Genomic DNA, 124,542 nt, shown 5'->3' on the forward strand with positions numbered 1-124,542 from the left:
AGACTCTGAGAGCTGATAATGCCCTTTTCCCCCAAGATATCAGGTCCTAATCCCTGGAACCTATAAATGTTGTAAATGTTACCTTATATGGAAACAGATTTGAGATGTGATTAGGATAGGAACTTGAGATGGGGACATTATTTTGGATTATCGGGGTTGGCCCTAAATGCAATCACATGTGTCTATATGAGCAAGAGGAAGATTTGGCATGGACAAGAGAGGAGAAGGTGATGTGAAGACTGAGGCATAGATTGGGGTGATGGGGCCACAAACCAAGGAATGTCAGCTGCCCCCAAAGCTGGAAGAGCCAAGGAATGAATTCTCTCCTAGAGCCTCTGGAGTGGCACAGTCCTGATGATGTATTTTTTTCTGTTTTGTAGTCTGCTTTGTTTCTTTAACAATGTATCACTTACATCTCTGTGTCAATGGTTACATTTCTGTGGTGTCATTTTTTTTGGTGGTCATGCAATAATTCATTGTGTGAATTACCGGAATATACTCAACCAGTCCCTTTAGTAATAGTTAACATGTATGTGTTTATTCTGCGTGACCCACATTTAATGCCTCCAACCACCCTTGAGCAGGCACTGATTTATTCCTCCTTCACAGACGAGGATGAGGACACTGGGGCACCAAGAAGTTAAATATTTGCAACAGGACATGGGAGCCAGGAGTGGGACCCAGCGGGGGGCCCCAGAACCTGGGCTGTTTCCACAAGCAGCTCTGCATTGAAATGTGCCCTGCATTGCTTCCTTAGGATAAATTCCCACCAAAAGAATTGCTTGGTGAAAGGACATATACCTTGTATATATCTCCCTATATCAGCCCTTGTGAGCAGGTACAACTCTGATTATCTCAGCACTCAGACATAATCCTGCACGTGTACACATGCACAACCAACTTTACACACACGCATGGACTCGCACACCCCTGTTGTATTTCCACGAGCCTTCCTTCCAGGAAACGAAGCACAAGGATATGCTACAACACTACAGCCAGCTCCCTAGAAAGTGTCCGGTTTCCTAAGACAGGAGTCAGCAAGCTTTTTCTGTAAAGGGTCAGATCGTAGATATTTCAGGCTTTGCTGGCCTCAAAAACAAAACAAAACATCCAGCAGAACAACCAGCTGTAGTAGTTGCTGTTGATGCCCTGCTATATCCCCTGAACATTCATTCTGGAGCAGGAGGTCTGCTTCTGCTGGCTGTGAACACAGTCTTTCTGCTTCAGGGCTTTTTTCTTCCTTTTTTTTTTCCAGCTGCAGGAGCACTTGGCCAACACACAGGCAAACTGGTAGTGCCAGAGGATAAATGCCCCAGGAAGCTGCTCTTAGCTAATGGAGGATGGAGAGCTGCTGTAGAAATACCCCACTTCCTCGCCCTTTATGAGGATGTTCTATGCTGCATCCAGAAGTCCCCAGAGGGAGCTCCAGTTGCCCAGTGTAAATTAGCTTGATAATGCACTCTTCCCCCCCTCATTTCACTTCTACACTCTACCAGTGTTTTCTGGCTCATTTCCCAAATAAGCTGCTTGCACTGAATCCTCATCTCCAGGCTTGATAAAGGGGATTTATTGGCACCTATAATCAGAAAGTCCAGAGGTAGTGTGATCAAGTGATTCTACAATACCGTCAAGAACCTTGTTCTCTCTTCAGTACTTCCCTCGGGACAGCTTCCTGATGACAATTTGGATTTTTTATTTTGGCTGAATGATACAAACTTCAGACTGCTGGCCTCCAGGACAGAGAGAATAAAGTTCTGTTCTTTTAAGCCACCCAGTATTGGTGGTAATTTGTTACAGCAGCCCTAGGAAACCGATACACGAACACAATGCATTTATCCATCCGTGCTGGCATCTGGATTTCTTACTGTTGCTATTATATACAGTCTCTCATACATGTTACGTGTGATTGCGCTTCTCTAGGATCTATGCCTGGGAGCAGAGTTGCTTGGTCATAGCAGAGGAAAATGTTCATTTCTACAAGGGAATGCCTGATCATATACCAAAGTGGTTGTACCAGTTTACACTCCTACTGCACTGAAGTCCCATCGATCCACCTCCTGCACATCACTCGATATTGCCAGATGTTTAAAGTTTTGCCAATTTAGTGAATGTAAAATGGCATTTCCCTATGGTTTTACTTTGCATTTTCTGATTACAAATGTGCTTGAGCTTGAGTATTTTTTCAAACTCATATTGCCATTTATAATTCCTTTCTGTGAAATTCATGTTTCTATCTTTTGCCCATTTTTCTAATGAATCATTTCATATCTTTTTTCGTGACTTACAGGAGTACTTTGTGTATTCTAGATACCAAACTGGTTTTGGTTGTGACAACTTTTTACTTTATTTACAGGTCTGTTGATGAAAAGAAGTTCTCAATTTTAATGTAGTTGAATTGATCAATCTTTTCTTTTATGATTAGCATTTTTTATAGCTTATTTAAAACAATGTTTTCCTTCCCTGAGGAAAAAAACCCTCTTGGAATTTTTTAATATAATTATATTGGAGCCACAGACCATGTTGGAGAAAATTGGCATCTTTGTTAAGTACACAGTATTATGATGTATATCGACTTTGATACATTTATAATTATAATAATCTACATTATACATAATTTTGATTCTAATGATTATAATTTCATAATTTATATCCAGAGTTAAAATTCTCTCCATAATCTAGGACATCTTTTGTTAGATTTATTCTAGACACTTATTATTTACTTCTCTAGTAAATAATGTATTTTAAAGATTATATTTTCCAGTTGCTGCCAATGTTCAGAACTGCAGATGATTTTTATATTGCTCTTAGAGCCAACATTTTTGACAAACTCTGGTATTAATTATAATAATTTATCTGTAGATTCCTTTGGATTTGATATGTTTACAATTATATCATCTGTGAATAATGACACTTTTAGTTTTTTCTTTCTCATCTTTGTTTTAAATTTCTTTTTCTGGTTTTGTTGCTCTGGCTGCAATTACCAGTACAGGGTTGAATGAAAGCAATGAAAGCAGGCACATCTGCTTTATTCCTGGTTTTAAAAGAATGTTCTAACATTTCACAATTAAGAATGATGTTTGTTGTGGGTGTTTTGGTGGATACCCTTTAATAGGTTAATGAAATTCCCTTTTATTCCCAGTTTTATAGTATGTTTTCATTTAGAGAATGGATATTGAATTTTATCAAATCCTTTTTTTGTTGTTGTTCATCTTTTGAGATGATTATAAGGTTTTCCTCCTGTAATCTGTTACAGTGGTGAATGGTATTTAAAGGTTTTCTAACGTTAAACCAACCTTGCATTCCTGGTACAATATACCACAACCAGGTTAAGGTTATCTCTTGTGCACATTGCTGGGTTCAGTTTGCTAATATTTCACTTAAGGCTTTTGCATCTCTGTTAATGAGTGAGATTGGCCTATAATTTCCCATTCTCATATTGTCCTTGTTGGGTTTCTGGTCCCACAGAATGAACCGGGATGATCTTCTCTGTTTTTATTTTAAAATAACATTTATTTTTTTTAATTCAATTTTACTGAGATATATTCACATACCATACAGTCATCCCCAGTGTACAGTCAATTGTTCACAGCACCATTATATAGCTTTGCATTCATCACCACATTCAATTTTTGAACATTTTCATTACCATACAGAAACAAGAATAAGAATAAAAGTTAAAGTAAAAAAGAACACCCAGAACATCCCACCCACCATCACTCCCTATTATTCATTTACTTTTTGTCCTCATTTTTCTATTCATCTGTCCATACACTATAAAGGGAGTGGGAGACACAAAGTTTTCGTAATCACACAGTCACACAGTATAAGCTATATAGTTATACAGTCATCTTCAAGAATCAAGGCTACTGGGTTGCAGTTCTACAGTTTCAGGTATTTCCTTTTAGCTATTCCAATACACAAAAAATTAAAAAGGAATAGCTATATAATGCATAAGAATAACCTCCAGAATGATCTCTTGACTCTATTTGAGATCTCTCAGCCACTGACATTTACTTTGTTTCATTTGTCTTTCCCCTTTTGGTCCAAGAAGACTTTCTCAATCCCATGATGCCAGGGCCAAGCTCATCCCCATGAGTCACGTCCCACGTTACCAGGGAGATCCACAGCCACTTGTATCCCTCTGTTTATTTTTTATTCACACACCATACTTTCCATCCTAAGGAAACAATCAATGATTCTCTGTATAATCTCATAGTTATACATTCATTCACTATCATTATTTATATAAGGATGTTTCCATTTCATCTATAAAGAGAGAGGAAGAGGCAAAAAATAAAAGAAAAAAGAAAAAGAAAAAAAAAGTGACAACTAAAAAGCAACAAAAGAAAAAATAAAATTAAAATAAAATACAATAAAGAAGTCAGACAACAACACCAACACCAAGAATCCCATACCCATCCCTTATAGTCCCCTCTCTTATAGACATTTAGCTTTGGTATATTGCTTTTGTTACAATTAATGGAAGCATATTACAATGTTACTGTTAACTATACGTTCTAGTTTGCATTGATGGTATTTTTTTCTCCAATACCACCCCATTTTTAACACCTTGCAAAGTTGACATTCATTTGCTCTCCCTCATGTAAAAACATGTTTGTACATTTAATCACAATCATTGACCACTCTAGGTTTCACTAATTTATACAGTCCCAGTCTTTATCTTCTATCCTTCCCTTTGTCATCCTGCATGCTCCTAACCTTCCTCCCTCAACTTACTCACAGTCGTCTTTGTTTAGTGTACTTACATTATTGTCCTACCATCCCCCAACATTGTGTTCCAAACCTCTCTCTCCTGTCTTTTCCTATCTGCCTGTAGTGCTCCCTTTAGTATTTCCTGTAGAGCATGTATCTTGTTCACAAACTCAGTGTCTATCTGTCTGAGAATATTTTAAATTCTCCCTCATTTTTTTTTTTCCATTTTTATTGAGATTGTTCAGATACTACACAATTATCCAAAGATCCAAAGTGTACAATCACTTGCCCCTGGGTACCCTCATACAGCTGTGCATCCATCACACTTAATTTTTGTTCAATTTTTAGAAACTTTTCATTACTCCAGACAAGAAATAAAGTGAAAGATGAAAAAAGAAAAAAAGAAAAGGAAACTCTAAACCTCTCCTATCCCTAACCAACCCCCCTCAATTGTTGACTCCTAGTATTGATATAGTATGTTTGTTACTGTTTATGAAAAAATGTTGAAATACTACTAACTGTAGTATATAGTTTGTAATAGGTATATAGTTCTTCCCTATATGCCCCTCTATTATTAACTTCTAATTGTATTGTCATACATTCGTTCTGGTTCATGAAGTGATTTCTAGTATTTGTACAGTTGATCATGGACATTGCCCACCATAGGATTCAGTTTTATACATTCCCATCTTTTGACCTCCAACTTTCCTTCTGGTGACATATATGACTCTGAGCTTCCCCTTTCCACCTCATTCACACACCATTCGGCACTGTTAGTTATTCTCACATCTTGCTACCAACACCCCTGTTCATTTCCAAACATTTAAGTTCATCCTAATTGAACATTCTGCTCATACTAAGCAAGAGCATCTACATTTCTTCCACAAGGCAGGAGGGAGAGTCAAAGAAGGTAGAGAAGCAAAAGAAAGAGGAAACAAAAAAAATGACAGCTAGGAAGCAAAAAAAGGACAAATAACCTTAAATCAAAGTAGAATAAATAATCAGACAATACCACCAATGTCAAGTGTCTAACATGCCTCCCCTATCCCCCCCTCTTATCTGCATTCACCTTGGTATATCACCTTTGTTACATTAAAGGAAGCATAATACAATGATTCTATTAGTTACAGTCTCTAGTTTATGCTGATTGCATCCCTCCCCCAATGCCTCCCCATTTTTAACACCTTGCAAGGTTGACATTTGCTTGTTCTTCCTCGTAAAAGAACATATTTGTACATTTTATCACAATTGTTGAATACTCTAGATTTCACCAAGTTACACAGTCCCAGTCGTTATCTTTCCTCCTTTCTTGTGGTGTCTCACATGCTCCCCATCTTTCTCTTTCAACCATATTCATAGTTACCTTTGTTCAGTGTACTTACATTGTTGTGCTACCATCTCCCAAAATTGTGTTCCAAACCACACACTCCTGTCTTCTATCACCCTGTAGTGCTTCCTTTAGTATTTCCCGTAGGGCAGGTGTCTTGTTCACAAAGTCTCTCATTGTCTGTTTGTCAGAAAATATTTTGAGCTCTCCCTCATATTTGAAGGACAGCTTTGCTGGATACAGGATTCTTGGTTGGTGGTTTTTCTCTTTCAGTATCTTAAATATATCACACCACTTCCTTCTTGCCTCCATGGTTTCTGCTGAGAGATCTGCACATAGTCTTATTAAGTTTCCTTTGTATGTAATGGATTGCTTTTCTCTTGCTGCTTTCAGGATTCTCTCTTTGTCTTTGACATTTGATAATCTGATTATTAAGTGTCTTGGTGTAGGCCTATACATATCTCTTCTGTTTGGAGTACGCTGAGCTTCTTGGATCTGTAATTTTATGTCTTTCATAAGAGATGGGAAATTTTCATTAATTATTTCCTCTATTATTGTTTCTGCCCCCTTTCCCTTCTCTTCTCCTTCTGGGACACCAATGATACGTACATTATTGTACTTTGTTTCATCCTTGAGTTCCTGGAGACGTTGCTCATATTTTTTCATTCTTTTCTCCATCTGCTTCTTTGCGTGTAGGCTTTCAGGTGTTTTGTTCTCCAGTTCCTGAGTGTTTTCTTCTGCCTCTTGAGATCTGCTGTTGTATGTTTCAATTGTGTCTTTCATCTCTTGTGTTGTGCCTTTCATTTCCATAGATTCTACTAGTAGGTTTTTTGAACTTTTGATTTCTGCCATATACATGTCCAGTTCTTCCTTTACAGCCTCTATCTCTTTTGCAATATCTTCTCTAAACTTTTTGAATTGATTTAGCATTAGTTGTTTAAATTCCTGTATCTCAGTTGAAGTGTACGTTTGTTCCTTTGACTGGGCCATAACTTTGTTTTTCTTAGTGTAGGTTGTAATTTTCTGTTGTCTAGGCATGGTTTCCTTGGTTATCCAAATCGGGTTTTCTCAGACCAGAACAGGCTCAGGTCCCAGAGAGAAGAAATATTCAGTATCTGGTTTCCCTGCTGGTGTGTCTTAGAAAATTGCTCCACCCTTTGATGCCTCGGGTCACTGTGCTTTTCTGCCCAGCAGGTGACGCCTGTTAGCCTATAATTCTTGACTGGTGTGAGGAGGTGTGGCCGTGTTCCCCCAGGCTCTGGGGTCTGGTTCTGAATGGAAAGGGCCCCACCCCTTTCCTCCTAGAGAAGACAGACCCCTCAGGTGGAGGTCATTAGCATTTCAATGGTCTCACTCTCTGCTTGTGGTGTCTCCACCCTTCCCAGAGTCACAGCCCTGGAAACTGAAAATGACTGGGGCTTTCTCCACTGAGCCAAAAAAGAAACAGATAGTCCCCTTCAGACCCAGTCCGAGGCAACCCTCCGGCTCTCCCAGGTCAGTCGTCACCCAAAGCCTCTGTCTGTTTTTGGGGGCTGTGTACCTGTAGTGAGCAGTTCACACTCGCTACTTAAAACCCCAGTTGGAGCTCAGCTGAGCTGTATTCGCTTGCTGGGAGAGAGCTTCTCTCTGGCACCACGAGGCTCCGCAGCTCGGGCTATGGGGGAGGGGGTCTCCCGACCGGGTTCCGCAGGTTTTACTTACAGATTTTATGCTGTGTTCTTGGGCATTCCTCCCAATTCAGGTTGGTGTATGATGAGTGGATGGCTCGTTTGTCCCCCCGCAGTTATTCTGGATTATTTACTAGTTGTTTCTGGTTTTTTGTAGTTGTTCCAGGGGGACTACTTAGCTTCCACTCCTCTCTATGCCGCCATCTTGCCCCGATCTCGAGACTGGTTGTTTTATAATAGCATAATTGTAATTTTTGAAGGGTCAAAAAGGGAGATAAAGATAAAAATGTTTTAATTTTGTATTTTGGGAAGGCTTGCTTCAGTTCTACTATCTTTATCCCTAAGTAACCTCCAGGGATACTAGGGCAGCCCAATGAGCTGAAGAATGCTCTCCCTCATTTTTGAAGGACAGCTTCACCAGATATAGAATTCTTGGTTGGCAGTGCCTCTCCTTCAGTATCTTAAATATTTCATACCATTGCCTTCTCACCTTCATGGTTTCTACTCAGAAATCTGCTCATAGTCTTATCGAACTTCCCTTGTGTGTGATGGATTGCTTTTCTCTTGCTGCTTTCAGAATTCTCTCTTTCTCTTTGACATTTCATAATCTGATTGTTAAATATCTTGGCATAGATCTATATGGATCTATTCTGTTTGGGGTATGCTGTGCTTCTTGGATCTGAAGTTTTATGTCTTTCTTGAGAAGGGAAATTTTCAGTGATTATTTCCTCCATTATTGTTTCTGTCTCTTTTCCCTTCTCTTCTTCTGGAACACCTGTGACACATACATTCATGCACTTCATGTTGTCATTCCATTCCCTAAGATCCTGCTCATATTTTCCATTCTTTTCCCTATCTGTTCTTTTATTTGTAGGATTTCAGATAGCCTGTCCTCCAGTTCATGAATCTCTTCTTCTGCCTCTTCAAATCTGCTGTTGTATGTCTCCATTGTGTTTTTTATCTCTTGTATTGTGCCTTTCATTCCTATAAGTTTTGCCAATTGTTTTTTCACACTTTCAATTTCTTCCTTATGTTTGCCCAAAGTCGTCTTTATATCCTTCATCTCTTTTTGCAATATCTTCCCTCAACTCATTGATTTGATTTTTTGATTGATTTAGGAGATTTGTTTGATTAATAATTAGCTGCTTCAATTCATGTATCTCAGTTGAAGTGTAATTTTGTTCCTTTGACTGGATCATATCTTTGTTTTTCTTAAGGTGACTCAAAATCTTTTGTTGTCTCAACATCTGGCTTCCTTGATTACCCCAGATTTTCCCAGAGCAGATGAGCCCAGGTCTCAGGAGGAGGTATAATCAGTATCAAGTTTCCCCAAGGAGCAGGTTGTCTGACTTTCCCATGAGGCCTCTAGACTCTGCATTTCCTATAGTGCCAGCAGGTGGCACTTATGAGCCTGTGGCTCCCCACCAGTGTAAAGAGGTGCAGTCCCTTTATTCACAATGGACCCTGTCCTGACCAGGGGCCAAGGGTGTCAGAAGCCAAGCTTAAGTTGTTTCTGGTTTGTTTGTATTTTCACCCCCAGACCCTGGGGCCTGAATTCTCTGAGAGAGGGCAGCCACTTGAGCTGGGCCCCACCCCCGCTTTCTTAGGGAAAATACACCCACCAGGGTGTTATCTTCTACACTTGAATTCCTCCTTTGTCCCTCTGACTCTGTTAACTCCACCCTTGCCTAGGTCAACACTGACAATTGAAAATGCCTGAGACTTTCTCTGCTGAACTGCTTAGAATAAAAGAAAAAGGGAAAAAAGCAAAAGCCCCTTTTCAGAGCCAGTCCCCAGCCCCTCAATTTCCCAGTTGACCGGTGTTTGTTCCCAGCTCTTTGTGCCCCTTTACTTGGGACACAACCATTTTCCAGTATTCTGAGCTCAGCCTTCTCCAAAAGCTTCTGTTTTTATTTAGTTATGTATTTTTTTCTTCTGCCCTGCCTCCTCTCTGCTGGGAGGAACCTCAGATTCCTGCTTGCTCAGTGCTTATCTGTGCTTGTAGCTTGTATTTAATAGTCCAGATTTGTTAAATTAAAACCACACTTGTAGTTTGGATGAGCTACATTCCCTTGCTCCTGTCAGGCACTGCTTCTTTCTCCCACAGCAAAGTATTGCAACTCAGCCTACCTTGCTGGCAGGGAGGGGTGCCAGTTCTTCAGTTTTACTTACAGTTTTTAGGCTGTCATCTCAGCTGTTCCACCCATTCCTGACTTCTGTACTATGTGTGAACTGTCACAGATGTCCCCCAACAGTTATTCCATACTATTTACAAGTTGTTCCTGGCTATATACTAGTTGCTCTAGAGGACTAACTAAATTCCATACCTCTCGATGCCAGCATCTTGCCAAGCCCCTGGTAAATAAAATTTATTTTAAAAATTAATTTCTATTTTTTCAAAGTAGCCATATGTGTATATAATTTTAAAAGCCAAAAAAGGCTTGTAACAAAGTACAACAGTTTTATGCTACACCCTGCCATCCCCTCCAGTCCTCCTCTAGCCATTTCTTCTGGCACTTACACATCTTCAAGATGTTAAATAAAGTGTGTATGCTGATAGCTTTTCATTCATTGATTTAAGACATTATCTATTGATTTCCTATTTGGTAGATGATTTAACTGCATGATACCACTGTGTTTAAACAATAATAGCTAAATGGAATTTTTACTTTTATGTTTTTATGCCTTTTCAAATATTATTCACAGCTGAGCAGTTTAGAAACTATGACTATATTTTCTACTTACTTTTGGTTTTCCCTGAAGTTAGTAATTCTCTTGTTTCTTTAAAATTGTTCAGATGTCTTTGAACCTATTGCTAAATTTTCCCACACTGTCCAATATCTTCAATCATATTAGTTAATCTCTCAGTTGCAATGATTTTCCTTGGAGACACCTTTCCTAGTGACCCCCATTCTCCTCTCTCTGGGCTGGTTGCTCTTTGTGCTACCCCATAGTTGCTGTCCTGGGACTTTGCTTTGCTTTTGTACTTGGAATGCCATTTCCCTTTCTCCTGGGTTGGAATCTGTTTCTTTCTGTGTCTATTTTTTTCTTGTTTGCTCTCCTGTTTTGGTGGAAACCATCCTGTAATAATTCAAAATGGTGGCACAGTGGTGGAAGGTATGATAATAACAGCCCTTAAGTGCCAGCCTCTTGATCTTCTGCTTCAGTCTGGCTGGTTGCCCTCTGCCCCCCCCCCCCACTATCATCCTGAAGAGTCCCTTCCTATAAGGATATTGTTATACAGAATTAAGGGTCTGTGATGGTTAGATTCATGTGTTAACTTGGCCAGGTGATGGTGCCCAGGTGTCTGGTCAAGCAAGCACTGGCCTAACCATTACTGCAAGGGCATTTTGCTGGTTAATAGACCAGAAGGCTGGTTTATTAAATCATCAGTCAGTTGCCTCCAGATGTGACTGATTGCATCAATGAAGGGTGTGTATTCCACAATGAGAGAATGCAATTAGCTGGATTTAATCCAGTCAGTTAAAGACTTTTAAGCAAGACAGATAGAGGACCTTCACTTCTTCTTCAGCTAGCCAGCGAAGTGTTTCCTGAGGAGTTCATTGAACACGTTCGGAGTTGCCAGTTTTCTGTCTGCCCTATGAAATTTGGACTCATGCATTCCCACAGTTGTGTGAGACACTTTTATAAAATCTTATATTTGGATATCTCTTGTTGATTCTGTTTCCCTAGAGAACGTTCACTAATACAACTTGGTACTGGGAGTGGTTCTTGAGAAACAGAATCTTAAAATAGGCTTTGACAACTTGTTTTCTACTCTGGTTAGATTCAAAGGCACAAATGAGTCCATTTCCAGTAATCAAGATAGCACTGACAGCCGATGGTGTGAGGTGGCAATGGAGATACGCAAAATATCACCATTTGATTCTCCTAATCATACTCTTGTATGAAGCAAGGCTCTGGGTGACAGTGTTTTTGACACATTAACAGAGTTTTGCAGAGTTAAGAGGTGTAATGATGTTGGCTGGTTGCTCTTAGATATGCTGGAAAAAGTTATAAGAGAAAGGGACAAGCTAAAGGCTTCAAATTTGAAAGTTAAGCACCATATGACAGATGTAAATGTTTCTATGTGTGCACTGAAAGAAAATCTTATTTCCTGTGGCCACAGACTTGAGATTTCTGAAAACCAGACCCAGAGTCTCATTGTGCGAGTATTGGATTTACAACATACACTAAAATGTCATCCTTGCAGGATGTCTGCTGTTAAAGTAAAGGCATTGATTGGAAAAGAATGGGATCCTGAAACTTGGGATGGGGACATAAGGATTGATAATAATGGCAGTGAGGACACTGGAACCCTGGATTCTGCTAACTCTGCTAGATATACCTGTACTGGTCTGTCCTGTGGAAACAGCCCCCCACCCCCACCTCCAGTCTGCCATGAGGAGAGAGCTACCCCACTTCCAGCCTGCATTGAGGAGACAGCTTCCTGAGCTCCAGTCTGCCCTGAGGAGCATGCCATCCAAACTTGACCTAAAGAGATTAACCCTTCAGTGCCTGCTAAACCTGTAATCACCTCCCCTCAAGAAGCAGCCCTCACTCCTCTGGAGAGATTAATCTGGTTTCACAAGATGAAACTGCCACAGAATGTCCTGAGGTAAATGGCTTGAGGGACACTTCTAATTCTTTTCATGACCCGCCCTGACCACCAGTCTTTGCTTCAAGACCTATAACTAAAGTCCCAACAGGCCCCAAAGGATGAGGTACAACATGTGACCCATGAGAAAGTACACTATACTCCAAAAGAACTATATGAGTTTTCCAATTTATACAGACAGAAATCAGGGGAATATGTGTGGGAATGGATATTAAGTGTGTGGAATAATTGTGGAAGGAATATAAAATTGGATCTGGCTGAATTTATTGATATGGGTCCACTAAGCAGAGATTCTGCATTCAATGTTGTAGCTGGAGGGGTTAGAGAGAGTGTTAACAGTTTGGGTGGTTGACTGAAATGTGGATCAAAAGATGGCTGACATTACCTGAGGTTGAAATGCCAGAACTGCCCTGGTAGAGGAGGGTGTTTTAGTTTGCTAATGCTGCAGAATGCAAAACACCAGAGATGGATTGGCTTTTATAAAAAGGGGGTTTATTTGGCTATACAGTTACAGTCTTAAGGCCACAAAGTGTCCAAGGTAACACATCAGTAATTGGGTACCTTCACTGGAGGATGGCCAATGGCGTCCGGAAAACCTCTGTTAGCTGGGAAGGCATGTGGCTGGCATCTGCTCCAAAGTTCTGGTTTCAGAATGGCTTTCTCCCAGGACGTTCCTCTCTAGCAAGCTTGCTCCTCTTCAAAACGTCACTCATAGCTGCACTCCTTTAGTCTCTTTGAGCCAGCTCATTTATATGGCTCCACTGATCAAGGCCCACCCCGAATGGGTGGGGCCACACCTCCATGGGAGTATCCCACCAGAGTCACCACCCACAGCTGGGTGGGGCACATCTCCATGCAAACAACCTAATTCAAACATTCCAACTTAATCCCCACTATTCTGTCTGCCCCACAAGATTGCATCAAAGAATATGGCTTTTTCTGGGGGACATAATACATTCAAACTGGCACAGAGGGGATTCAAAATCTTAATGAGATTGGAATGTTAGAGTGGATTTATCATGGAAGATCTGCTCACACACCCTTGGAATGTGCAGAGGACACACACCGTTTACCAGAACTGTGAGGAATAAATTTGTGACACTAGCTCCATCATCCCTGAAGAGCTCTGTAGTCACCTTCTCTATAGGTCAGATATTACTATGGGAACTACTGTCACTGAGCTGGAATCCTGAAACACAATGGGGCTATTTGGATTCCGGGTCTGCAGAAGCCACATGGCAGCAGTTAATCACCTAAGACAAGGCAGGGGTGGCTACAATAATGGAAAACAGGCTCAAAGCAGCAGTCACAATAATCTGACTCACAGAGACTTATTGCATTGGCTAGTAGATCATGGAAAACCTAGCATTAAAATAGATGGGCAGTCTACTAAATTCCTGTTTGAGCTGCATAAAGAGAAGAATTCTAGGTCAAGTGAACAAAAGTCTATCTCGAATTACAAAAACAGAGAGTCATGGCCCATTAATCAATTCCCAGACTTAAGACAGTTTACAGATCCAGAGCCCCTTGAATGAGTGCAAGGCCAGGAAACCTTGCGAAAGGACCCTGATACACTGTCAAAAATTTATACTGTTAATCTTCCTCCCAGCCTTCCCCAGGGGGACCTCTGGCCTTTTACCATGGTAACTGTGCATTGGGGAAAAGAAAATGATCAGATATTTTGGGGATTATTAGACAATGGTTCAGAAGTGACATTAATTCCAGGAGACCCAAAACTACAGTCTGGTCCACCAGTCAGAGTTAGGTCTTATGGAGGTCAGATGATCAATGGAGTCTTAGCTCAGGTCCATCTCACAGTGGGTCCAGTGGGTCCCTGGACTCATTCTGTGGTTATTTCCCCAGTTCCAGAATGCATAATTGGAATAAACATGCTCAGCAACTGGCAGAACCCCCACATTGGTTACCTGACTCATGGAATGAGGACTATTATGGTGGGAAAAGCCAAGTTGAAGCTGCTAGAACTGCTCCTGCCTAGCAAAATAGTAAACCAGAAGCAGTGCTGGAATCCTGGAGGGATTGCAGAGATTAATGCCACTCTTAAGGACTTGAAGGATGCAGGGTTGGTGATTCCCCCACATCCCCGTTCAGTTCTCCTATTTGGCCTGTGCAGAAAACAGATGCATCTTGGAGGATGACAGTGGATTATCCTAAGCTTAACCAGGTGGTGACTCCAATTGCACCTGCTGTTCCAGATATGGTATCATTGCTTGAGCAAATGAACACATCCCCTGGTACCTGGTATGCAGCTATTGGTCTAGAATATGTTTTCTCAGTAGCTATTAGTAAGGACCACCAGAAACAGTTTGCATTCAGCTGGCGAGGCCAGCAGTATACATTCACTGTGCTACCTCAGGGGTATATCAACTCTCCAGCCCTATGTCATAACGTTGTCTGCAAGGACCATGATCATTTCTCCCTCCCACAAGACATCACACTGGTCCATTAATTGATGATATCATGTTGATTGGACCTAGTGAGCAAGAAGTAGCAACTACTCTAGATTTGTTGGTAAGGTATTTGCATGTCAGAGGATGGGAGAGAAATCCGACAAAAATACAGGGGCCTTCCACCTCAGTAAAATTTCTAGGTGTCCAGTGGTGTGGGGCATGTTGAGATACCCCTTCTAAGGTGAAGGATAAGCTGTTGCATCTGGCCCCTCCTATGACCAAAAAAGAGGCACAACACTTAGTTGACCTCTTTGGATTTTGGAGAAAATATATTCCTTATTTGGGTGTGTGACTCTAGCCCATTTACCCAGTGATCAGAAAAGCTTCTAGTTTTGAGTGGGGACTGGAACAAGATGAGGCTCTGTGACAGGTCCAGGCTGCTGTGCAAGCTGCTCTGCCACTTGGACTACATGATCCAGCTGATCTAATGGTGCTGGAAGTGTCAGTAGCAAAATAGAGATGCTGTTTGGAGGCTTTGGCATGCTTCTGTAGGAGAATCACAATGCAAACGCTTAGGATTTTGGAGTAAAGTCTTACCATCCTCTGCAGATAACTACTCTGCATTTGAGAAACAGCTTTTGGCCTGCTATTGGGCCTTAGTAGAGACAGAACACTTAACCATGGGCTACCAAGTTACCACGAGACCTGAGTTACTAATCATCAGCTGGATATCATCTGACTCACCGAGCCATAAAGATGGGCGTGCACAGCAGCACTCCATTATAAAATGAAAATGGTATATACGAGATAGATTTCAAGTGGGTCCTGAAGGCACAAGTAAGTTACTTGAGGAAGTGGCCCAAATGCCTATGGCCCCCTCTCCTTCCACCTTAACTTCTCTTTCCCAGCTCACACTATAGCCTCTTGGGGAGTTCCTCACAATCAGTTGACAGAGAAGAGAAAACTCAGGCCTGGTTTACAGATGGTTCTGCAAAACATTCAGCACTACAGCCCCTTTCTGGGATGTCCCTGAAGGACAGAGGTGAGGGGAAATCCTCCCAGTGGGTGGAACTTTGAGCAGTGCACCTGGTTGTTCAATTTGCTTGGAAGGAGAACTGGCCAGAGGTGCATTTGTGTACTGATTCCTGGGCTGCTATTAATGGTTTGGCTGGATGGTCAGGGACTTGGAAGGAATATGATTGGAAGATTGGTGACAAAGAAGTCTGGGGAAGAGGTATATGGCTACACCTTTTTGAGTGGACAAAAAACATGAAGGTATTTTGTGTCCCATGTGAATGCTCACCAGAGGGTGACTTTAGCAGAGGAAGATTTTAATAATCAAGTGGATAAGATGATCTGTTCAGTGGATACCAATCAGCTTCTTTCCCCAGTCACTCCTGTCATTGTCCAATGGGCTTATGAACAAAGTGGTCATGGCGGTAAGGATGGAGGTTATGCATGGGCTCAACAACATGGACTTCCTCTCACCAAGGGTGACCTGGTCACAGCCACTGCTGAGTGCCCAATCTGCCAGCAGAGAGAGACCCACACTCAGTTCCCAATATGGCGCCATTCCCTGAGGTGATCATCCTGCTACCTGGTGGCAGGTTAATTACATTGCACCACTTCCATCATGGCAAGGGCAGTGATTTGTTCTCACTGGAATAGACATACTTTGGATATGGGTTTGCCTTCCCTGTATGAAATGCTTCTGCCAAAACTACCATCCATGGACTTATGGAATGCCTTATCCACCATCATGGTATTCCACACAGCATTGCTTCTGACCAAGGAACCCACTTCACAGCAAATGAAGTGAGGGAATGGAATTCTCTGGTCTTACCATGTTTCCCATCATCCAGAGGCAGCTGGGTTGATAGAATGGTGGAATGGCCCTTTGAAGGCTCAATTATGGTGCCAACTAGGTGGCAGTACCTTGCAGGGCTGGGGCAGTGTTCTCCAGGAGGCTGCGTATGCTCTGAATCAGCATCCACTCTATGGTGCTTGTTCTAGTTTGCTAATGCTGCCAGAATGCAAAATACCAGAGATGAATTGGCTTTTATAAAAGGGGGTTTATTTGGTTACACAGTTACAGTCTTATAGCCATCAAGTGTCCAAGGTAACACATCAGCAATCAGGTGCCTTCACTGGAGGATGGCCAGTGGTGTCCAGAAAACCTCTGTTAGCTGGGAAGGAACATGGCTGATGTCTGCTACAAAGTGCTGATTTCAAAATGGCTTTCTCCCAGGACGTTCCTCTCTAGGCTGCAGTTCCTCAAAAATGTCACTCTTAGTTGCACTTGGGATATTTGTCCTCTCTCAGCTTCTCCAGAGCAACAGTCAGCTTTTAATGGCCGTCTTCAGACTCTCTCATCTACTTTCTTCAAATTGTCCCTCTTGGCTGTAGCTCCTCTTCAAAATGTCACTCACAGCTGCACTGCGTTTCTTCTGTTTGGCAGCTCATTTATATTGCTCCACTGATCAAGGCCCACCTTGAATGTGTGGGGCCACACCTCCATGGAAATTATCTCATCAGAGTTATCACCTACAGTTGGGTGGGGCACATTTCCATGCAAACAACCTAATCCAAACGTCCAACTTAATCACCACTAATATGTCTGCCCCACAAGATTGCATCAAAGAATGTGGCTTTTCTGGGGGACATAATACATTCAAACCAGCACGGTGCTGTTTCTCCCATAGATAGGATTCACAGGTCCAGGAATCAAGGGGTGGAAACGGGAGTGGCACCACTCACTATCACTCCTAGTGATCCACTAGGAAAATGTTTTCTTCCTGTCCCTGCAACCTTAAGCTCTTCTGGTCCACAAGTCTTAGTTCCAATAGAGGAGTGCTTCCACTAGGAAACACAATAATACTTCTATTGAACTGGAAGTTAAGGCTGCCACCTGGCCACTTTCGGCTTCTTATGCCTCTGAATCAACAGGCAAGGAAGGGGATTACTGTACTGGCTGGGATGATCGATCCTGACTATCGGGGGAAATAGCACTGAACTACACAATGAAGGTAAAGAAGAGTTTTCCTGGAATCTGGGAGATCCCCTAGGGCATCTCTTATTACTACCATGCCCTGTGATTAAAGTCAATGAAAACTGCAACAACCCAATCCAGGCGGGACTACCAATGGCCAAGAAACTTCAAGAATGAAGGTTTGGGTCACCCCGCCAGGCAAAGAACCACAGCCAGCTAATGTGCTTCCTGAGGGTAAAGGGAATGTGGAATGGGTAGTGGAAGAAGGTAGTGATAAATATGAACCATGACTATGTGACCAGTTACAGAAAGGAGGACTATGATGGCATGAATATTTCCTCCTTGTTTTGTTATGAGTATGTATTTGTCTGTAAAGCAAATATCTTTGTTTTCTTCTCTATCTTATCCCCTCATCATATGACATAAGCTGTATTGTTCATTTGCAGTATTTAATTTAAAGGAAATCAATTTTAAGTGTTAATGTAACCCAAGGACTTGCACTGTATTCTGGGCATTTCCAGTTGTACGCAGGACAGTGGGGTATTGTTAGGTGACATATATGTCTGTTATTGTTCTGTATTTAGAGATAAACTATGGTTTAAGGTGATGTGTTTAACTGCCAAGTTGAGAAGGGTTCATGTGTCAACTTGGCCAGGTGATGGTGTCCAGGTGTCTGGTTAAGCAAGCACTGGCCTAACCGTTACTGCAAGGACATTTCACTGGTTAATAAACCAGAAGACTGGTTTATTAAATCCTCAGTCAATTGGCTGCAGTTGTGACTGATGACATCAACAAAGGGCATGTCTTCCACAATGAGAGAATGCAATCAACTGGATTTAATCCAATCAGTTGAAGACTTTTAAGCGAGACAGATAGAGGGACTTCACTTCTTCTTTGACTGGCTGGCAAAGCATTTCCTGAGGGGTTCATCAAAGTTGCCAGTTCATTCCTGAGGAGTTCATCGAACACGTTCATCAGAGTTGCCAGTTTTCTGCCTGCCCTACATAGTTTGGACTTGTTCATGCCCACAGTTGTGTGAGACACTTTTATAAAATCTTACATTTAGGTATCTCTTATTGATTCTGTTTCCCTAAAGAACCCTGTGCCAGTTTGAATGTATTATGTCCCCCAGAAAAAGCCATATTCTTTGATGCAATCTTGTGGGGCAGACAGAATAGTGGGGATTAAGTTGGAATGTTTGGATTAGGTTGTTTGCATGGAGATGTGCCCCACCCAGCTGTGGGTGGTGACTCTGGTGGGATACTCCCATGGAGGCGTGGCCCCACCCATTCAGGGTGGGCCTTGATCAGTGGAGCCATATAAAAGTGCTGACTCAAAGAGACTGAATGGAGTGCAGCTGTGAGTGACGTTTTGAAGAAGAGCAAGCTTGCTAGAGAGGAATGTCCTGGGAGAAAGCCATTTTTGAAACCAGAACTTTGGAGCAGACACCAGTCACGTGCCTTCCCAGCTAACAGAGGTTTTCCGGACGCCATTTGCCATCCTCCAGTGAAGGTACTTGATTACTGATGTGTTACCTTGGACACTTTATGGCCTTAAGACTGTAACTGTATAGCCAAATAAACCCCCTTTTTATAAAAGCCAGCCCATCTCTGGTGTTTTGCATTCTGCAGCATTAGCAAACTAGAACAAACCCTAACCAATACAGGGTCCATGCTACTCCATTAAGACCTCATTTTAACTTGCCTAATTCCATCTGTAATGATCCTAGGAGTTTACATTCTGAGGCACTGGGGATTAGGAATTCATCTTATCTTTTTGGGGGTCAGAGTTCAACCCATAACATGCTCTAAATATTTTAAATTCCATTATAATTCCTTTTTTTTTTAACCTATGAACAATTTAGAAGTGTGTTTTTAAATTTCCAAATTGAATTTATCTTTTTGATAGTGAATTCTAACAATTGCATTGTGGTCGGAGATATGGTCTATATCATTGCTGCTCAAAATTTGAGCCAATGCTTGTCTGTAAAAGGGTTATTACCAGTTCAACTATGACATGGAGCTGGAGTCAGAATGCTAATCAACTGTATCAGTAAGCATACTCTTTAGTTACAATTACAATTAGTAATTTACAATTAATAAGCTTACAACTTAGCTTAGCCGTTGTTATTGTTGTTGCAACATCTTCTTGAAGAAATAAGCAGAATGTTAATTTACATTCTATTGTGACCTCCTTATCTTGTCATGCATGGCACTTTGAGTAGCACTGGCTTAAATGAGGTCATCCTTTGATGGTAAATGGTCAATTTTTAAAATGTTACGTGGAACTGATTAGAATGCATATTCTCTACTTACTGAGTCCAGAGCTCTATACATATTCATGATCAAGCTTGTTAATTGTGTTGTTCAAATCTTCCATATCTTCACTAATTTTTTTGCCTCCTTGACATGAACATAATTGAGAGAGTTTTGTTGAAACTTCACATCATAATAATAGATTTGTCTAATTTTCCCCTGTAGCTCTAGTGATTTTTGCTTTAAATATTTTTTGGCTATTTTATTAGGCACCTTTTAAATTAGAATTCTTAGTTCTTACAATTTACCTTTTTAATTTTGTTTAATATTATCACCATCATTTTTTTATTACTGCATAGTGATCAACTCTATCCCTAATAATGTTGTTGCTTGTCTTAAAGTTCAGTGTTTTTATACAAGCTTGCTTTTGTTCTGTATTTTCCTGGTGTATCTTTTTTTATTTCAATACCCATATGCTTATGCTTAGGTGTGTTGCAAATACCTCCTTTTAAATTAGTTTTTATTTTGCTTTGTTTGTTTGTTTGCTTAGTCCTGTCTGACGGTCTCTTTTATTTGGTAAATTTAGACCATTACATGTATCAGCAATCTATGACAACCTTGTTTCTACTCTATTAATTTTTAACTTGTATTTGTCCCACTTTTACTATGCTTTTCCTCTTTGTTTCTGCCCTTTTTAAATTTAATTTTTTCTTATTCCATTTTTGTTCTTTTTACTGGAATGGAAATCATATGCTCTATTTTAATACTTTTGTTAGAAATTTTCCTATGCATATTTAACTGAACAAAGACTAAAGTTGAATATCTTAAGCTCCATCACCAAAAAGAAAAAAGAATCATCTAAGCTGCAATTACCCCTTCCCAATTTACAAAGTATTATTTTTCAGTGCTTTAATATTCTACTTCTCTCTCATTTATAACTCTACAAATTAGATATTATCATTTATAAATACATTTCTTAAGTTTTAAATACACATTTACCTTTTGATTTGTTCACATTCCTTCCTGCATCTAAGACTTTAGGATCGTTTTCCTTTTTCCTAATCCATTGTTTATGGGTTCCCATGAAGAAGAGCTCTTGGTAGTAAACACCACCTGTCATGTTTAGCTGTGAAGTTCCCTTTTTAAAATTTCACTCTAACTCTTGAAAAATAATTTTTGTGGGTACACAATTCTAGAATGACAGGCAATTTCTCTCATTCCTCTGTCATCTCATATCCATTGTGATGAGTGAGAAGTCTGCTTTCGGTCTAATTGTGATTTCTTTATAAACAATCTTATGTTTTCTACCTTGCTGCTAACGAGATATTGTGATGGTTAGGTTCATGTGTCAACTTGGCCAGGTGATGATGTCCAGGTGTCTGGTCAAGTGAGCACTGGCCTGTTACTGCAAGGACATTTATGGCTGGTTAATAAACCAGAAGACTGGTTTATTAAATCATCAGTCAACTGATGTACCTGTGACTGATTACATCAATGAAAGGTGTGTCTTCAGCAATGAAAGAATTCAATCAGCTGGATTTAATCCAATCAGTTGAAGACTTTTAAGGGAGAAAGAGAGAGAACCTTTACTTTTTTTGGCTAGACTGGGTCTCCTGAGGAGTTCACCAAACACCTTCATAGGAGTTGCCAGTTTGCTGCCTGCCCTATGGAATTTGGACTCATGCATCCCCACAGTTGCATGAGACACTTTTATATTTACAGATATTTCTTGGTTCTGTTTCCCTAGGGAACCCTAATACAGCATGGTACCAGGAGTGGTTCTTGGGAAAGAGAATTATAAAATGGGTTTTACAATTGGTTTTCTACACTGATTAGACTCAAAGGCACTAATGACTCCATTTCCAATAACCGAGATGGCACTGACAGTCCATGGCATGAATTGGCAATAGAGATATGCAAGATATCACCATTTGATTCTCCAAATCATACTCTTGTACAAACAAGGCTCTGGGTGACAGTGTTTTTGACACCTTAACAGAGTTTTGTGGAGTTAAGTGGTATAATGATGTTGGCTGGTTGCGCTTAGATATGCTAGATAAAGATATAAGAGAAAGGGATGAGCTGAAGTCTTCAAATTTGAAACTTAAATGCTATCTAACACATATAAAGGTTTCTATGTGTTCCTTGAAAGAAAATCTTATTTCCTGTGGCCACAGACTTTCCATTTCTGAAAACCAGACCCAGAGTCTCATTGTGTGAGTAGCAGATTTACAATGTAAACTAAAATCTCAACCTCACAGGGTGTCTGCTGTTAAAGTAAAAGCATTGATTGGAAAAGAATGGGATCCTGAAACTTGGGATGGGGACATATGGATTGATAATAAGGGCAGTGAGGACATCGGGACCCTGGATTCTGCTGAGGCTTTGCTAGATATGCCTGTAGCGGTCTGTCCTGAGGAAACAGCACCCCCCCCCCACCTCCAGTCTGCCCTGAGGAGCCTGCCATCCAACCTTCAGCTGAAGAAATTAACCCTTCAGTGCCTGCTAAACCTATAATCACCTCCCCTGAGGAAGTAGCCATCACTCCTCTCTCTGGAGAGATTAATCCTGTTTCATCAGATGAAACTGCAATGGAATGTCCTAAGGTAATTGGCCTGAGGGATACTTCTAATTCTTTTTATGACCTATCCCCACCACCACTCTTTTCTTCAAAACTAGACTAAAGTCCCAACAGACGCCGAAGGATGAGGGATGACCCATAAGGAAGTATGTTATAGTACAAAAGAGCTGTATGAGTTTTCCAATTAATATAGACAGAAATCAGGGGAATATGTGTAGAAATGTGTATTAAGGATGTGGGATAATGGTGGAAGGAATTAAAATTGGTTCAGACTGAATTTATTGATATGAGCCCAGTAAGAAGAGATTCTGCATTCAGTGTTGTAGGCTCGAGGGGTTAGAAAGGGCATTAACAGTTTGTTTGGGTTGTTGGCTGAAACATGGATCAAAAGGTGGCTGGCATTACCAGAAGTTGAAATGCCAGAACTACCCTGGTATAATGTAGAGGAGGGGATTCAAAGGTTTAGAGAGATTGGAAAGTCAGAGTAGATTTATCATGGAAGACCTGCTCACACACCCCTGGAATGTCCAGAGGACACACCTTTTACCAGGGTTGTGAGGAATAAATTTGTGAGACTAGCTCCATCATCCCTGAAGAGCTCTGTAGTCACCCTTATCTGTAGTACAGCTATTACTGTGGGAACTGCCCTTGCTGAGCTGGAATCCTAAAATACAATGGGGATAATTGGATCCCAAATCAGCAGAAGCCACATGGCAGCAGTTAATTGCCAAAGACAAGGTGGGCATGGCTACCGTAATGGAAAACAGGCTCAAAGCAGCAGTCAAAATAATCTGGCTCACAGAGACTTATGGCATTGGCTAGTAGATCATGGAGTACCTAGACATATAATAGATGGGCAGTCTAAAATTCTTGTTTGATCCTTATAAGCAGAAGAATCCTAGGTCAAGCAAACAAAAGTCTAACTTGAATTGCAAAAAGAGAGAGTCATGGCCCCTTAATCAATTCCCAGACTTGAGACAGTTTACAGATCCAGAGCCCCTTGAATGAGCAGAAGGCTGGATACCCTTGGGGAAGGACCTGGTTACTCTGCCCAAAATTTATACTGTTAATCAACCCCCCCAGCCTTCCCCAAGGGGAACTACAGCCTTTTACCAGGGTAACTGTGCATTGGGGAAAAGGAAATGACCAGATATTTCAAGGATTATTAGACACTGGCTCAGAAGTTACATTAATTCCAGGAGACCCAAAACATCACTCTGGTCCACCAGTCAGAGTAGGGGCTTATGAAGTTCAGGTGATCGATGGAGTTTTATCTCAGGACCATCTAACTGTGGGTCCAGTGGGTCCACAGACCCACTTTGTGGTTATTTCCCCAGTTCCAGAATGCATAATTGGAATAGACATATTCAGCAACTGACAGAATCCTCACATTGGTTCCCTGACTCATGGAGTGAGGGCTATTATGGTGGGAAAGGCCAAGTGGCAGCCATTAGAACTGCCCCTGCCTAGCAAAATAGTAAATCAGAAGCAATACTGGATTCCTGGGAGGATTGCAGAGATTAATGCCACTCCTAAGGACTTGAAGGATGCAGGGAGGGTGATTCCCACCACATCCCCATTCAGTTCTCCTATTTGGCCTGTGCAGAAAACAGATGGATCTTGGAGAATGACACTGGATTATTGTAAGCTTAATCAGGTGGTGACTCCAATTGCAGCTGCTATTCCAGATGTGGTTTCATTGCTTGAGCAAATCAGCACATCCCCTGGGACCTGGTATGCAGCTATTGGTCTGCAAAATGCTTTTATCTCAATAGCTGTTAGTAAGGACCACCAGAAACAGTTTGTATTCAGCTGGGGAGGCGAGCAGTACACCTTCAGTGTCCTACTTCAGGGGAGTATAAACTCTCCAGTCCTATGTCATAATGTTGTCTGCAGGGACCTTGATCATTTTTTCCTCCCACAAGACATCACACTGGTTTATTAATTGAAGATATCATGTTGCTTGGACTTAGTGAGCAAGAAGTAGCAACTACTTTAGTATTGTTGGTAAGGTATTTGCATGTCAGAGGATGGGAGATAAATCCGACAAAAATACAGGGGCCTTCCACCTCAGTAAAATTTCTAGGTGTCCAGTGGTGTGGGGCATGTTGAGATACCCCTTCTAAGGTGAAGGATAAGCTGTTGCATCTGGCCCCTCCTATGACCAAAAAAGAGGCACAACAGTTAGTTGGCCTGTTCGGATTTTGGGGACAACATAGTCCTCATTTGGGTTTGTTACTCTGGCCCATTTACTGAGTGACCAGAAAAGCTTCTAGTTTTGAGTGGGGACCAGAACAAGATGAGCCTGTGTGACTGGTCCAGGCTGCTGTGCAAGCTGCTCTGCTGTTTGGACCGTATGATCCAGCTGATCCAATGGTGCTGGAATTGTCAGTGGCAAAATAGAGATGCTGTTTGGAGCCTTTGGCAGGCTCCTATAGGAGAATCACAATGCAGGCCCTTAGGATTTTGGAGTCAAGCCTTATCATCCTCTGCAGATAATTACTCTCCTTTTGAGAAATAGCTTTTGGCATGCTATTGGGCCTTTGTAGAGACAAAACACTTAACCGTGGGCCACCAGGTTACCATGAAACCTGAGTTATCTATCATGAGCTGGATATTGTCTGACCCGCCAAGCAATAAAGTTGGGTGTGCACAGCAGCACTCCATCATAAAATGGAAACAGTATATATGAGATAGAACTCGAGTGGGTCCTGAAGGCACAAGTAAATTACATGAGGAACTGGCCCAAATGCCCATGGCCCCCTCTCCTTCCACCTTACCTTATCCTTCCCAGCTCACAGGTATGGCCTCTTGGGGAGTTCCTCACAATCAGTTGATGGAGGAAGAGAAAACTTGGGCCTGGTTTACAGATGGTTCTGCACAATATGCAGGTACCACCCAAAAGTGGACAGCTTCAGCACCTCAGCCCCTTTCTGGGATGTCCCTGAAGGACTGTGGTGAGGGGAAATCCTCCCAGTGGATGGAACTTTGAGCAGTTCACCAAGTTGTTCCTTTTTTTTTTTTTTTTTTTTTTTTCTGAAAGGAGAACTGGCCAGAGGTTCTGTTTCTCTAGAGAACCTGTGTATACTGATTCATGGATTGTTGCTAATGGTTTGGCTGGATAGTCAGGGCCTTGGAAGGAACATGGTTGGAAAATTGGTTACAAAGAAGTCTGGGGAAGAGGTATGTGGCTAGACCTTTCTTAGTGAGCAAAAACATGAAGATATTTGTGTCCCAGGTGAATGCTCACAAGAGGGTGACTTCAGCAGAGGAAGATTTTAATAATCAAGTGGATAAGATGATCTGTTTGGTGGATATCGGTCAGCCTCTTTCCCCAGCCACTCCTGTCATTGCCCAATGGGCTCATGGACAAAGTGATCATGGTGTTAGGGATGGAGGCTATACATGGGCTCAGCAACATGGACTTCCTCTCACCAAGGCCAACCTGGCCACAGCCACTGCTGAGTGCCCAATCTGCCAGCAGCAGAGACCCACACTGAGTCCCTGATATGGCGCCATTCCTTGAGGTGATCAGCCTGCTACCTGGTGGCAGGATGATTACTTTGGACCACTTCCATCATGGAAGGGGCAGCAATTTGTTCTTTCTGGAATAGACACTTACTCTGGATATGGGTTTGCCTTCCCTGCATGAAATGCTTCTGCCAAACTACCATCCGTGGACTTATGGAATGCCTTATCCACCATCATGGTATTCCACACAGCATTGCTTCTGACCAAGGAACCCACTTCACAGCAAATGAAGTGAGGGAATGGGCCCATGCTCATGGAATTCTCTGGTCTTACCATGTTCCCCATCATCCAGAGGCAGCTGGGTTGATAGAATGGTGGAATGGCCTATTGAAGACTCAGTTATGGTGCCAACTAGGTGGCAATACATTGCAGGGCTGGGGCAGTGTTCTCCAGGAGGCTGTGTATGCTCTGAATCAGCGTCCACCCTATGGTGCTGTTTCTCCCACAGCCAGGATTCATGGGTCCAGGAATCAAGGGGTGGAAACAGGAGTGACACCACTCACTATCACTCCTAGTGATCCATTAGGAAAATTTTTGGTTCGTGTCCCTGCAACTTTAAGCTCTACTCTTCTCGTCAACCAGTCTTAGTTCCAAAGGGGAGGTCCCACCAGGAAACACAACAATAATCCCATTGAACTGGAAGTTAAGACTGCCACGTGGCCACTGTGGGCTTCTCATGCCTCTGAGTCAACAGGCAAGGAAGGGGATTACTGTACTGGCTGGGGTGATTGATCCTGACTATCAGGGGGGAATAGCACTGCAACTACACAATGGAGGTAGAGAAGAGATTTCCTAGAATACAGGAGATCCCCTAGGACATGTTGTAGTACTACCATTCCCTGTGATTAAAGTCAGTGGAAAACTGCAACAACCCAATCAAGGCAGGACTATCAATGGCCAAGAAACTTCAGGAAAGAAGGTTTGGGTGGGTCACCCTATCAGGCAAAAAAAAACCACAGCCAGGTGAAACGTTTGCTGAGGGTAAAGGGAATATGGAATGGGTAGTGGAAGAAGGTAGTGATAAATATGAACTACAATGACATGACCAGTTACAGAAATGAGGAATATGATGGCATGAATATTTCCTCCTTGTTTTGTTATGAATATGTATTTGTCCATAAAACAAATATCTTTGTTTTCTTCTCTATCTTATCCCCTTATCATATGACATAAGGTGTGTTCCAGTTTGGCAATGCTGCTTTTTCACAAAACACTAGAAATGGATCGGCTTTTATAAAGGGGTTTTATTTGGTTATAAAGTTCCAGTCTTAAGGCCATAACATGTCCAAGATAAGGCATCAACAATCAGGTACCTTCACTGAAGGAAGACCAGTGATGTCCAGGAAAACCTCTTTAAGTTGGGAAGGTATGTGGCTGGCATCTGCTGATCCTGGGTTGTGTTCTAGCTCCTCTCCCAGTTCCTGTGGGTTCTTCAAAATGTTGCTCTTGGGACATTTGTCCTCTCTTAACTTTTCTGGAGCAAAAGTCTGCTTTCAATGGCCATCTTCAAAATGTCTCTCAGTTGCTCTCTCTTGGCTGAAGCTCTGAACTCCTTCTGTCTGAGCACTTATATAGGGCTCTCATAAATTAATCAAAGCCCATGCTGAATGGGTAGGGCCACACTTCCATGGAAATTATCTAATCAGAGTTATCACCTACAGTTGGGTGGGTCACATCTCCATGGAAACAACCTAATCCAAAGGCTCCAACTTAATTAACACTAATATGTCTGCCCCCACAAGACTGCATCAAAGAACATGGCATTTTGGGGGACATAATACATCCAAACCAGCACATTCCAACCCCTGAACCCCAAAAGGACATGATCTTTCCATATACAAAATACATTCATCCCATCACAATATCATAGAAACTTAAATCATTTCAGTAACAATAGTTAAGTTCAAGATCCCATCAGAATCAGTTATAGACATGGTCTGTCCTAAGGCATAATTCCCCTCTAGCTGTGGACCTGTGAAACTTAGAACAAGTTATCTGCTGCCAATATACAAAGGAGAGACAGTCATAGGATAAACGTTCCCATTGCCATAAGGAGAAACAGTAAGGAAAACAGGGTTCACAGGACCAAAACAGTTCCTAAAACCTGCAGGGCAAACTCCATCAGATTTCAAAATCTGAGGGTCATTTGTAGAATGACATTTTTTCCTTGTGGTTTGAGAAAGCGGGAGTCTAACCCTTCCTAAGGGCCACTGCGGCAGCCCTTTCCTCTCCAAATGCTGGGGTGAGTGCTCCAACATATGCACACATTGGGGAGACCACTTTCTTCTTGGCCCCACCCTCCTCAAACATTGGGGTGCCACCAGACTCTGCCTCTCTGGGGAAAAGGCTCTACCCTCTCTAAAGAGCAGGGTAGTGGCCAGGGTGTCCCCAATCCCCGGAGAATGTGCTCCACCCTTTCTGAGGCCTGGGGTGACAACTCTTCCTGAGAATGGAGGCGGAATGCCTGCCCTTGACCTCCGGGGCAAACTCACCCTTTCCATGTGTGTGGGCTGCTCCATTCTCCCAGTTCAATCTCCATGGTTCTGTCTTTGAAGACATTTTTCCTTCAGTTTGTTTCTCTCTCCCCTCCAGTCCAGACTGGCCATGGCTCTGGCTAAATAGATCTCACAAAAATCTTGTTGGTTTGGCATGAAGTATGCAGGGGTCAAAATCCTTTCTGGATAACTCCATCTCCAATCTTGGCTTGCACTGAAATGGTGGTTGGGTTCCATGTTTGGTTAAATCCTCACATTGGGCTGTAGCTTCTGGGGTCTCACTTTTTGGAAGCTGAGAATTTTCCAAACTATCAGTTTCTCATTTCTTTGTACTCAAGAGTTCATTTCTCAGCTTATCTCTGTCCTGTCGCATTTTACTATAAGCTGCAAGGAGAAGCCATGCTATATCTACAACTTTTAGTTCTGAAATCTCATCAGCCAAGTATCCCAGCTCGTTGCTCTCAAATTCTTCCTTCCACCCAACACCAGGACTCAATTTTGCCAAATTCTTTACTACTTTAAAACAAGGATCGCCTTCCTTCCAGTTGGCAATGACACTTTCAACATTTCTGTTTCAGGCCTCATCAGAAGTATCTTTAGAGTCCATATTTCTACCAATAGTCTCTTCAAAGCAGTCTAGGCCTTTTCTATCAAGCTCCTCACAATTCTTCCAGAATCTTCCTCTTATCCATTTAAAAAGCCGTTCCAACATGTTTGGTATTTGGAAACTTAGTAGCACCCCACTTCTCTGGTACCAAAATCTGTTCCAGTTTGCTAATGCTGCCTTTTCATAAAACACCAGAAATGCATCAGTTTTTATATTGTTCATTTCACAGTATTTGAGTTATAGGAAATCAAGTTTAAGAATCAATGTTACCCAAGGACTTGCACCCTCTTCTGGAGAGATTTAGTGCATTTCCAGTTGTACACAGGACAACTCAGTATTGTTAGGCAAAACATATGTCTGTTATTGTGCTCTCTTAGAGATAAACTATGGTTTAAGGTAATGTGTATAACTGCCAAGTTGACAAGGGGTGGACTGTGATGGTTAGGTTCATGTGTCAACTTGGCCAGGTGGTGGTGTCTAGGTGTCTGGTCAAGTGAGCATTAGCCTAAGTGTTACTGCTAGGACATTTGTGGCTGGTTAATAAACCGGAAGGCTTGTTTGTTAAATCATCAGTAAATTGTCTGCATCTGTGGCTGATTACATCAATGAAGAGTGTGTCTACAACAATGAGAGAATTAAATCAGCTGGATTTAGTCCAATCAATTGAAGAATTTTAAGGGAGAAAGAGAGAGAATGTTTACTTTTTTTTTGGCTACCCAGAGTCTCCTGAGGAGTTCATCAGACACCTTCATTGGAGTTGCCAGTTTGCTGCCTGCTCTACAGAATTTTGACTCATGCATCCTGCCATACAAAATTTGGACTTCTGCGTCCCCACAGTTGCATGAGACACTTTTATAAAATCTTATATTTACAGCTATCTCTTGTTGGTATGTTTCTCTAGAGTCCCCTGACTAATACAGATATTCTCTTTTTCTTTGGTGTTTTTTCAATTTGACTAAGATATGCCTAAAAATAGATTGTTTTTAATTTTTCTTCTCTAGGGTACATTATATTTCTGGATTTATATTTTTATTAAGTTCTGAATAATTCATTCCTTTAGCTCTTCAAATATTAGCTCCCCTCTATGCTCTATTTTCCATTCTTGGGTCTCATAGACCTCCTATGTCTATGCTCTATCTTTCTTTCTTCACTTCTATTTCAAATTTTCTATCTCTGTATCTGCCTCTCTGTGCTACTTTGTAATTAATTCTCTAGTTATATCTTCCAGGGCTCTTAATCTCTCTTTAGCTGTGTCTAAACTGCTGTTTAATCCATCCCTTGCTCTTTGTACTTTCATGTAAATATATATTTCATTTCTAAAAGTTTCATTTGTCCTTTTTAATAATCTATTTGGTTCTCCTTAATAATCTCTTGTTGTTTATTCATCTTAGTTCATATATAACCTTCCCATATTGTGTTCCCTAAATCCCAACATCTGGAGTCCTATCACTTCCAAATCTGTTGTGTGTTGTTTCTGCTGATTCTCACTCATAATGGCTAACCTCCTTATGTGCCAGTGATCTCTGATTGTGAGCTCATCCTTCCATATTAACCAGTAGGAATCTTGCAGACCTAACTCAGGAGCTCCTCAATGTGCTTCTGTAGACTCCTGTATTTCTCTCTTGCTTGTATCACACAATGTTGTAATGAGATATCCACATTCCCCCAACATACTCCTCCCAAACTGTATACTTCCTTTAGTACAGGAATTTTGTCTGTCTTGTTCATTAATATGTCATCAGTACCTAGCACATAGTAGATGCTCATTATATATTTGTTGAATTAATGAACAACTCTACTGGACTCACAGTGTTTTTGTTACTACTTTTTGTGAGCTTCTTGTATATGTTAAAGATCTTAACACTTTGCCATTTTCTGGAAACATTTCTTCCAGATTATTTGCCTTTTAATTTTGGTTCTTTGGGGAGGAGCAGGAAGAAGTTTTAAATTTTAATGTAGATGGATATATTGATCTTTTCAGTGAAGATCTCCTCAAAAGCTTCTAACTTTAGAAAGTCTTTCCCTCTCTGGATATTTGATAAGTGTTCACATCTATTATCTATGCACATTGCTGTAAATTTAATCTTCCCAAAGCAGGGCTTTGACCGTGCCACTCTTCTGCTCAAAAATGTTAGCAGCCTCCCTGGAACCTCTAGAAAAAAGTCTAAACTCTCTAGCTTGGCCTTCAAGGCTTTTCTTGATCCAGTCTGAGCCTGACTTTCTAGCTTTTTCTTTCCTCTCCCCCAACTCAGCCTAAGCTCCAACCAAAGTGAAAAATTTGCATAGTCTGCAGAGCCCTAGTCTTTCCCACTTCCAAGCCTTTGTTCCTGCTGGTTCCTCTGCATAGAATTTCCTTTCTCTATTTCTAAATATTTAAATCTTGCTTATTCTTCAAGCCCCACTTACTCTAAAAAGTCTCACCTTACCCTTCCTCCCAGGAGGGTGAGTGGTGGAGGGATAAGAACAAGTCAAACCTGATTAAAATTCTAGCTCCTTCATTTGTTAGTTTTGGGCCAAATCTTTTAACCTCTCCAAGCCTCAGTTCTCTCAGCTTTAAAATGAGAACAGAAAGCAAGGAAGGACCACATTGGTGGCTGTGAGGGTGAACCAAGTCACAAACTACCGTGACTATAAATCAGATAATGTAAAGATCCCAGGGCAGCCCCACTTCACCGTGCATTCCACTATTTTAGAAGGGACTTACTAACTGTCCTGGGGGGTCACAGCCTCCTCCACTAGTCATGTCTATCCCTGGAGGCTTGGCCAGTTCTTGAATTCCATTAGGTGGCTGAGCTTTCCTGTTGGGGAAATGGAAGCAGGCAAACAGGTTCCTCCTCTGGGAATCCAGGCCTGCCCCCCAGGCACCTTAGTAGGTCTCCCACACCAATTTGGTCCCAAAGGAATCGCTTCCGTCCCATCTTCTTCATTTGAGAGCCAATGGTATAGCTGCTGGGAAATATTTGAGTAAATCTCCAAAGGGATTCGCCAGCCCCCATTCCCCTCCACTACCACCCCACGAAATGACGATGAGGCAAGTGGAGCAAGGATAATCCTCCAATTTTAAGGTGGGTAAACTGAGGCTCAAACAGTCTTCCATGTCATAGTGTCTAGGACTTGAGTGTCTTCCTCAGCCAGAGAAGAGGTTTTGTCAAGGGACTCCAAGAGGCCTGGGCAGCTGTGGCTGGGGAGTCTGGGGGAGCTCTGACCCCAGAGATAGTGCAGGAATCCTGGCTCTCAGAGCCTCTATTGCTTTGTCCATAAGTGGGTTACCATCCTCTTGGAGGCCAGCAGGGAGCTCAGTGTCTGCATATTCTCTGTGAACTTGGAGTACTGCACTTGAGGATGTTCTCTGCCGTGTTGTTTGGGGAAGAGCAAGGATGACGATTTACTGGCTGGGGTACATGTGTGTCTTTGGGGCTGGGGGTGAGGGTGGGGACTTCCTGGACAGTGAGAAGAGCAAGCTTAGAAACAGGAGCTCCGAATTCTAGCCCTCTTTTATACCTGGCATGCTGCGTCATCTGTGCCATGCACCTGCTCCCACTGGACTCCAACTGCCCCATCTGTAAAATGGGGGTGGTGGTAGATGGGAGCCTCTGTGTCCTGGGATCCTAGCATTCTCCAAGTTCTCTCTTGAACCGGGCTCCTCTCCAGGCCCAGCCAGTCCCTGGGGCCTGACTTCACCAGGTCAGTCTGACTCAAATCTCTGACACCATTTGGCCGCCTCCACCCCCAGTCCTGCCCTTCCCCCAGGGGCCTGGGCCTGACTCCAGGTCTCCACCAAGGTGGGGCTGGCCGGGCAGTGGTATGGGTCAGACCTTGGGGGTGGGGGGTGGAGGTGGTCCAGGCCCCCCGTTTGACCTCCTGTGCCACTTCCCCTCTCCCTGGACCCAGCATCCGCTCCTCCCTCCTTCTTGAAACATGAGCTCAGAGATCCAGGGAGAACTCTCACTGCAAAACATTCCATCCAGTTGTCCAAACATTCTGCACAGCTGGCGGAGGGCAGGGCAGCCAGAGCCTGGCTGTCGGGGAGACTGAGGGCTCTTGTTTGCAAGGAAATGGGGGAGTCCTCACTCTGAGGGCCCCAGCTCCTGGCTGCCCTGAGGGGGTTCACAAGGCCTGAAGGCACACGCCAAAGGAATTGTCCCCGGCCTCCTGGGGCTTGCCCAAGGCTTCCCTCCTGAGTGCCCAGTCCCTGGTGGGGAGCATCTCACTGCCTCCCGGCTCGCCCAGCCAGGTAGGCACGGCTGCCCTATGCCTGCTGGCTGGGAGGTAGCCAGGCAGTGGGTGGGCTTGTGGGTGGCCTTGTGCACTGCCCCTCGTGACTGGGCTCAGCACTCAAAGGCGGGAAGGAGTGGGGGTTGGGGGAGGCGGGGAGAAATGACGGGGACATACCAAGCCAGGAGGTGAATCCGGGGCCGCAGCTCTTACTGGCAAGCAGTCCCAGACCTGGATGCCTGTTGGCTCCCACTCCCTGGTCACCCTGGACAGGTCTCCAAGCCTCAGTTTCCTCATCTGCAACCGGAGAGGGGTGAGCCTCTTCTGACTCTGATTTTTCTTAGTCACAGCCAAGGACAGTGTCCTCACAACTCCCCACCTGGCCAGCTGTCTAAATGCCCAGGAAGTAGCAAGTTTGATCTATATAGTCCCCGAGCAGCTCTGACTCGGTTTCCCTCTGAAGGGCTGGCTGGGGCTTGGCAGGAAGCCACCAACTCAGTCCCATTTTGCCACTAGCCAGGCTAAGCACCTTGCCCTCCTGCCATGTCGGGGTCACGGGGAGACCCCCCTTTTCACACATCCTGTTTTCCATTAATTGTTTCCAGGTGGGCCCACAGTTTGCCCAGCAGAGGAAGGTGGGGGCATGGAAGAGTTTAGCGGGGGTTCAGCGAGGAGTGAAAACAGGAAGGGGGTGGGAGCAGAGCATGGAAAATTCACTGCCAGGAAAGGGAGGCCAGCATCTGGTTTGCATTAGGCTGAGAGCTTCGAAGCCTGAGTGGGAGATATTGTTGTCCCCGGGGCAGGGTGTGACCGCCCATCAGAAGAGGCAGCTTCTCCACAGCAGCCGGGCTCAGAGGCTGCTGGGAAAGAAGGCGGAAGGCACAAGAGAAGGGAACAGGGAACGCTCATTTCAGACCACACTGCGGCAGGCGCGGGTGCTTCATGGACGCTATCTTCTTTGATCTTCATAACGTCACAGGAGAGAATTGTTCCCATTTTATAGATGAGGAGACTGAGTCCCAGAGAGGTTCAGTAACTTGCCCGGGGACTAGCAGGATTAGAACTCAGCCTAAATGAGACAGGGTGGCACATTCAGACCATCCCACGGGTGGATCAAGGCTGACCGTGGGCCAGGCAAGCGGGCACTGAGAAGGATTCCGAGTGAGGGCAGGCCAGCCTCTGCCCACAGGGTCACCCAGTTCTTGTGGGAGTGCCAGCTGTTCCATGCGGCACTTGCCATGACCCAAGCTGATCACATGTCTGAGAGCTCTAGCCCGGTGCCTGTAGAGGACAGAAGCAATCCACAGCGGAAGGCTTCCTGGAGGAGGGGGTACGAGAAAAGAGAAATTCATCAGCAGGTGGAGGCTGCAGACAGAAGGGATAACGTGAAGAAAACGGGGTACATAGGGTATGTCTGCGCAACTGCAGCTGGTCTGGTGTATCTTCGAGGGTGAGAATCCACCTGACAGGTGGGGAAACTGAGGCACAGAAAGGCTAACATGCCCAAAGGTTCACAGTCTGGAAGTGGGATTTACATCCAGCTTGCTACCCTGGGATCCCCTTTTTTGTTGGTGGCAAAAATTTTAAGGGGATACCGAAGCCCAGAGGGACAAAGGGGCTTGCCTGAGGCCACAACAGCTGCTAGTGGCAGGGCCGGAGCTGGACAGGCTCTTTCCAACTTGTCAACTTGGTTGGGCCTGGTTGAAGCCTGGGACCTCAGGCAGGTACTGGAAAGCCTCCCCCTCCCCTAGAGGTGTCTAACGTTCTCTGGCCCAGAGTCTGGGCAGGAGGCCCCCAGAGTCTCCTGCTGCCTGCTGAGCCACTGGAGTTAATAATTATGGGGTTTGAGGAGATAGACGCCTATCTGGGAGGTGCCTCCTTCACAGGCTGCTGCTCCTCAGAAGATAGCAAAGGTTAATGTGAGGTTCTGCCTGGGGGCAGGGAGAAAGCTCCGGTCACCTGCCTCCTGCCTAGCAGTCTCCAGAGGGGCCTGGGATCTGGTCTCCCCAGCATGGATACCCTGGAGGAGCCCACTGGGTGCCCTGCCCGAGGGTCATGCCCCATGTACCTGGCCATCAGCTCAGGGACTATCCGCTACGCTCCATCGGCCCGAGGCCCTGCACTGGAGGGGAACTTGGGAGAGAAGCCCTGGGATACACATGGGTGAGCCAGGGACTTGGGACAAGGGCAGGGGACCTTGCCACTCTGCAGGGGTGTGGAGGCAGGGAGGGTGAGAAGCTGGGCTCTTGGGGAACTGGCAGGGAGCTATGAGGAGTTTCGGGAGCCTCTACAAGGTCAGTGCCAGGGGTGGCTCTGAGTGTCTTGTCCAACTTGCTTGTTGTACAGAGCTGTAGGCTGAGGCTCAGAGAGGGCAAGACACTCATCCTGAGTCTCACAGTTTGCTGAGAACAAACCCAAGTCCAGAACCAGGGCTGGGTGCTCCAGGCTGGCTGTCTCCAGCTCCTCGACTACCTCCAAGGCCAAGGCTGCCAGGCTGGGTTGGGGACCAAGGGGCGGTTAGGGGTCAAATGGCTCATGGGCAGAGGATACATCTTTACTTCTACCTCCGCCCCCACCCTACCCCACCTCTCTGGCCAGGCACCTAGTGGATGCTCAGTAACCCCTTGTGGCCTGGATGCATGCAGCTGTAGCTTCCAGTGAGCTCTGGTTTCTGGGTTGTCTTTTTGGAAAATTGGTGTAAAGGGTCTCAGCCCCACCACCCCTGGCTGTGTGACATCAGGCAGTTTCCTTAACCTCTCTGAGTCCATTGTTTTCAGCTGAGGAGTGGGGCTTTCTGGGTTGCTGGAAGGAGTCATTGAGGCCATGATGACCGGAAGCATAGATGATGGTATATTTGTGGATAGTGCTTGGAGTGTTTATGCTGTGCTCCTGGAGTCGTGACCCCACACTAGTCCTTCGAGGCCTCAAGCAAGGGCCTTCCCAGCCCACCAGCCTTCCCAGGGCCGAAGAGTCTTCCTGAAGGGCTGGGCACCTCCTCCACCCCTTATCTCCCATGGTCTGGGTTCCTACAACTGGGACCAAGCCTTATCTTCTGCCTGGGCCTGTGAAGACTTGGAGGGCAGGGGACTTCCCTGGATCCTTTCCCTCCTTCCCCCCTTCCCTTAAATAGTGCACAGAGCAAGGGGTAGGAACACAGCAGTTGATCAAGTCCTACTTGGTGGAGGATTTAAGTCTGCAAATGTATGTTGACACTTGATTTGGGCCAGACCCTGTGCTGGGCTAGTGGCAGATGGGGGGACACAGAGCTGAGAAGGAGCTGGTCCCTGCCCTCAGGAAGCCACAGTCATGGAAGCAGTTGCCCTGTAGAGTGAAGGGCATGGGACATCTGGCTGAATGATCCTGGGAAGTCAGAAAGGATGCCATGGAGGGTGGCCCAGGTTGTTCACTGCACAAGGGGATGGCTTAGGGAAGGAGCGAGCAAGCCCTGATTCAATCTGCCCTCCACTCCCTAAATTCTATACCCTGGCCTGGGCTGCACTCACCTGGGAAAGGGGCACCGTTCTCCATTCTGAACAAAGACACTATGTGCCTGACAAGGTGTGCCCTAGGCAAATGGTGGCCCTGGAAGTGGGGGCGCTTGAGAGTGTGCTCCCATCCCTCATCTTCCACCAGGAGGGCAGAGCCTATGTCTGCAACATCTCTCCTGGGTCCATGGTCCATGGTTTGTGCTCAGGAAGTGGCTGCTGAATGAATGAATGAATGAAATGTGACCCCTAGGGGAGATCGGACAAGTTCAAGCCTGGGGCCCAGCATCTGTGGGCCTAGAAAAGGAGGGCCCAGATATCTGGTGGCATCTGTGGAAGGGGAGGTGCCCCTCCCCCACACCCCCTTCATGCGGAGGAAGGGTGGGAGCCACGGTCCCTGGAGGGAGAGAGAGGGATTGTGCTCTAACCGGGTCTGCTGGCCTTGAATGACAATCTGTGTGAGGATCGGGGAGCTGAGGGCCCGGGAGCCATAGCAGGTTCTCGAGCGGGGGTGGCCCAAGAGTGCTTCTCCGTGCTGGGGAGGTGGGTGACTGGAGAGGAGTCAGCTGGGGGAGTCTGACAGCAGCGCTGGCTGCGAGGCGATGGGGCCAGGGTTCCTCCGCCCTACCCCGGCCGGCTCACGGTCCCCGGGGCGGGCGGCCCGAGTGGGGCTGGGGCTGGGGCTGGGGCGCTCGCGTGAGCTCCCCGCGGGGAGCCCGGGGGAGGGGCGGGGCCGGGCACGTGTCCTGGGGCCGCCCCCTCGGCCACGTGACCCACCGAGGGCAGGGTCGCTGTTGGCCCCCGGGGCCGGGGCTCGAGAGCGGGAGCCGCCCAGACAGACAGGCCGCGGGCAGGACAGACCGGCGGCGGGGCGGAGTCGGCGGCGGGCGGGGACGCGGCGCGGGGCGGTGCAGTGAGGACGCGGCGGCGGCGGCGGCGCGGGGAGCGGACGCCCGGGCGCCCCGAGGCGCCGCGATGTGGAGTGGGTAGGTCCGCGCGCGCTCGCGGCCCCGCGCTGCGCTGGGAGGATGGGGACCCCCGCCGTTCGCGCGCCACCCCCCACCTGCCTGGGCTGAGGGGCGCGTGGAAGCACGAGGACCGGCGAGCAGCGGGGCAGCCGGGGAGATGGAAGGACACTCTGCGGGGAGGGGACGTGGCGGGGGGGAGGGTCTCTCGGCCGCGGGGAGTGGGGGGACAGAGCGGAAGGGTGACAGCGCCAGCTCCTCCTATCTCATCTGGAGTGCAAGTGAGATGGGGGTGGGGGGGCGCGCCAGAGTAAATCTGGGGTACGCGTCCAGAGGCGGGACTCCTCGGCTGGACGACCCCTTGGAAATCAGTGCAGTTGGGAAAGGGGGCGACTGGGTCTCGCCAAGGTCGCTGGCAAGTTGCTGGCAGGCCCTCCTCCATCGGGGGGCTCCAGGGGTGTGGAGTGGCCCTCGTGGGGTCTGCAAGGGGACAGCGCAGACTCTGGGTCTGGGATGAGGGACCCCAGAGGCACGTGTCTGTTGAGCGCTGGGTGCTCGAGGGTGGTCCTAACTTTTGGTCAACCTGGTGTGGGACCCCTGCCCCTTAGATGCAGAAAGGGAAACACACTTCCTCTTCTCCGCGGCCTGGAAAGAGCAGATCCCAGAGGAGATGCGGCCGGAGTGGGGGTGGGGAGTATTTCGTAAAGTAAGTAGGTCGCAGGAGGGGTCCCTGGGACAGGGCGCCTCTGCGGCCACAGCTAAGGAGTGGGAGAAGGCCCCTGGGGAGGCGAGCGGGCCGGAGAGGAGTTTTCTGAGACAGGCTGCGTTCATTTCTTTCCTTGGCACGTTGGCTTCCGAGAACCAAGAGAGTGATCCTGTGCAGAGGGGTACTGCGAGAAGGGGCTTCTGGAATTGGTGAGGTGTGGAGAGGGAGCCTCTTCCAAGGAGAGGGTTGCAGCAGAGCTGAGTGTTCTTTGGAATTGTGCCCCGGGGAAGGAGGTTGAGCTTAGGGAGAAAGTGGTCGAGGCCGGTTCGAGGTGCCTGGGGAGGTGAGGTTAAATCCGCCCGGGGTTAAATCTGTGTGCGGAGCAGCCTGAGCTGGAGGAAGTTTGGGACTCCTGTGTGGGGTGAACCCGGGCAAAACACAGCCACTGAGTTGCTGTGTGACCCTGAGGGGGTGGCTGCCCGTCTCTGGGTTTCTGGATGAAATGAGCTGGTTGTGGGGTGGGGAGTTATTCAGGTTTAGAGAGTGTCTTTCCCCGGAGGCATCCAGGCCCAAGACAGACAAAATTAGGGCTGGCCAAGAGATGGACGGTGACTTTGAGGACAGGGTCAAAGAGACACAAAGGTCCTGGAGAAGGCCCCAGGCCTGCATCCCTGTAGGTCCCCAGGACCTTGTGGATGAATCACCCTGCCAAACTGAATCCACTTAATCATCCACACGGTGCACTTCCTGTATGTATCTGTGGGTCCCCCAGGGCCTAGCTGGGTGCAGTGCACACAGTAGGTGCTTTATAAATGCAGGAGGAAAGTGTGAGGGGCAGAGTGGAGGGCTGCCCACCTGGCAAGTGAGAGCAGAGTTTCGAGGTTATCTGGAGCACTACATTTTTTCCCCTAAACTTTGTATTTGGAGATAATTTCAAATTTGCAGGAAAGTTGGCAAAAATAATACAGAAAACTCCAATATATCCCCCACCTAGGTGTACCAGTTTTTAACATTTTGCCACATTTGTTGTATCGTTCTTTCTTTCTACCGATCTATTATCTGTATCTATCTGTCTTCTAAACACTTGAGAGTAGGTTGTATACATCATGCTCCTTTAACACTTAATACTTCTGAGTATATTTCGTAAGAACAAGGATATTCCCTTATGTAACCACATTAAATGCAATTATTGAATTCCAGAATTTTACCATTGATGTAAAGGTACAGACTATTCCAACTTTTTCAGTTGTCCCAATAATGTCCTTTTGGGCATTTTCTCCTCCGTTATTCAGTCCATTCTAGGGTCATGTGTTGCATTAAATTGCCATTTCCCCTTTAGTCTCTTTTTAAAAATTGTGGTAATGTACACAACATAAATGTTCCCTCCCGACCCCTCCCCAGCACACCATTCCGTGGCATTAATCACATTCACAGTGGTGTGCTCCCGTCGCCACCATCCATTCCCGAAACTCTTTCATCACCCCAAACAACGACCCGGCATCCATTAGAGCACTGCATTTTTATGGACTCCTCACTTGGCTGTTGGGAGGCAGGGAATGAGGGCTCAGGGGCCAAGCTGTCTGATTGCCTGGTATCCTAGCTGCTCTATCAGACCCCAGCAGCACCTGGGAGGGACTCTGCCCAGGGTGTGACCTGCCCAGGTAGCTCTGATTTAAGCTCCTTGTTCTTGTGACCCCCTAGTAGCTCAAGACAGTCTGGGCAGGGATGTACTTGGAAGTGTTCATCCTAGATCGGGAGGAGTCTGGCATTAGGAGCAGGTGACCCCGGCTAAGTCATTGGTGTCCTAGGGACTTGATTTCCTCACCTGTAAAATGAGCCTGGCTGTCTCTCCCGGGTGACTGAGCTCTGCTGACACGAGGTCCTGGGCCAGGTCACCGCCTTGGCCTTCCTGAGACATTTCTTCCTGGGAGTGGACAGCGGTGGCCCTGCCCACATCCCAGCTTGACTGAACTCGGCAGGAGCTCGTGTGGATCCTCTTCTTTGGGATTCCCTAAGCATGGACCCTGAGTCCTGCAGCCAGTCGGACTTTAAAACACTCTCCCCCGAATCTGGGCTGCTCCCCTTCCCATCCCCCACAGTTTCACCCAACCATAGTCTCGGATGCCAAGCCTGCTCTGAGGCGGTGGGGGGAGGACAGCATCTTGGGTACTTGCATGTCTAACACGGTGCTGGGCATTTATTAGCAGAGGCCAGAGGTTGGCTTCTGGGCTGGTTTTCTGCCACTAAGTGGCCACATGACATCGGTGCAGCCCTTCAGTCCCAGTTTCCCCACCTGACAGATGGGGTTAATGGCATCCATCTCTCGGGAGGGCCAGGCTCTCTCTGATGGACTGTCCAGGTATGAGATGAGGCAGCTGCAGCCTCCCAGGGTAGGGGACTGTGTCTTTGCAGCAGGCAGGGTGCTGGGGACATTGGGGGCTATAGGTGCCACTGCCACCCTGTGATCTTGAACAAATCACTCACCTGCTCTGGGCCTTGGCTACTCTCAGGGATCTGGATCTGGGAACTCCTACCTGTAGGGCCTAAGTGACAGGGGACTCCAGGCTCTGAGAACAGCACTTGAATGGTCCCAGGGTCCAGGCAGGTCTGCCTATTTGTTGGGAAGAGATTGTAAAAACCTTACTGTTGCCTCCTCCTGGAAGCCCTCCATGATTTAACGACCTACTCACCCCCACCGCAGATGTGGAGCTGTCTTTCCTGCAGTTCCTTAATCAGCACATTTGTATCCAGGGCTCAGATCCTCAGTAGATTTCTCCCAGCATTTGCACAGGGTTTGTGCCCCACAGGCCTTGGAAAGTGGGAGCCAAAATGAAATTGGCGAGAAGGCAGCTCGGGCATCCAGAATCTGTGCTGTCCCGGAGATCAGCTGCATGGGTGCATGGTCCCTGAGAGGTACTCGCTGTTTATATGCGGGATGGTTGAGGCTTTGGGGTATCAGGTTCTTCTAGGCCTAAACAGGTAGGGAAGCTGGAGGCGGCTTTGAGACACGTGCTGTGTGCCCCGTAGCAGCAGAGGAGTGAAAAGTGCCACCGTCTCTAGCCTCCCGCTGGCTCCCAGTGGGGAAGCCGGGGCGGGAGAACCTCTTCTGGACTGATTGGGCTGGGCTGTGCTGGGCTGGGCTGTGGCCAGGAGGGGCTTGGCCAGACCCACCTGCTTCAGGTATTCTGCCCTCCCTGCTGTCCCGACCTCCTGTTCCCTCCCTACCTGCCTCCCCTTCCTAGTGTGGCCCCCACCCACCCTGGCTCCCTCCTGCCCCTCTGCCCTTCCTTACCTTGAGCTCATGGGATCCAGGTCTGACCCCAGGCCTGCCTCAGTGGGGCTTGACACCCATCCTGGGGCTGGGCTCTGCCCACCGCCCTGGGCTGCTTCTGTTCAGATGTGACGCTGTCGTCACAGTCTCCAGGAACCCTCCCCTGTGACCCCTGGGGCTCCTCCTCTCTGGCCCTCGGCTCTTCTGTCCTCCCCTTCGGGGCTGGTGCCTCCCAGCAACGTCACCCAGTCCTGCCTTTTCCCCTTTCACAGGATGTGCTGCTTCCCAAAAGCCTCAGCCACCCCCGTCTCTTTTCCTCGAAGGCCCCCTCCCACTTCATTTCTGTTCTGGGTACCCATGTTCTCCTTCTCTTCCTTCACTCTGTTTTTTTAATTAATTAATTACTGTGACTTTTCTCTGTCCCCTGCTCCATGTCCTGGTCCTACCACGAGTGTCCCTTCGGAGTCCCCTCCCAGCCCAGGCCCTGTGGCTTGTATGGCAGCCTGGGTGTGACCCTCCCCCCTCCCCATACCACCCATAGCTGTGCCAAACTTCCTCCAGCCCGTCTGCATCCTGCTTCACTTCTCTGAAACCACCATTCATCCCCTTCCCTCTTCCCCACCCATGGGCTGCTCTGGGTGACAGGTCACCTGACACACTGGGGCCTGGGCCCCGGGTTTGGATCCCGCCCTGCCACTCAGATCACATTCTGCTGGGTGTTCCTGCCAGCCTGCCCTCCCGCTCTGAACATCGTTACAGCCAGGCCGGTGAGAGCGTAGCCCTGGAGCGTCGGCACGAGGCTCACAGCCGGTGACAATTTTGGATACCCGGCGAGGTGGGCTGGGGTAGGTGAGAGCTTGGGGATGTGAGAGCTCATGGGCTTCGAGCTGAACACTCGGCCCTTCTCTGGGGACCAAGCCTTGCCGGGCGTGCAGGCCAGCCTGAGATTCCAGGGGGGCACAGGACACAAGTCACTTTGCTGTCAGGCTCTGTCCCCTCAGGGCCTTACTAGCACTGCCCCTGGAGCCAGGTCCAGGGTCGGGGTTTCTGCAGACGGGGTCAGCCACAGCCTCTCTGGGCTGGGGCGTGTGGGCCCAGCGTGCCCTCCAGCTCTCTCCTTTCTCTGGTTTCCAGGCTGCCTGTCTTTTCCCAGCTTATTGGAGGAACCCAGGGGTCTTTACCTCAGAGGTGACCCTGTAAATCATCCTGGGCACTGGTGTGTGGTGAGGGAGAGAGAGGCTGGGGGGCAGAAAGACTTCAACAGCCTGCTGGTCTGGTGGGGGCCGCGAGGGACACCCGGGGGAGCGGGTCCTGGCCCGAAGGCGGCCACCGAGGGGTCAGGACCATCGAGTGTGGGTGTCATCCTCATTTTTTGGTTGGGTCGCAAGCCTGGCTGGCTGTCCTCACGGCAGGCCCGCTGGGGCGAGGATGGCGGGAGCTGCAGTTTTTCCTCCGGTTGTGTGTTTCCTGGGGAAGTGACCAGCGGGGCCTTTCCGGTCTGAGCTGCCTGGGGGGTTCTAGGCAGCGGGAGCTGGCTTCAGGAGGGGGTGGGGGTGCAGGTAGCCCCCCTCTACCTCTGACCTTGACTCGGACTATCTCCTGCCTCTGTGCAGTGCCCCCTCTCTGCAGGCTGGGGGACACAGGCTTCCGGAGCTCATCCTGGAGGCTGGGCTCTCCTTCTGGAGGGAATGGCCGAGACCAGGACTGAGGAGCTGTCAGGGTGGGGGACAGAGAGCCTAACTGGCTGCCCAGGCCCACCAGGGGAGAGAGTCCCACCCCCTCACGGGCGCAAACCCAGGTTTTCGGGCCTCTGGTCTGGGAGGCTGAAGTGTGTGGAGGATTCTCTGGCTTGGGCTAGATGTGAGGGGCCTGGGGTTTCCCTTTCCTCAGAAATTTCTGAGTCCCAAGATCTGGCCTCCCAGCCCCACGGTGGGAGGGGGAGAAGGGGCTGAAGATTCACATTTCTCTGTCAGTTCGGGGGGGGCCTGCTTCTTCCCCTCCTGCCCCTGTCGCCCCCTGGCCCAGGTGTTAGGAAGCTGGTGGTGATGGGGTGTCCTGCTGCTCCCACACTTCCTGCCATTGGGATTTGGACTTGGAGCTTTTCCAGTGGTGAGGAGAGCGAGAGGGGAGGGTGTCAGGGAGACTGCTCCAGACCTCCTTGGGCCTCTGTTTCCTTTGGCTGCAAAACGGGTCTCCATTTCATCCCCCGCCAGCTGTGGGCTGAGGGGTGGAAATGGTGGGGGGCTGTCCGGCCACACCTCCAGCCTGTGCCCTTGGGGCCAGCCGGAGAGCCAGAGGCTGTGGCAATGGCCAGTGGCCCAGACCACACTGGTGGAAGGAGCTCCGTCCATGTGGGAGGGGCTGGCAGCCTTGTTCTGGGCAGGGGAGCTGGGGGATGGTGGGAGAGATCCTTCCAGTGGGAAGGGCATTGGGGCTGGGGGCTGAAGACCCCATGCCCCGTGCTGTCCCTGTGGCCCCCACCCTCCACCCTCCACCCCAGCCTGCAGTTCTTGCTCATTCTGTTGGACTGGACGGCCACCCGAGGGGGGGTCTGCTGCCCCCGGCCGAGCCTGAGTGACTCTTGCCTTTTGCTCTCGCTGAAGAAGTGGGGCTGGGCCCCGGTGGGGACACTTCCCTGGGGCCTGCGGTTCCAGCTACTGGACCCAGATCCCGGGCAGGGATGGCGGGCATCTCTGCCAAATATAACTGCATACTAAATGCTGCTACGTACCATGCTGTGTGTGTTAAAAGTGACTTCCCGTTTGATTCTTACAGTGCCACCTGCAAGTTTTGAACCCCATCCTGCAGGTGGAGGGAACAAGTTCAGTAATATTATTTCAGGAACATTCCCAGGGGTTCACGTGCCCCCCAGGCCAGAGATGGGCATAGAACCCGGGCTTGGCCTGACTCTCTGGCCCGTGTTTCAGCCACAGCTCCCCCAATCCCAGGCCCTCCCTCCTAGGAAGATGGTTTCTGGGCCGGAGCAGAGGCTGAGAAGCCTGTTTGGGCAGGAATTGGGTCAGATTTCCCTGCCACGGCCAAGGAGGAGCCTCCCGAGTTCCCCTGGGCCCAGCAGCCATTGGTCCTGAGACGGACGCACGGATGCCACCACTCACTGCACCCCCCCCCACACAAACACTCCCACCCACCTTCTGCTGTGGCTGGCACGGGGTAGGGGGCTTCATGGGGCAAAGACGTGTCCGCCAGTGCCAGCAGTGCCCTGGATCAGCTGCGTGGCCTGGGCAAGTCCTCCCTCTCTCCGGACCTCAGTCCCTTCATCTGTAGAATGGGGGCAATACCACAAGTGTGGATGAGAGTTGTAAGCAAGATAACGAGGGGCAGAGCACCTGGGGTTGAGTCTGGCCTAATGAGTCCTCTGGGGATTGTTGGGGGTCCTGCCACAGCCCTCAAACTCAGGGATCCCTTGCCAACAAGACACCCCCCCCCCACCCAGGGTACTAGGAAAGCCCTTGTCTGGCATCCTTGCTGCAGATGGAGTGATGGACAGGTTCCAACCTTATGCATGAAAATTCTGGGTCCCTGCCAGGCAGGGCCCGGCCTGGGAAGCCTAGTGGCCACACTCAGAGCCCAGGGCAGGCTGAACCGGACAGCTGGACAGACCCGTGCGAAGGTTGGAGAATGGGCTCCTTGCTGGGGTCCCTTTGTGTTACCTAGGGGTAAACTGAGGCTCGAGGGCTGTTTGGTGCCAGTTCATAAAATCTGGAGGATGGGATGGGGAAGGAGTGAGGGGGGCTGGAGGAGTATTTGGAGGGCAGACCCACAGACCCACCTCCAGCCCTGCCTCTCACCCCTCCCCGTCCACAGCCCTGAATCCCATGACCCCTGGACCTTTACCCTGCCCCCTCTTGTGTGAGCAGCCCTCCAACAGTTTGCAGCTTGGCACCAGCCCTGCCCCCCATCAGCCAAGGCGGCTCAGAAGCTGCTGGCTCAGGAGCCGCCGGCTTTTGCTGAATGAGCAAGTCCAGAGGTGCTGTCTTGGCACAAACCACCGCTGGCTGAGCCCTCCCCTCCCTCTCCGGGGTCTGCTGCAGAGGAAGGGGGCGGGGAGCAGCGGGAGAAGGGGAAGGAAGGGAGGCGGAGGGGAAGGGGGAGGCCAGGGTCTTTACCTTCAGGGAAGGGAGGGTCCTGAGGCCCAGAGAAGGGGGGTGCTTAGCCAAGGTCACCCCGCAGGCCAGCGAGGGCAGGACTGATCCCCCACAAGCTCCAGAGGGGGCAGGAAATGGGTCTGCCTTGCCCAGGCTGCTTGCAGAATCTTCCCGCCTCAGCCCTGCCTGCCCTGGCTGGGTCCCTCCCCTTGGCCCGCCCCGAATGGGGTGTAATTTGCACACAGTTTGCATTAACATCAATGGGGGCTGCTCCCACTTTCAGTGACCCTTTAAGTAGGGCCATGGGGATTGTCCCCACTTTATACACTACAGATGGAGACTCCAATTCTCAGTTTCGCTGCATTCACCGTTTTTTGGACACACACAAACAGAGTTCCTGCTGTGTGCTGCCCCGTTCCTAAGCCCTGGGCTTCTGGGAGGGGTGGTTGACAGAGATAAATGAGTCCTGTCCTTGTCCCCAAGAGACCTCATGCTCTGACATTCTGCTCCTGTGACAAGCCCAGTAATGGTGGTGTCCCTGCTTTGCAGATGGGGAGACTGAGGGCCAGGGGGGCAGGGACGTGGCCCAGGGTTGGTGCCAGCGCTCAGCTCTCCAGACCCCACCCTGCACCCTTCCTCTGCTGATATCCTCTCTGCCTTGCAGCCAGCCCCAGGTGGAGGAGGGCCGCCCGCCGCCCCTCGCGGCTGTCCCCTGGAAGAGCGGGGGCCCCTGCAAAGGCCGCGGGGAGTCCCCAGGAGCCCTGGCGGAGACCCCTGCCAGGGAGGAGGCCCAAGGCGAGGAGGGCCCCACGGCCACCCAGCTGGACGTGTCCCGCCTGCGCAGCTCATCCATGGAGATCCGAGAGAAGGGCTCGGAGTTCCTGAAGGAGGAGCTGCACAAGGCCCAGAAGGTGGGGGCTGCGGGCGGGGGCCAGGGGGCTGGGGAGGGGCTGGGGGCTGGGCTCATAGTGAGTGCTCAGATTTGCCGAAAGGAGGGGGAGGATGCTTTTTCAAAGCCACCATGTGCTGAGCACGTGGCAAGTGAACACAAGCAGAGATCACGTTCTTCTGGTGATTTTTAAAACCACTTTTAAAAGGCTCAACTGCTCAGAAAAGCTGTGCCGGGCGCTAAAGGACTGACAGTGGGGTTTTCAATTTCATGCTGTGAGCTAAGTGGGAAATGCATCATAAGCAGCTCGGGGCCCACGAGCCCAGAGGACCCAGGCAAGGAGCCTGGTCGGGTGAGCCTGAGTCCTCCCCGCGCCAGGCCTGGGGGCCTTGGGGACCCCCACTGGGGCTAACAGCCGCCTGCTTCGCACCCCCCAGGAACTGAAACTGAAGGACGAGGAGTGCGAGCGGCTGTCCCGGGTGCGGGAGCAGCTGGAACAGGAGCTGGAGGAGCTGACGGCCAGCCTGTTCGAGGTGCGCTCCGGCCGGCGGGGGAGCGGCCTGGGGTTGGGCCGCCGGCCATCCCTCTGCTCCTGGCCACTCACGCAGAGCCTGCCCTTCTCCCCAGGAAGCCCACAAGATGGTGAGGGAGGCCAACATGAAGCAGGCGGCGTCAGAAAAGCAGCTGAAGGAGGCGTGGGGCAAGGTGGGGTGCTGTTTGGGGTCCCCAGACTTTGCTGCCCAATTGGGCCCTCACCAAGGCCCAGTGGGTTGGCAGGGATGGGTAAACTGAGGCCCAGAGAGGGCAGGGGCGGGGATGTCTGAGATCACATAGCAGAAATGCAGCTGCTGGAATGGGAGCCCCAGCTCCCCAGGGCCCTGTTTGGGCCAGGGGGATCCTGTGGGTGCCCTAATTTCTTCTCCTTACTGCCAGCCCCCCCAACAAAGCAGAAACCCCAGCCTGGCCACGTGGGCCTAGGCAGGTAGCTTCCGTGTGCCTGTTTGCTTGCCCGTTGTTCCTGGCTCCCAGACAGGTGGCTCAGAGTGGAGTAATCTTGGGCTGTTCACGCCTCCTCTCCGAGCCTCAGTTTCCCTCCCTGTAAAATGGGTGATGGGTGGAGTTAGGGGCTGGGCCCTGCTGGGGGTGGCCATCCTGAGCCGGGCTGGCATGTCCCGGTCAGATCGACATGCTGCAGGCGGAGGTGACAGCCTTGAAGACACTGGTCATCACGTCCACCCCAGCCTCCCCCAACCGCGAGCTCCACCCCCAGCTGCTGAGCCCCACCAAGGCTGGGCCACGCAAGGGCCACTCCCGCCATAAGAGCACCAGCAGCGCCCTCTGCCCGGTGGTGTGCCCTGCTGCGGGACACGCCCTCGCCCCGGACAAGGAGGGCAAGGAGGTGAGGGGCGGCGGGCAGGCGGTGGGCACGGACCGGGAGAGAACGGCGCCCATGGTCAGCAGGCTCAGAGCCCTCGGGGGGGGACCCAGCCCACCTGTGCGCTGGGTGGCCTGGAGCCTATCCTGCCCCTTTCTGGACCTCTGGGTCCTCGTGGGTCATGGGAGCTGGACAGGCTCCTTCATCTCAACCACTTGTGATAGCCTCCAGGGTGTGCTCTCTGGGGGGTCTGACAAGCCCGTCCCCACCACGCTGACCCTGCCTGGTGTGACTTTTCCTGAGGCCTGCCCTCGGGTCTCTACAGGGACACGCTGCCTCCTGGCCACAGCCCTGAGAACCCGGCCACCTTGTGATGCCCCACACGATGGTCTTGGACGCCCTCTGGCGGTGGCCCAGCGACAAGCATGGCTTGTGGCTGGGTGGTGGCCCTCCCCTAGGGGTCCCTGGTCCAGGCCGGGCGGTGACAGCGACGCTTAGGGCTGTGAGTCCTTGGGCAAGCAAGGCCACCTGTCAGCACCTCGATCCTCCCATGGGAACTGACCAGTCGCGGTGCTGAGAGCTCAGCCCAGGGCTACCCCGGCTGCCGAGGGTCTGTGACACCAAGCCTGCCCCTCCCCCACTCGGGGGACCCCAGAGTCCTGCCGGAGAAGCCTCTCGCCCCCTGCCTTCCAAGCTCAGAGCTTCCCACTGGACACTAACCTCTCCTTCCTCCTGTCTGTCTCTGTGCATCGATCTGTCTGCCCCGCCGGGCCCGGCCCGCTCAGCCCGGGCTGCCCCCCCTCCTCTCCTTGCTCCTCTGTGTGGTCCCCAGCAAGGCGGTTCACCTCACCTATGAGCCGGTCTGGCCGCTCCCACCCGCGGCCCCCACCTCTGCTACCTCTCTCTACTTTTCCCGACAGGTAATGGCTCCAGAGAAGGGCTGCCCCTGGCCTGCCCCAGCCTCCCTCCCTCTGCATGTGCCCAGGGGGGACCAGCGAGTCACCTCCCTCGAATGGGCAGCAGGGGCAGCCTGGGTGTGTTCCCTCCCATCTGTGCGCATGTGTCCATGTGTGCCACGTGTACCTGCGAGTACCTGCATGTACCTGTGTGTACCTGCGTGTACCTGCAAGTACCTGCATGTACCTGTGTGTACCTGTGTGTGACCTGCATGTATCTACAAGTATCTGCAAGTGCCTGTGTGTACCTGTACCTGCGTGTACCTGCAGGTTTGCTCTTTGACTTCTCCTCTTCGAGGAGGCACAGGGGGTCTTCGAGACAAGGCCGTGGGCCCAGATCGGACTGCGACGTGACCCCCAGCCTGGGGCAGCTCTGCTGCCCTCCCCCTCCCCTTGGCATGCTTGCACAGATCCTTTAGATTAAAAAAAAAAAAAAAATGGCCCTGGTTATCCTGTAGTGCCAAGAAACTTAAAGTATGCCTGGAAGGGAAACTTTTCGTTCCGAGTTGTTTGCTGCAAGGGGGCAGAAGGAGATCTTGTGGGGAACCCGCACAGCCCCCAGGGGCAGAGCTGCTGGCATGCTGGGGTTGCCCCTGCCCCCCCCCCCCGCCCCCTCGGGCTCTGCCGGCCTCTATTGCACTGGGCCTCGGCACCCTGACTGCTGTCCATGCTGGCTCACCCCTCCCCACAGGTGGACACAACCCTCTTTGCAGAGTTCCAAGCTTGGAGGGAGTCACCCACCCTGGACAAGACCTGCCCCTTCCTGGAGAGGGTGTACCGGGAGGACGTGGGCCCCTGCCTGGACTTCACAATGCAGGAGGTGAGGCAGGGCAGAGGGCAGCACAAGGGGGGCCCGGCCCCTCTGCCCCAGCCCAGCCCCTCACCACTCCACCCTGCTGCCCTGATACATGCAGCTCTCAGCGCTGGTGCGGGCCGCCGTGGAGGACAACACTCTCACCATCGAGCCTGTGGCTTCGCAGACACTGCCCACCATGAAGGTGGCCGCGGTCGAGTGCAGCAGCGCCAAGTACGCTTAGCAACCTTAGCCCCTTCCCGCCCATCAGGAAGACTCGGCCTGGCCTCAGAGGACAGAGTCTGGGGCCAGGTCTCCTGGGGTCCTGGTGTGGGAGCATCTGAAGGGAGAGGGCACAGCTGCTGGCTCAGGTGGGGCAAGGAGGCATCTTTGACAGAAGTTCCCCTGCCTCTAGTTGTGTACCCCTATGCTCTCCAGGGTCTCTGGGGTCTCCCTCTTCCTGGCTGGCCTGACACACGTCCCCCTCCCCCTCTCTCCCACGGTGGGTTCCGGGCCCCAATTGTCAAGTGAGTGACGTCAGTGCTGGCTTGGCCTCTTGCTAATAGATCCCCTGATGGCCGTGGCATCTTGTTCTCCCCTCTCCCCAGCTGGCACCGAGCAGGGCTAGGAGAGAACAAAGTGGCCAGGGCGAGCCAGGGGCAGCATCGGGGAGGACTCCCCCTGGCAGCCCCCGTTCTGGCCGGGGAGGGCTGGCACCATGGTGAGAATCTCGTCACGGAGGGAATGTGTGAGCTGGGTTTTGAAGGGTGAAAAGCAGTTTGCCAGGTAGGCAAGGGCCTTTCAGGCAGAGGGAGCAGAAGGAGAGAAGGTATGAGAAGCTGGAGTGCTAAAGGAAACCCCACCGTGTTCATGGGTAGAGCAGTGGGGTGGGCAGGGAGTCAGGACTGAGGCTGTGGGGGGTGTGAAAAAAAACAAACAAACAACAAACCTCAGATGCCATTTGGGCTTTAACCCACTTGGCCAGCATTTCACAAATCGTTGATAAATGCTCCCTGAAAAGAGGGCTCCCTGGTCACATCAGAGAGTCAGAGTGTGTTTGGAGGCAGTAAAGGCTCTGATAAGTCCCGCAGCAAAGAAGCCTATTCAACCTTCTTTTACTTGGGACTCTCCATAATTATTTCTTGGGCAGTAGGAAGGCAGCAGAGAAAAATGATGCACTGGAGGTGGGTTTTTGGAGGAGCCCTGGCTGTAGTGTGAAAACGGGGAGAACTGAAGAGAGAGGGGCAGGCTGGGGGAGTGGAAGAGGTCCAGGTAAAGCTCATGCTGTCATCATCTGCCCCGGGGACTTGGTAACCGAGTGGAGGGTGGGGAGGAGAGAGCAGATGATGCCCGGGTGTCATTTATGGAGGCAGGATCCTGCGGGGGACCCGGAGTTGGGAGTGGGGACCAGACAGTGGGCAGCCAAAGGTGCTGAGTGAGGTTGCCGAGGCCGGGTGGGGAGGAGAGATGGGGGCACAGGATGGGGTTCTTAGGGGGTGGGCAGCAGGCAGCTGAGAACCATTCAGGGGCTCAGAGGTGTGTGTGGGGGGGCAGATGGATAAGGCAGGTGAATGCCGTGGTATTGGGAAGGGGGTGGCAGGCAGACCTCAAGCAGTGGGGTCCAGCTTGGCTTAAAGGTCTAGCCTGGGCGTTGAGTGACCTTGAACAATACAATACTGTGTTCGGAGGGGTGTAGTGTGGGTTAAATAAAATAAATAAAATTAAAGTATTTAAAACGTCCATCCTGGGGCTCGCTGGGGCCCCGGGCTCCCTCGGAAGCAGGGTGGGGAAGGGCTGCCAGGCCCCAGCCCCACGTCTGTTTGCCCGTCCTCCTTGCCTGAGCTGGGTGGGCGATCCCCCCAGCCGGCGGCCCCTGTGACCACCTCTGCTTCGCCCCCAGCAGCACGTGTGCCCTGAGTGGGCTGGCCCGGGCCTGCCGCCACCGCATCCGGCTGGGCGACTCTGAGAGCCACTACTATATCTCACCGTCCTCCCGGGCCAGGGTGAGTCGTCCTCTGGTTCCACCTGGGCTGGGCCTCTGGGCCTTGGGGCCCCAGGCCTGGGAGCTCCACCAGGACCTTGATCTCCAGAGCAGGGCACAGGCTCAGAGAGGTACAGAGGCTGACCTGGGCCACACAGCCAGGCCAGCTCTGTTTCCTAGTGCTGTGTAACATATTACCATAAATTTAGGGGCTTAAAATGACACCCAGTTATTATTTCATGGTTATCCTGGGTCAGATTCTCTGTTCAGCATCTCACGAGGCTGCAATGAAGGTGTCGCCTGAGCTGCGCGCCTCTCGGGAACTCAGGGTCCTCTCCCAGCCTCCCCTGGTTGTGGGCAGAATTCAGTTCCTTACAGTTGTAGGACTGAGGTCCCCACTTTCTTGCTGTCTGTTGACCAGGAGCTGCTGTCAGCTCCTAGAGGTGGCCCCTGCACAACCCAGAAGCTTGCTTCCTCAAAGCCATCAGGAGACTGTCTCCCATCACAGGATTGGCACCTTGAGAGTGACACTGGGGCTCAGTTAAAGCTTGAAGCTCCCGACTCCCAGGCTGGTTCCATCCTGAGGCTGGTGAAAGGATTCATAGCAGTGTCTGTTCCACAAGCCTGGGGTCGGCTGTGGGTGGCAAGGGGCTTCTGGGAATCCCAGCTGCCACCCTCCCCTGCCATGTGTCCCAGGCGGGGCCAGGGGACCTCACCAAGCTGGGGATTGAGGATGGGGGTGGAGACTGTCATGGGGACAGAAAGAGATGGAAACCAGAAGCTCAGTGCAAACGTGGCGGGACATGGACAGGCCCTCCTTGAGGCGCCGTCTCCCGCCTTCAGACTTCCCAGAGGCTTCTCAGGGAGGACGTGGGGCAGGGTGGGCAAAGAGGCCCAATCGCCAGGCAGCAGACTGTCCAGAGAGGGCAGTGGCTGAAGTGGCACAGCTGTGCTTAGGGATGGCCAGCCTTTGACAGTTCCTGCAGGGCGTTTGAGGGGGTTGTTCTGGTGAGTTCTCCCAGCACCATGCCAAGCTCTCGTTTACCGAAAGGGAATCTGTGGGGTTCTGGGAGCCACAGCCTAGACCTGGGATGTCCTGACTCCAGCTCTATGCTCTTTTTGCTGTAGCCCCTGCCCCGTGGATTTTGGCCAGGGCCTTGTTCAGTGGCCATTCATCCCTGTTGCCCTTTCCCAACCCTAATCCAGGGCTCAACAGAAGGGCCAAGGCAAGATATTCCCATGCCTAGCAAGTTACATTTAGTACTTTCTTTTTCCCAGGCCTGTATGCCTGGCTGTACTGTACAGAGCTGGGGGTGGGAGATAAGAAGAGTCTGAAGATTTAGGATGAAGTCCCCACCCTGAGACAAAAGCTGAGGGTGTGGAGTCAACAGGGAGAGTGTTCTGTCCCCAAAGCCAGGACTCCCTGCTCCTCCCCACTCCAGATCCTTCAGTGGGACCTCCACTGTCTGCTGGAGAAAGCCCAGACAACACTCTAGCCTGGCACATGGGCTTCTCCCATCCCTACCTCTGCACAGCCCCCTGCCGCAGCCTCTTCTCTGTCCCCCCACAGGCAGTGCCCTATGTTCTGGCCTCACTGGGTTAGCCCTGGGATATCTCATCACCTGCCTGTCTGTGCACCTGCCCGTTCCCTTTGCCAGGGACACACAGCCCCTGCACCCACTCTGCCCTCCTGGCCCTTTCTCCTGTGTGTTTGAGGGCCCCGCAGGAGCATCCTCTTCTGTCTGGAGCTGTCTTCACTCCCCAGCCTGCTTGTGTCCACCACCCTTGACATCCCTCCCACAGAGTGCAGGGCATTCCATAGGGGCTGCGGGTGTAGCTGCCAAGAAGGAGAGCCAAAGGCAGAGCCCTTGTGCAACTCAGAAGGGGAGGGAGGGAAGCAGGATGGGACAGCAGGGGAGCCAAGCAAGGACATGGCCTCAGCTGGAGCCCAGTGTCAGCCTGTTCCCTAGGGCCTCAGGAGCACAGGGTTGGCTCCACCTGCGGCCAGGGGCCTGCCTTGTGTACCTCCACCCCAGTCGGTCTTTGGCTGACGTCTGCAGGGGGCAGGGGGTGCAGAGAGGGGCACCTGTGAGCCATCAGCAGCCAACAGCTGGGAGATGGAGCCCCAGCCTGGTGAAGGGGTCCTGGGCAGGACCCTAACAGCACCCTTCCCACAGTCTGAGAGTGTTGGTGGCAGGCCCATGTCTGCATCAACTCCAGGTCCCCAGGGTGAGTGGCTTCCAGTCCCCCTGCTTTTCCTGACAGTACAGATAGTTCCAGCACAGGCAGGCCCACCAGGCTGTGTGTCCACGCGCAGGGCTTGAGCTGCCCGGTTCCATCTCTCGGCTCAGCCACTTCCCAGTTCCGTGACCTCTGCAGTCCTTGTTGGGTGTCTTCTGACTTCATTCTTAGAGCCTCATCTTCCCCCACGTGTAAAATGGGATAAGCGTGCCTGCCTCATTTGATACGTGGGCTTGATTAGATGTGGCTCGGAATGCTAACTGTATTGCTAGCATCAGTTAAAACTTCGAAGCCCATCCCTGTCTGACTCGGGGCATTTTCTTGTTCAGATGGGAACCTGGGGCTGCCAGCTCTGATCTCAGATCCCCCTTGGCTTGCTGGGGGGCCCCAGGTTTGGGGGCTGGCTGGTCACACATGCCCCTGGCCCCTTTTGCCCACAGATCACTGCAGTCTGCAACTTCTTCACCTACATCCGCTACATCCAGCAAGGCCTGGTGCGACAGGACGGTGAGCGCCCCCTGGGGGCCGGCGGGGGGAAGGCGCCGGGAGAGGGGGGCGGGGCGGGCAAGCGCAGGTTGCAGGGGTTCCCAGTCCGAGGCCGGTTGCACTGGGGCTCCTCAGCCAGAAGCCCGGCGAGGGGGGTGGCTGTGAGTTAGTAAAGGTCCTGGGAGCTGCTACCTGCAGGTGCCCTGTCATTGCCATGTCCTCAGAAAGGGTGCTGTCCTGGGGTGGCTGGATCTCCTGGTTGCCAAAATCTATGGAGAGATGAACTGTCCAAGGAGCTACCTCCTCCAAGGAACTCTCCAGAAAAGCCATCTTGACCCGTCCCGGTGACCAGGCTGCTCTTTCTCCTGCCCAGACCTCTGGCTGCCCCAGGGCCTGTAGGGACAGCTCTCCTACAGTTACTGAGCAGGGCCCTGCAGGATGGGGGGCCCCTCGTGAGACCTTCCTCCCACCCCTGCCTCCACGCCTTTGCCCCCACCATGCTCCTTGCTGCCCACTGCCCCCTGCCCCCCATTTCTTTGTTCCCTGGTAACTCTTCTCCCGAGCCAGTTTTGAGTCTGGGCCTCTCTGCATAAGGAGGTGGTTCCTCCCCAGCTTGGGGGTCAAGGCCAAGGCCAGTGCCCACTGGATATTTGCTCCTCCAGGCCAGGGGACGGGCCCAGAGGGGCTGCCTCCTCCCAGCTACACGGACTGATGCTGTGGCCCCGCCTCCATGAGACCCCAGGGAAAAGGGGGGTGGAAAGCATTTGTAAGCTGTGGGGTGTGGTTCCCAGATCAGGGGTCATCCGTGATGAGTGCAGGGCAGCGTGTGCATGTGTCGGGGTGGGACATGGGTGGGGTTGGCCTTCACCTCTGTCACCAGGGTGGTACAGAGCCCTTGTGCCCGCTGGTACTCACTGGTTTCCAAGGCATGCTCACACCCAGCTCCCATCCCATCTCTTCCCCGACATGCCCCATAGCCCCATTTACAGATAAGGGCCTGGAGTGTCAGGGAGGTCCAGCCACGTGTCAGAGGTCACCGTCTTGCGGGGTGGGGAAGCCTAATGCAGAGCTGTCCCCGAGCTGTCACCTTGTCTCTGCCTGCAGCGGAGCCAATGTTCTGGGAGATCACGAGGCTGCGGAAGGAGATGTCCATGGCCAAGCTCGGCTTCTTCCCCCAGGAGGCCTAGGGCAGAGCCTGGGCCTGGAGAGGGGCTCTGGGTTGGAGCACACATCTGCCCCAAGGTGGACAGACAGACAAGAAGACCGGGTCCTAGAGCCAGCCCTGAGCCAGAAGCTGACCACCTGCCCCAGGACCGATAAATGACCCGGCCCCAGAGACAGCGCCGGGCCGGCACGAAACATCCATCCCAGGGCAGACGGAGAGGCAGACAAGACTGGACCTCATGGGGTCCCTCTCTCACCCACTGGGCTCTACAACTCACCAGGAGACTTCAAAGAAAGCACCAAACACCAAGGAGCTCAATGCCATGCTCAGGGGGCTCAGCCCTTGGGAGGGGTCCCTGGGGCAGCTGGTAACCCCCTCTCTGGTCCTGGGAGCTGCTACCTGCAGGTGCCTTGTCATTGCATGTCCTCAGAAAGGGTGCTGTCCTGGGGTGGCTGGATCTCTGGGGTATCCCCCCCCACCCTGCCCAGTTCCCTCACCCTAGGCCACCAGCACCCCTGTGGCCTTTCCTCATCCCGTTCCCTGATGGCCTCCCAGTTGGACTGTCCCAGTGGCCCCTACTGTCCCGAGTGCCCCCGGGAGGGGCTGGCAGGGCCCCCACTGGTCCCTCCCACTTCAGCCTGTATGTGGTTGAGAACGGCCCGGAAAGGTTCCTAAGATGAGTCAGGGGCCCTCCTCCCTCCCCCAGCCCTGTGCTCCCAGGAGGCCCTGCACCCACCACTCCTGGAAGGCCTGGGACACTTTTCTTCTGACATGAGACCCAGACAAGGCCTCAGGACGCCCCTGCCTGTTTTCAGCTGGGGTGGGGGTGGGAGTGGGCACACAGACGAGGAGGGCTGGGGTCACCAAGCCCTGCAGGAGGGGCCGGGCTGGAGCCGGCAGGACCTGGGCCGCTCCCCTCACCCCTCGCAGCCCACCTGCAGAGGGGCCTGGGGTTCAGGGTTCAGGGCTCCAACCTGACACATCCCTCACCACGTCCGGATTTCCTTCTTTTAATGGAATGTAATGCGATCTCTATTTAATAAAAGAAGGCTTTGTTGGTAGAGGCCCGGCTGCCATGTGCTCCCCCGCTCCTGCTCCTTGGGGCTCCAGCCAAGGCTTGGGCATCTAAAGGGACGAAATCAAATCCGCTCCTTGCCCACCCTCGTGCTTGGGATTAAACCCAAATCCTGAAAGCTTCCTCCCCCACGGCCCCTGCCACTGACTTGCTGTAGGGAGTACTGCTTGAGTCCTCCCTGGGGTTTGGGGGGCAAGTCTGATCTCCCTCCCCCAGCGTGGATGTGCTGGGTTTCCCAGCCCTGATCCTAGCTGGGTTCTTAGCAAGGGACAGTGGGGTGGCCAGGGACTCCAAGGACCCAGGCTGGGGCTGGGGAGATGTCTCAGGGTGCCCAGACCCTCCCCACCTGTGCAGGTGTGGGCCCAGGCCAGTGGGGGCCCTTCCGGGGGGGCACAGCAGCTCTGGACCAGGGTCTCCTGGGGCAGGCACTACCTCAGGGTGGGGTTGGTGGGGACTTCCCCATTGACCTGAGGCCTGGGGGCCATTCAGCCGGGAAGTCAGGCAGCCATGGGCCGGCCAGGTCTTTTATCAAGGTCCTTCACCCTGTTACCCCCTCCAACCTTTTCCCAAGAGGTCTCCCACCTCCCCTACCCACCTTGCAAAGCCTCGGCCCAGGCTGCCCTGCCACTCTCCTGCTTTCCCATCTCTCCCTCTTTTCCCCCTCCGACATCCCTTCCCTGCTCCACCTGTGACTTGAATCCCCTCCCAAGCTCCCCAGTCCCCTCTGAAGGTCCCTGGCCAGGCCTGTCACAAACAGCCTTTCATTCACTGAACAACTATTGGGCCACCCCTTTGTGCTGAACCCTGTCCCTGGTGCTGGGGATACCCAGTGCTTGAGCTTAGAATCTCAAAGGGAAGCATTGGCAATTTAAAAAAATGGATAAGTAACATATCCATGGTGTCAGATGGAGGAAAGTAAGCAGGGAAGGCGATGGGTGGGGGGTGGGCGTGGCAGGGAAGGGTGCGCACTGCCACATCACATGGTGGGCCTACCTCGTGTGTCACACCTCACCGTCCTTATGTGTCAATCCCAGGTCAGCTGGTAGTCAAAGGAGGATGAATGTCTGGGCCCTGAGCTGCCCTTCCCTGCCCGCAGCATCTGTGCCCTTGCTCCACTCTTGCCCAGGACCAAGGAGATAATCAGGTGACACTTTGGAGGCCAGATGTAGGGCCCCACACCCCAGACTTGCTCTGCCTGCCCTTGAGGGGCTCTGCCTGTGGTTAGGCCCTTGGTGGGGCCATCGGGAACAAATAACTGAGATACAGAGGGGGGCAGGGGTGTGTGTGTGAGAGACCAAGGGACACACACACACTGGCCTCGGTATCCCCCAAACAATAGCTACTACCTGAACACTTGTCATATGCCAGACATGATTGACTCCAAGGCCTTCAAATGAACTAATTCACGCAATCCCCATGAATCACCATCCTCATTTTGCAGATGAACAGACTGAGGATGGGACCACACAACGAGGTCGGTGAGGTGTGACACACAATTAACCAACCTTGCAGACTCTTTAATCACCTACAACAGGCCTGACACTAAATTTGGCCTTTCCCTGTTTTTAAGAGTAGTGGAAACGGAGGCTCAGCAGTAGCAGAGCTGGAATTTGAATCCAGGTTTGTTTGCCACATCCTTATCCCACTGCAGCTGCCTCCAGCCCTGCTCCATAAGCTCTCCAGAAGAGCTCAAGGCTGTGGAGTTTGGGTGGGGAGGGTTACCTGACATCATCCACAAGAGTTGTGTTAGAATTTTCTAGAGAACTCACTCAGGCTTTCTACGTGCCCTGGCATGAGGGAACCATCTTAACTCGCCTTGGCCATCTCTTACAAGCCAGCACTCACCTCTGACCTCTGAGAGAGGGGACACAGGACACAAACTCCGTGCACACCTCAGAAGGATTCGCTATCGTGTCACATTTTACAATCTGCAAGGCCATCCTGATTTGAGTCCGGACAGGGCGGTGTATTTGAGGCAAATCACTGCTCTCTGGGCCTCAGTTTTTTCATCTGCGAATTGGGAAGGCTGGGCGAAATGGCCTCTGCAGCCCTTTTCTACTCTAGCATTCTGCGCTCGGCCGTGCCATACCTCCAGGGAGGGTCTTTTGAGGCCAGTAGGATGGTGGCTCCTGCCCTAAATGGCCCCAAACAGCTCTTGCATAATTCTGGGTCCTGCTTATCTGGAACACTCCCTCCTCAGAAGGGTTGTAGTGCGGTCAGCTTTAACTCAATGCCAAATCACAAAGCTCTAGCTTGAGTCAGCTTTGTGTGTCTGCTGCAGACTCAGGCCTGGACTTTGAGTAGCCCAAGGGCCTTTTCTCAAACTTGCCAGGCAGGGCTACTGCTGTACCTATCTGGCACCCTACCAAGCACCACTTGGCCCCAGCACAGGGGCTGAAGGTTCCACAAGGGAACAACCAGAAGCTGGTGTGGTGGCTTGTAGCAGGGAGAAGACAGGTCCCAAGTGAGTCCATTAGGGAGTGGGACAGGGCTGCATTCAAGTGGTTGGAGGGGCAGAGGTCAAGCTCCACCCCAGTCCCCAAATGCCACAGCTGGCTAGACCTTCCCCTGCCTTTTGACCAGCCGTCCCCGCTGTCCAAACCCTCAAACCCAACCCTCTGGCAGTGGCCCCATGACAGCTCAGGAATGTCCTTCAGTGCCTCTCCTTTTCCAGGTGGTCTGAGGGGCCTCAGCTGCCTGACTTCAGGGTTTGGGGAGAACGGAGTCCCAACTCTCCCAGGCTCCCTGACTCCCTAAAAGTTGTAAGAGCCACTCAGGGGGGTAAAGCGAAAGCTCCCAGGTCAGCAGAGAAATGATGTGGGAAGCTGTTCATTCTGTGCGGGGAGGAGGGTCTCACACTCCAGGCTTCCCTGGGACACATGCCCCCAGGCAAGGGCCCCCAACCTGCTGGGATGAAGCAGCTGGAGAAGGTGGCATAGTCTGGGACTGTCCTTGCTTCACTTCCTGGGAGATGATGATGATGTTCAGGCCATCATCTTCATCATCCCTCACTACCACAGGCAGCCACACAAACAGGCACAAAGGCCAAGACCAGGCCAGCACCCAGGGTTCCAAGCCCGCGGGCCCAGGGAAGGAGCTCCTGGATGGCCTCTGACCACTTGGGGATGCTGAAGATGGGAGAAGGCCAAGAAGCTGGATTTTTTTTTTTTTAATTCATTTTTATTGAGATATATTCACATACCATGCAGTCATACAAAGCGTACATTCAGTTGTTCACAGTACCATTATATAGTCGTGTATTCATCACCAAAATTAATTTTTAAACATTTTCATCACCACACACACAAAAATAATAAGAATAAAACTTAAAGTGAAAAAGAACAATTAAAGTAAAAAAGAACACTGGGTACCTTCGCTCCCTGCCCCGCCCCGGTTTTCTACTCATCCATTCATACACTGGACAAAGGGGACTGTGGTCCATATGGCTTTCCCAATCATATTGTCACCCCTCATAAGCTACATTTTTATACAATCATCTTCAAGATTCATGGGTTCTGGGTTGTAGTTTGATAGTTTCAGGTATTTACTGCTAGCTATTCCAATTCATTAGAACCTAAAAAGGGCTGTCTGTATTGTGCATAAGAGTGCCCACCAGAGTGATCCCTCAGCCACTGAAACTTACTTCATTTCCTTTCACATCCCCCTTTTGGTCAAGAAGATGTTCTCCATCCCACAATGCCGGGTCTAGATTCCTCCCCGGGAGTCATATTTCACATTGCAAGGGGCTGGATTTTGATGCAGAGAGCATATTTCCTCCAAGAGGCTGCCTTATCCATTCCTGTGCCCATGTGTGGACATGCTGGGGGGGATCTGCAGTCACCCTGGGCCTGGGTCACTGGCCCCTCTACTTTCCCAAACACACAGAAACAGAGAGAAGGGGGCGAGCACCAAAAAAGGGCAGAAACCCCAGTGCAGAGGGCCCAGGCTGCTGGGCCATGCTGACGGGCAAGGGCCCCACCCGTTGTCCTAGCAACCAAATGTAAGGCGTGGTGAGGGTGGGGGTGGGGTGGGGGTAGAGGAGTGGGGGAGTGGGGACCAGTCCCCTTTCGGGAGAACTCTGACCCTCCTCCCTCCCCTTTTCTGCAGGCCCTGGTCCTCCCCTTGCACAAGTTGTTCCAACCCAGCTCAGCCCCAAGACCCAAGAACACGCCAGGTATGGAGTTAGACGCGAGTTTAATGGGACTTACGGACAGGAGAGATGGTTCCACAGAAGCAGCTGGCCAGGAAAGTTGGAAGTCAGAGCTCTGCAAAGAGTGGGGTGGGGAGTGGGGGTGGGGGTGCCCGGGGGGGGGGTGGTTTACAAGGATTGGGACAAAGACATTCCAGAGGGTGTGAGAACAGAGTTCTGCTGGGGTCTTGTGACAGACACCGGGGAGTGGAGATTCGTTAACAGTGATCACGGCAGGGGCGTTTCACTGCTTTGTTTACAGACTATTTGTACATTCTTTCCTCCTTGGGGAGGTCTCATGACCTTTAATGTCCCTCTGGGTCAAGTAGGCGACCACATGAAATAACTCACTTTCACTAGGGAAGGAAAGGGCCCCTCACACAGGCATACTACAACGATTGTTTACAGATTGTTAGACCAAGACAAAATACTAGTACCTCAGAGAAAAACACTTAAGATTCTCAAAACGTACTGCCCCCCAACCCCACCCCAGACCAATGTATCACCATCACCTGGGAACTTGTTAGAAATGCAAAATCTTTGGCCCTAACCCAGAACTACTGAATCAGGAGCTCCCCTCCCGGTGACTGTGATGCTCATTGGAGTTTGATAACCACAGGTCTCGATGATAACCTGACCTCTGTAACCACATAACCTCAGTCTGATTTCACTCCTCCGTGGGTGTGCACATCTAACTTTTAGGAAGGGGTATCTTTATCTCAAAGAAATTCAGAGCCATTTGGGGAGCTACCTACACTCTCCAGAGGACTTGAATTTATTTAAGTAAAATATAAGGGAGGCAGGTAACAAGCAAGCCATCCATCGGAGCACACCCCACCCCACCCCCGCCCCCCGTGAAAGATGGTATTGGCCTCTCGGCTTTGGGGGCTCCCGTCCCTGTCTAGTGGCCGCCGCTCCGCGGGTCCCGCAGCCTTGGAGGCGGGACCCACCACCCGGCCCAGCGGAGCCGTGTGGCCGCGGCGACCTCAGTCCGGTAAGCGGCGGGGGTGGCGGGGCCGGTCCCCGCCACGCCGACCGCGGCCTCAGCGCGCAGACTTCGCGGGCCCGCTGTTTGAAGGCTGTTTAGGGCCACCCGGAGCGAGTGTCCCTCCTCTGCGCGCTCGGGATTTGGTGTTCCAGCACGCGCGGCTGGAAGCCCCTAGGCCCCCGGCACACTATCCGCAGACCCTGACTCCAGGCCCCGCCGGCTTCCGCGTCGGGCCGCCGGCGTGTGCCGCGCGTCTCCGAAGCCCGCGTCGCTCCGCACCTGGGGGCGCGCGGGAGGGGGCGGCGCGGTGCCCCGCGGGCAGGGCCGGGCGTGGTGGCCGCAGCGCTCCCGGGCGGGGCGGGACCCCCTCGACACCGCCCTCCGCGGCCGGCCCGAGCGCGGGCGCAGCCAATGGCGGCGGCGGCGCTGCGCGGGGATTGGAGTCGGCGCGGGGCAGGCGAGCCCGGGGGCCGGGACGAGGGGGTGGCGGGGCGCGGCCGGCGCGGTTATAAGGAAGGGAAAAGTTCCCTGCGCCGAGAGCCGGGCGGGCGCACGCTCCTACGGCGGCCGCAGCGGCAGGGGCGGGGCCGGAGAGGAGCCGGTGGCGGCCGAGGGAGCCCCCGGGAAGGCCACCTGGGTGCCCTCGGTGCCTCACTCGGACCCCTGCGGCCTCCCGGGTTCACGAGGACTTTTGCGCGCAGCCATGGGCAGCGTCGGGGAGCCCGGCGGGGGTCCGGGGCCTCGGGAGGGGCCCGCGCAGCGGGGGGCGCCGCCGCCCACCTTCCGCTGGGAGCAGATCCGCCAGCACGACCTGCCGGGCGACAAGTGGCTGGTCATTGAGCGCCGCGTCTACGACATCAGCCGCTGGGCACAGAGGCACCCGGGGGGCAGCCGCCTCATCGGCCACCACGGCGGCGAGGATGCCACGGTAGGAAGCCCACCGCTGGCGGGGACCGAGCCTGGGGCTCGCTGGGGCTCGCGGGGGTCTGGGTGGTGGGCTTTGTGCATCGCTCTACCTACGGGGCCTTCCCACCCTCGCTGACCCTTGACCTCAGCCTGGAACCCAGAGTTGAGATGGACCAGCCAGGGGCCGGATGTGGGGTAAAAAGGCCAGATGTGGGTAAAAAGGCCATGTGTCTGCAGAGAGGGTCCCCACACCCCATCTGGCTACCAGGCTGGGGTGGGGCAGGTCTCTGGGGAAGGGAGGGACTCTCAGGAGTGGGTGTGTCATGGCAGAGAGAGCCTGTCCTGGGTGGGGTCCTCTCTGTTGCTTTGAGGTTGCCCAGACCAGGTCCCCCATGCTGGGTGCTTGCTGGGTACCGGGGCAGGCAAGGCTGTGCCATCAGAGACTGGGGGGCTGGGCAGCAAGGCCTGAGCAGGGCCGGGAGGTCTGTGGCTTTCCCCAAAGCTGCTGTAAATGGCTCCAAGGGTCAGTGACTCACCTTTCCTGGGCTGGCAGCTGCCTGTGGGGGACTTTGCCAGCCAGACCGGGGTGGGCCTGGTCAGGAAGCACATTCACCCCAGGAGCACAGGAGCAGGCTGGCCCCTGGGGACCCCGACTTCCCCTTCTCAACCCAAGTCCGGACATGTCTTAGCCAGGGAGGGAGGTGGCCTGGCCCAGCAGGGCCATCGCCTGGGCCCCGGCGATGGGGCAACCTACTGGGACCAGGCTTCTTGGCAGGAGGAAGGCGGGTAGGGACCACAAGGCACTGTCCTTGATCATCCCAAATTCTGGGGTGGCCCCCCTGGGTCCTGGGAAGGTCGTCAGTCTCTAATGGAGGAACTTGAGACAGCAATAGGGAGTGTGTCCTGTTCCCAGGACTGCTGACCCTCTGCCTACTGCCTTCCGCCAGGGGTGGGGCAGTCTTCGCAAGGGCTCTTTTAGGAAAACATGTCTCTTTTCCCCACTTCCACCCCAGGAAACTGAGGGATTAGAGTCAGAAGCCACCCAGAGCCGAGGCCTGAAACTCTAGAAACTGGCAGCAAGCCTTGTCCATGAGGGCCGAGGGGCTGGTTGTTGGCACAAGAGAACAGCAGAGCCCTAGAGTTGAAGCAACCTTTGGACCAATGAGTGTGCAAGCATGTGTGGGTGTGTGCTCCAGTTTCTGCCTCTGGGTAGGCACATGTGCAGGCCTGTGTGTGTGCAATTGCCTGCACGTGTGTGAAGGGCTGGGGGGGAGGGTGTGTATGTGTGTGAATGCCTGCAGGCATGTGTGTGAAGTGTGTGTGTGTGGTTGTGTGTGTGCAGTTGTACGTGCATGCAGTTGTGTGTGCACATGGTTTTGTGTGCATGCAGTTGCATATGTGTATAGTTGTATGCATGTGCATTTCTGTGAGCATGGGGGGGCGGTCATGAGTGCCACAGCTCCTCTCCACTGGGCCTAGCTGTTCCCTGGCTGTCCTTTGAAGGTCCCATGGGTGTCCACACTGGCTTTTTCAACCTCCAACCTGTAGGAGAGGATGGTGCATGCAAGGGGAAAGAACAGCATCTATTAAATGCTGTTCCTGCTTGGTGGCCAGGCTTGTGCTGGGGGCTCTCCTATGTGGGATCCTCATCTTACATTTACCTTGACACCCTGAGACCTCTATCCGATAATTTCCTAATTGATTCATGGCCAGGAACATCTGTGTTCCCAGTTCCATTAAACAAATAACCAAAAACACCTCTCTGTTCCTGGGGTGGAGTCCTGGCTCTGCCGTTGGAGGCTGTGAGTGACTCTGAGCCAGGAGGCACATCAATTCTTTGAGCCTCAGTTTCCTCATCTGTAAAATGGGGAAAACTGAGCCCCCTGAGGGCAGCACTGGGTCTTCTCAACTCCGTGGCCCCAGGGCTGGCAGGCAGTAGTTGTGCTCAGTACCTGTTGCCAGCTGTTGAGTGCAAATGTGCCTTGCAAACTGTAAAGTACAGTGGAACAGCCGAGGCACGGCCACCCCGTTGCTTGGGTGACCTTGTCTGGTTCTGTCCCTGCCTATAACAGAGAGGGCTTACCTTAGCAGTCTCTTGACTTCCCCAAGACCCAAACGCTGGGCTGGGGTTGCTGAAAATACGTGGTCCATTTGGGCCAAAGGGGTTGCAAGGTGGCCAGCGGAAAGGAACCTACCTCGGTGTTTGTCCATGATGGGCTCACACGGCGGGCCAGGGGTTGGGCTGGCCCAGTGCCCTGTGGCTGTGTAGCCAAGCCCAGACCCTGGTTGCCCCATCACAGACCCTGGAGCTCAGGTGGGGGTGGGGCCGCCATCCTCCCAGGGCTGGGTTCCGGTGGCCTCCTCCTCCCAGCTGCCCATCAGCTGTTTTCATGTCCAGGCAACAGAAGCCTTCCTGCCAGGAAATTCCCAGAGTTCCTGTACAGTGAAGTCAGAATATGGCCATCCTGGGATACAAAGCCGGGTGCCTTGGGGAGAGCACTCTGGGCCCTGGGCCAGGTTTGTCAAAGATGCACAGGCAGCCGGAGACCAGGAGAGCTGGCCAGGGAGGGGAGAGGCCAGGCTGCTGCTGGCAGAAGTAAACCGAGGCCGCTCACCAAGCACCCACTATGTCCCAGGCTCTGAGCTCAGGGTTTGTTTTATAGACACACTCTCTTACTCCTCAAGGTAATCCTAGGAGGCCGGGACTATTGTGATTCCCACTTGACAACTGAGAAAACTGAGGCACAGAGAGACAAAGTGACTTTAAATGAAGTGGTTGGTCTCGGATTTGGATCCCCAGCCTGGGCTCTTAATGACGAGTCTGCAGTGCCGCTTAGCTGTTTTATTTCATTCATTAATCCTTCAGACGTTTAATCATTAGATCTATCAGCCGCTCTTCAGTGAGCCTCGCTGTGTGCCAACCTCTCTTCTAACCCTTGTGGATATAGCTGCAAATAAAACAAAGTGGGGAGACCTGGGGGGAGGGAGTTGCCCACAGAAGGACCCCCTAGAGCAGAGGCTCAGAGTAGGGCCGTCCTTGGTGTGTTCAGGGAGTGGTTCAGTGGTCAGTGTGGCTGGAGGAGAGAGCAGCGGGGAGAGGGGTGGCAGAGGCTGGCTCCTGCTGGGCTTTATGCTCTTGGAAAGACTTAGGTTTCATTCTAAGTGTGGTGGGAGCCATGGAGGGCTGAACAGGGAATCTGATGTACATCCAAAAGGATCCCTGGGGCGGGTGAGGATCCTGGGTGATTACCTAATGGGAATGCAGAGCCTCCCAGGAGAAGGGCAGGGCTGGGAGAAGGGATGCCGGGAACCTGCCCTTGCCTAGGACAGTCAGGAGAAGCTTCTTGGAAGAGGCGGCCCTTCAACTGGACCCTGATTAAGAGCGTGGCCAGGACAGAGGGCAAGTGAAGCTGTGGGTGTCAGGCACAATGAGAGGTGCCCTCAGAGGGGGCTCAGGGAGGTAGAGAGGGAGCCAGCAGGCCTGACTCTAACACCTTGGGCACGTCCCTTCCCCTCTGGGCCTCAGTTTCCTGTCAGCATAATGGAGATCCAAATACTCTCCTCCAGCAGAAGCACACTTGTCTTCCAGGACACTGTGCCTTAGAAATGCTTTAGAATCTGAACTTTTTAAGACAGACTTAATATTTTCTAGATATCAGGTTTATAAGATTTAACTGAAAGGGTATTTAAATTAATTTTTTTGGCCAAAAGATTGTTAAAACATAGTTACTTTGGACTTGGGGTGCATTTTTGCAAAATAAACAGTTGTAAAAATGGTTTAAACACAGATATTTGGAATGGCTATTTTAGAGTGACCTGCTTGTTACTTTTTTACTTCATCAAGGTACTTGCAGGTGAGCCACCTTTAAAGTCTTTAACAATATTTTTAATACTAATCTTGGAAATAGTCCCTCTTGAAGATACAGTGCTTTTCTTAGGAAAGGAAAAGTAGCATAAAAAGATGTCTGGTATGTCTTGTACAAGAAAAGCCATTGTTGGAGGTAGAAAATTTATAGAAAAGCTCAAATTAAATTTTCGTTAATACTTATTAGAAACAGAAACTGCTCTTTTATGAAAAAATGGCCTTAAAAAAAAATAAAATGGAGTTCTACTTTTTTTATTTACCAAAAAAAAAAACAACCAAAAAAAAAACCCAACTTTCTTCCCAGGTGAACTGAGGGGATGGTGCCTGGTTGTTGTGGTCCTCGAAGCCCTGTTCCCATAGGACTGGTGAACCCCACAGCTCCCTCAGGGTTGCCAAGGGAAGTCCCATCTCCCTGGCTACTGTGTGAAAGTAGGGTGTTTCTCACAAGCTCCTGATGCCCTTTGGGATACAGCCTTCAGAGCTGTGGGTGGGTGGGGACGCCAAGATCCTATAGGCTTTCTGAGCCCCCTCTGACAGGGCAGCTCGAGGGTCATGGCTTTGCCCCAGGACGCTCCCTCTAGGTGACCCCTCTCGTCCTGACCTGAGCTGGGGGAGGGAGTGGACAATGCTGCTGCCAGAGGCTGCATCGTAGTAATTGCCGCCAAGAGTTGTTAAACATGCTATTTTGAGTGTTGTAGACATGGTAACTAATTTAATTCCCTTAACAACCTTATAAGGTGGGAACTTTTATTACCCCATTCTGCAGATGAAGAGACCAAGAATGCAAATGAATGAGGCGATGTGACCTTCTCAGGGCTCTTGAAGTGAGGGACCTTCATCCATGGGCTGGGGAGGTGGGGTTTGTGTCTGGAGGGGCAGGCCCGAGGATCTGGAGCAAGGATGGGGCAGTGGATGGGGGTTTGTTCAGGGTCTTGTCCTAGAAGTGCAGCTGGCTGTGAACCCAGACGGTCTGGCTCCTGAGCCCACACCCTGCTCCCACCCGCCATGCTGGCTGCCTCATAAGCCCCATTGCCTAACGGCCACTCCCCATGAAGTCTGACCTTGTGGGCGCCGGTGGGCGTTTTCTGCAATGCCCCCACCCTCCCATGCTCCTTCCCCAGAGGGGCCGCAGTGCCCCCATTCCAGTTGGGTAGGGGTCTTTCTCCAAGGTTGCCCAGGTTGCTGTGGGTTTCTGATGAAATAGCTGCGAACAGACAGAGATCAGGGTGGGGAAAGGACCACATGGGAGGGGACCCGGCTGTTCTGGGTCCACCCCTGGGTCAGCGACATGGTGGAAGAGGACTGAGGTGTGTGTCAGCCCTGCCCTGGGGACACAGCAGTGCTGGGGGGCAGGGTTGGCTTCCCACAGGCACAGACGGGAGCTGGATGTGCCATGATGGATGTGCAGGGAGAGCATGGGAAGGAGTTCCTGGTTTATCGCTCCTCCTGGGAGGGGGAGGGATGTCTGGGGAGTGTCCTCTGGGCCATATCCCCTCCCCAATCTCCACAACCCTCTTCCACCTCCTCAGCAGAGGCTTTAAGGACACACCAGATCACCCAAGCCCCCCGCAGCCGTGCTGCATTCCCTGCTCTACCCCCTTCCTCATCTGGAACATTCCTGATTCTTTGGGGAGTGACCAAAACTGCCCACCCCTACATCATGCTTCTGGGGTGGAAGGAAGCTGCCAGCCACCCCCTGCTTCCCAGCCTCAGGCTCGCCCAGCACTGGACAGATAGGACGCCAGCTCCATTCTCCTGCCGTGCCTGAAAGCCCTCACTGCAGGCACTAACCCTCAGCAAGTGGAAGAAGGGGCGTGGGTGGGAGGGCAGCGGGGGCATGGATAAGAGCTCCTGCGGTGCAGAACTTGCTGGACGCCAGGCCCGTTCTAAGTGCTTGACTGACCACTCGGTCCTCCAGCAACCCCCCAAGATGGGCCTGTCGGTCCCCCTTGTACTGATAAGGGATACAGAGTGGAGCAGACGCGATCTTGTCTGAGGCACCACAGCTAATAAGGGGTGGCTTAGGTTCCACCCCGGGCAGGCGGACTCCAGAGTGCACCCCCTGCCTCGCCCCCCACCCCTGCCCCTTAACCCAAGTCTCTGGGGAACTCAGTGGGGAGCTCTGAGGTTTCCAGGATCCGAGGCGGGGCTGGGCGGTAAGCACTGTACCCTGGGGGAATGTGGACATCTCAGAAGACAGACCTGGGTTTGAATCCCAGCTCTGCCACGTGCTCACTGTGACCTGGGCAGGTGTCCCCATCACTCCTGGGGCCATGGGGGGCTGGCTCTATCCTCCGCCGATTCACCCCTACTTATTGAGCACCTGCTGGGTGCCAGGCTCCAAAGACCCCCCAAGGATGCCGCTGTGAACAGATTCTGCCCCCCACCATCAGGGATTTCCTTTTAGGGGAGCCCTTTTTATTCTAGCAGTTCACCTAACTCTGCTCAAGACCCAGCGAGAGACCTCGAGTCCCCCTTCGACCTCTTCAGGGGTCACAGGTCTGGCCCACATGCCCCAGAAGGAAGCTTCTGGGCACACCAGGGGTGGGTTGTGTCACATGGTCCAGCCTGGGCCTTCCCTGTGTGCCCTAAACTCAGTCACTGCAGCCCGACAAACACCAGGACCACCCTCTTGTCCCCCACAGCCCAGGGTTCATGCAGTTGGGTCTTTTGCTCAGGATGGCGACCTGCCTCGTGGCGAGGACCCCCCACCCCCTCCTCTCCATGTGGGAGGCCCTCTCCCCACTCGGGCTCAGGCGTGGCCGGCCTGGGTAAGGGCTGAGAGGCCACAGAGCACTCCTACAGTCAGACCTCCACCAGATGGGGCTGTGTGATCTGGGTAAGTGGCTCAACTTCTCTGAGTCTAAACTTCTGCCACATCCCCGTGTCCTCAAGCAGAAGCCCAGAGAGGTGGGTACTTGTTCAAAGTCATAGGGCCACAAGAAGCCGTTTGCGGGTGCATTGGGTTTCAGTCGGAGGCCAAGGACTTTGCCAGTGCCCTCTGAGAGCGCAAGAAGCCAGGCTCAGCGGTGCCCGCCCAGCCCCGAGAGCCTGGCCTGCTGGCCAAAGGCCTGCCTCGGTCTCCGCCTCAGTGCCAAGGCAGGACCGGGCCTGTGCAGATGGGACCAGGGGAAAGGAGTAGGGGGGCTGGCCTGCTCCTCCAGCTCCTCAGCTAAAGGGGGTGGCCCTGGGGCACCTGGGGAACCACTGGGTGCTGGGGTGGCCCCGGGGCAGGCACAGGCGATGGGAGAGGGAAGGGCTGGGAGGGAGGAAATCCTGGGGCTGTGCCCGCAGTACACGCATCGGTGCTGTGTGTGTGCCGCGTGTGTGCCCCTGTGCAGGCTGGGTCTTCCCGATGTTCCTGTGTGCCTGTTTCTGGGTGTGTCTGTGTGTCTGAGCCTGCTTGCTGGGAGGGGTTGGGTGTGTCCACACGTGTGTGCGCGTGTGTAAGAGACGCTGCCTTTCTGTGCTGCGTGTGCGCCCTTGGGCATGTTTTTGTGTGTGCCCGTGTGCCTCTGTGCCCGTGTGCCTCTTTGTGCTTCCAGGGGAGTTTCAAAGCAAACAAGAGGGAATCGAAGTCAACACTCAGCGACCCAGAGCCAGAGGGCCCTGAAATCTTGTCCCCACGGTTTGCCAAGGAAATCGAGGCCCGGGGGTGAGGGGGGATAGCTCAGGGTCACATTGCAAGGGGGTTCAGCCGAGCCCCAAAAGCGGGCTCCCCTCCTGGCTGCTCTGCCAACACCAGCCCCAGCTCCCCAGGTAAGACACCCAACCCAGGCACCTTCCCGTGGGTCCCCAGCCTCCCCTTATACCCCTTCTCCCAGTTTTCGGTCCCTTATTCATGGTCTGGCCCTCCCCTGTCCCTAGAGGGATTGAGGTCCGCACTTATGCAGCCCCTTCCCTGCAACGAAGACCAGGAAGAGGCCCCAGGGCTCGGATCCTTCTAGAAGCCCCACCCTCACAGCCCCTGGGACCCCAGGCTGCCCTGGGCCTGTGAGGGAGCAAGCAATCAGCACCACAGGAGAGGGGGGCCTTAGGGAGGGTTCTGTGGATGCAGCCTCTAAATGGGGGTTCGAGGGGCCTGTGGGGATTCCTTCCGGAGTGATGCGGGATGTTGGGCAGTGATTTGGGCCCAGCGGTCACTTCTGTTTGAACACACCCCGGAAGCTGGTAGGGTTATTATCTCCAGGACCAAAGGGGGCCCCTGCTCGGGCTCAGCTCCTTCGGAGGTGCCTCCTTTAGCAGCCCTTGGGGACAGCCACCCCAGCCACTGCTTCTGCCGTCCGGTGTGGTGTGGCTATGGCTGTCCCATTGAGAAGGCCTCTGAAGGTGCCGGGATTAAAATCAATGAAGAGCTGTGGAGCAGTTAGTGAGCTAAGTACACCGAGGCCACGGGGAATGATGGAAGGTGTGACGTTCAAGTTTACGGACACTTCAGAATCACCTGGGCTGCTTCCTGCTGCACCAGCCCTTTCTCTTTCTTTGCTGCTGTTTCTCTCACCCCTCTTTCTTTTCTCTTCTTCCCCTTGCATTGTACCCCATTCCCACTCCCAGCTGTTACAGAGTCACAGAAGTGTTAGGGAATTTATTTCATTTACCATAAAAAATTTTTTTTAATATTTTCTGCTTATTCAGTCAAATGTTTAACTGTTCCAGTGCCTTCCTTGCAATTCCCCCAGGACTTGTGGCCCAGTCAGTGAGGCCCTTTGTTTGATTTTTTTCTTCCCCTCAGTGGCCCAGTGGTTCTCAAAGACAAGTTTCCCCAGCCACACTTTACCTAGTGCCTGTGTTTCAAAAAGCTGGGCAAATCTAGCGGTTATGACCCAAATTTTATTTTACATGCAGCAGGGAAGTGGACGGTTTAAAGAAAACTTGTCAGAGACCTTTTTGCAAAAGCTGAACTCTCTGATGAAAGAAATCAGTCTCCCAGGGGGGCCATTCTGTAAATCCAGATTTTGATACACTCAGCCAGGTTTGGCAAAGGTCCCCCCCCCGCCCCCCGCCGTGCTGGACGAAACAGAAAGGGCCCAGCCGGCGAGGGGTGTCGAGCAGGGCACCCAGGGAGGATGGGGGGTGGGGGTGCTCCTGGGCACAGCTGACCCATTTGATTCTCTTTCTGTGACCACTGAACAAGCAGCCAGATTCCCATCTGTCTGTCTGTCTGACAGCCCTGCTGACCCATCAGGAGTCTGGTTTACCCTGTCTCTGTCCATCACCTTAGCTGTCTGTCTGTCTCTCCACCTCCCCTTCAGGATGCCTTCCGCGCCTTCCACCAGGACCTCAATTTTGTGCGCAAGTTCCTGCAGCCCCTGCTGATTGGTGAGCTGGCCCCGGAGGAGCCCAGCCAGGACGGACCCCAAAATGTGAGCAGGGCTCTGATGAGGGCCAGGTCCCCCAGGGGGAGCTGGAAGAGGTGGGAGCCTTCCCTCCCCATTCCCCGGGGGCTTGGGACTGGTGCTGGGGTTACCATCTCTTCCTGGGCTGGCTGTCACAGTGACGGCTCCAGATCTGGCTTGGCTGGACACTTGCTGATGGTCCCCAGCGAGCCCCTTCCCTGCACTGCGCCCCAGCATCCCCGTCCACAATGAGGTTTTAGATGAGCTCATCTCTTAAGGTGTTCCCTGCTCTGGCCGCCTCTGGTCTCACGCACCCCACACCTTTGGGGGGACCTCCTCTGCCAGCCAGCTCCCCAGCTCACACCCCAGCCTGGGTCCTCTCGTCCCTCCGTCCCCTTTCAACCACACCCCTAGGGCCTGGCCCTGGGGAGAGTGACTGAGGCTTGGGGAGCTGTGATGGGTGGGTGGGGGATCCTGGGGACAGCTGGGGCCTCTCTCCCTTGGATGACCGGCCAGCTCCACCTGTGACAGGCCCAGCTGGTTGAGGACTTCCGAGCCCTGCGCCAGGCAGCCGAGGACATGAAGCTGTTTGAAGCCAAGCCTGCCTTCTTCGCTCTCCTGCTGGGCCACATCCTGGCCATGGAGGCGCTCGCCTGGCTCATCGTCTACCTCCTGGGCCCGGGCTGGGTGCCCAGCATCCTCGCCGCCCTCATCCTAGCCATCTCCCAGGTGACCCCACCACCGTGTTGCAGCTCCCTGGCCTGCCCAGCAGACACGGGGCCGGCGCTCGCCAGCACTCTGGACGTGTTTGCTGAGTGAATGAATGAGTGAACAGCCAGAGGGCCCCCTAAGTCATTTCATCTGTGGGTTTAGCTGCATTTTAAATAAGTCCAAAGAAGCTCCTTATTTGACAAAGCCCGAGTGAGCACAGGACATGGCATCAGAAGGCCGGCTCAGCCCCACAGCTCCGTGACGGACTTGCAAGTGCCTCAACCTCCCTGAAACTTACTTGCCCGCAGCATTAGCTGTGGGGGTGCCCTGTGAGCTAAAAGGGCTCACTGGGGCTCCGGGACTGGGGCCCCAAGGAGGCTAGTTCCCTTCTCCCAAGCCAAAGTCGGGCACCTCCGCGATTTGCGTCCCCGCTAAGGTTTCCTCCCAGGCGCAGGCCCACCTGCCCCTGCCTGACCTGCCTCTCTCCCCAGGCCCAGTGCTGGTGTCTGCAGCACGACCTGGGCCACTCCTCCGTCTTCCGGAAGTCCCGCTGGAACCACATGGCCCAGCAGTTTGTGATGGGGCAGCTGAAGGTGAGGGTGAGGATGGGGGTGGAAGTGGGAGTGGGGAGGCAGGAGCTGGGTCTGCCCGGGTGTGTGGGCGGGGAGGGGTGGGCACAGCCCAGCCCCCACCTCTGAGAGCCCTCCTCGCCCCTCACAGGGCTTCTCCGCCCACTGGTGGAACTTTCGCCACTCCCAGCACCACGCCAAGCCCAACGTCTTCCACAAGGACCCAGATGTGACCGTGGCGCCCGTGTTCCTCCTGGGAGAGTCGTCTGTGGAGGTGCGTGGGGAGGGAGCGTGTGGACCCACTCGGGCCGGGCCTGGGGCTAAGGGGGGACTGGCAGCGATGGAGCCCTGCAGCCCGGCCCAGCCCCCACCCGATTCTAGCTCCAGGCCATGCCCAGGCCCCCCGGAGGTTCTCCATCCCACCTCCCAGCCTGCGGGGATGACAGCCCCATTTGCTAGAGCCTGGAGTGGCTGCAGCCAGCTCCCCGCCCCTGCCCAGGAGAGGGAGGGCCTGGAGACCTGCTCCCCCAGCTGCCCCCTGCCTCCACAGTACGGCAAGAAGAAGCGCAGATATCTGCCCTACAACCACCAGCACCTGTACTTCTTCCTGAGTGAGTGCCCATTTGTCCTCCTGAGCTGGGGTGGGGTGGGGTGGGGGACATGGCTCGTCCTCCCCACGCAGACCCTAGCTGGCTCCCAGCCACCACCTGGGGAAGCGGCCAACTTGCTAACCCTCATTGCCATGTGCACACCCCTGTCCCCCTCGCCCCAGCCTACAGCCTGTACAGGCTCTCCGACAGCCGGGCCAATGCCCTAGCTATGCCCCCAGCTGACGATAACTTCCAACCAGATGCAGTCACAGCCCTGCCCAGAACTTTCCCAATCCCTAGTCAGAATTCCCTCCTGCCCTCACATCAGGGTGTCCAGCGCTCTAAGGGGCTTCGGTAACTGTTGGGGTGGACAGATTGAGGATTCAAGGGCCGGGTTGAGGTGAGGGGGAGGCTGGCTCCTGTAATGCCACTGACCTGCAGCAGGAGAGGGTTGGAGGCAGTGGGGTGAGGGCCAGCCTGGGGAGGCCTCGAAGACCGAGGCAGTGAGTGGAATCCAGGCCACCCAGGCCATCCCAGCTGGGCAGCAGCAACCCTGAGTCCCTTGGCCTGCCTGGACTAACAGAGCCCCCTTCCCCAACCCTCACTGCCCACCCTGCCCCGGTGCCCGGCCTGCGCCTGAGCCTTCTCCTGCTCTGCCCTCTGCAGTTGGTCCACCGCTGCTCACCCTGGTGAACTTTGAAGTGGAAAACCTGGCGTACATGCTGGTGTGCATGCAGTGGGCGGTGAGTGGGGGGCCCCTGCTCAGGTTCCCCGGGCACACAGCTGGGGTGGCAGCAGATGGGCTTGCAGGAGGGCCGCACCTGTCCATGATGCAAACAGGTATGTGCATGATGTTGCAGTGCGTGTGTGCGTGCAGGGGAAGAGGGAGTGTGTACGTGGCACTGTTGGTGTTTGTGCGCAGGGGGAGAGCAAGCATGTGTGCGGGGGGCATGGTGCGTGTCTATCCAGGTAGGGGTATCCTTCCTGGACAAGTTCCTTCTAGGGCTGACTCTGCCAGGCATTTGTCTCCCAGACACCACCCCGTCCCCGTGTCACAGCTCCTTCACCTCCATGCTTAGTCCCATCAGGTCAACAGGGAAGAGACCCTGTCCCATTACCCAGCTGAGAAAACTGAGGCCCAGGGAGGGGCAGTGACCTGTCCGAGGCCAGGGCAAATGGAACTGCAGAGAGGGTGATTCCCCCTCCCAGGCCCCTGCTGCCTGGAGCCCCCGCTATCACCCCCACCCTCCTCCACAGGACTTGCTCTGGGCTGCCAGCTTCTACTGCCGCTTCTTCTTGTCCTATGTCCCCTTCTACGGCACCCCCGGGACACTGCTCCTCTTTGTTGCTGTCAGGTATGGCCAGATGGGAAACGGCAGGGTGCTGGGAGTTGCCACGTGGCCAGCAGGGTGCCTTGACCCCAGCCCCCCACCCCCAGAGCCTCTGTTTACCCATCTGCAGAATGGGGGCAGCAGCACCCCTCCCTGGGTTGTTGGGAGAATGGAACGAACAGGAGAAGGGTGGGAGCACAGGTGCCACAGATCGGGGGAAGCAGCCTGCCTTCGCAGTGGCCCTTCTTGGCCTCACCAGGACACGGCTCCATTCAGCGTCTTTAACCCCTGGCGAGGGACGACTGAGTGCAGTCCCATTGTACAGAGGCGGAAGCTGAGGCCCAGGTCTGGGTGACAGCCTACCCTTCAGACTCCCCTTGCACCCCGGGTGCCTGAGTGGTGAGCTGGGTGTGGGCAGTGCCTGAGCCTCCCCCTACAGGGTCCTGGAGAGCCACTGGTTCGTGTGGATCACGCAGATAAACCACATCCCCAAGGAGATCGGCCACGAGAAGCACCGCGACTGGGCCAGCTCGCAGGTAGGGGTGGGGCAGGGTGGGCTGGGCCCATGGTGGGGAGGGGGAGGGAGGGTCCCAGCCTCACTCACCTGCACCCCACTCACCCCTGGCAGCTGGCAGCCACCTGCAACGTGGAGTCCTCACTCTTCAACGACTGGTTCAGCGGGCACCTCAACTTCCAGATCGAGCACCAGTGAGTGCTGCCCAGCGCGGGGAGGGGGCTTGGGGAGGGGCGATGGGGGCGGGGCGTGAGGCCTGAGCCCAGGGGCTGGGCCAGGAGCCCCATCTTTCCCTCCGGAGACCAACACACAAACCCTAGATAGCTGGGGGCCCCCGGGAGAGGCCGTGAGCAGGGCTGGGGAGGTGAGGAAGGGGCAGGGGCACCCACTGGCTCCTCCCCACTCAGTGCCAGCATACGCTCTCCACCCCCCAGCCTCTTCCCCACGATGCCACGGCACAACTACCGCAGGGTGGCCCCGCTGGTCAGGGCGTTGTGCGCCAAGCACGGCCTCAGCTACGAGGTGAAGCCCTTCCTCACCGCCCTGGTGGACATTGTCGGGTAAGGGCGCACCTGGGCCCCTCAGCTCGGGGGGCTTCCCTCATCCCAGCCAGCCCCCACCCGAGCACTCGGCTCTCGGAGTCCACCCAGACCCCTCCCTGCCGAGAGTTGGCCTGCGAGGCCCTCCCTGGCCGGCCCGCCTTTCTAGGCTCGTCCACACAGAGTGGATGTAGGACCCCCTGCCCGGGCCCTGCCCTGGTTGCCCGGAGTATATCTGAACAGACCAGGCCAAGACCCCTGCCTTCCTGCAGCTGACATTCTAGCAGGGGAAACAAAAAACCAGCAGTAAAAATAATAAATAACTAGATTTCAGAAAATATGAGGATGGGAGTAGGGCTATGACCACAAAAGCCAAACAATCCCCTCCCCTTCCCTCTGCCCCCTCCCCCCCCATAAAAGGACAGATCAGGGGATCGGGAGTGCCAGGTGGGGCCTGCAGTTTTCAAAACAGTGGTAGGGTGGACTGTATTTTAAGGTGACGTCTGCAGACCTGGTGAGGTGGCGGGGTGGGGGGTGGGGAGGCTGGCCCCAGGACCTCTGCGGGAAGAGCATTCCAGAAAGAAGGAACAGCGGGGACGGAGGCCCTGAGGCAGGTGCGAGGAGGGAGGCGGCCGACTGGGCTGGAGCTCCATGAGCGGACAGTGGGGCTAGGCCAGGCCTGAGAGGACTGTCACTTTCACTCTGAGGAGGCAACAGGGAGAGCTGGGGACGGAGGGACAGGCCCACTTGGTTCCTGCCTGGTCTTGGCCGTACCCCGCCCCCTGCCATTCCTGGTTTATATCCCACTCCAGTGAATGCATGCTTAGCCTCTCTCCAGCCACCCCCCCCATCCCTGGCCCTACACAGATGCCTGCCCCAGGAGGAAGGAGACTCTCCCCCCACCTCCCACATCATCCCGGGACAAGGATCAGTAGCATCCTGCAGGGCAGTCCCTAATCCCCACCCCCACCCCTGCCTCCCAAGGTCCCTGAAGAAGTCTGGTGACGTCTGGCTGGAAGCCTACCTCCACCAGTGACGGCGGCACCGGGCAGGTGGAGCAGGGGTAAGGACCCAGGCGCCCAGCGACCACGAAGCTGGCCCCAGACAGGATTGACAAGGCACACTGCCCCCCACCCTCCTACCCCGTACCCCCCTACCCACCAGGACCACCACGGGTAGAAGGATGGTACATAAAGCCACGCAGAGAACATGCATGTTTCCCCAGAGCAAAGATTTGGGGAAACCTGTTATTTTTATATAAAACCAAACCCTGCTACGTTATGGAGTGGAGTACTGAATTTGCGTGAATTTTGGAGCTGGGGTCTGCCCCTGACTCCCTGAGGGGAACTCAGGTCCTTGGGCCACTGGGGTGTTTGGGGGGAGGCAGGGGGTTTGAGGAGACCCTGTCTGCTCTTGGCAGGGTAAGCCGTGCTGGACTTGGCTTCACTACTCAGCAAAATGGACCAGGGGCTGGGCCTGGCAGGAGCCAGGCGGGGGGAAGCCGGGGGTTCTCCTGAAATGAGCTGCCTGCCCATGCAGCTCTCCACCTGCCATCTCAGTCCCTGCCCTTCGTGTGGCACAGGTGGGGTGCAGCGTGCCTGTGCTCAGGGGCTCATGGTAGACGATGCCGGGTCTCACCCCTCACCCTGCCTCACCCCCTGGGGCCTGGTACTGGCCTGCGGTTGCTGCAGTGAATAAACCGGACCCCCAATGCTTGGTGTTTCGATTCCTGAGTCCCCGCAGTCTGGGACCCCTGTCCGCAAGCAGGCCACCACCCTTTCCCAGCTCCCAGGCACCTCAGCTGGAAAATGGGTGTGGTGGGACTGGGCCTGTGGTGTTAAACAGTGTGGGGAGGGCTTTGAGGTGCCTCTTGGGGCATCCGCTCCACTCCCGGCACCCACACCCATCAGAGAGAATAGCTCCAAGCTGAGTGGAAGGTTTTATTTGAAGAAGTGTCCAAAAAAAAACAAACAAAACCAAAAAGAAGAGTTGAAAATGCTCTACTGGAACTCAAGGTTTTGGGCTTCTGGAGATGTCTCTGGGGGCCTTTCTGGAGTGGGAGTTGGGGTCACCCCTCCAGCTGCAGGCATGACCTCCCACTCTTTGCCAGGGCTCCTGTTGGCCTGGCCTGGGTTCCCTTCAGAGAGTGGAAAGGGTGCAAATACTTCAACTTCTGTTACATCCTTCTCAGGCCCACCCTCTGGGGGGCTGCCATTGGGAGAGGGGCCCCACACTATCCCCCAGGAGGCGGTGCCTCCACAAGGCAGCCCTGGGCACCCCAGCTAATCTCCTCCTCCTCCCACTCGTTAGTGATAATTATCATCATGGTAGTCGCCTCTGATGCATTGGCTGCAACTGTGCAGACAGGGGACCTGGGGGCTCTGGCGACTCTTCCATAGGATCTCCCCTCTGGGAAGGTCTCCCTAACTTTCAGGGCTCCTCCCCCGCCTGTGCCCACCACCCTGGCCCTCTGGCCAGGGTCTCCGGGAGAGCACCTGGAAATACTGGCTGTGTTCACCACTGGCGGCTGATGTCAGCCCGGAGCCTGCCCCACACATTTTCCAAGAGGATGGATGAGAAGATGGACAGGCAGACAGACTGTGTGTCTGGTCCTGCCTCCCTCACCCTGGGCAGTGAGTCCTGGGCCAGGAGAGCACGGAGGGGTGGCCCCCTCAGCTTCCACCATCCCCCAACCCAGGGGCAGGCAGCCTGGGGCTCTCCGTGGCCCCCCAACCCAGAGCAGCACCAGTGGGAGCCTCCAAGGCAGAGCCCAGGAGGCAGACAGAGGGTGGCAGCCCCCTCAGCCCAGCCATAGCGAGGGTCTTGTCCTCTTTGCCAGGAGTGCCAGGCCCTACCCAGCCCCCTCAGGTCCACCCCATGCAGCTGCTATCTCCTCTTCCTCCCTGGAGGAGGAGGAAGGACCAGGGGACAAGCCCTGCCTCTGCTGGGACTCAAGGCTTTGGGACTTTGGGGAAGTCGTTCCTAGGGTGATGGGAGCTAAAAGGGAGGCTGTGTGCAAAGCCCAGGGCCTGCCTGTGGCAAGAGCTCTACAGCACTCAGAAATGCGTTCACAAATGTTATGCTTGCGGTCCAGGGCCCTGGGTTCTAGGTTCAGCCACATCACCCGGTCTGTGACCTCGGATAAGCCCTTTGCCCTCTCTGAGCTCAGTGTCCTCCCGAGGGTAGACTGGATGCCCTTTGGAAGGAACTTCGAGGCTCCAAAGCGAACTTTTCATGCCAGACCGTGCCCTGCCTTCAGGCTGTCTGCACAGGCTGTTCCCCCTGCCCGGGGTCCCCTCTTCCTGTCACCACTGGTCCAACTCCTGCGGACTCCTGGGCTCCCTTCCCCTGCCCCGCCTGGTCCACTTCCCCGGGGGGGTCTTAACACCCAGGACGCCCGGGCGCAGCCCGCCCCCGCCCCGCGGGAGTGCTGGGCCTGCAGCGCCACCTAGGGGCGCCCGAGAGGCTGCACCGCTGTGGGCGGCCCGTGCTCCGCGCTGCCCCTGGCGGTGGCCGAGGGGAGTGCGCCCGCTCTCCCGCCGACGGATCGGGAGCGGTTGCCTAGAACTTGCTTCGAGGCCTATTTGGGAGGCCCCCGGCCCTGTATTAGTCACCCCAGGCCTCTGCCTGGAATCCCAGCCCTTGCCCCACTCTGCCCCTGGAGACAGACCACCACTTCTCCTGGGCTGAGCGCCCCTTCTCTCTCCAGGGCTCTTAATTCACTCTCAGGGAGCGAGCAGACGCCAGTTTTGTAAAAGACAAGAGGGAAAGGCCTTGGTGGGGCTCTAAGGAACCCCCTGTATCCCTTCTTTATCATCTGCACTGAGTCCTGGGCCCTGGAAAAAAGCAACGCTGCTGAGGGAAGGCATGACTCGTTTGTGCATTGGTTCTCTGAATCAACCAACTTTTACTGAGTCCCCCCTGAGCTGACCCCGACAGGCTTGGCAAGCCATGTTTGCAGAAACCAGCCTCTGCCTGCAATGGCTGCTTTGCGGCAGGACAGGATCGTGAGCGGTCTCCCGGCCGTCTTCCTCCCCCGCTGAAGCCCTCCCAGTGGACCAGGAGGGTTTCTGAGCGTCCAGCTGGACACCCGAGGACTTACCAGGCCATGGCTGCCCCCGTGCACCAACTCCAGACACAGCCCCAGCTGCTCCTGCCAGCCCGAGTCTGGGCCTGGTGTCCTGCACGTGCCCATTTCACCGCAAAGCTGGTGCCCCTTAAACAGGGTGAGCACCCACTATGGGTGAGCGCTCATCTCTTCCATAGGGGGCTACAGCTCCCCCTCCACTGCCTTCCCCCACCTCTGGCCAGCCGCTGGGCCTCGTGGGAGTGGTGTGATAGTTGACGTGATGGGGGGGGCAGGGGGCAGGGATGAGGGCAGAGACTTCCTTGGTCTGGAAGGTCCTTTCCTAGCTGGGGAGGAGGTGGGCCAGGCAGAGTGCTGGGTTAGGAGCAGGTAGCCATGTCCCTGTGGCCATTCCCCTCTTCTTGGCCTCAGTTTCCCCACCTGTGAGTGGAAGCAGTGGGGCCTTGCAGTCCCTCCCAGCCTGGACATTTGGGTGCCATGACTTTAGCAGGGGGTGGTATCTGAAATCCCACAATTCTGTGTGTTGGGAAAGAACCTCAGGGGAGTATCAAAAGAGGGGGTGCAGTTAGGCAGAGAGCAGGTATGGGTGCCCCCAGCTTCTTGACCCAAGGGTAGTGTTTAGGGGCAAGATGGGGGATTGGTGGTAGAAGTCACAACAGATGGTCCAGAAGTCCATGGATCTGGGCCAAGGTTTACCTGGTACCCCTCATAGCCGCAGCCCCCTCCCCCAGCCCTCAGTCTCCCCACAACAGCCCCCTACCCCCACTCCAGGATCCCTGGCTGTTACCAGTGCTGGACCCTTTCAGCTGGCAGGGGTTGGGGAGCATGGGCTGGGGGGAGGCTGGTCGCCAGCCCTGTACTGCATCATCCTGGGAATCAGGGGTGCCAGGTGCAGCCCAGGTAGCAGGCAGAACACAGACACAGGTGAGAGGAATGAATGGTGGGTGTGGCATGTTCTTCAACGTCTCTAACGGACCTGCAAGGAGGGCAAAGCCCAGGGCTCGCAGGTTTTCAGAGATGACAGCGTTTCCTTGGAGCCCCTCTAGCCATCTCCACTGGACAGATGGGGACACTATGGCCCAGGGAGGGCAAGGGCTCACCCCCAGGCTACAGAGTCGTTGGTTAGCAGGCCCTGCCCCAGACGCCCTGTGAGCACTGGGGAATCACACCCATACGGACCCACCGGGGCCAGGTGGCTGAGCTGAGGACATGAGGCAAAGCTGGGTTGGGGCAGCAAAAGGAGACCCCCAAAGTGCTGGCTACCCCCTCCCTCTTAATGTTCCCTGGCATGCTCAGCTCAACCCTACCAGCTGAGCAGGGTGAGGGCCCACGGGTGGAAACGTGTCAGTGCTCCGGTGTGTTCCTCTGGACCCCCATGGGCTCACTGCATACGAACGGGTGGTCCCAGACACAGATGACCCAGTCCTCCCCCAGGTGGTGGGGACAGAATGAGCCACTGCCTGGGCAAGGGGCCACAGGGTGGAGGCACTGGTCTCCAGGGCCCTGCTCAGCTCATCTAAGGAGACTGGGGTTCTGTTTGCCACCAGCACTGTGTGCTGAACAGGAAGTGGGTGGAGGTGTGTGTGTGTGTAAGGGGAAGGTGCAGAGTCTGGAAGAAGCCCGTTGACAAGAGGCTGGGAACCCGGGCATTCAAGGCCAGTTGGTCCAGGGATGAGGGCAGCCCCACTGGGAGAGAGGGGGACAGACGGGGAAGGGGGCCTGTGCAAGCCCCTCCTGGCTGCCCTCCAGAGACTCCACAGAAGGCCTCCTGCAGCCCCGGCCGTTGGGTTCCCATCAGCTGACAGGAGGGTCCCCGGGAGAGGAAGGCGTCATTTGCACAGGGTGCCCTTCAGGGAAGGGGAGAGGAAGTTCTTTCTTGGGCAGAGGCAACTGGGGGTCAGGACAGGACGAGAGTGGGGGCGGAGGGAGACGCAGAGGAAAAGTGCAGCCTGGGCGAGGCGCGGGCCTCCTTCCGGCTCCTCCTCCATCCCCTGACACCTCCCAGCCAGCCCCAAAAGCCTCCGATCTTCCCAAGCTACGAGGAAGTGAGAATAAAATTACTTCTTTTATTTCAAAAAATGTAGGAGTGGGGGAAGCAACATGATAAAAATTAAGATCAGTTCCCTACGGATTCCTTCTGCTTCTGGGGGAGCAAGCAATAGCTGGGGGGATGGGGCGGGAGGCCTCAGGAGGGCCCGTTGCCATGGCAATCTGAGAGTCAGCACTAGCTGCCGATCCCCTCCTGGCTGGCCAGAGCTGGGGGGTCTAGAAGGTGTCCCCCAAAGGCCCCCACTCTGAGCTTGGCCATGGCCCCCCACCCCATTCCCTGAATCTAAATACTGGTTAGTGGGTTAGATTTTCGAATGCTGCCACTCTGGGTCCCAGAGACTGCCCTGCAGCAGGGTCCGCTCCCCCCCCCCACCTCCAGCCCCTCCTTCATCAGGCCCCCCCACTTCCTTGGCTCTTCAGGTCACCTCATTCTGAGACCTCCCCTGTCACTCTCTGTCCCAGCTGCTCAGCCCACCGGGGCCTGGGGAGGGGGACTGGCGAGGGGCATTGGTAAAAGGCAGATTGTCACAAGGCCCAGGCCCCTGCCATCCCCCATCAGGATGCATCCTGTAGCAAAAGGTTAAAAAAAAAACAGTAAGGGTAAAGACACAGGAGAGCTGCAGACAGAGAGACAGACAGACAGACAGAGCATGTCCAACCCGGTCGACTCCAGCTCTACTCGGGCAAAGTGGAGACGGTGGGTCTGACGACCCAGACATTGAGGTCTCCCAGTCAAAACACGGGAACGTAGGCAAGGGGGTCTGTGGGGCTGGCTGCTTCCCGCACCCCTCACCCCCCGACTGCTGCCTCTGCAGGGCCCACGTAACGGACCTCCCCCCATTTGTCCCAAGGTCGTGGGCACTGGAGCTGGGAAAGATGCTGGAATAAAACCTGCAAGGACCCTGGGCCAGAGGTCTGGCGGTGGGCCCCAGGGCCTGGACTGGAGGCTGGGGTACCAATCCCGCCAGTGGGAAGGAGCTCCGGGCCTTTCTAGATGTCAGCTCCCAAAAAACGGGCAGAGCATTGCACCATTCAGGAGAGTAGAAGCAGGCCTGGGGGCTGGGGGGCCATCTTCCCCAACTAGGACCCTACCCCAGAGACCCCATACGAGTTGGAGGGAGAAAAGGGGAGTGTGAGGCCTGGGGTCCAGGCTGCAGGGAGGGAGCCACAGGCCAGCCTGTGGTCCTCGGGTCTCCGCCGTCCTTTGGGGGTGAGGGCACTGCTCACAGCCACCCACTCTGGTCCTTGGGGAAGTGGGCTAGGAAGCAGTAGGGGGAGGGCTGGCAGGCCCCCCGAGGATGTGTGGAGGGAGAAAGGAGAGGAGGAAGGAAGATCAAAAATGGGCTCTGTGAGCCTCCGGGATAACCCTCAGAACCAAAACCCATCCCTCCCTTTGGCCAGCACCCCCACCTGCTCCCCCTTCCCTGTGGGTTCCGAGAGCCCAGCTTCATTTGTGGAGGTAGGCGTCCAGCCACAGTTCCCCGGACTTCTTCAGGGACCTGTGAAGAGCGGGGTGACCTTGCTCAGGGACCAGGATGGGAAGTGGCCAGGGAGCCCTTGGGAGTGGGTGGGCTGGGGAGGTCCTGGCTGGGGGCGGCAGGGGCTTCCTCCCGGCTCCGGAACACAGCTGCCAGGGCTTGCCTGGGCCCCCAGGGAACCTCCCAGGGAGGGATGGAGGGGAAGGTCCTCTTCTAGCCCAGAGCAAGAAGCTCGAATGCCCAGGCCACTCCTGACATAGGCTTAGGAGCAAGGAGGGTGCCCAGGGTGGGTGGTCCTGGGCCAGGACAGTGGGGTCTCAGGCCTGGCCCCTCTGTGCCATCCCTGCTGGAGGCTGACTGTGCACCTCTCACAGCCCCATCAGCCTCGAGGGGTCCAGGCAGCTGTGGACCCGCCGTCCCCGTACCTGGTGATGTCCAGCAGGGCCCTGGCCAGAGGCTTCTCCTGGTACTCGATGCCGTGCTTGGCACACAGAGACTTCACCAGTGGGGCGATCTTGTAGTAGTTGTGCCGGGGCATGGTGGGGAAGAGGCTGGGAAGAGTGGGGCGGTGTGTGAGGATGCCCCCACCTCCTCGCACAGCCCAGACAGGCTGGTTGGGGCCACGGGGGCAGGGCACGGCCAGGACGAGGGATCCAGAAAAGGAAATAAAAGCAATGGATAGAGCATGAGAGGAGGAAGAAAAAGGCACAGTGACAGGAGGTGGTGGGGAAGGCCTGGCGGCAGTCCCTCTGCCACCAACCCAGCTGGACCTTTATTTCCCCGTCAATAAAGTGGCACCAATGTCCCCTGCCTGTGAAAGCACCTTATACCTAGAAAGCTCCCACCAAACGTGCCAGGGGTACCCGGCCGGGGACACGCCTGCCGCCAAGAGATGGCACAAGGGAGCTGCAGAGCCCTGCTCTAGGATTGGGCAGAGACCTTGGCAGGGCAGAGACAGGAAGTGCCAGTCGCTGCCTTCTGTCCAGCCCTGCTCTGGCGGCCAATCCCCACTCCAGTATCCCCGCTGACGGCCCTGCCCAGGCCCCCACTCACTGGTGCTCGATCTGGAAGTTCAGGTGCCCGCTGAACCAGTCGTTGAAGAAGGACTGCTCCACGTTGCAGGTGGCTGCCAGCTGCGGAGGGAAGTGGGGTGAGAGCCAGAGCCTCAGCCTTGCCCAGGGTCTCAGAGCCCCATGGAGGGGTAGGGGTGGCCATTATACCACCCTGCCTGGAGCCCTGGTCCGGCCCCTACTTCCCTTCTGTCCCTCTGGAGAGCTCCCATCCCTCTTTCTAGCTTGGCCTGGGACCCAGGCTGCCCCAGGGAAACCCAGCGTGGGCCCAGGTCCGCTGGAACCAGATCAGCCACGTCTCTGAGGGCTGAGGACCCGGACGTCACCCCCAGGCTCCCTAGGGCCCTGGTGACCAGCTCCGGCGGCCTCACCTGGCTGCTGAACCAGTCGCGGTAAGGCTCACGGTCAATCTCCATGGCGATGTGGTTCATCTGGGTGACCCACACAAACCAGTGGCTCTCCAGGAACCTGCAAGAGAGCACGAGGCTTGGCGCCGAGTTCTCAGGCAGCCCCACGGGGCACGGGCCACAGCGGGGACAGAGCCACTCTCCCCACCCGCCCAGGGCAGGCAGTGGGGAGCTGGGGCCTTTCTGAGTCAAAGCCCCCATCAAAGCCAGGGCTCCTGGGCCCCCGGGATTAACCAGCAAAGCTCGGGCACCTGATGAAGTTGAGGAAAAGGAGAGCTCCTAGGACGCCATAGAAAGGGATGTAGGTGCTGAAGAAACGGGCATAGTAGCTGATGGCCCAGGCCAAGTCCTGCAGGGAGAAACAAGATTAAGTGTGGGCCTGCCCTACCCTCCCTGGCACGGAGTGCCTGACCACAGATGTGCACACACATGTGTGGCCTCGAGGAAGTTGGCACAGGTGCCCGGGGGATGATAAGCCTCCGTCAACACTGTCCGCCCACTCAGGTTTGCAGGGACTGTCTCCATTTCTAGAGAAATGCTGAACATTTCGGCAGCCAGAAGGGGACGGTATGCTCTTGCAGAGAGAACTGGGGAGGGGGCACAGGGGGTGCCAGCCGAACAGGCAGCCCTGGGCAAGAGCCAGAGGTTGGCAGCCCTTTTATGGGTCCAGGGGAACATGAAGGTACATATATAATCTGTTTCATTTCTGCTCATGGGCACTGGAATCCCATTCCTCACCTCTCATGCCAGCATGGCAGTGTGGGTGGCAAAGACCAGCGGACGCCATCCGTCCCTTACCACAGGGCCCGCCCAGCAACCTCAGACACTGCTGGCCCTTCCCACGCTTGGTTCTCCTCCTGCCTCCCGGCTTTCTGCTTCCTGCCCAACACTGGGCTGTCCCCAGGGTCCTGAGCTTGAATGTCCCCTCTCACTTCCTGGGCAAGCGCCTCCCCTCTGGCTGTACCGCCCTCCACCGCGGGCTGCCAGGCATGCGCTGTGCCAAGGCAGCCCCCTCTCCCCTCCTCCTCTCCGCCTCCCACATCTGCACGGCTCAGCTGGACCACAGCAGTAGGCTCTCATTGGGTCTCCCGCTTTCCCTCAGGCACCCCAAAGTGACCAGAGCGACCTTCCTAATACCAAGCAGATCCCGTCTCTCCCCTGCAAACCCCTTCCATCTCCAACCCTAGGGCTCCAGGGGACCTGGCCGCAGGCTGCCGCCCCAGTCCCATCAGGAACCGCTCTCTCCTCTAGCCACCTGGCCCAGCTCGTGCCCACCTCAGGACCTCTGCCCAGACATTCCTCTGCCAAATGGGCTCAGCCCCAGGGTCTCCGCACGGCTGGCTCCTTCCTGGCACTCAGACCTCAGCTTCACGCCACCTCCTCAGGGAAGTCTTCCCTGATCACCCTGCCCCAACCAGCTCCCAGTGTTTCTTCAGGAAATGAAGCTATCGTATATCCGTCGGACAACTACCTGCTCTGTTCTTATTTTAGGAAGCAGTTTCTCGCCTGACACTTAAAACAGCAGCTCTGCGAAAGGAGAGGCTTGGTCTCCTCCCTGCTGTGTCCCCGGAGCCTGCCATGTGGCTGGTGCTCAACCATGTGGCTGGTCTGTCAGCTCCTCGCCCCAGATGCTTCTCCATCCCAACAGCCACGGCACCGGCCCAGCCCTCTGGAGCTGTGGCCGCAAGTGCTACAATAGCTGGTCTCCCCTGCTCACTTCTTTTCCCCAGAGACACTCGGCAGCACAGGTTCCAGAGCCAGGCTACCCACATGTGAATTCCAGCTCCACCATTGGCTGCAGCTGACTTACTGAGCCATGCCTCAGTTTCCCCATCTGTGTATCAGGGAAAGGGCCTACCACCCATGTTCTACATGGGTTGAATGTGTATTGCAACAATAAACATAGCACACACCCCCCAAGCACAAGCCACGATGACTCGAATTTCGTTCCCTGACAGCAATGGCACCAGAGTGCTTTCTAACCTGCAAACTGGGTCACCTCCCTGCCATCTTCAGAGCCATCGCTGGCCTCCTTTGCTGCAGAATACAGGATAAAATGCAGCCCCTGAGCAGGATGCACTGGCCCTTCACATGTCTGCCCCTGACCCAGCATCCTCTGCAGCCGTCTCCTGACCCAGGCGGCCCCAGGAATGGGCCATGCTCTCTCCTGGGGCTGCATCTGCAGACAGGCTGTTTCATCTACCCGGAAGAATAGTTGCAAAAGTGGGGACGGTATGAATAAAATCCAGGCAGGGGAGGCTGCAGTGTATATGTGTGTGTGTGTGTAGAGGCAAGGGGAGAAGGAATATATATTCATACGCATTCTATATGCTCCAGCCCCGGGGTTCAAGGTGGGGTGAGAGCCAAGGCTGAGGAAGCAGGCCAAGACCAGGTCACGCCTGATATTACGGAACTTGACCTTTATCATTTGGCAATGGAGAAGCCATGGTGAGCTTTAAATGACGGAAGAACATGACCAAATGCGTACCTTCAAACAGATCCCTGCCACCTGGAGATGGGAGACATTAGGAGGTGATTTCCCTAGTTCAGACAAGAAACCACGGAGGCCAAACCTGGACCCATAGCGCTGCGGAGGGGGTGACAGTTTCTAGGACGATTTAGGAGGCAAAGGTGGCTATACCTGGTGGCTGCCTGGCTGTGAGGGATCCAGGCTGGTCCCTGACTTCCACCTGGGTGGCCTGGGGTCGGGGAGCCATCGACAGAGTAGGAAAGGAGGAACTGAAAGCAGCCGGGGCAGGGAAAGTCTGAAGGACCCGCAAGACCCCAGAATCAAATGAGGGGGTCTTTAAGGAGGTGAGGAGAGCAAATCTGACAGGTTCTGCTTCTACTTTTTATCACATTCTTTTAAAGTGCTGTGTGTGTGTGTGTGTGTGTGTGTGTGTGTGTGTCTGTGTCTGTGTAGTGCAATAGCAAGAACATTTACATCTAATGAGGGTGTTTACTTGCTTATCCATTTTTGTGCAGGGAGTGATTTGTGATCCAAATGGAGACACTGATCTCCGGGGAGAGCAGTGAAGCCCCCTGAGCTCAGGCTGGGCACAGTCAGAGGTGGGAGGAGAACCAGAAGAGGGAAAAAACCTGGAAGCAGCAAAAACCCAGGAAGGTGAGGCCCAGATAGCTTCCCCGGAGTGTGGCCACAGGTAGGTTGGCCCAGACTGTAAAAAATCTCTTGGAAGCCTTCCCTGGAGCTCTCAGAATTCAGCAACCTCTTTCTTCCAGGCAGGGTTTCTCCGCTTGGCATTGTGGACATTTGGGGCCAGATGATCCTTTGTTGTGTGCACTGTAGAATAAGCCTCCCTGGCTTCTACCCACTAGATGCAATGTCCCCAGACTTGCCGAAGTCCCTTGGGGTGGGGGCAGGGGCAAAACCACTGCCTCAGGCCATGGCTGTACTTTATACCTAAGCTCGCAGTTACCATAAATCAGAAAATCACAATGCAAAGCCAGTCTCTGCCCCAGGCGGGTCATGAGCTCCTGAGGAAGGGGCCAGGTTTTGCATCTCGAATCCCTTGCACCAAGCAAGGGTCAGCCAGCTGCTGAGTCACAGCCTGGAGCCCCAGGCAGGAGGCCCAGCTGTGTCCGCCAAGCCTGACCCCTGCTCCCCCAGCCGGGCCGGCCATGGTGAGGGCAGAGCCGGACCACCAGGCTCCCTCCTGCCAGCGAGGGCCCCAAAAGGCCTGAGGGGCCCTATCAATTTTCCCTAGCTCTGCCATATGATTCCTTTTTGGAACCATAGTCTGATTTCCTTTCTCGATGTCCCTAACTACTTCTTTGTTCCTTGGGGAACAGGCGCAGTAAAAACAATTAAACATTTACCTTGCATCATCTGCCATAAAAGCTGTCCCCCCCCCCCCCCCCCCCCCGCAGCATCACCTGACCCACAAACTGGCGCTCATGTTCTTTCCAAGCTGTGGATCCTTCCGGGGCCCAGGTGAGCCCCTGTGGAAAGAAACGGCCACTAACGATACGGGCAGATCTGGGTCAGGTTCTGGCCACTGACCAGGCCTAGGAACTCTGGGTCACTGACTCTCTTGCTCCAGCCCTCACCTGCCCCGTCGGTCAAATGAGGTTAAATGGCGTAACGCAAGCGGCGGCAGTTAGCCGTTCCTGGAACACGGGAAGTGCTGATGAAATGTTTGCTTTTTAGGAAAGCAGGGCATCCTGGAAGTCGAGCACATACCGGTTCTACCAGGGCAGACTGGCAGGGACTTCCAGAATCTGCTGCTTCGCCAGCCACCCCACCTGCCCCGAGGTCCAAGGAGAGGCCCTGTTAGCTGTCATCAGACAAGGCCCCTTTGTCCAGAATTGCAATGACAATGTCAGCAGGAATACCTGAAGTCCTTGAACTGCTTATACAAATATGTGCTATTGTTACCTGCAAGAGAGGGAGGCTGCTGGGCGGGGTGGGGGTGGGGAGTGAGCCCAGGATGTGGCATCAGAAGGTCTGGGTTCTAGTCCCCGACCCACCATTTGGGTGTCACCTGGGCCAAGTCTCCAACTTTCAGAGCCCCAATATCCTCAGATGTGAAATGGGGATTAAAAAAAAAAAAAAAAAGATCAGCTAAAACCTGCTGCTCCCGAGTGTCCACCCATCTGTCCCTGTCCCAGAGAACCCCCCATTCTGCTGCAACAAGGCTCTGCCTGTCGTGACTGCTTGATATAGCGTGGCTTATCCACCCATGGACTCACTGTCCCGACAGGAAACCACAGCTGCCACCTATGCAAATCCAAGGACTCAGTGCGGGCACCACACCGAAGAGCCCGTCTCCGGGGTCCCTTCCTCTCTCTCGAGGTGGAACCAGGAGGCTCCCCTAAGCCTGCCTTCTCAGCCATTGCCCGGCTGCTCCCCGTTTCTTTCCGAGTTCAGATGGACCCGGTCTGGCAGGTCTGAGAGGCCACACGGGCTCGGGGTGGGGCTGCAGCTGGGTGGGCCACCTTCGGCCCTCATCTTGGGCAGTGTCCCGAGGGGGCCCTGCGGTGTGTCGGCAGGGGGCTTCAGGACCTTGTGCCGTGGCCTCCCTAGCTTCTGGCAGCCTCACTGGGAGTCCCTTCCTGAGCTACCCTGGGGAGACCCCCCAACCCCGTGGCCTCTCCCCAGTGACTGCCTCCCCACACCCTCCAAGCACTCACCACCCAGTCCTTGCGGACGATCATGGTCATGATGATCTGATACTGGAAATAGAGGGGGATGAGCAGCGGTGGTCCAACTGCAGGGGAGAGAGCAGAGGAGCTCAGAAGGGCCCAGAACACAGAAGGTAGTGCCGGCTCGGCAGCTTGTGAGCCAAGGGGCCTGGGCCCTGGAGCCGGGGCGGGGGGGGGGCTTTCCTGTCACCCCCACCCTGCACCCAGCACCAAGTCTAGGGACCATTGCACAGGACCTTGAGCAAGACTCTGCACCTCTGTGCCTCCAACTATAACCTGGGGAGGAGGGGGTGATGATGGCTGCTTGGCTCCCCTTCCTCCTGCAAGGGCCCCGCCCGAGGTTCAGCATTAGAGGCCCCGCCTTGGGAATGAGATTAGCCATGGGACCTTGGGCACATCCCTTCTCTGGGTCTGCAAAAGGTTTCAGGCGGGAGGGGGACTGACGGCCACTTTGGGGTGAGAGCAGGGTCCTGGAGGGAGGGGGGTGTGCCCCGAGCACTCACTCAGGAAGAAGTACTCGTGCTGGTGGTTGTAGGGCAGGTATTTCAGCTTCTTCTTGCCGTACTGAGGAGAGAGGAGAGAACCTGAGCCGTGAGCACCCCTCGGGTTCCAGCCCCCCAGCCTCCCCCAGCCTCCCCCTGCCCCCCATCCTGCTCTGCAGCCAAGGGTGGGACCCCTTCCTGGTCCCACCAAGGCTGAGGCCCCTCCAGCACCCTGGCTCCCCTCTCCCCCTGGCGAACAGTGGCCTGTCTCTCCTCTGCCTCAGCAGAGTGCACCCCATACCCCACAGCCCACTGCCTGGGCCTCAGTCAGTGCCCACAACCCCGTGAGGCAGGCACTTTTGTTTGAGGCTGATGAGGTCAATCCCCAGGGTCACGTGAGAAGTGGGCCTGGGCTCGCAGCTGAACCCACGTGTCAAGCATGAACTAAACGTTTGTTGAGTGAATGTACAACTGACTTACGCTGGGGCACAGCACCCAGAGGGAGCTCCTGGGCCTGTCTCCACCCCTTTGGGAGTCACCCTGGGGAGTAGAGCCTGCAGCTGCCAGGAGAACCCCAGGCGAGGGCCCGGGAATTGTTAATAGTCACCAGGGAGCGTCCCTGTAATTTCCAAAAGCTAATCACACTTCCCCAGGTGGACGCTTTGCCCTTGAGAGGCCTGTAGTAGAGGAGGGCACGGCCTGGGTTCCCACAAGATCCCACCCAGGGCACCGGTTCTGCCCCCTTGGGGTCTGCACCCCTGGGTGGCCTGATGCCATGAGACTCCTAGGGCCAGGATGGGGCTTGGGGGTCCTCATTGTCCAAAGGCCCCTCTGAGGATGAGCAAGGAGTGGGAGCCCCGGCCCCGCATCATCCCCGGAGCCCTTCAGTTCCACAGTCCGGCCCTGTGGGGGCCACGTTCACAGCACACGGGCCGAAGCACCACCAGACGCCAGCCCTTTGTTCCGCATGGCTTCATTCCCCGAGGGCATGTCCATCTGCACAAAGACTGTTATTAAGGCCGGGGCCGAGGCTGGCCCCAGGAAAGGCCAGTGCTGGGGGTTTGCAATGGTCAGTGTGAGGACAGAACAGTGGCCTGGGGTTCCGGTGAGGCTGGCTCAGGGACCAGGCCCCCAGGCCCAGCGTTGGTCCACAGGCATCTCCAGTCCTGGACAGGGGCCTCCTCCGCACCACATGTCTGCCCCACGGGCCATCCCGGAGAACGGCCCCAGACTCGGAGGACCCAAAGGACAGCCCATGCAGGTCAGCGGAGACCAGGGGGCCCCAGAGGTTGCCAAAGAGGGAATTAGCAGTGGCCAAACTGGCATGAGTGAGAGAGGCACTTGGGCGGTTTGTCTGAAGCTGCGTTTGCTCAGTGAGCACAGTTTTTATTGGTTTATGGTGGCCTTCGGTGGGAGGGATGATAAAAGTTATAGGGCAAAGGTTAAAGGTTAAAGAGCAACCCTCCAGCTGCACCCCACTGGTGAGCACCGCTGGCCCCAATGTGCTCTCCAGACTGACCCCCAAGAGCCAACAGGGGTCCCAGGTCCCCAGGCGGCAGCAGGCCTCTGCTTTGCAGCTAAAGCTTGCAGGTTCTCAGCCTTGGGAAGGCAGGGGCTTAGGCTTCCAGAACCGATTTGTTATTTGAACCATTTGCTTCACCTCCCCCAGCTCTGGGCTCCTTGTATGTTTAAAGGACACAGGGTGTTAGCTTTATAGGGTTGTTGAGGGATAGTGGATGAAGTGGCTATAAAAGCACTCTGGAACTGCCAGCAAAACATCAGTCGTGGTGACACGTGTGCGCAATGGCACAACCCTGCCACCACATGGCTGTTCTGGTAAACTGAGGCACCTGCCCTCTTGATGACCTCAGTTGGGGGCAAATGCAGGGTTGCCAGGGCACGGCTGACCCACAGGAGTGTCCTCCGCAGAGCAGAAAGCACACCAGGGCTGACTTCCAGGCTCCTGTTTCTCTCACCCACAGTTCTTCGCCAATACCCAGCTGTGCAGGTAACGGGTGGAGGCAACTGATGAGAAGAGGTGTTTTAGAAGGTACCAACCTAGGACCATGAGCCCGAGTCAACAAGCACAGATGCCAAGCGCCCACCAGGTGGTGGCCCCGGGCAGCAACTCAGGCCTGGGTTTGAATGGTGGTGCTGCCGTTTTCTAGCTGTAACCTCCAGCAAGTTCCTTCATCCCACTCAGCCTCAGCTGTTCCATCTATAAAATGGGGGTGATGGTAGCTCCTGGCCCGCGGGTTGAGTGGTGCCCGGCACGTACAGAGCTCAGCCCAAGTCAGCCTCCCTCCTGCCCGGGAGCTGCAGGGCCTGGAGGCAGGGAACGGAAGACCCCACAAACCTCTCTCTCCAGGGGAGTCCTTGTCACACACAGGCAGGAGTCCCAGGAGGGGAGAAGCAGGGAAACAGAGGGTGCTTTCTCCTAGCTGGGCTGTGGGTGAGGGTGCTGGCGGCTCACTGTGGCCCGACTCCAAGAAGGAGATGGTGGCACACACAGGGCTCGCCTTGAGCAGGGACGGCGCGTTCCCGAGCGGAGAGCCGGGAACACAGGCCAGGGACGGAGTGGGGTGCGGGGGCGGCCCCCTGCCCTGGTGGCCTGGCTTCTCAGAGGTCCTCAGAGCCTCTCCCTAGACCACACAGCCAGGCCTGGATTGCAGGCCATGGGGGCACCAGGGGCATGAGGAGGGCACTTTCAGCTTTGGAGCAAAAGGTCTGAGGGCTGACAAGGGCCTTCCTTGTCTGTCCAGGGTTGGGGGATGGCAGCTGTCACAAAGCCAAGTCCCTGCCTGTGGGAACCCAGCACTTTCACAAAGAGAGAAAGGAGCGACCCGACAAAGCCAGGCGTGCACCCAGTGGCAAGGGTGTTCCAAGGCGGGGCTAGTCACTTTTGCCTGTACACGAAGGTGTATCTGAAGCAGGGGTTCCCGGGAGTCAGCTACGGCCAGGCGGAGGGTCAGAGAGCTCCTCCACACCTGCCACAGGAAGAAAACGTCACACACAGGGAGGTGGGAAACACTCACAGCTTCTCTACGAGCCCACGTGCAGGGCTACACGGATAACAGCCCCACCATTCCCCACCAATGATATACAAAAGAAAAGAAAAAAAGACGAGCAAAATAAGACTGACTTATGTTGTATGCATGTTACCACAGTTGGAAAGTAAGACGGCCACTGGTATCCTTGCTATTTCACTCTGCTCTAGAAGTTTCCAGTCAGTGTGGTAAAACCCAAGCCAGAAATAAGAGCAGATCTATTAGAAAGGAAGAAACTAGATTTGCTTTATTTTCAAGGATGTGATTGTCCACCCAGGAAACAAAAAAGAATCGACTGAAAAACAACTGTCCTCATGAAGAGACATAAGTGGACACCAGTTGGAAGCGAGCTGAATAGCCAAGCTGTCAAGTGCTTTCCTGACGACTTGCAAAACCCTGTTCATAATGGCAGCAAAAATATCAACAATCTAGGATAAAATTTAAAAAGAAACTCCATGAGACATGTAAAGAAAAACCTTTTCAAGGGAGACTTGAGTAAATGGGAAGACTTTTTCCTGGATGGAATGGCTGAATAAAAGCTGTAAATTCTTTCTAGATGGGGAAACCCACCCCACCACAAGCCCACAATGAGTTATTAAGTTCTAAGAACGGCTTGATGAGACACCCGAGTCATCCAAATGTGCCCTGGAGAGAAGAAACAGCCCCCCACCAGACCCTGGGGTGCAGGAGAGTGCACGCTACCATCCAGAAGAAAAACAGGTCAACAGGGAAGGGGTGATGTGACCCAAAAGGGGGTGCTAGGAAAACTGACTCTGGAAAACGTGAAGGTAGAAGAACATCATCTCACACAGAATAATGAAATGCATTCTATTTGGAAAAAGTCAAAACACTCGAAAGTGAAACCCTAGAACCCTGAAAATAACACGTACAAAGAACTTTCTAAGCATAAAAGAAATGAAAGGAGGCATCTCCAGGGGTAAATATGAATACATTTTGCTACAAGAAACCAAAAATCATTCCAGAAGTCATAAATAAGATCAAAAAGCAGAAAACCAGCTAGGAAAAGAGCTTTACTACAGAGAACCCCTGTTTACACCATGACGTGCTGGGGCAGCCCTTCGGAGCTGACTGGCCATACTGGCTTGTTTGTCCATTCTGGAGACAAGAAGGCTGATGTCCTTGCTCCGCGGGCTGGGATGGTGGCCCAAGGCCCCTCTCTGGGGCTGGGTCGGTGGCCCTGGGGGTTGCGGGGTGGGCCCTGGCGTGGGCTAAGTGCCATCAGACCTATCGTCACCTCGGTCAAGAAACCAGTGTCCCTTCCAGAGCACCGTTTTCCTATGGACACCAGAGCACAGTTCAGCCAGGGACCCAGGAAACAATCAGCTTTTGTCCCTCAAGAGTGTGTGAGAGAGCAGGATTTCCATGAACACGTATTGGCAACTGGATCCCTAGCTCCCTGCAACCTCCTACCCTGCCCTCTGCCCAAAAGCCGGGCACCAGAGACATGTCTACGGTGAGGGGATGTCAGACCAGGTCTCGCTGGCTGCCACGCAGAGGGAGGAAAGAAGCCTCTGGCTCGGTTTTGTGGTTAGAGACACAGAGAACATTGATAGAGCTAACAACTCTACAACAGGAAGCCCTCAGTGAGAAAGGAGGCCTTTGTCTCCACTTATCAGAAGGCAACAAGTGAATCAGTTCTACCATCTTACATGTCTCTAATCACCAAAGTGAGCCAGACCATTTCCTAGAGGGAAAACAAAAGCATGCACCTTGGCAGAGAAGAAAATCCCTGCCAAGCCAGGAAGACGCAATGCTTCCAAATTACCAAATTTTGGCTAATTTTCCAACGAATCAGCTGTGCTACAGAAAGCCCATGCATCTGCTCAGATATTCTCTTGGGAGGAAATGAAACAGGAGAGAGGGGGTGTGATGTGCGCTTGGCAAGGTGATGGCGTCCAGTTGTTTGGTCAAGCAAGCACTGGCCTGATTGTTACTGTGAGGACATTTCCTGGATTTAAATTATCAGTAAATTGATCTAGCAGCTATGATTGTTTACATCTACAATCAACCAAGATTAGCCTCAACAATGAGACAAGTTTCATCTAATCAGCTGAAGGTTTTAAAGGTAGACCTGCTGATTTCAGCAGCCAGAAGGGAGAATTCCCATCTCTGCTTCAGCCAGCCAGCTTCTCCTGGGGAATTCATTGAAAAGCTTCCTCAAAAAATGAGCCTACCCTAGGGAATTCAGACTTTCCCATTTCCATGGTCGCACAACCCAATTCTCATAATGAACCTCACAATCTATGTATTTATATCTCCTGCCAGTACTGTTTCCTTGGAGAACCCTGACTAATACAGGGGGGTAGGACAGAAGCCAGAATCGGAACAGGCTCTCCCCCATCCTCTCTCTGTTCCAAGGCTTGGACACCAGCACCGTTGGGAATATGACTTTATCCGAGACGCCACTCTTTACTGAGGATCACTCAGCCAATCCTCACTGAGCCCCTGCTCTGTGTCCGGTGCTGTAAGCCTTAAGATTTGCAAGAAAGCACCAAGGATCTTCTAAACTTTGGTTATAAAACTGAGGTATTTCCAAAAAGCAAAGCATATGCAAATTTTTTGGGTAAATAGAACCCTAATAGCCTTTCTCAAACAGAGGCTTACTTTGGAAAACAAGTGTGAAATGAGGACATTCTTTCAATGCATTGGGGGTGCTTTCATTCAAAAGAAATAAGTCTCTGGGAGGACAAAAAAGTTGTGGTGATGGATGGTGACAGTGGTTGCACAGCATAGCGAATGTAACTAACACTACTGAATTGTACACTTAAAAATGGTGAAAACGGCAACTTTTATGCAGCATATATATATATTACCAGGATAAATTTCTTTAAAAAAAATAAGAAACTTGCGAATTAGTGACATCAAATTGGCCTGTTTTACAAAATAGAGTGGATGACGTTTTGGTATAGAAATATAACAGGATGCTGTACCATCCCCAAGCAGGACAAGGCCAATCTACATGTAGAAAGGGTCCATATGTGATAATTCAGCAAGTTGCAGAACAGAATGCATAATTTTTAATCTTTGTTTTTTTGAAAAGCAGATGTATGCGTGTTAAACACACAGAGAAAATATCTGGAGGGAACAATAGCACATGGTTAAAAGTAGATTCCCTCATGGGCTTGAAATTTGGGGTAAGAGAGGGTAGTAGAGACAATAGATCACTTTTTTTATTTTGTACATTTCTATATTATTTAAATGCTTATAACAAGTATGTTCTATATTTATAATAAAAATGAACTAACAGAATCGGACTGACCCCTAAATTATGTGACACTGAACACGTCCCATCCTCTCACTAGGACTCATCTTCACATCTATTTATGAAGCGGGTTAAACAGGACCTTGCAGAGGTTTCTCCCAGCATAAAAGACTCTCAAATAAGGCTTCCTTAAAATGAACTGGCTGGTTCCAAGCTTATGCCCTGGAATCATCCCATCCTGCTAAACTGGAACCAGATTTCCCTCTCCTCTGGGAAGAACAAACCAGGAAATGCTCTTCCCTGATCTCGGGAGGAAGTAGGTAGCACCCTGGTAAGGAGATGCCTCCATTATTTATACAAGAAGACTTTGGCCTTTCACAAGTCTAGAGGCTCAAAGGCACTCAGGCTCCAGCTGGAGTTATTCCGAGCACTGAGGAAAGGTTTCCATGGGGCATCAGATGTGGACACATCTGGGAGAACAGCCACCCTACAGGACTCCTCCCCTGCTCTGTGCTCAGGTCGAATATCTCCCACATCAACTTCACCCCCTTCCTTGTACCTCGATGGGCTGCCATTTGCCCAAGACAAACACATGCAGCATGTTCACATCCGGATCCTTGTGGAAGATGTTGGGCTTGGCATGATGCTGAAAGTGGCGATGGTTCCACCAGTTGGCAGAGGCACCCTGTAGGAGGGAGGGGATCGGAGATGAGCATAGCAGACTTCCTGGGGACCTGAGCTCGGCTGTGACAAGCCAGTTCCCAGCACCTCCAACACTCAGGGCTGGCTTCCCCATTAGGCATGGTGCTTCAGGACCCCAAGAGTCCAGAGCAGCTAGCCAGCCCCTGAATGGGGTCAGTCACTCCATCTGTAAAGTGGTGATGGCGGGCATGGGGTGGTGTTGACAGCACGGTGAGCGCTGTAGCAGGGGTGGGGGTGGTCTCTGCCTCTCCAACACCAGGTGCAGAGTTTCCCACGTCCACTCTCCACTGCACATCTCCTGGGCTGGTGTCATGTAAGAACGGGTTTCAGGGATAGTAAGAGTAGTCCCTACCATATGACCCAGCATTTCCACTCCTAGGTGGACGTTATACCCAAGAGAAATGAAAATATATATCAATACAAAAACCAGTACCCAAATATTTGTAGCAGCATTATTCATAATAGCCAAAAAGTAGAAACAACCCAAAAGCCCATCAACTTGTGAGAATTAGATTAAGTTTAGCTTTCACACAGGGTGGGGGCAGCTCAGGGGAATGGCAGAGGGTCAAGAAGCCAAGCTATAATCAGTGGCCGGTCCTCCTGTTTATCCGCCCACTATCCTTGCAAGTTGGAGACTGGGGGGGTGGGGGGTGGGTAGAGGTTCCTTAAACAGCTTCATAAGTTGTTACCAAACTAGCTCAGACTGGCTCTGCAGCTCAATAACAAAGGAAAGAGGGGTAGAGACTTGCTTCAAATGTTCCAAGTTTGCACAGAAGACTTTTTTTTCAAATGTTTCCAATTTGGGCGGGTTGCATGTTTCAAATTTGCATGGGCTAGTTACGCTTGTCGAATAGAATGTAACCTCTGAAGTATCCAGCCAATGGAGAAACAGGGGAGAGACTTGCGGTTAGGTGTAGGGAATAAATACTGCTGGGTCTATTGTTCTGCGCGCCAACCCCCACATTTTGATTGGGCTCCCGTTCTTGCAAGATTGTGAATAAATTCTTTTCTTCTCCACAATCGGGTGAGCGTTTATTCCTTTTTAGGAATACTGCTTGTTTCTCACAAACTGGTGAATGGATAAATACAATATATCCACACAATGGACTATAATTTGTCCATAGAAAGAGACGGAGTGCTGATGTGTGCTACAACATGAAGCTTGAAAACATGCTACACGAAGGAAGACAGACACAAAGAACCACATGTTGGATGATTCTATTTATACAAAATACCCAGAGGCGGCAAATCTACAAAGGCAGAGAGATTAGTAGTTGCCTATGGGTTGGAAGGGACAGGGAAGTTAGGGGTGATGGTTAAGAGGTACGGAATGTCTTTTGGAGGTGATGAGAATGATGGTTGCAAAAATCTGTCAACATTCTAAAAGCCATTGATGTGCACTCTAAATGTGTATATTATGGAGTATGTGAATTATCTCTCAATAAAGCTGTTTAAAAAAAGAAAGAAGTGGTCCCTGCTCTGAGAGCTTGTGGTGTAGTTGGCAAGAGACAGCTGAACAGCCTGACATGCTGCACCATGGAAGGAGAGCTTCATAAACAATCACTAAGGTGAACAGGTAAGAGTTTTCCTGTTTCCGATATTTAAATATAAAACGATGATTCTATGAGACAAGAAGTGTAACGTGGATTTTTATTTCAAGGCCACACATTTCGAGACCCAAGGACTTGACACATTTTTCTGAGGTGTGGCCCTCAACAAAGTTGCCCAGTGGCGATACACAGAGGGAAACAGACTTTTCTTAACCCTGGCAAACTGTTGTTGGATCAATTCTTTGTCTACGGGTCTAGCCAGCTACAAAAACACCAGTTTAATAAAGCAAACACTTTACTTGGAAGATGTTTTGGCACAAACCCAGTGTCTGAAAAACCTGCCCTTGGACACTGCAAGCCATGGATGGGGGACAGCTATGAACAGCTGTGACCTCTGCAATGACCTCATGTCCCTGCAAGCAGATGGATGCAAAACACACCAGAGCGAGAGCGACAGAGAGAGAAAGAGAGAGAGAGAGAGACAGAGAGAGAGAGAGAGAGAGAGAGAGAGAGAGAGAAGAAACTCCAGGAGGAAAAGCAAATCCTGAGTCATGAAATCAAATTGTCACTGGACATTTGGGTGGGGAGCAAGACATGCATATTATCTGCACCAAAGCACACAGAGTATTAACAACTGGTTTAGGGTTGTTGATAAAAGGAATTAATTGTGCAGGGCTAGTTATATCAAATTTGAGGTGGGTGCTATGTATGTCATTGATAGTTTTTTAAAAAATTTGGTGTGCTGTATGTTAATGAAAGTGGAAATATTTACAAAAAAAAAAATCAGAGCGTGAAACCTTAAGAGGATTTAGGAATCAGGTGACACATTAGTTTCTGGCTGAAAGGAACAAAATTCCTGGGAAGAATTATAAATGACTTCATCAAAATTAAAAACTTTTGTACATCAAAGGACATTCTCCAGAAAGTGAAAAGACAACCTGTAAAATGAGGAAAAATATCTGGAAACCTTCTATCTGGTAAGGGTTTAATATCCAGAATATATAAAGAAATCCTGCAACTCAACAACAAAAAGACAAACAGTCCAATTAAAAAATGGGCGAGGGACTTGGGTAGACATTTCTCCAAAGAAGATACACAGATAGCCAGTAAATGCACGAGCATGAAAAGATGCTCAGCATCCTTAGGAAAATGCAAATCAAAACAACGAGATACCACTCATACCTGTTAGAATGGCTACTATTTTAAAAAAAGGAAAATTACAAGTGTTGGAGAGGATGCAGAGAAATAGGAATCCCCTTGCATTGTAATTGGGAAAATAAAATGGAGCAGCCACTGTGGAAAACAGTCTGGTGGTTCCTCAGAAACAGAATTACCATGTGACCTAGCAATCCCACTTCTGGGCAAATATACTCCCAAGAATCAAAAGCAGGGACTTGAACAGATATTTGCACACAAATGTTCACAGTGGCATTATTTGCAACTGCCAAAAGGTGGAAGCAACCCAAGTATCCAACAACAGATGAATGGATAAACAAAATGTGGTATATACAAACAATGGAATATTCTTCAGTCATAAAACGGAATGAAGTTCTGATACAATGCTACATGGATGAACCTTGAAGACATCATGTTGAATGAAATAACCCAGAAACAAAAGGACAAATATTGTATGATCTCACTGATATGAAATAATCAGAACACGCAAATTCATAGAGACAGAAAGCAGCTTACAGTTTACTAGGGCCAGGGGTGGGCAAGATTGGGGAGTGAATGCTTAATGGGCAGAGTTTCTGTTTGGGGTGATGGAAAGGTTTTGGTAATGGATGGTAGTGACAGTAGCACAATGTTGGGAACGTAATTAATATCACTGTGTTGTATATTTGAAAATGGGTAAAATGGGAAATTTTATATGCTACCATAATAATTTTTTTTAAAAAAAAGTTAAACGAAAATCTCTTTGGCACATAGAAGTTGAAGGGCAAGTCATGTTACAAATAAGCATGACATTTAGAATACACCAACCAATACATGTTTGTCGAATGAATAAACGGAGATGAGCCATGAATAGTAACGCAACGGCTAAAGTCAGTGAAGTGGGGGCAGTCGTGGCTTTCCCTGCACTCTGGATCGGACGTGATGAGGAAACATTTTGCATCTGTGCTTTCCCTCTGCTGTGACTCCCCTTCCATTCTTCTTCGCTAGGTCAAGCCCTACTCATCCTACAAGAACAGCTCCTTCCGAGTCTGCGGGCCTGCTTGCCCTAGAGCATGACCCAGCCTGCTCGTTCCTTGAATGCCGCACCCGCAACAACCCTGCCTGCTCTGTGCCAGCCACTGCCTGGGGACCTAGGATGAGGGGATGAGCCAAGAGATAATAAAGCCCTTGCCCTCCGGGAGCTTCTGTCTAGTGAGTCACACCAAGCTGGGATGGCGCTAGGGAAGGTGAAGGAAAGAGAGGGAGCTGGTGGAGCTAGAGAAGTGAGGGGGGCCACAGAAGGACTGGGGGGTCGGCCGGCAGGCTGGGCAGGAGTTGGCAAGGCGGCGGGGTGGGGGGGGCATGCTTTCCATAGAGCAAAGCGTGGAGGCAAAAGGAAAAAGGTACATAACTTTTTAATGGAAACAAACTCATCAGTAATATACTGGAAACCTACTTTTTTGCTCCTCTTGTTTTCGATGGTGAGAACTGCCAGATTTGACACTTTCTCTTGAGCAAATGACAGTCTTAAATAATTTTTAACTAACCTAAATGGAAGTAAAATGATAATAAATAAAGTCTGTTTTATTAGAGACTTTAAATTTAACTTGAATATTTAAATTCAAAATAATGTCGTGACTTTTAATACACTGACTTTTTGATCTGTAAATATTTTTCATGTATTTTAATGTTCTGGGGGTAAAAACAAAACCAACCATTAAAAAAGTACTTACAAACACAGATATAGGGGTGTATAGTTTTCATTTTGCCTCTGGTTCCAATGTGGTACAGCACAGTCCTGGTTTTTATTTAATGTTCTGATATTTTGTTCATTATGGATTATTTTTGCAGTCATTTTGAGTTTTAAAAGGGCTGCATTACAATGTTATCCTGATGCCTGAATTTTTGGGGTCCCCTAAAATTTTGCACCCTGGGTGAGTGCCTCGGTTGCCTCACCCCGGTCCTGGCCTTGGTGGCTGGAGAAGGGGCTGCATAAAGGCCAGCAGATTTCCATTTCCAGCAGAGTCTAAAGGGCACCAGTCTCACGGTTTGCATTTTATCCTAAGTGCAATGCTGAAAGATGAAAGGGCTTTAAGCAGGGGCGTGACTGCTCAGAACTGTCTTGGTAAAAGATCACCCTGTGGAAGAAATGTCCACCGGGGGTGACATGGCCCAAAGGAAAAGGGCAAGTCAGGCTGCAGAGAGCTCACAGGAAATCTTGCAGCATTACAGGCTGGTTTAAGAGGTGGGTCTGGACCCTTAAGCCGCCAGGCACCCTGCACACTGTCTACACCAGCTTGTGCTAGAACATTAGGATTGGCAGAGAACTCAAGTCCTTCTTTACCCAGGAGGAAACCGAGGCTGAGAGGGCCGTACAAGACTTGCCTATGTCTGTGTTGCTTCAGAGTGTCAGTCCCCCTGAAGCATGCCCAGGGTTGCTGCTCGGTCACGCTATGGGCCTGGCTCGAGGAAACAGCACAAGGGACACACCTAGGAGGGACTGGTGAGCCCTGGGTGGCTCCCACGTCCCTGATCTCCTGTAGTCCCTGGAGCCTGAGTACCCTCTTTTCCCATCATTCCAGAAGTCTGAATCTACAAGCAAACATTCCACATGGAGGCCAGTGGCCCTGGCCTTGACTTCCTTCTGATGCAGGAGCTGTGCTCCAGAACCCTTCGGGGACCAAGGACAATCGAGCAGGAAAGGGCATCCCGGGTCCAGCCCAGAATGTGAAAGCAGGACACAGCCCATCTTTGTTAAGATGCACGGGGATAACACGGGTGGAGAGAAAAATGTTACTTTCCAATCCTGGAGGGGGTTTTATCCAACAGAAAATAGTATAAAACGAAACAAAGCACGCTACTATGTGGCCCCCTCTCCCTTCACCCCTGAAATTCTGGAAAGAAACCAGGTTCTCAGACAGCTCAGGCTCAGGGCCAGGCGAACTGCTTGCTGACAAACTGGTTACGGGCTCAGTGGTTGTTCACCCTCCAACAGACGCAGAGCGGGCGAGCAAAAGCTCCTGTGGTCTGCCCCCTGGGGTAATGAGCTTACACAGACACACAGCTCTCCCCAAGCCAGGGCCCCGGGGTGGGCGGAAGTCTTTAGGCCCACCCAACTTTTTTTAGGAAGCTTCTAGAAGCTGCTGGGGATAGGGCTGGGGCGGGGGACCGCAAGGACTTGATTTCCAAAACCAAGACGAGAACACCCATCAGATCAGCACAAGTTCACTGGCAAGTCCAGCTTGTCCTTTTACAAACTTGCTAAGCTATAATACTTCTGCAGTCCCACCTCCTCCCCTGCAGGATGGTGAGAAAATAACTACTTTATCTTCTGAGATTTAAACAGTGTTTGTCTATTGACTCAGGTGATCATTATATTTCTTGATGCCCCTTATTGAAGGACTTACATAATAACAGTATCTACTTTCCACACCCCAAGTACTCCCAAAACATATCTGAGATGGTTCCTGATAAAGGACTCATATATAGACTCTTTTAATAGAATAAATGGTATGCAAGAGGAGGGGTGGGGGTAAATATAGCAAAACCTAAACTAAGGGTAGCTCTGTTCCAAATTTTGCTTTGAACTTCCTAGAACTCAAAGCAAAAACGAAGAACATGATATATTAAATAGATCATATCATTCAGTGAGGGGAAGCATATTGATTCAGCAACAGAAACTGTTTCCTTCCCAACTCCAAATTAAAGAGATTTATTAGATAAGTTCTTAGAGAAGGGCCCTCAAACAATATAATGACCAACAGAGCCAAAAGAGGAAAGAGGCACGTGTCCCATTTTATGAGTGAAGCCGGGCTAGAAGGGCACAGTGTGGTTCTGTGGGTCTGAGTTGATGCCGAGACAGGGCTTAAGAAGTCAGAAGAACGGAGGCTTAGCAAGTCTTCTGCAGCATGCCATGCATTTTTCATAGGCAGCCCTGCCCTGTCACCTTGCAGCCTCGAAGTACTGACCCAAGAGTAAATGGAGATGGGGCTGCCCCAACCTCTAACCAACAGGATGTCCAGAGCCGCTGGCATTTACCTTTAAGTGGCCAATGACGAACTTGTGGACAACGTGGTTCCACCTGGATTTCTTGTAGACAGACAGGTGGCCGTAATCATGTTGCAGCCATCCAGCTTGGGACTGGGGAGAGAGGGCCACACATCCCATCACGGCATCCACATGTATGCATCAGGCCCCTGCAGGCTGGGAGGGGGGGACAGGGATGGGAGTGGGGGGTTCGGGGACAGATGAGGGTGCCATGCCTCACCTGAGAGGTAGCAAGGACAACGGCTGTGACAAGGGTTGGAATCCAGCCATTGCCAAAGTAAGAAAGGATGAGCCAGGCCATGCTCTCCATGACGATGATGTGGGCCAGGTGGAGAAAGAAGAACAGGTGGCTAGGCTTGAACAGGTTCATGTCCTCGGCCATCTTCCTCAGGGCCCGGAAGTCCTCGGTGATCTGAGACTGCGGGGCAAGAGCCCAGGGAGGGGTGTCAGCCACAGTCCAGAGGGGACCCCAGACTCGAGCGGCCTTCTCAACACCTGCCATGCCAGCCCAGAGAAGATGGGGCCGGAAGGGACGAATCCATGAGCCTCCACCTGGCAGGAATGCGGCCACTTCGGTACCACCCTACCACATGCCTCCTGCGTGCCTGGCACAGCCCAGAGGACTGGGGGTATCTGCCCACAGCCAGGTAAGTGGCAGAGGAAGGATCTGACTCAAAAGTGTGCATTTTTTTCACTGCACTACGCAGCCCCACTTCCTCTGGGCACTCTACCAGGCCTTGAGGAGGTGGAGGTTGGGGAGACACACAACAGCCCAGGACAAAGCCTTCTCCTCCGCCCCGAGAGCTCAAAGGAAAGCAGAAGGGAACTTGGTGATCCCTGGGCACGGGAAGCCTGGGGGACAGAAGCAGCGTCAAGAATGGCTCTTGGGAAATGACGGCATGGCTGGGGAGAAAGAAGGAAGTTGGAGAGCAGGGCAGGGCAAGATGGGGTGAAAGCGGAGACAAGGGGACCAAAGGCATCCGTGGGGACATACCCAGGGTGCTCTGGAGGGGCAGTTTGGGTGGCGGGCAGGTGGAGGAAGCCAAATTTGGGAAACTGGGTGGTTAAGTCGTGAAGAATCAGAGCAGTGGCTATCAACCACTTACGCAGCAGCGAAAGGGAAGACGTGGGATGGGGGCTCAAGAAGCAAGGGCAGAGAGCAGGATGCCCGTAAGATGCAGCCGAGAAGAGAGAAGCTGCTCACCTGCCAGGGGGCTGGGAGTGGGAAGGGGGTGGAAGATGGAGCCAGGTGCGAAGGAGGCAGGAAGGGACCCAGAGAAGGCTGGGAGAGATCAGCTTGGGCCAGGGGTGAAGGCAGTCTCCAACCCTGCCCTGGAAGAAAGGGTGAGAGGAGGGGCCGAGAGGCAGGGATCCAGAGGGGAGCGGGTCTCTGAGTCCATGCGGAATGGCCTTGGACCTCCTTGGAAGAGCCAGACACAAAGGTGGAGCAACTGGGCAATGAAGGATCTCAAGGTAGGGGCCCCGCCCAGGCTGTCAGCGAGAGGAGGGGCTCTTTGGTTCAGGGTGGGCTCTGGGGGAGCAGGGCTGGGTGCTGCCAGAGACTATCTGAAAGCCTACTGTAGGGACCCTGTCCTTCAAACCGGGTCTTACACTATTTCATTGTTCAACCAAACAGCCCTAGGAGGCCTCACACACGGTGTCTGAACAAGCGACTAAATATGGTCACTCTTTCTCAAAGCAGCCCCACGTCTCGCTCTCATTATCTGATATTCTTATGCATGGTTTTTGCATCTGTTCAGGAACCAGCATCTTTGTGGAAGAAAGATGGGGGGGAAGGGTGTGAAAGGAAATGAAGCCAGCAGAGAGGGGGCGCCACTAGCCAGGCGGGCAGAGCAGCTCCCCCGGGGACCCGCCAAGGCTCCCCCGTCGGGGCGCGGGGACCCCCTTTCCCACGGCCGCCCCCTCCCGCAGACTCACGTTCTTGCCGCGGTCCTGGCTGGGCTCCTCCGGGGCCAGCTCGCCAACCAGCAGCGGCTTCAGGAACTTGCGCACGAAGTCCAGGTTGGGGTGGAAGGCGCGGAAGGCATCCTGTGGGGCCGGGGGGCAGGCGAGGCTGAGACCCGGCCGTGGGCTGCTTCTCCTGCCCCGCACCCCGGGAGGGCAGCGCTTCCCACGTGGACACAGACCGGGGCGCCGGGCTGGAGCGGATCTCTCGGAGTCGAAATCCAGCCGCCACCCTGGGTGGGCATCTGCCCTGGCGGGGGGTGTGGGGCACACTAAACATGCCCAGGGAGTGTGGCTGGATGTGCAGGAAAGTCAGAAAAAGGCGGCCTCCAAGGAGATGCCCCAGAGGCCCCGGGACAGGCCAGAGCCCAGGCAGGACTTGGCAGCAGCCTGGGTGTCTCCAGGGTGCAAACTGCACGCGGCACAGGGCCTCAATTAAGAGAAGACCCGAGACAACTACGCACAGAAAATGTGTCTATAGGCTATAACGTTCGACAAACAAGCCAAGTTATGTAAAAATCGTTTCTGAAAAAAGCCGGGAGGAGGTAAACTAGTATTGGGTGTTAAGCTAGTGGGATTCTGCCTGACTTGATTTTCATGACTTTCCAAGGTTTCTAATGTTGCTGTACTGCTTTGAAAATTTAAAAAAAAAAAAAAAAAAAAAAGTTACACATTTTCATCATTTTTCTGACTATAAAGTAGTAATGTGCATATTTTGGCACTGAAGAATAAAGAGGAAAATGACAGCACTTATAATCCAAAGATTATCACTCATAACCCAGAAACCACCACTGCCAATACTTGAGCAGATTTCCTTCCAGTTTTTTTTTTAATATACATTATGTATATCATATACATGATCTCATAACAAATATAGCATCTCTAATTGAGAGATGAGCTGGCACCAGTGCCCTCGAGGTGACGGAGCATGATGAGATTCACCCCACAACAAATCAAGCCTGGAGACAATACAAAGAAAGAGGGACAAGTCAAATGACACCATGACAAACAATAAGAAAAGTCAAAGTGCTAGGAAAAAAAGTGGGGAGGGGGGTATGTTCCAGATTAAAGGAGACCAAAAAAGATATGCAAAGAGATGAAACAAGCTCAATTCTTGAAACTTAAAAGGCTCCCTATTTGGAGGGGGGAACAAAAACTCAGCCATACAAAACATTTTTGGGGTTGAATGAGAAATTTTGAATATGGGCTGGATATCTGATCATATTATGGAATCAACAATTATTTTCTTAAATGTGATAATGGTATTGTGATTATGTTAGAAAACATCCTTATTCTTACAAGCTGATGCCAAAGAATTTCAGGATATGGTGTCATGATGATGCAACTTATTTTCAAAGGGTTTGGCAGTAGAGAACTGCATATATGTACAGAGGGAGAAAGCAAAGGTGACAAAATATTAAGATGAGTGAATCCAGATTGGGGATAAACAGGCGTTCCCTTACTATTTCAACTTTTCACGTTTGGAAAACTTCAAAATTAAAAAAATCGGGAGTGGGGGGAATGTAGAGAGGAAAATGCTGACAACTCATAAAACGTTTTCACTCCCCACCAACGTATCTCCCAACAGTAATTGCTAGTCCCTTCCGTTTCCTTCCCACATCACTGACATCTAAATCCTTTTGCCTGCTTCCATTTGGGTCTGGAACAAAAAATATTTGTGCAGAGGAACACTGGTGCCCTCCCCCAGCTGAGTAAAAAGGGATGGTAGGGGAGGGTCAGATCAAAGAAGTGACATTCCCAGGGCCGTGGGCAGGCAGGCCTGAGAGTCCCCAGTCCCAGGCCCCACTTGGGGCCAGCCACCCCCACTTCAGCCTCAGCGTCTTCTGCAAACCAAGGACACTCCCAGCTCTGAGGTTTGAAGGCCCTGGAAAAGGCCCAGCAGAAGCTTCCAAATTCAGGGCCGTGCTGGGCCGGAAAAAGCCCCTTCATTGGCCTTCCTCACATCAGACAAGGGCACTTGAGCAATGAGTGGGAAGTCCCTGGGTAGGCAGCAGCTGTTTCCTGAGAATCAACTGCCATGTCTGATAATGAAATGATGCCTCTCTCTTCACTGAAAGGTAACATGCAGGAGCTGGCAAGCACATTCGTCTCAGGGCCAGCCCCCACCTTCCCAGTTTCAGGTCACATCTCCCAAAAGCAGACAGACAGACAGACAGACCCCTGCCCACAGAAGTGGCTTCTCAGCCACTTCCAGGGGACACTCGGCAGAGTCAAGGTGGTGGCAGGGGCAGGAACCGCCACATCCCAGCAAACAGCCAGCAACGCTTAAAACCTCAGAGCTCTACCTTACAGATGAAGAAGCTGAAGCCCAGGACCGGAAGCCCCTACTTCAAAGGCAGGGGGAAATCCAGGTCAGCCTGCCCCCGAGGACTGCTCTTTCCAAAGTGCCACCGCCTCCTGCACTGTTAGAAACCGAGCGCTCTGTGGGATCAGCTCCTAGTCGTGGCGGGTCTGGCAGCTTTCTGAGGCCCCGACGAGGCCTAGCATGAACCGTGCTTGAGCACATGGGCTCATTCCCACCCCAGGTCCTTTGCACGGCTTTGTTCTGCCTGGACCTCTGCTCCCATGTCATCCCATGGCCGCTTCCATTTAGGTCTTGGCCTCAAGGTCACCTCAAAGAGGCTTTTCCCAACCACCCCATCAGAAATAGCCCTCCGCCAACCCCAGGCTGGCACTGGGATGTTACCCTGTTTTATCTTCTCCATAATAGCCATTATGGTCTCAAACTATATTACTGACATACTTCTTTATTTACGCTCCAGGAGGGCAGGGCCATGTGGCTTGCTTCCTGCAATAACCCCAGTGCCTACACCGGTGCCCGGGAGAGCTTGTGAGCTGGCATCCTGCATCTACCCACTTTCTAATCCCCAGAAACTTTTTGCCATCGTGTGCAGACTCCTCTCTTCTGCCTTTTTACACAACTTGGCTTATGCTTCTAGAACACCCAGAATTCTTTGCCCTCTCCAAGCATGCCAATGGTTTGCATAGCTGCCCTGGGTTGAGATTTCACAGACCAGCCACTGAGCTAAGGGCTTTGCATACATAATCCCACTAACCATGACCAACCCCTGTGAGATGGGAAATATTTTGGAGATGAGCAAAGAGGCCTGGGGAGCTGAAGCAGCTGGTCCACAGTCACACGTCAGGGGTTCTAGAAGCCAGGATTTGCGTCAAGGGTGCCTAATGCCAGACTTCTTTCTCTGGCAGTGCAAAGGCGTCAATCAAAATGAGCTTCCCCTAGGAAAATTTTAGGTTGAATATATGTTACTAAAATAAAAATTAAAAAAAAAAAAAAAAATTCCAACCCAGAAAAAAAAGAGGGGGGCATTATTGGGACAACCAAAAAAAAAAAAAAAAAAGGAATGTGGACTGTTAAATTTCTTGAACTTGACAGCAGTACTTAACATGATTACAAAGTGAGTGTCCTTGTTCTCAGGAAACTTCCCTGAACTGTTCAGTGTTAGAGGAGCACAATGTATGCAAACTATTCTCAAATGTTTATATAATAGAAAGATAGAATGATACAATAGATGTCGCAAAATGCTAAAAGTCGGTAAATTGAGGTATCTGGGTGAGGGGGTATACTGGAGTTCTATGTATTGTTTTGTATTATTTTTGCAACTTTCCAGTAAGTTTGAAGTTATTTCAACATAAAAAGTTAAAAAAAAAAATAAAAGAGCCTCCTCCCTCATAGCTGACCACATTTTGTGCCTTCCCCTTCAAAGTGCGGCAAACGCCCTGCCTGCTGGCAGCAGATACCCAGTCGCTATCTGGTAACACGAGTGTCTGGCTGGCAGAGGGCAGGCCCTGGTGCAAGGCAAGATGGGGCCAATGCAAACACTGATTTTGGAACCAGGCTCCATCCTCACCTGATGGAGACTTTACAGAAAGAAGGCCTAGGGTCCAGGGAAGTGAGATTCCTGGAGCAGCCAATGAGAGCACAGAGCTGAACCCATGCGTGGGTGGGTGGGAAGGGAGAGGAGGGTCAGAATAATCAGCTCCCTACAAGGAAGGCATGGTATGTGTTCACCATATTTTCCGACCTTTGCCAGTTCCTGCTTCTGCCATCCCCAAGCTCAAAGGCCCCAGCTGACTTGATGAAGGATCTTCGCTGCCCCTGCCCCACCCCAGATAGGACCCCCTGCACTCAGTACCTGGGGCCACGGTTTATTTCTGGATGCACCCATCTCCTCTGCAGAGATGTGGGCTCCTCCAGAGCCAGGGGAGTCTCTAGTCCAGCTTGGCACATTCCGGCACTTGCTGGAACACAGCAAGTACGGGGATGAACAAACTCAAGACACGTGAGGCGGCAGCCCTGGGAGCCAGGGCTCTGCAGAACAAGTGACTAAAGGGGGAGGGAAGCAGAGGAGGGACCCCGAGTTCTCAGGTGGAGACTGGGAAAGAGCAGATATGGGGTGCTGACTTCCTTTCAGCAGCCGGGCGAGGCAAGTAGGGCAGGAGGAGGGTACACGCCTTGTGCCATGAACCCTCAAGGGAAACAAGCAGTGGAGGCTGCAGACAGTGCACCCCTTGGTGAGGTTGTCCCCACTGACACAGGGTACCCAAACTACCTGGAGGTGGAGGGACAGGGCTGCACAGGAACCCCCCACCAGGGATTCTGGCAGGAAACATGACTCTTGCCGACTCCACTTGCCACATTCATCTCATAGAACTGATCCCAGGGGCTGCCAGGGCTGAGTCTGGGATCCCCCACCCTCAACCCACACCAGATCTAAGATGAGGGGTGGAGCTACTCCTCAGGCGCACCCCAAAAGGAGAGATATCAGGGGCAGTAAATGCATATTCTCTTGGCAAAAACAGGGCCACCCAGGTTCCTCTTCAAGCACCTTCTTTTTTACTCAACTCCCCACTACGTGTGCTGGGAAGCCCACGGGATGCTGACGAGATGTAGATACAATCCCTCACTCCCGTAGAGCGTTCTGAAGTTCCAGGAAAGATTTTCTCACTCAGCCCCTTTGAGCCTGCTGATAACCTCGTGAGGAACCGTCATTCCCATTTCGTAGACCTGGAAAGTCAAGTTCAAGTCAAGTGACTTGCCTAGGAATTCATAAAGCTGGGACTCAAAAACCTAGGGCTCTGCTTCTAAACACCATGGTCCTCCGGGCCTGCCGAACGAGGACAGAGGCTCATTCCATTTCCAGTATGTTGCCCTTTTCCAAGAACAGGATAGGAGTGAGTTGAAAGATGAACATCTCTGACCTGCGTTGCCTTCCCAGGAAAACCTGGCGAGACAAGGCAGCAGGGAGCCCTAATGTCTAGATAGAGGCAGAGGGTCCAGATTCGAGTCCCAGCTGGAGAGAGAGGAGGGGGAACAGACCTGTGAGACCTGGGCTGCTGTCTGAATTATTCAGCTTTGTACCCAGGGCAGCTCAGAGCCATGGAGACAGTCAATAAATGTTCGATGAACTGCTGAAGATGAAAACGTCCCACCTGGGGAAAAGTGGGACACTGCCAAGACACCTGTGGGACATGGGTGAGGGTTCTTTTCGCCAAAAGCAAGGCAAAGACAAAAGCAGCACTGGAGGGCCAGAGGGAAAGGGATTAGAGAGGTGGAGAGGCAGGAAGGGAGGAAGGAAGAAGGAAAGGAGAACCGGCAGACTCAGGGACGGAAACTTGGGTTTGGGCTCCAAGAGCTGCCTCTTGGATGAAGCTTTCAATCTTCAGAGCAGCGAGAGACCTACAGGGCTGAGGCGAGGGGTAAATGAGGGAAGATGTGTAAATGTGCTCTGGGAGCTGCAGAAATGAAGCAGCCTTTGTCCTCTTCCTCCACTAGGTCGTCCTTCTTGGACCTTCTCTGGCCCCGTGGGAAGAGGCTGCGATCTTCTCTACTTCAGAAACAGGAAAATCCCCTACTGAGGTTCCAAATTGCTGCAAGCATGGCTTCCTGGATCTCTGACCTCCTCTTCCAGCCTTTTGTTAGGATTTTACCAGCACCGTGGTTGGCTCATAACAATGCATTAAAATGCTCTGGGCATCCAAACTCTATCTGCTGATCGGTCCTCCCCAATTTGAATGGCCCATAAATACTCTGCCAGTTCCCAGGCTCTGAGGAAGTCTATGCCCCAAGGTTTAGCACCTGCTCACTGCTCAACCTAGACAAAAACAAGGGTCTCTTGATTCCAAGTCCCACCACCCCTTACTCCCCTGGCCACCTTCTATCCTGGTCCCAGACAGTTAAAAAAAAAAAAGGCCAAAGGAAACCTAGCAGCCCACCCCACCATTACTCAACCCTTTCCCCAGTTAGTGTAGTTCATGAGCCAAAAGTCTTATCTTACAAGGCTTGGGGTACAGGAATTGTCTTTATATCTTGTGACATCAAATAAAGTTGGCGTAGACTAAAAAAGCTTTCTTCCAAATTCCCCTTTGCTGACTTTAGAGTCTAGCTGCTTTATAACCCTCACTCTCATTCTTGTTTGTCAGGTAACATTATGATGCATTTATCTAGCGCTTACAGTTTATGAAGGGCTTTGCCACGGATCGGTCTCACTGAAATAGGTACAGATGTATCTCATCCATGAGAAAAGGGTGGTCAGTAAAGTGATAGCAAGCAGGGGACAAGTCCACTCTGGCTGCCCCTGGCTCTTCCCATCCTAGTTTCCTCCTAAGAGGGCAGCTGACGTCCAAGACGCCAGATTTACAGTGAACAAGTTAAACCGTCAGCAGCTGGGCAAGATCAGAAATGAAGACACTGTTGCATTTGTAGCTCAAATTTATGAGACAGAGAAGGGGGCCAGAGAGAGAAGGGCTTCCCACGCCTCTGAAGGGACACAGCTGAGCACTGATTTTGGAGGAAAGTCATTGTCAAGGTCAGGTAAGCACTCAGAACATCTAGAGGGAGGATGAAGTAAATCTGATGTCCTCATTCAACTATAAGGTTCAAAGCAGATGCCGGATGGAGTTTCCACATAAGAAAATACGTTTATCTGACAATATGGAATAACTGGACCAAGGCGTCGCATTTGACTTTGTCTTCTAGGAAACTTCTTGGTGAAGAACTGGACAGGGCATGAGATCCCATCAGGCCAGCATGAGTCTGGCAACATGAAATGTGGAAAGACCCTGATGCCATAGAATACTGAAGGTGTGTGAAGACCCTATTCCAACCAAGTTATGATTAGCTTTCCCAGCCCACGGCACCCAGGCAGTGATCATGAGAAAGTAAAACAAGAGATATCGCTGACCCTCTACTCAGTCTTAAGCAAGCTTGGACCCTGCTCACCAAGGTGGTGAGCCTGCAATTGAACAGCCTGTATTACAACTTGCTTGATTTGGCGTCCTCGCCAGGCCTGTCCCAGTGGGACAGAAACCAGTGGAGAGGTCAAGAGTTCCACCAACTGACAGGGACCCCTATAGCATGGACAGCTAAGGTTCAGGAATGCATCAGCACCCTAGGTCTCTGGTGGATTGAACTTCATCAAATTACTCCTCCCTCCAGCATCTCCCTTATTGACCAAGTTCTCTATCCCCTTACACCTTTTCCTCTGCTTCCAGCTCACACCACCAAGAGGCCTCTTTCTTCCCTCTTTGCCTCTGTTTTTTTTTCCCTTCTCACCCATTTGACTCCACTGGGTTGCAGCTGCAATTTAAAGGAATGCAAGGATTTCAGGCTGGGAGTTTGGGGGACACCTGGGGATGCCATGTATTCTCTGTGCCACAAGACTTGGGGCTGGAGAGATGGGCAGCCCTGGCTCCGCAGAGGCCCCGCGGCCCTCTTATCTTTAGGACGCAGGATGAGGGATGGGCTTTGCTGGCAGGTGGGCGTTCCTGACAGGATTTAGAAACACAGCTGGCCTTTGAGTTCAACGTCCGAGAATAACCTCGGGTGCAGCTGTGACCTGTTGCCAAGCCAGCCCAGGACTGCTAAACCCACCCAGCTCAAGTCGCCCTCTCCACCTGGACGTTGCAAACTCCAGCCCTTTCTCCTTCCACCGACTTCCCACCCCACTCCCCAAGAAGCCCGACGCGTGGGGAGGGTCCTGGTAGCCTTGGGAGCGTGGGAACGCGAGCTACCAGGAGGTGTCTCTCCGCGGCGGCCATTGCGGACCTTCCCAGACAGCAGTGCAAGCACGAGCGAGCCCCGGCGCTAAACGAGCTGTCCTTCCCCGCTCCCCCCGCGCTGGCGGGAGAGTGAGGGACGCGCCCCGAGTCCCTACACCTGGTTGCCGGCTCTCCCGCTCCTTTCCGTGGGGCTCAGGGGCCGCCATCTTTCACGCTGGGGGCGCCAAAGCCCAGCCCCCGAGCGCCCCGTTGGGGGAGTCCCTGGCTGCGGGTGAACCCGGCGGAGGGGGCGGACGCATGGGTGCCAGCGCGCGTGGCAGATCCGGCACCGCTCTCCACCGCTCCGACCTCCGCCGGGGAGCCGCTTCCCGGGGTCCAAAACAGGACCCTCCCACCCCAAGTTGGCCCAGGAGTACCAGATGAGGAGGATTCGGGGATGGGGACGGGCACAATGGATACACTTTCCTTCCCTCCAGGACGCAACCGGTTCCATTCAGCGTCGGAGGGCTTGGTGGCGCCCGGAGACGCAGGGCTCCTGTCTCCCGCCTGTAGCAGAGAAGGGTGGCGGGGGGAACCCCCCGGATCCTTACCGTGGCATCTTCCCCCGCGTAGTGCCCGATGACCCGCTGCCCCCCCGGGTGCCTGCTGGACCATTTGGTGATGTTGTAGACCTTGCGGTCGATGACAAGCCACTTGTCGGTGCGCAGGTTGTGCTTCTGAATCTCCTCCCAGCTGAAGGTGGGCATCGGCGCTTCGCGCTCGGTGCCCCCCTCGCCCTTGTTCCCCCCCTTCCCCATGCTGCCTGCCGACAGGGATGTCCTGGGCACGGCGGCCTCCCCGCGCCGGCTTCTGGCTGCACAGACGGCTCCCCCGGCCCGGCAGTGCGGACCGGCCCCTCCGGCTTTCGGCTTTTGTCTTCTCCTCCTCCTCCCACCGTGCCCCCTCCCCCCAGCCTCCTCGCCTTCCCTCTAGAGTATCCCTGCCTTCCTCCTGGAGTCTCCCTGGCTTCCCAGGGACCCCAAGCGGGCCCCTCCTTCTGCCCGCCCGCGCAGGACTTTTGCCACCAGTAAAAACTCCCGTGCAGCTCAGGGCCACGGCGCCTCCTCCGCCCACCCCGCCGACTCCCCCCCCCCGCCCGGGGCTCCGCAACCTCCCGCGTTCCCCACCGCCCGGGTTTCCACAGTGATCAGCAGAGCGCCTGCACCAATCCGGGCGCGTCGCCCCGCCTGCCATTGGCCCAGGAGGATCTTTCGAAGGCCACGGGCTGGAGCTGCGGGTCTCCGGCTCCCCCGCCCGCCCGCGTGGACTCGAGCCCTGCCGGGAGCCTGGCGACGTGTCCGGCCTCCTCCCTCCCTCCCCCGCCCCCCGCCTCAGCCAGGGGCGCCCCAAGAGGTCCCAGAGGGGCGGGGAGGCGGGGCGGTGAGCAGGGCTCTGCGCGCTCCGGAACCCGCGCGCACGCGTCCGGCGCTGCCCGCGTTTGCACCTGATGTACAAAGACGGCTGGGCTGCGCTGCTCGCCGCGCCGGGGCTGGCGGCGCAGAGCCTCGGGGCTGACGGGCCGCACGCCGAGGCTGGCTTGGCTAGGGAGCGCCTTTCCCCGGCCCGCCGGAGGCTGGACTCCAGGGTCCCCGCATTGTCTACGCCCTCCGCCTTGTTTGGAGCACTGCTGCAGCCTCCTCGGAAAAACAAGCCGGCCTTGGGCCCGGCCCGCGCCTTGAACCCTGTAATCAGGCAATCTTAGAGAACTGCCGGACCTCAGCCGGGCAACCTTGTGGTAGACGCCATGGTGGTGGGCGGGAGGGGTGGGGCACTGTACTTTCCTGCTCTGGACGCAGGAAATTGGCAGCGGAGTTAGAGGACGGAACATGGAAGCAGTAGCCAACCACGTACGGTTAACTGGACAATGGTGTTGCACAATCCCTAGGAAATAAAGATGGGATATCAGAGGGATGGATGGGAGGGCCGGGTTTCTACGTCCTGGAACTGCTCAGGCTCGGTGCGAAACCCCTGACTCCGGAGGGCGGCAGGCTGCCCACGAGTGGAAGCGATGAGGAGAGGGAGGTGGGGGGCGCGGGAGGTCTCGGGGGCCCAGTAGTTGTAAATAAGGGACCCTCATATATAAACGGAATCTACAGGTTCCTGAGTGCTTGTGAGCTCTGTGAGGTAAACACGACCCAGAATCGTTGTGTTTACCTTAAAAATGGAGAGACGGAGGTTTTTAAGAAAGAGGAAGTAGTCAAATCCTCATGGTTAGCAGTGGCACAGCTCTGCGCCTTCCGGACATCGTGCTGCCTGGCTCCTGTTGAGGTGGGTGAAAAGAAAGCACTGTAGAATTTTCCGCAAGGGGGGGCACCTGGAAGGTGGGTGGTAAAAAGATCACTCTGGCCGACTGGTTATGGGAAGGGGTAGTGGGAAGCCAAGATTGGGTCCCTATCTTGCCATTCCTCTAGTCACCACCCTCCTTTCTAGCCTGGTCATTCTGCACTGGCATCAGTCCTGGCATCTTCCCTCCATTCCACTAACTCCAGACAGGCCAGAGAACAAGACCTCTCCGACTTTGAGACGTGGACTCATCCTAACAAAACACCTAGCCCATGGGGTAAGATGGAATGAAACAAGCACCCCCAGAGAGTGCAATGGCTTTTATAGCCTGCTAAAGGTTTCCTGAAATAGAACCAAGATTATTTTCTCCAAAAGGTGAATTAAGACAATACATAGAAAACTTTAATAAAATTTTTAGTAAGGTTGTGGCACTCAGAGGGAGTGATTCCTGAAAGGGAGCCCCAGAGAATACCTTACAGGGGGGCCTCACAGGCTGAGGAAAAAACACACAGAGAGGTCTCAAGACCTACAAGTCAATGCTTTGGGGAGCGAGGAGAAGTGTGGACCAGCAGATCCCAGCACAGCTCATGGCCTAGAGAAACATGTTGAAGACATGAATGAATGAATGAATGAATGGTGAGGAATGGCTGGGGTGAGGCAGGGACCACATTGTGGAAAGGCCTAGCCTGCTCTGAAGGGATGGAGGGCCTTATCCTGGAGGAGGTGGGGAGCCTTAGAAATTCATAAAGCAGGAGCATGCTATGATCACATCTATGGTGCCGAAAGAGGATTCTGGATGCTGGTTGGGGCAGGGATGGGATGTAGAGGAGAGACCCTGGAAGCCTCAAAGTCAGTTTAGAGACTACTGAACCTGGACTAAGAGCTTTAGGAGGCTGGAGCCGGTCTGCAGCCTGGGTAGCTGTAGAGAGCTGGCTCATACCAGATGCTACCTTACCCCATCTACTCTCTTTCGGCTCCTCTATTATTTATTGCCCTCACTACTCGGATGAGCTGATGAGACCATTTCCTCCAGGAAAACTGCACAGTAATCCAGTGGACTGTAGAGTGACTTAGGAAAAGGGATGATCTCAGAGAGGGATGAGGTTCCCATGGCTTCCTCCTGCCCCACAGAGCAGCACCAGGGACTGCAGCTTCCTGGGAACCTTGCCAGGTCCTCATTGGGATCACTGGCCTTTACCAGGGACAAAAGAGGCCAGCCTGGGTGGCTCAGAGCCCAGGCCCTCTCTGCCAGCCAAGTGGGTGAAAGGCTGGGCAGAATGGGGAGGTGGTTTGGAGGAGCAGGACCCGCAGGGATGGAACCCATGCCTCCAAACCTGCTGAATGGGTGAAGGCGGCTTCTATCTCATCCTTGTCGATACCTTTTAGCCTCAAGACCGTGTGCCAAATAATTCCTGTTGTTAAGCCTAAACCAGTTTGTGGTATTTGTGACAGCAGCTCTGGCAAACTGGGATAGCAGTTCAGGATGAACGGGTCTCTGAGAGCTGACTGATGGCCAAGGAGAGGGTGTCTTATGGCAAAAGGATGCCCCTTGTTAATCCAGTGATTCAAAGAGGAACAAGAAATAATGAAGTATGGGTTAGAGGAAAATCAGGCCCGTTCACTAAATCCCAGAATCCCAAAATACAAGGACTCTGAGACCTGGAGTGAAGAACTAATGCAACCACATGTAGAAAAATAAGGCTTCCTTTATCTAGTGGGAAACCATGCAGAAATGAATGACAACGCCCACTCTAGACACTCCAGGAATCCCGGCTGGGTGGGGTGTGCCTAACTTGATTCTCACATCAGATGAGATCCTCCTGCATCCCTCAGTGTCCCCGTGAGGGAAGGCCACCAGCATAAGGGAACTTTGGCCAGATTCCAGAGAATTTTAGTATCAGAAATCTCAGATTCTAATCCAGTCAAGTTCTGACCCCTACTGGCTATGTGACCTTCTTTGACCCTCAGTCTCTTCATCTGTAACATGGACAGAATACCTACTTCTCAAGAATATGATGGGAAGATCAGACAAATACAAGAACTAAAAACACTTCACAGTTTTTAAAGTAAGATACCAAATACTTTAGATTTTTTAATTATTGTGGTTGTTATTATTTTATCAGTAGTGACAGAAAAATCATGGAACTGCCAGAGCTTTGGTGCCACTGCCAATGTCTGTCTTTAGCTAACAGTACTGGTAATGAACATTTCCTGTACGCTCACTCTGCACTAAGCATTGTGTTGAATGCTTTAAATCCATTATCCTATCTTAATCCTCATAACAATAATGCAAAGCAGGATTTATTATTCCCATTTTTCAAATGATGACATTAAGGCTCAGGGAAATTAAGTTGCCCAAGGCCCCACAGCTTATAAACACAGGTGCCATTTCCACTAAATTGCACCACTTTAGTGAGAGCCCTGTCTATAGCAATGGTAAAATCTAAGGCCACTAATTCATTCATTGATTTGTTCAGCAAATATTTATTGAGTGCCCACAGGTACCAGGCACAAAAATGAACAAGATACACAATGCCAGGTGTTGTGCAGCCCTTCACCAGAAGCTGCACTGGAGAGCTCAGGTTCTATTTTCAGGTTTACTACATTCAAGTACATCTGCTAATTTCATAATGTCATAGTTTTTAGAATTGGAAGGACCTCATTTTAACGAGATGGCTACAGAGAGGACAAGGGACTTCCAAGCCACGTAGCAAATTAGTGACAGAGAAAGGACTAGAAATTCAGGTTTTCTGACTCAAAGGTCAGTGCTCTTTCATCTATGATCTAGTTATTGAAAACAGTCAAAATAAATACACAGGGCAAGACCTGATCCAACACCACAAAACATGCATGTGTTTGAAAATGATGCTTATAGAGTCAAAGAGCTCCACAGGGTCTCAGAGCCAGGACTCTGAGGGACCCCCCCACCACTGCTGCCTCAGGGTCCTCTCCTCTCACCTTTGAATTTCTGCTGAGAGATCCAGGAGTTGGAAGGCTCCAGTTTTCTTGGGATAGGGTCATGAGGGGCGTTGGCAGATTGGTCTCCAGCTCCCCATCCCGGAGACTTTGAGTCACTGTACAGCCAACTCTGTTAGTGCCCAAACATGATGTCACATAAAAGAGGGAACTATTGAGAAATGGCCATTACTATTCCTATTTTATAGGTTGGGGAAAAAGAAGCTCAGTGAATTTAAGTAATTGACATAATTGGGGTTTGACTTTGAGGTCGAATTCCAAAGTACATACTCTTCCCAAACTAGCTTCAGGCAACTCATTTAACCTTTCGGATGCTCAGTCTTCCTGTTCCTATAAAACAGATACATAATAAACAAAATATGCAATATTATTCAGCCATAAAAAGGAAAGAATTACTGATACATACTACAACATGGATGAATCTTGAAAACATTATGACAAGTAAAAGAAGCCAGACAAAAAAGGTCACGTATTGTATGATTCTACAGACATACCTCATTTTATGGTACTTCACCTCATTGTACTTCATAGATATCGTGTTTTTTACAAATTGAAGATTTGTGGCAACCCTTGGTCAAGCGCGTCTATCGGCACCATTTTTCAAACAGCACGTGCTCACTTCATGTCTCTGTCATATTTGGGTAATTCTCACACTATTTCAAACTTTTTCATTATTATTATAACTGTTATGGTGATCTCTGATCTTTGATGCTACTATTGTAATTGTTTGGGGGTACCATGAGCCACATCCCTATAAGATGGCAAACTTAATTGATAAATGTTGTGTATGTTCTGACTGCTCCACTGACTGGCCGTTCCCCCATCTCTCGCCCTCTCCTGGGGCCTCCCTATTCCCTGAGAAACAACAATATTAAAATTAGGCCAGTTACTAACCCTACAACAGCCTGTAAGTGTTCAAGTAAAAGGAACAGTTGTACATCTCTCACTTTAGATGAGAAGCTTGATGTGATTAAGCTTAGTGAGGAAGGCATGGAGGAAGCTGAGATAAACTTAAAGCTGCGCCTGTTGCACCAGCCCAATAATGCAAAGGGAAAGTTCTTAAAGGAAATTAAAAGTGCTACTCCAGTGAACACACGAATGATAAGAAAGCAAAACACCCTTATAGCTGATAAGGAGAAACTTTTACTGTTCTAGATAGCATATAGAACTTTTACTGTTCTGGATTTCCTTAAGCCAAAGTAATCCAGAGCAAAGCCCTAAATCTCTTCAATTCCATGAAGACTAAGAGAGGTGAGGAAGCTGCAGAAGAAAAGTTTGAAGCTAGCAGAGGTTGGTTCAGGATGTTTAAGGAAAGAAGCTGTCTCGATAACATAAAAGTGCAAGGTAAAGCAGCAAATGCGGATACAGAAGCTGCAGCAAGTTATCCAGATCTAGTTAAGATAACTGATGAAAGTGGCTACACCAAACAACAGATTTTCAATATAGATGAAACAGCCTCATATTGGAAGACGATGTCATCCAGGACTTTCATAGCTAGAGAGAAGTCAATGCCTGGCTTCAAAGGTTCAAAGGACAGGCTGACTCTCTTGTTAGACACTAACGCAGTTGGTAACTTTATGTTGAAGCCAATGCTCATTTACCATTCTGAAAATCCTAGAGCCCTTAAGAATTATGCAAAATCTACTCTGCCTGTGCTCTGTAAATGGAACAACAAAGCCTGGATGACAGCACATCTGTTCACAACATGGTTTAATGAATATTTTAAACCCACTATGGAGAATGACTGCTCAGGAAAAAAAAAAAATTCCTTTCAAAACATTGCTGCTCATTAACAAGGCACCTGGCCACCCAAGAGCCCTGATGGAGATGTACAGTGAGATTAATGTTTTCATGCTGGCTAATTAATACAACATCCATTCTGCAGCCAATGGATGGAGGAGTTATTTTGACTTTCAAGTCTTATTATTTAAGAAATGCATTTCATAAGGCTATTGCTGCCACAGCTAGTGATTCCTCAGATGGATCTCAGCAGTAAACTGAAAACCTTCTGGAACGGACTCACCATTCTAGATGACTTTAAGAATATTTGTGATTCATGGGGGGAGGTAAAAATATCAACATTAACAGAAGTTTGGAAGAAGCTGAGACAAGCCCTCATGGATGATTTTGAGGGTTCAGGACTTCAGTGGAGGAAGTAACTGCAGATGTGGTGGAAACAGCAAGAGAACCAGAATTAGAATTGGAGCCTGAAGAGGGGACTGAATTTCTGCAATCTAATGATAAAACTTCAATGGATGAGGAGTTGCTTCTTATGGATGAGCAAAGAAAGTGTTTTTGTTTTTGTTTTTTTTTAATGACATCTACTCCTGGTAAAGATGCTGTAAACATTATTGAAATGACAGTAAAGAACTAAGAGTATTATGTAAACATAGTTGATAAAACAATGGCAGGGTTTAAGAGGATTGGTTCCAATTTTGAAAGAAGTTCTGTGGGTAAAATGCTACCAAATAGCATCACATGCTACAAAGAAATCATCTGTGAAAGGAAGAATAAATCAATGTGGCAAACTTCATTATTGTCTTATTTTAAGAAATTGTTATAACCACCCCAAACTTCATCAACCACCACCCTGATGAGTGAGCAACTAGCAACATTGAGGCAAAACAAATCCCACCAGGAACAAGAGAAGGATGCCCCCTGTCACCACTGTTATTCAACATTGTACCAGAAATTCTTTCCAGGGCAATTAGGCAAGAAAAAGAAATAAAAGACATCCAAATTGAAAAACAAGAAGCAAAACTTCCCCTATTTGCAGATAACATGATCATAGATACAGAAAATCCTGAAAAATCCACAACAAAGCTCCTAAAGCTAATAAATGAATTCAGCAAAGCGATACCCCCAAATCAGCAGTGTTTCTATACACAAGCAATGAACAATCAAGAGAAGAAATCAAGAAAGCAATTAAAAGAATCAAATATCTAGAAATGAATCTAACCAAGGGTGTAAAAGGACATGCACACTGAAAACTACAAAACATTGCCCAAAGAAATCAAAGACCACCTAATGAATGGCAGGACCTTCCATGTTCACGGATTGGAAGACTAAATATTGTTAAGATGTCAATGCTATCCAAAGCAAGGTACAGATTCAATGCAATCCCAATCAAAACTCCAACAGCCTTCTTTGCAGAAATGGGAAAGCCAATCATCAGATTTATAGGGATGGGAAAGAGGGACACTGAATAGCCAAGAACGTATTGAAAAAGAAGAATGAAGCTGGAGGACTCACACTTCCTGATCTCAGAACTCATTACAAAGTCACAGTAATCAAAACAGCATGGTACTGGCACAAGGACAGACTTATAGACCAAAGGAATCTAAATGAGAGCTCAGAAATCAACCCTCACATTTATGGCCAAGTGATTTTTGATGAGGGGGCAAAGACCACTCAATGGAGAAATAAATATCATATGATTTCATTGATATGAAATAATTAGAATAAGCAAAATCATCCAGATCTAGAATATAGGTTACCAGTAGATGGGGTGGGGATATGGAATGAGACATTAAGGCTTAAAATGTACAGGGTTCCTATCTGGAATAATGGAAATTTTTTGGTAATGAATAGTGCTCCTGGTAGCATAACATTATGACCGTAATTAGCAGCACTGAACTATGTATCTTAATGTGGTTAAAGAGGAAATGTTAGGTTGTATATATGTTAACAGAATAAGAATATTTAGAAGTCCATAGAGTCTTTCTGGTGATGATGACTTTGCACCAAATAAACATCTCTGATTTTCTTCTCACATAGAAGTTGAAGTTTTAAAACACAGTCAATATCATCCTTTACCCTTTAGTCTGATTTACCTTAATCCTAACCAATTCATATCTCTAATTGAAGTCTGATCTCTTTTACAGCTTCTTTAACAGCTGCTGTATGGGATATTGCCGACATTCATAGCTGCCGAACTCTGGCTCTGTGTCTCAGGCATCACACAGATACCCGAAGTTCCAGGAACTGACCAGGTTATAGACAAAGAGCTCAGCATCTCAGAATTTAGAAATAAGCATTACAAATCATGAATAGATGTGACTGCTGTTAAGAGCTTACAATCTAGGAACCTTTACACTACTAAGCCTTCCCCTGATAACCTATAGCTCTCAGATTCAGTTCTCAGAGTTTGCACATTATCGTTAGTCCATATTAGTGAGGAGTTATAATGTTTGTGTTTTTGATTTGGGCTTATTTCATTCCTTCTTGCTGCTGCTCAATATTCCATTGTATGTATACACCACAGTTTGCCATTCCATAAATCAGCCAATGTACCCTTAGGCCACCTCCATTCATTGCAAATCGTGAATACTGCTGCCATAA

General features: G+C 52.1%; 3 protein-coding genes across 11 annotated transcripts; 2 read left to right on the forward strand and 1 right to left on the reverse strand.

The window, feature by feature from the left end:
* The first annotated feature begins 35,383 nt into the window (after positions 1 to 35,383).
* On the forward strand, positions 35,384 to 56,886 carry RAB3IL1 (RAB3A interacting protein like 1). 9 transcript variants are annotated; one of them, XM_037840605.1, is made up of 11 exons: positions 35,384 to 35,569; positions 46,604 to 46,850; positions 47,266 to 47,361; positions 47,456 to 47,533; positions 48,009 to 48,227; positions 48,989 to 49,123; positions 49,851 to 49,979; positions 50,074 to 50,186; positions 51,853 to 51,955; positions 54,615 to 54,681; positions 55,765 to 56,886. In XM_037840605.1, exons 1-11 carry the CDS (start codon positions 35,418 to 35,420, stop codon positions 55,845 to 55,847), a joined length of 1,422 nt encoding a protein of 473 aa, XP_037696533.1. In that variant the 5' UTR covers positions 35,384 to 35,417; the 3' UTR covers positions 55,848 to 56,886. The 9 variants fall into 9 exon arrangements, with proteins under 9 accessions (XP_037696533.1, XP_037696534.1, XP_037696535.1 ...); XM_037840608.1 differs by lacking the exon at positions 35,384 to 35,569 and adding an exon at positions 37,825 to 37,877; XM_037840609.1 differs by lacking the exon at positions 35,384 to 35,569 and adding an exon at positions 37,825 to 37,877 and having other exon boundaries at positions 51,856 to 51,955.
* A 5,746-nt stretch (positions 56,887 to 62,632) lies between these two features.
* On the forward strand, positions 62,633 to 78,151 carry FADS3 (fatty acid desaturase 3). Its single transcript, XM_037840757.1, has 13 exons — positions 62,633 to 63,005; positions 72,101 to 72,211; positions 72,716 to 72,913; positions 73,387 to 73,488; positions 73,616 to 73,738; positions 74,015 to 74,075; positions 74,721 to 74,797; positions 75,312 to 75,409; positions 75,825 to 75,921; positions 76,014 to 76,093; positions 76,334 to 76,459; positions 77,423 to 77,501; positions 77,859 to 78,151. Exons 1-12 carry the CDS (start codon positions 62,781 to 62,783, stop codon positions 77,472 to 77,474), a joined length of 1,350 nt encoding a protein of 449 aa, XP_037696685.1. The 5' UTR covers positions 62,633 to 62,780; the 3' UTR covers positions 77,475 to 77,501; positions 77,859 to 78,151.
* Positions 78,152 to 82,571: 4,420 nt separating this feature from the next.
* Positions 82,572 to 115,715, reverse strand: FADS2 (fatty acid desaturase 2). Its single transcript, XM_037838227.1, has 13 exons — positions 115,494 to 115,715; positions 106,837 to 106,947; positions 105,119 to 105,316; positions 104,890 to 104,991; positions 98,004 to 98,129; positions 91,196 to 91,256; positions 90,681 to 90,757; positions 85,781 to 85,878; positions 85,494 to 85,590; positions 85,106 to 85,185; positions 84,478 to 84,603; positions 83,985 to 84,073; positions 82,572 to 83,141 (listed from the first exon to the last, which is right to left on the reverse strand). Exons 1-12 carry the CDS (start codon positions 115,698 to 115,700, stop codon positions 84,022 to 84,024), a joined length of 1,335 nt encoding a protein of 444 aa, XP_037694155.1. The 5' UTR covers positions 115,701 to 115,715; the 3' UTR covers positions 82,572 to 83,141; positions 83,985 to 84,021.
* Between the last annotated feature and the right edge of the window lie 8,827 nt (positions 115,716 to 124,542).

This window comes from Choloepus didactylus, chromosome 6 (assembly GCF_015220235.1).
Source record: "Choloepus didactylus isolate mChoDid1 chromosome 6, mChoDid1.pri, whole genome shotgun sequence".
NCBI lineage: Eukaryota > Metazoa > Chordata > Mammalia > Pilosa > Megalonychidae > Choloepus > Choloepus didactylus.

Bases quoted from the DNA above. Each gene is read 5' to 3' on its own strand.
- RAB3IL1 (XM_037840605.1), top strand. From the start codon at position 35,418: ATGGATACCCTGGAGGAGCCCACTGGGTGCCCTGCCCGAGGGTCATGC. The intron at 49,980-50,073 runs GTGAGGCAGGGC...TGATACATGCAG, and splicing joins TGGACTTCACAATGCAGGAG to CTCTCAGCGCTGGTGCGGGC. The intron at 50,187-51,852 runs GTACGCTTAGCA...CTTCGCCCCCAG, and splicing joins GTCGAGTGCAGCAGCGCCAA to CAGCACGTGTGCCCTGAGTG.
- FADS3 (XM_037840757.1), top strand. From the start codon at position 62,781: ATGGGCAGCGTCGGGGAGCCCGGCGGGGGTCCGGGGCCTCGGGAGGGG. The intron at 75,922-76,013 runs GTAGGGGTGGGG...CACCCCTGGCAG, and splicing joins GCGACTGGGCCAGCTCGCAG to CTGGCAGCCACCTGCAACGT. The intron at 76,094-76,333 runs GTGAGTGCTGCC...TCCACCCCCCAG, and splicing joins AACTTCCAGATCGAGCACCA to CCTCTTCCCCACGATGCCAC.
- FADS2 (XM_037838227.1), bottom strand. From the start codon at position 115,700: ATGGGGAAGGGGGGGAACAAGGGCGAGGGGGGCACCGAGCGCGAAGCG. The intron at 85,186-85,493 runs GTGAGGCCGCCG...TTCCCTCCGCAG, and splicing joins GCGACTGGTTCAGCAGCCAG to CTGGCAGCCACCTGCAACGT. The intron at 84,604-85,105 runs GTGAGTGGGGGC...CACTCTTCCCAG, and splicing joins AACTTCCAGATCGAGCACCA to CCTCTTCCCCACCATGCCCC.